This window comes from Brachypodium distachyon, chromosome 1, assembly GCF_000005505.3.
Source record: "Brachypodium distachyon strain Bd21 chromosome 1, Brachypodium_distachyon_v3.0, whole genome shotgun sequence".
NCBI classification, from domain to species: Eukaryota; Viridiplantae; Streptophyta; class Magnoliopsida; order Poales; family Poaceae; genus Brachypodium; species Brachypodium distachyon.
The window spans coordinates 16,455,948-16,558,662 of NC_016131.3; the positions used below are offsets into that span (position 1 = coordinate 16,455,948).

Sequence of the window (102,715 nt, forward strand, 5' to 3'; positions counted from 1 at the left end):
TGTCACAAAAATTACAGTATCACATTATATTGGTTGAGCGTTCTAGAAATATTGCATAGGCCCTGTATACCAAAATGGATGAAGTACTCTGTATTAGATTTGGAAGCCCTGAACAATCGCTCATTTTGCACACGCCGGCCTTGCAAATCCTAACATCTGAACTCTGAAGGTTCGCAAAAGCAAATGTACGAAGTGGCATTACAGATGACACACATGGTCAAGAATCAGCCCAGTTGATTAAAAAAACCCATCAACCCAGCCTAGCCCAACCCAACCCACTGGCACTACTGGCTCTGAAAGAAAAAAAAAAAAAAAAAAAAAAAAAACACGAAGCCGCATAGGCGCGAAAAATAGGATATTCCCACCGCGCGCTATTTCCCTTTGCCCGCCAAAAGGATCCCAAAACCATCCCAGATCGCCGCTACTTCTTGCCCCCAAATCCAATGACGAAACTGTCTCCCGCTCCCGCTCCCGCTCCCGCTCCTTCCCCTCTCTCTCCGCGCCAATCCCCACCAACCCACCGGCGGCCATGGACATGTCAGCGATCGCCGCCCGCCTCGGCCTCTCCGGGTCCCGCCCCGTCGTCCGCAAGGCGGCCGAGCTCCGCCGCCTCTGCGACATCACCTTCGACTCCTCCGTCCTCGGCATCGTAAGCAGCCCGCGCCGTCCCCCCTCTCTTTCTCTCCCCGTTCGATCTCTTTCCCCTGCGTGTCTCTGATGTTCGTCTTCGCGCAGGGCGAGGTGTGCAAGGCCATCATCTGCCTCGAAATCGCCGCGACCAAGTGAGTTTTTTTGTTTGCGCTGCAGCTGTTCGACGAATTGCCCCTTTTTCGGTTATAGTGTGTGACATGTTTGTTGTATCTGTCCATTACGCAGGTTTCAGGTGGTATTTGATCGGGCTGAGGCGGTGCGGATGAGTGGGATGTCGGACAAGGCGTACATCAGATCGTTCAACTCGCTGCAGAATGGCCTTGGCGTCAAGTACGCCCATTTGCACTTTCTCTCACAAATTGATGCCTCAAGTAATCACGCTTGATGAATCGAGCAACATTTCTTCATGTAGGACAACACTTGATGTGCGTGAATTGGGCATCCAGTTCGGCTGTGTCAGGCTGATACCTTTTGTGCAGAAGGGATTGGCACTGTAAGTCTTCTCTCTTTTGTTCTGAAGGTTAACTTGCTGTTGACAGTCAACTGAGTCTGCAATGTTTGTGAGATGCAAAGGGTTCGATGCTTGAATGGTGTACTGAGGGCAACATCTGTATGTTTCAGCTACAAGGAGCGTTTTTTGGCTGCACTGCCTCCTTCTCGCAGATCAAGCACCGACTTTGGCCGGCCAGTGTTTACGGCAGCAGCATTCTATTTATGTGCAAGGAGGCATAAGGTCATAACTTGATCAGTAACAACGGTCCATCTTGCATGTTTGTTACAGGCATGTCAATGATTTGCTTCTTGTAGTACTGAAGCTTTCCTGATTTTGCCTGTAGCTCAAAGTTGACAAGCTGAAGCTAATTGATCTTTGTGGTACATCTAGCTCTGAATTTACAACGGTAATGGACTTGAATAAATCTCGTCTCTGCATATAGTTGTTCCTACCGGCATCTCATCCATGCTAGTGTGTGGTCAATTGCATGTTTCATTGGTGCTATGAATGTCCTGTTTTAACTGTTATCTGTGCTTATTGCAGGTTTCAACATCCATGGGAGACCTTTGTTTTGATGTTTTTGGGATAGCCAAGGAGAAGAAGGATCCAACGTCCATCAAAGGGAATAGAGGTATCTGCACATGCTCTATCATTGATGCAAACATTGTTCATATACGTGGAGAAAACAATTTGTCATGCCACAGCTAGTATGGTTGTACAGAGTTTGTGGATTCCTATATTTGACAACTTGTAATTTGTAATTGTTGATGCAGAACTGCTGGATGTTTTGCCAAGTAAAAGGAGACACGAGGACGATAGTGATCATTCCTCTGATGAATCATCGGGGGATGACCAAGATGAGCTAGATGTATGAACCTCCTTCATGTTTGTTACTTTTCATGTATTCATCTCTAAATAGTATTACTTGTGAAATGTATGACAGAAAGCTAAAAGATATTTCATACTTAGCACTCTTAGCTAATGGATGCATGATCTGATAAAGTTGCATGTATATACTAGATGGCTGAAAAGAACAGATGCAAATGCATCATGTTACCTGTATTAGCGGTTCGTTTGGTAGCAGCTATGAACTTGTCTTGAAGCTCGAATGAATGCAGGGATATTTTGTACAATCTGTGTATCAAATGCATCTACTCATCTACATAACTTGGACCATAGACTTGCAGCTAGTGATTGTTACAGCTTCCGGTTTGCTGAGCATGTGGATCCTTTAGCATTTTCCTGATGAGAAAGCTTTGATCGACATTTGGTTGATTTTTTTTTGTGTGGCAGTTGGATGTTTTATGCAATTTTCGTTTCCTTATTCTGACTGCTACCTGTCTGTCCCAATTTCAGTTACCAACTCACAAAAGGCACAAGAAGATGGAAAAAGAAGTATACAATCAGTGGAAGTCTTCAGTTCTCTCCACCAACAAGCAAACAAAACCAGGTTTGGACTTCAGAATTCTCTACATCCCTGTCTAGTAACTCTTGTATCTGCATGGCCCATGAGCTAAATCTACTTGTCTCATTTTTCTGGTAGACCCTACGAAGCCCAGGAAGCAAGCTCGGCTTAACTTCCAGAAGAAGCCGTCAGATGCCCCCTTGGAAGTATCATCAGCAGCAGTCAACTAAATTAATCTGAGAACCCGAGTCGCTGGAAACGAGACTGAAATTGCTCTAAATCTAGTTCCGGATGCCGAAAGGGCACTTCTGGGGCTCTTCCCCTCTTCATTTTTGGTATGTTCGTTCGTATGGCGCTGACAGTGATACGTTGGCTGTTCATGGCAAAATGACCTATCAGCGAACATTCTTTTGTAAATGATGATTGCGTGCGTGTCTGTTCATGCACACGTTGAATAATTAGATAATTTTGATGAATATTTAATAAAAAAACAATGTGTAAAACAAGTAGCATATTATATCATGCAAACTAGACAAATTAAATAGCAACCCACAGCAATAAAACTCATTTAATTTCACGGCATGAATAATAGAACTACCAATCAAAATCAACGAGAAAGAGTAGATTACGTACGGTGCTGTACTTTTTTCTTGTGTTTGTTTGTTGAGGTCGGTGACGAGTCCGGCAGCGTCGATGTCCACGCCGGCAGCAGCAGCATCCTTGACTACCTCCTGGGCAGCGGCCAGCGTCTGTGCAGTAGCAGTTGCCTGGGCATGGAGTTGGGCAGCCTGCTGCTGCTGAGCTAGAGCGGTAGCCTGAGCCGCGGGATCTCCGAGGTCGTCGGCCATTGGTGATAAAGATGCCGATGAAATAGGGACGTGAAGAAGCGAGTAGTCGCGTGAGAACGCTCCCCAAAAACCTTATCGACCGTCTCCTGGGTAAGATCTCGAAGGTCGGGGTTCCGGAGGCTTCCTCTCCTGGCGATCTGTGCACGCAGTCGACGGGGTGGAGTAACAGTTGGCGGCGAACAACGAGATTGGATGGTAGGCGTGGCGGCTAGGAAATCAAAACCGACTCCGCAATTATCGGGATTTGTTACGCGTCCGCAACGGATTCCGACTGTCAAAAAGATAGCACGACCCCGCTCCGCACCGACCCGGCACGAATCGAAATCGAAACCGATCCACGAAACGCGGCGCGCGCGTGGCGTGGCGAGGTGAGGCGAGCGGAGGAGGAGCGCGCGTGGGGATTTTCCTTGCTCACTTGCTCAAGAGGTGAGAACCAACATAACTTATATATTGGTCCAACTCCCACTAAACTAGTAAGGTGAGACTATTCCCACTTTCTCATCCCACTCCATGAATGGGCTTTTGAGATTTTTCAGAAATTAATTTTACATTGGGCCTTGGGTCTAACCCAAAATTCCCACAATCCCCCACAATATCTCATAAGCACATAAAATTGCCATTGATCCAAAATTCTGTTTTTAATATACAAACGTTTCAGTGGAGACCGGTTAAGGTTGAACATCCACCTAAACAAATAGTTTCACTCACGCACAACTAAACAATGGACAAATCTTAAATTGTCAGTTTTCTGTGTTAGAGATTCACTAAATTGTTGTCTGGTACTGGGCTGCCGAATGCTACCCCGCGGTGTGGAGCGTATAAGTCATTCTCCAGGCCTTTTCATGAGCTTACTAGAGACCACCCAAATCTCATAGACTGCGACCAACAGTCAGGCTCATATAGATGTGTTCTTTAAAGACTACTCTGTAGGACAGTATCTCCCTTGCAAATTAATGCAACGCGTTAGAACACATTAAGTTAAACAACCTACCATACAGTACACGAGAGTAATGCATCGTCAACGGAGTGGGATAAAGAATGTACACTCTCCTCAGTTATCCAATGACTTGTTTCCCAGGTTCTAATTCACGGGATCTCCGATCACATAGGTTGGTTTAACGCCATGGTAACTCACGTGGGTCGCAACTCCATCTCCCTTGATGCAGATTCTATCACATTCCTTAATAGAACCTTTGTAAAGGGATCTGCCAGATTTTTAGACGTTGGGATATATCCCAAAGCTATTATTCCAGAATTTCTCATTGCTTTGACAGATTTCAGACGTCTCCTGACGTGTCTTGATGACTTCATGTTATTTTTAGAACTGTTCACTTTGACTATCATAGTTTGATTGTCACAGTTCATAAGAATCGCCGGTATTAGTTTTTCAACAATCGGCAAGTCCATCAAGAGCTCACGAAGCCAGTCGGATTCAACCATGGATGTATCTAATGCTGAAAGTTCTGCTTCCATTGTTGATCTGGTTAGATCGTTTGCTTGCAAGACTTCCATGAAACAGCGCCCTCTCCGAGTGTGAACACATATCCACTTGTGGCCTTTAACTCATCAACATCAGATATCTAGTTTCAATCACTATAACTCTCAAGTACCTTGGGGTACCCAGTATAGTGTATACCATAGCTCATTGTGCCCTTTAGATAGCGCATGACCCTCTTGAGTGCACTCTAATGATCATCTACTGGATTCTTATTGAACCAACTCAGTTTGCTCACAGCAAAAGAGATGTCAGGTCTAGTTGCGCTAGCCAAATACATGAGCCAACCAATAATCTGAGAATATCTCAGTTGGTCTCTTCCAATTTTGTGATTCTTTCGAAGCAGAATGCTTGAATCATAAAGAGTCGGAGAAGGTTTACAATCAGCATAGCCGAAACGACTCAAGATCTTTTCCACATAGTGAGATTGCAACAAAGTGATCTCACCATTGTCGCCTCTCACGAGCTTGATGTTCAGAATAACATCAGCTACACCAAAGTCTTTCATGTCAAAGCACTTCGACAAGAAAGTCTTAACCTCTTCAATCACTTTGAGGTTGGTCCCAAATATTAGTATGTCATCGACATACAAATAAAGTATAACTCCCTTACCCCCACCATGGCGGTAGTATACACATTTGTCAGCTTCGTTTACAACAAAGCCGGCAGATGTTAAAGTTTTGTCAAACTTCTCATGTCATTGCTTAGGAGCTTGTTTCAGGCCATATAGAGACTTTAATAACTTACACACTTTGCCTTCATGACCTTTTATTACAAATCCATCTGGCTGGTTCATGTAAATTTCCTCGTCCAACTCTCATGAGGAGCTACAGGTGAGTAAGTATCCTGCTGCTGCTGAGCTAGAGCGGCAGCCTGAGCCGCGGGATCTCCGAGGTCGTCGGCCATTGGTGATGAAGATGCCGACGAAACAGGGACATGAAGAAGCGAGCAGTCGCGTGAGAACGCTCCCCAAAAACCTTATCGACCGTCTCCCGGGCAGGATCTCGAAGGTCGGGGTTCCTGAGGCCTGCTCTCCTGGCGATCTGTGCACGTAGTCGACGGGATGGAGTAGCAGTTGGCGGCGAACATCGAGATTGGATCGTGGGCGTGACGGCTAGGGTTGTGGCGTGGTACGTCCGGTGGCCGCGGTCATCTTATTATATAGGCACGCAGGCGGACGGTTCGGTTTAGGAAACCAAAACCGACTCCGCAATTATCGGGATTTGCTATGCGTCCGCAACGAATTCTGACTGCCAAAAAGATAAGCACGACCCCGCACCGACTCGGCACGAATCAAAATCGATCCACGAAATGCAGCGCGCGTGCATGCTTCGGGACGAGGCGAGGCGAGGAGGAGAAGCGCACGTGGGAATTTCCCTTGCTCATTTGCTCAAGAGGTGAGAACCAACATACCTTATATATTGGTCCAAGTTTCCCTTAACTAGTAAGGTAAGACTATTCCCACTTACTCATCCCATTTCATGAATGGGTTTTTAAAAATTTTCAAGAATTAATTTCAGATTGGACCCGTGACTGACCCAAAATTCCAACAGCACACCACAGGAATCTATCGATGAAAAGTTGAAAACCGCTCATCTCCATGCTGTCGTCAAGCCCAAGCACGCCTCCATATGCATCTCCTGGAGGACGGCGTGCATGGAGTTAGGTACCTCGCGGTCGGTCCAGCTAGTGCTTGGCGACTAGACAATCTATCTCGTAAAAATGATATATTCTCAAAGAAACCACAAGATATTTCAGGCATTTGGATCGGGTCCATTGGGTGAGGACATACAAACTGGAGTTAAAATATGCTCCTTGCATAGGATATCGACGAAGTGCGGTGCCGTGCCGCTGCTTCGGTCACGTAGCGAGGACTTCGCGCTTTTGAAGTCTCGAGTCGTTGGATCTGCAGTTTTTTATGTGTGGCCGGATATTTTCCATCTGGTCCGAAAGATCGTACCGTCGTCCGTTTTCACGCCGTCGCTGTTGGCCGCTCACGCCTCCTCTGCCGCTCTTTGGCGCAAACCATGGCGTCGTTAGGTGCCCACAGCCACAGGCCACAGCTGGGTTTTCCCGCTGCCCGGCCAAGGTATCTGGTGTCCTCGTCTGGATTAAAAGTGCGTGTGGAGGACTTGCTCTTTGTCATCTGGTGCAGACTTTTGTCATTTTTTCATTTTGTTGTGGGGGCATTGGTATTCAGCCCCGACATGGTACACCAGTATCAATCGGAAGCATAATTAACGCTGGTATATAAATACGAAAACTGGAAAGCCTGAATCGATATCGATCGATCGACTGACTAAGATCATGGACATACCCAGAAGCAGAACCAGCAGTTCTGTTCTCCAGGACGAGGGAGCCATGAATCAGTACGTGTTTGACCACTGGAAAACAGAGGAACGAACGTTCTTTTGACTATCAATTAAGGAGTACGAATACTAGCTTTCTCCGAGAAAGGGAAATAAAATAAAATAGTGCACACGGGGCTGAACGGCGTCGGGCACGCGCGAGCCCGTGGAGGAAATAAACTAGGCGCCGGGCGACCTGCCGGCCTTGTCCAGAGGCTCGTGCCCACCACACCACACGACGCCTCGTCATCGTCCATTGTATGTGGGGAGAGCGTGGCAAGTCCACTCCACGCAGGAGCACGCGCGCATCGCGTGAGTGTGGGGGCTCCACTCTCCAGTTCTCCACGATCGCCACCAACTGATCTATCCAATCCATCCATTGGTTTGGATCCCGTCGTTTTCGTCTCTCGCCCACCTCGGCCGCACCTCGACTTCTCCATCCATCTTCTCTACTTAACCCCTTCTTTCCCTGTCGTCTCGTCTCTCTCTCTCTCTCTCTCTCTCTCTCTCTCCCTTTCTCTGTCTCTCGTGCTGTCACGGAGAAGAACGAACAGACAGAAGAACCGGAGAACCCTCCCAGCCTCGACCTGACCCTCCTCCGCTTCAATTGTTAGAGGTGATCGACGCCGATCGAGCCTGAGTTCTCCGCTTCTTCTTCTGACTCTTCCTTGCTAATTATCATCATGCGTTCGCTTCATGTTATCTTGGTGCTGGATTGATTGGGGGCATGCGGAGGAACTGATGCCCCTTTGCTTTGCAGTCGCAGGGGAGAGAGACGCAGCAGATACTGGGTCGGGTTCATCGGCCAGCATGGTGCCCAGGGACATGGTACAAGCCACCGCCGCCGGTGCCGTCGGGAGGCGGCACGTCCAAGGGTGAGTTCTTGTGGCCCTGCTGCGTTTTTGTCTCCTCTTTCCGAGATCGAGGAACCAGAAAAATGAACTGGTTTTCTTGATGGGCGACTTGTTTTGCATCAAACCTTTGAAGTAGAGGAGCCAAATATGCATGTGTAGCCCCTACATGATCCTTGTTTTCTAGTTAACTCCTACTACTACTTGGGACATCCATAAAAATAACAATGTTTTGGTTGTGGAAGAGGGATTCAGTTAATCATCTTCTGTTCTTTTGAGTTCTGAGAACTACAAATCTAATGCGTGCCGCCGTAACTTCGGATCCAACAAACTTCTCCCACTTCATACCGTTTCTGAAACCAACCACGTCGCTGCTGGATGCTCCCACTGATGTTCGAACACTATGCAGGCCTGTCATGAACAAGAAGCGTGAGAAGAAGGCCCCAAAGAAAGCCCACAAGTCGGAGAGGGAGAAACGCAACCGGGGCACGCAGAATGACCTCTTTACTGAGCTGGGAGCCATGCTAGGTATGGTTTCAGGTTGCATTTCCAGCATTTGAAAAGTTCTTTTCTGATAGAGTATGTATGCTTAGTTTATGGACACTTTACACCAGCCATCCCAATTAAAGTCCTAGTTTAAATTTGAGCCCGGGACAGACGACATATGTGCACCGAATTCTATGTTGATTTCCGGATCAAGCTAGAGCAAAATTTTAACATTCAGCTAGGCATAATAGATAAGTTTCTATCTTTGACTATGTAGACCTATTTACACTAAGTGCGGGTATCTTATACCTATCGGTATCCCCGTCTTTCTCATACTCTCTAGCTGTCTAAATTCTAAAGCTGCATCATTTTACAACACACACATACTTTCTTAAGCAATGTGAACACTTTTTGTCCAGAACCAGATAGGCAGAACAATGGGAAGGCATGCGTTTTGGGTGATACTACACGGATACTAAAAGATTTAGTTTCACAAGTGGAATCTCTTCGAAAGGAGAATGTCACACTGAAGAATGAATCTCATTATGTAAGGTCCTCTGAACTGAGAAACTCTATTTAATCTGTTGTGGAGTCCTAGTTAAATCATTTCCTATCCCTTTGATTGATTTCATTATCTGTCGCTGGCATATCATGGATATGAAAATGTAAGTACATACCTGTGTGCTAAGATTTTCTTAGGATAGGGAATAATCCCACAAGTTGTTACATTCATTCAAATTTCATCATTTGGAAATAAGCTGGAATTTGTTTACACCGTTATCATTACTCAGAAAATATTTGTACCTTACCACTTCACCGATTGGATATCCCACTCATGTCATGATACAAAACAGGTTGTGTTGGAGAGAAATGAACTGCGTGATGATAACAGCATACTTCGCAATGAAATCTTGGAGCTTCAGAATGAGCTTAGAGTGCGGCTGCAAAGCAACCCCATCTGCAGCCAGGGTACTACAAGACCAGCTCCCACAGTTTCTTACCCCACAGGCAGAGCGTTCCCAGTACAGCAACATTTGGCACATCTACCCGTCATCACCACGATGACACTTCCTCTGCAACAACCTGTAATCACTGAGCAATGCTATGCTGCCCCACCGCGAGAGCTACAGCTCTTCCCAGAAGCTGCATCTGCATCCACTGAAGACAGCGAACTGTCACAAGACCAGGGGATTTCAAATAATGTAACACGACCACAGGCAAGGTACCCAACACCAATGGCGATGTTGCCAGCAAACCAATTTCCAATCCCTTCGACAACTGGAGACGAGCAACAATGTAGCAGTGGAACCAGCGAGGAAGATCGTCGACGCAGTGTTTAAATACATAACGCGAAATTTGCTTCACGGTTTGAAAAGTTTCTTAGCTTTAGCATGGGTGGAGGTGCAACATATATCTGTGCCTGTGTATGAATGTGAACTCCAGAGTCTTTTCAATCTTGGTCGTAACTGGTTAATGGTAACACCGTGACAGTAACAAATGTGTGATACACCTGAATCCTCTGTATGATATCTGTACATGTATGGGTTGCTCTCAGCACCGTGACAGTAACAAATGCGTGATACGCCTGAATCTTCTGTATGATATCTGTACATGTATGGGTTGCTCTCTGCAAAAATAGTCCAGATGGTGATGCCTCTGTTAGTCACCTGTACGAGTGATTGTTGGTCGCAGCTGCTTCAATCCAGGAAGGATAGATATCTTAGAACGACACTTCAATGGAGCTGCAACCTGCTTGTTTCTTGTACATGACTAATTTCTGTCCTGAATCCCTGACATGTGCTATCTCATCCCATCGGTCTTCCGATGCGTACACATTTGACAGCAGAATGGTATCTGATGGATGATAATCCCCCATAGCGTCCAACTGTGCCTGTACCATCCTCCCCAGCTCGATGTTGCCATGGACCCTGCAGGCTGCAAGCAAAGCCCTCCAAGCCATAGCATCACCATGGGAGGATAGGTTTCTCATGAGGTCGTAAGCTTCCTCCAACCGTCCCGCCCTTCCAAGGAGATCGATGATGCAACCATAGTGCTCGCTGCGAGGCGATATGCCATATTGCCGGACCATGCTCTCCAGATGCTTCTTCCCTTCAGATACTAACCCGCCATGGCTACAAGCATTCAGCACAGCAAGAAAGGTAACCTCATTAGGAGCCACTCCGTCTCGTGCCATTGCACGAAACTGGGATAACGCCGCATCTGACTGCCCATTAACCCCCAGTCCCATGATAATTGCAGTCCATGTCATCACATCCCTATCACGCATTGCATAAAAAACTACATGCGCTTCATTGGGGTACCCACACTTGAAGTACATATCCATGAGTGCTGTTCCTAGTGCAGTGTCAAGCTCAAGGCCAAGCTCCAGCGCAAGGTCGTGGATGCGACAACCAGCTGCGATTGCCCCTGACGTTCCACATGCAGAGAGCACAGTCACAAGAGTCCCAGTGTTTGGTCTCACCCCCTCCTGCCTCATCCTATCCACCAAGCCCATTGCCTCCTCAACTTTCCCTCCCTTTGCGCAGTTATCCACCATACAATTATATAGCACCACATCCCTCCTCATCACCTCATCGAAGATCTTCTTTGCACATCCAGTACCCACTTTCCTGAAATACATTCCCTGCAATGCTGTCGCCACCTTCACATCCGTGAATAAGCCTGTCTTGATGCAGAACCCATGCAACGACTCGCCTCGCCACCCGCATGCAGCCAAGGCGACCACTGTCGTCGCGTTGACATCCACACCACGACACCTCATAGCACTAAACATCTCCAGCGCTGTACCGACCTCCTCTACTCTGACATGGCATCCGATCATCGTGTTCCACGACACTGAGTCCCTCTCAGGCATTTCATCGAACAACCTCCGCGCGTCTCCCATGCTCCCGAGGCTGCAGTAGAGGTGGCACAGGACGTTCCCCAGGCTCACGACGCTTAAGAACCCGTAACGCACCACGAGCGCGTGGACCTGTCTCCCGAGCTCCCCGGCCGCGCCGTCGCGGGGGTTCTTGGCACAGAGCGCCACGAGCGGCTGGAACGCGAACTCGTCCAGCGCAGGGAGGCGCGCCCGCGCGGAGGCTAGGACGTCGAGGGAGGCGGCGGCGGAGGCGTAGAAGGCGGAAGAGGGCGCCGCGGAGAGCGCGCGGAGGAGCGCCGTGTGGTGGAAGAGCGTGGGGTGCGGGATGGCGGCGAAGAGGGAGAGCGCGTAGTGGAGCGGCGCGAGCGGGGAGGCGAGGAGCCTGGCCGTGGGGAACGCGTGGTGCGGGAAGAGCGAGGCCTTGAGCATGGCCGCGTGGAGCTGGAGGAGGTGCGCCGGCCGCGTCGCGCGCCTGAGCAGCGCCGTGATGGCCACCGGCTTCCCCGTTGGCGGCGGCGCCATGGCTCGGCCAGGCGCGAATATCTCCTGCGCTGCTTTGGGTTCGCGGCACTACGGGCCGTGGGCTGCATATGGCTGCTTTGTCATTGAAAGCTTAATGGGCTTTATACTTAAGGAAGCAAGACAGAACATAGAAGGCCCGGCCCAGATAATCGAAACTAGGTTAAGCCCTTATAAGATCTCTCTTCTCCCTCGAGGGCGGCTCCCCAGGTCACCCTCTTTCCCTCTCCACACCTCCACCGGCGGCGGCCAGCTTGAGCTCGACGAACCGCGGCATCTGCGGCGGCGGCGGCGGCCATGGTGCACGTCAACTTCTACCGCAACTGTAAGCCCCTCGCTTCCCACCCCTCCGCAACATCGTAATGTGCGTTCCGTTTGCTGAACCGTATTATCTCTGGACCGATCCAAATTCTCGCGCTGTTTCATTAGGTGGACTCTGTTGCTTTTCTATTGTATGGAACTAGAGATGGTTAGACATTTTTTTCTCGTTGCTGGTTTCGATCATGATGAGCTAGACGCGTAGTTCTTGGTGAGATGCTTGAATTAGTACCAAATTGTGTCCTAAAACGAGAGATTTGGGTTCTGTTCTGGTACCTTAGTCATTCGGCTTAGTGTAATGTCGCTTTAACACTGTTAAGAAGTGTGCTGTTGATGTGGAAATAATGAGCTATATCTGTGACTTGAAGACCAGAATATTTCTGCCTGTTGCCTGGCGTTTCAGTGTTCAAGTCATGACTTTCTGGCGAAATATTTCCATGTTTTATGTTATATCTAGTGACTAGCTTTAGTATGTAGTGTCGATGTATCTATACATGATACAACCTCCGTCCCATATTAAGTCTCTCAAATTTGCCCAAATATGAATGCATCTATACCTAAAACGCATCTAGATACATGTAATATTTCGACACTTAATATGGGACGGAGGGAGTAGATCACACACTGAAGTACTGTGTGGTTTTTCCTGTTGAGGCCGTGTGATGTTGGTAAAGACCATAATATTTCTGTCTGTTGTTTGACATTTAGTGTTTAATCCACGCCTTTCTTGCGAAATACATTTCACTGTGTTATGTGATATTTAAATGCTTTTCGGTGCTATAAGTAGCTTATGGCGGTAATGTGGTGTAGATGGGAAGACTTTCAAGAAGCCGAGGCGTCCATATGAGAAGGAGCGACTTGATGCTGAGCTGAAGCTGGTTGGGGAGTACGGTCTGCGGTGCAAGCGTGAGCTGTGGCGCGTGCAGTACGCCCTAAGCCGTATCCGGAATGCTGCAAGGGAGCTGCTTACCCTGGATGAGAAGAGCCCTCGCCGTATTTTTGAGGGTGAAGCGCTACTCCGCCGCATGAACCGATATGGTCTCCTTGCTGAGGACCAGAACAAGCTCGATTACGTGCTTGCGCTCACTGTTGAGAACTTCCTTCAGCGCCGTCTCCAGACCATTGTCTTCAAGAATGGCATGGCCAAGTCAATCCATCATGCCCGTGTCCTTATCAGGCAGCGACACATCAGGTTAGTTGTCCAGCCCCATCCTTCTCTTGCATGTATACAGAACTTACAGTGCTGTAATATGATGCTAGTTAACCCTGTCACTGGTCGCTTGGGAGTCTGTAATCCTGAATTAGATCATGCCCCTATATTATCATTTTGTGGGCAACATTTCTCTGCTTCATTTTAAAGTTGCGATATATCATATATGGATGGATGGCTGCAGACGATTGTCAGTTTAGACGCAACTGTCCAGATTTTGTGGTCAATATTGTGATGCTTTCCTGCTTCATGTTCATTTTGAATGGGGCATATGATGAGAATCTGCATCCAATCTCACAACGGTCGTCTGAGACACTTAGTGTGTCATGTTGCAACCATACTTTCTCTGATGTCTCTACTTTTGTTCAACTGTAAGATCTGTCATTTTTTGTGTGGTTGCTTGTCTGTCTGTAATCATGTCTTTCTTTTTCTGAAATCCTGAAGTTTGCAACGTTTGTTTACTTTTGATATCTTATTGGAGTACATGGTTCACTTCATACGTTAAGGGGTTCTCTTGCAAATTTGATTTATTTAGTTGTTTTAGATCTCCGTTGCTGTGTGTTTTATTTTTCGAAGTTCATGTATTGGCATGTTCTCATTGGCACAATGAGGAGTTAATTTAGCTAATGTATCTCTGAGGTCTGAAGACCAATGACTCTTCATGTCCTTTTCATTTTGAGGGCCCAATATTGCAGCTGAAGTTACCTTGTTACTTCTTTTGACGTGTTATTCTGTGTTTTCTTCTTCAACTTGATCGCTTCATGATGGATATGTTTTTGTTAGTTGCCTTCTCTACCAACGTTTTAGTTTTTACTGGCATAAGCAAGGCCATGAACTTCATATCAGTTAGCTATTCATCAGTGAACTTGTCTGGAAAAACATAACCTAACATTTTGTTTCTGATTGACCTTCCATTTCTTGTTTTATGTGCATTCTTCCTCATTATTAGCCTTCCTGTATGCAAATAATGCTGAGCTTTCACTTAAATTGTTCGGAAGCTATGAATAACAGAATTTTCTTGCTGTAATTTATACTACATTCATCATACATGAAACCATCCTTGTACGTTGTGTCGATGCACTAGACCTGATGTATGATGATGAGCTGTTAGATCATGATAAATGTGAAGATGACCTGTTGGTTTATGTTGTGTGCAGATTTAATTATTTGTGCCAGGCTTTTCTTCATTGTTTTTGTTTGTCTTTGATCTAACTTTTGTACGTGTTCCCATGGCGCAGGGTCGGAAGGCAGCTCGTCAACATTCCTTCTTTCATGGTGAGGGTTGCCACCGAGAAGCACATCGACTTCTCACTCACCAGCCCCCTGGGTGGTGGCCCTGCTGGAAGGGTGAAACGGAAGAACCAGAAGAAGGCCTCTGGCGGCGGCGGTGGTGATGGAGACGAGGAGGAAGAGTAGGAGCTCAGCATTGCAATACATACCTTTGTTGGAGAAATTGTCGAAACTTAATTTGAGACGGCCTTGTATGACTTCCGCAACAGGAAATTGATGAAACTTGGATTTGAGCTTAGAAACTTGGTGACTTCTGGGTTTTATAGTTTGAAACGGACCATGTGCATATCTTTGAATATCAAATCAGAACAAGGTTGAGATAAGGACTGTCAAATGGGCTGATAATAATATAAAAAAATGAAAGAAAACAGGGGACTAGTAAATACTAGTGGAGTGCCCGTGCATTGCTACGGATCAACAAAAGAGTTTACCTTTGGACCATTCCACTACGACCACCTTGCTATCCCAAATATGTTGAACTGTCTGCTCCTCAACTCCTGCATGCCTGAGCTTCCCCTGCCTTGATGCTCTGCCTCGGCCGCCGAACATCGCTGTCAAGGACCTCGTCACGGTGCTCTCTGCCGCTCCTGATCTCTCAGTTGCACATGGTGAGCTCATTGTTATCCCGACCATCTTTCCCCTCCCTCCGTGCGTTGTAGAGCAAAGCGTCACGTCCTTCGCCATCCCGCAAGTCTGCCGCTGGCAACGAGCTGCCCCAGGTCACATTTTGAATCAATCTTCTTGACAAGTGCCGGCGCCATAAATTCCCAACCGATAGAACAATTTCACTTTACAGATAAAAATGATTTCGTATATAACACATGTTGGTGATAATAAATCCTGAATGCAAGTAACACATAGCGAGCAAACTATTTTCATCTGAAAAAAATGAAAAAGAAATGGTTGTCTTGTTTTGTGAAATAAGTACCCTAGGATTATGATGACTTGAATGCACAGGAGAACTTGAACTGGCACCAAAAGCAAGAACTCCACCATCTTTCCTTCACAACTCTAGAAATATATACATCAATTATCTTTGCACTTGAAACTATTTACTCTTGATTTATTCCTCTTCTATTCTTTCCCAGAACTGCAGTCCTCATATTTACAGCAGATAAATATCATAAATCAGATAATCAAAAAAGGAGCAGCGAAGAAAAAATAAATCCCACAAAGAACACACAAACAGAAGCATCACCTTGCTCTTCTTCACACAACTTCTATAACGTTTGGAATAATCGGAGACACTTGTTATGGATATGAGGGAGTAGCATTAGCAAATCATACAAGATCAATTCTTAGTTTTTTTAGATAATGTTATCAATTCTTAATCAACAGCACACTGAAACAACATTGGATAGGAACAAGTAAAACTGGATAGGAACACATCAGGCCATTAATAAGACCTCCCAACCAATGTATTTATGCTCACTTCAGATGATAACAAGCCTCTTTAGATGATTATGGTCCACTATAATCAATACGATTGAATAATATCTTAAGACCATGTATTTCATATATATATAAACAACTAGCTTGTCAAAATTTCATATGAAAAGTACCAAGCATATGTTTCTCTCTCACTATCTTTTATCTACCCAACCGATTTGTGTAGTCCCTTTTAACCAGATTTGTGTGCAAAAGAGAGCTGAACACCACTCAACGAGTTTAACACAAAATTAGCATTGGGAAAGAAATCACGGTAAAGTGGAAAGGCCTGACCCAATGCAATCAAAATTATGCATACAAATTACGATCAAGACAGGTGAAAAGAAAGGAGCCATTACTGTTGGCATCTGTCAGCGTCATGTGCCTTTGTTCCTCTTTTTATGAAGTCTGAACTTTTCTCTCCTCTGATAGTTACTCCAGAAACATGCAGTTCTGCCATCCTTCAGACATTCAGAGTAGAAATTTATGTAGAAGATGCATGATAACCAATAGAAATTTATGTGCTAACGTGGTCAGGTTTGATCACCGTTCACATGAAGCATCACCTGTGAAAAAGAAAAATTAAAATTAAAATGAAGTATCAAAGCTTGGATTTAACCATCCTACATATACAGAAGAGTAGAAAATTAACACTCAAATAAGCAATGCATATCTACTTGAAGAACTTACACGCCATATACGATATTTTCTCTGAAGAACTTAGCTTCGAATTCTGTACCACATAATATGCACCGTCTTTCCTTCCAAAAGACCAACATGAAATGAGATGCAGCTGAATTTTAAAATGAAACAAATTTAGCTTATAAGTGTGCATCCACCTCCTCGACCATATGGCTTAGGATAATTCTCCCACGTCCCTCTACAAATCCACCCAACCCCACAAGGAAAAGAACCCAAGTGCTTGCTATCAAGGATTGGTTTCTAGATATACTCTGTTTTTGTACCTAAACACGTCAGCAAACAGAAAACACATAAACAGCTATGTCCCTGGCTCTACGTGAATAATTTTTTGAAAGAATAAGATTGTCTAGACAGCCATGCACTTGTACAGAAACTTGAACTTACACATATATGCTACTCCAGTGCATCCATTTCTCTGAACCAAAAATTATAAGCCTGTTGCTAGTTGTACCACACTACAGATCTGTTGTACTGAACAAGCATACAACTAGAGCAAAGACATATGAAGCAACACAACCTTAATTATATCAAGGATTTTTGTGGCCAATTGCAGTTCTCAGATCAAATACAAGCTTGTGTAGTGTGTATGACATACATACTCCCAGATTTTACTCTTTAATAGAACTAATGATTTTCTAATTTGACACAGCCTGCTATTATACACAAGGCCTGAAATTGATTTATCACCAAGCCATCCAAGTGGTTAAACAACAAGAACATAAGCTTTCTTTAACTCTGTCAACTCTTTTTCTATGAAGCTTAAATTCTCAAAGGTTAACCTGCACTCTCTCCCTCAATGGACAAAATTTGTTTAAACAACAAGAACATAAGCGTAATCACCTAGGGATGCTGCTAAACCCTCCTCGGTGCCGGACATCACGAGAGCAACCTGCCCTTGCCGCTAAACCCTACTGCAATAATGATCACAAAAAGGAAAATTTAGACAACAATTTAATATCTGAAAGTACAACTTACCGAAAACTTGTTCGAGTTGAGAAAATTATGGCATAAAAAATGGTGCCTAACCAACTCCCAAAGCTGTCCAGTTGAAGTGCACCAAGCAGGTGATGATCTAGTACAAGTAGAAGAATTGTCGGTTTCTGTTCCAAAATTGAAAATAGTGCAAGATTTCCACTGAAGGTGAAGTAAACATAACCCAAATCTGTTATTTTTCACCATCCGACTGGACAAACAAAAGGAAGTTTACACAAAAGGGGAAAGTGCATTACTCAAAGAGTGAGTATCTCTGCGTCTATTTAAGAAATTTGGAGAAATGCACCAGCAAGCATTGCTACTCTAGTATTAATTCTTCACCTACTTTGTGTATTTAAACCACACATGTCGCTATACCGGCGGACCCACGTTAAGGCTCATGGGGGCAAATGCCCCCACTTATTTTTTTGGTCCAGTAGCATATGGCCCATATTACAAGTAAATGCCCCCACTCAGCCCATTTATCCATTTTTGCCCCCTCTAAAATGTTTTTTTTCTGGGTCGACCCATTAGGTACACATACCGACATACAGTTCCCATGGTGAAGTTTCAGCAGGTTGTATAACAATCAATATTTGAGCTAGTTGCTACCTTTCTCTCCTGTACAACAACCAAGTTTTAGTACACATTTATTATTACATATCAGCTACGTGTTCATGATTAATAAGCAAAGTGTTCATGATTATTAGAACATCACAGGCGCATCAGTACAAAAAGATCGAACTGACAGAAAGACCTATTCTTGCTGCTAACTTACTGAAGATGGGGTATGCTGCCTGTGATGACGAAGCGTGGAGAGAGCAACGGCGGAGGATTGCCGCCTTGCTGCTGCCAGAGGTGACGACGCGCGGACAGAGAGGCACGGAGGGGCCGTTGGCATCGCTGCTTGCTGGTAGTTGTGGTGACGACGCGTGGTCGGAGAGGCGGGCGAGGCGCCGGAGTAGAGGAGCCGGAGTCGGTCGGTTCTGGACGTGGCGCCAGGGCGGCGGCCCCGGATCTCGTCTGCGGGGGGGCGGCCGGGCAAGGCTCAGCGGGGGCTGGGTGCCCGGAAGCTGGGGCAGCGGCGCTTGGTTGGCGGGGCGACGGTGGTGTGGATGGTTGCGGAGGCGTGCGAGAGCGGCTGTGGGTGATCACGGGCGGTGGTGAGCGGCTGGTCCAGCTGGGGCGCGGCTGCGCGTGCACGGGGAGGGCGGTCACGCCGGGAGAGGGGAGGGTGCCAGCACCAAGTCGAGGGAGACAGATCAGACGAGGTTTTTTTTTGTGCGGGATAGATGGAGCTTACGTTGGGGAAGATTTCTTTCCTTCTTGCGATCGAGCGGGTGGGCGGGCGGGCTGACTGGCGGTCGGACGGACCAACCGTACGCACTTACCAAATTGCAAATTAATTAGCAGTAAAGATGTTCTGATCAAGTACTATATCAGGCAAATATGCAACGACTTATGAATCACACGTATCAGAGCAGATCCTTATATTCTCGTTCAAATCAGCACTGGCTGATAGGTGAGGAAGGCCATGCGCTTGTGTCTCCAGGTATGGGCTCAGTGCTGCCCGGAGAAGTGTGTCGCTGGCAGGGTGCGGCCCGAACAGAATCACGGCCCTGTCCGCGAAATTCCTGTCCTGATGAAGAACGGCTGGCGTGGAAAAAACAAACAGCTTCATCAGGCCCTCTTCAATTAGATCCCGTGCCAGTCAAAACGACAACAGATCGACGGCCGGGGAAAAGGAGCAGGAGTAGGAGGATTGATTGATTCCTCGGTGAAACCGATATATAGGAGGTTTGATACGACGAAGGGTTGCTTGATGTGATTACCGGTGCACATTGCAACGAAATGTGATTAACGGTGCACATTGCAACGAAATGAAATCAAATGACTACAATGCTTGTGGCTTATGACTGGTCGAAACAAATATCATCTTGCGCTTGCTTCCTATATATGGTGATTATATAGGTGATTATTGCACATAATGCATGTAAAAATCGAGATGTGTGTACAAATGATAGTACAATGATATTCGGAAACATTGAAACCCCACTCGGCTTGAAGTGACTCGACGATTACCTCCAAACTCGAAACCTACAGCTAGTCACTAGACAAAGGACCGCAACACACTGACAAAAAAAACTATCCACATCAACACCTTGTGTTTCAGATAAAAACACAGTTCAAAGGAACTGAAATCTCTTGAACACTACAGTTGAAGGGTAAGTTACTGCTTTTATTACGAGGTATAGATATGGACTAAGAAGACGTCGGATATTTCCACCTACAAATATGGGCCGGTGGTGTATTATCTCTGATTTATTTTGATCTGATAATTTAAATCAGAGAGATTGATGTTCTTATGGAATTTATCTATATGAGCTTAAAGAATCGAAGAGCTGGTCTGGCTATAATGATAAACGGCATGGTTGTACCATGAGTCCATGACCAACCCTTAGGTGCTCATCTGAAAAAAAAAACTTGAGCTGCTACACATTCAAAGTTTCAAACTCGTTGTATAGTCGAACTATTCGGTAAAATATTTTTGCATTGTCGATCGCGTGGCCGCTTGCCCCTCACTAGATACGGCTCCGGCAAGCCCTGCCACCGACCATCTCGGCTCAAGTGCCTCGATCGGTCAGCAAACTGTTGCCCCGGTCAAGATTTTGACCAAACTGCCTTAGCGCAGAGAGAAAGAGAGAGAGGACTGGATAAGGCAGAGCATTACGGTCCCCTTTTCTTGTTTTGTTGCCGAAAGTACGCAACACAGTGTACTACGGAGTATACTCAAGCAACGCTGTCAGTGTACTACTAAGTGCGTTGATCTGGCGACTGGCGGGACCGACATGTCATGAACAACTGCTGTTTGTTTACATCAAAACCCGGCCAAGGAACATCATTGCTGATCTTCCCAAAAATGAGGAGGGATGCAATCGAGGCTGTGGAGGAAGTGACCGGGTCTTCGCCTTCGCATAGGATGCTGCTAGTACTAGCAGTTCGTGGGACGCTTTCGGCACTGACACGCTCTGACTGATGACAGCCGCAAATTTAGAGGACCGAAAAAAAAAGAGCGCTTGCAACTGCACTGAAATCCGACCCCAGCACAGCACCGCACCAGAACAGCTTTGAAAAGTGAGTGTGAGTGAGTGAGTGCCTCTCGGAGTATTTTTACCGAATCATGACGCCGTGGTGCCACAGCAAGGGTGTGACGCACGATCGGGCTCTGCAATACACGGGTGCGAGTTCACGCACATCTATGTGCGAGTTCGTGACCATCCTCAAGCTAGCGAGCCACACCATGGCGCCTAGCTCACTTTTGAATTGATCGGTGCGTTTTCCTTTGCCTTTTTTCTCTTTCACTTTAGGTACTAAAGGGAAAAACGCTAAAGGAAACTTATTTTTTCTTGTTTGATTCTGGGTGTTTCACTTTCGAAAGGAAAAAAGGAACGATTTTTTGCACCGATCGATATCATATAGTACGGAGTACTCCCTCCGTTTCATGGCGTCACGCATTTTGAGGTCCAATTTTGACCGTCAATTAGACTAACAAAATGTAAATTATGCATTATAAAAATTATACCATCGGAAATAATTTTATAACACATAATTCACATTTTGTTGGTCTAATAGGTGGTCAAAACACAATCTTAAAATGCTTGCATGTCTTGTATTATAAAACGGAGAGAGCATGAGCGAAAATTTATGGGACATGTCACTTAGGAGGATGCATGTATGTTGGTTCCTGACTTGTACTCCATAGAAGTGTTTGCACAAAGCTCGCTCTTCGTACGTGTTGTTGCGGCTAATTAATTGAGCTAGCTGGTAGTAACCGTGAGTTGCATGAAAAAACTACTCCATCAGTCCCGATATAAGTGACTTGGATACATATTGACGTCACTTATTCTGGCTCGGAGGGAGTAACGGACAGAGGAGAATATTCGAGCAGCCAGCTCTCTCGATCAGGGTTTCTCCGTTAGCCGTTGTGTCACCTTTTGAAAACCGCTTATTAGAAGATTATAAAACAATAGTTAGTCTAGGCGGTCGCGATCAAATATGTCAGCGTGGACGACAAACGAAGCTTTCAACCAACCCCGAGTAGGTTGCCTAACAGCGGCCAGCGGGCCACGTACTTCTAGCTATAGCTCGCGTTCAAATTCTCTCCCAGTTAACTTATTACATAGAGGCACACTAGCTGCGTACCTATCTCCTTTACAAACCCATTCAAAATCCCCACCCATACATGTTTTACAAACAATATCTCGAGCTGTTAGCTAGAAACTGAAAGAAAATTCAACTTCTTCTTGTGTGTGCCCATGCTGTTATGCATGCAAAGATGGATGAATCGGCCGGTTTCACAAGACTCCCATGCTTGCCTTGCCCCTTGATCATGCAGCATGCAGGACCCTCTCAAGGGTATACGTACGAATGTATAGAAGCCGGCGGGAGCGTGGCACCATAAACCAAGTCACGTACAATCGATCGAACTGATCACCGACATACTTGATGCATGGCACGAAGATGCATGCATTGTATATGGTGCCGATTCATGAGCACATTAGATCTACTAGCTAGAATAAAGATCGATAAAAGGGTACCAAACTGTATCTGCTTCCGCAGCGGATAGCGTATGATATATGTCCAAAGCCTCTGAAGATGTAAACACGATGATGAGATGCCATAAATTATATCCTTGTTGTGAACTAGTGTCATTAGAACTATTATCAAATATAATTTTATATTGCCATGTTTGATGTTGCATATTTTGAGAAGTTTTCCACAAACTCGGTCAAAATTGTGAAAGGTAACTCAGCACAATCCCCAAATGTACAAGTATCTAGAAATGGAGTGAGTAGTTCAAACGGGTTCTTGAGGTTTTTTCTACACGAAAAATCAACACGTTTCCTCTCTCAAAATAAACGTTTAACTTTAGTGCTAACTTGTTGTATTTGCTTGGAGTAACAAAGTTTGTGTTTTCATGCTCGGGATCCAAAAATGTTTCATCGGTTTTGTTATTGAGAAGTCGACTAATTTTAGCTACAGATCAGTCGACGTATTTGACCGTTGGATCTTAATCAAACAATAGCATGTGGAAGATGGGAGTGTGGAGATGACTCTCAAATCTCGATCCAGCGGTCATGATACATCAACTCAGATTTAAAGACATTTGCTTTAAAATCAGACGACTGAGAAGTAGCCACACCTAATGTTTACTCCATCCGTCCCATATCAAGTGCCGAAATATTACATGTATCTAAACGCTTTTTTATATATAGATGAATCCATATTTGAACAAATTTGAGTCACTTAATGTGGAACAAGAGATATATTACAATAAATACAACAATATGCTCTAAGCAGAAAGTATAGACATTAAAATCTCACAAAACTAAAATACTGCTCCTCCGATGACCGATCCATAAGTGTCTTCGATCCATTATGGATCGGAGAAAGTAGTAGTACTCCATGTTTCTTGGCTAAAATAAGTTTTGGACCTCTTTTTTATGATTGTATAGAATATTTTATGTCCTCCATATATAAGTAGGAGTCGTCGGTGCATCCTAAGACACTATAATTATACTCCAATTAGTTAAGTCAAGTTATTGATCATAATTAATTGTCCTAACGTGTCACTCATGAATCTTTCACAAATAGAAACATTAGTTAAGCTTCAAACCCCATTTCCATCGGCTAATGCGGTTTGATTAACCTCCAGTTGTTAGTCGTCTCACTTTCTTCTTTCTTCTTCCTTTTGCCGTCCCTGCCGTGAAAAATAAAAACTGCACGTGCTTTCGGACAAAACTTTCTCGCTCACTCACGCAGTCACGCAGTAGGCAGGCATTGTTCGTGGTCGTTCCAAAACAAGAATACTTCCCTTTCACGCCATGGCCCATCTTTAAAAAAAACCCAACTCCACTTTCCAGACAGCCAAAATTTCCTCGCCCGCACCATTCTATCCACCATCGCTGTCTTCTTCCTCTTCTTCTTCCGGTCCAGTCCAGACTTCCCAGTTCAAAAATTCCCAGTCTCGCGCTCGAACAACAAACCCTAGACGCAGTGCGGTCCGGTCCGCCGCCGGCGGAGCTCCCTGACACCCCCTGCCGGATCCGCGCGCGGAACATGCGGGATCTGGGCCCATGGCGACCGGCCCCGATCTGACCTCCTCCTCGCCCGCTGCCGCCGCCGCCGCGTCGTCGGTGGCAGCCAAGAAGGACCGCCACATCGTCAGTTGGAGCGCTGAGGTGCGTGCCTTGCCTGCGAGTCTTGCTGGGGCTCAGTGTCTCTCGCGGCCGCGCGGGATTTTTTTTTTGCCTGCGTTTCGTGGTTTCCCTCCTCGATTTCGGTGGCTAGAAATTCGGGACTTGTCTTCCGTAGCAGTTTTTTCCTCTCCCCTTTCTCGTTCTAAAACAAGAGCAATTTTGCGCATATTTGCACATAATCTATAATCAAACTTCTATTTTCGAATTCTTCGGAACCTAATTCTTCCTTTTCAACAAAATCCCCACCCGCTGTTTGAGCGTGAATCGAATTTCCCATCGATTTATCGTGCCGTGGGCTAATGTTTCGTTTTCCTCCTTTCTGACCACTCTTTGACGATTCTGATGTTATCCTAGGAGAGTAGGAGTGCCTCTGCGATTTCTTCTTCTCGATGGTTGAGTTACTTTCTGATGCTTCCACCTTTTTCCCCTTTCCTGTAGGAGGATGACGTGCTTCGTGCTCAAATCGCACACCATGGAACTGATAAGTACGGACTGTTTTCTATCCTCGCTTGCAGTAAGCCTTCTCAAAATTAATCACCACTTTCCTTTTTTCTTTTGGTAGCTGGACAATTATAGCCACACAATTCAACGACAAGACTGCCAGGCAGTGCAGGCGAAGGTGTGTACCATTTTTTTCTCGCTGGCTTTATTTCTCGCCTTTTACCATTTTTTTCTAGTAATTTGTCCAATTCCATTTTTCTTAAAAGGTCTAGCAACGCTGGCTTTATATTGTGTTTAAAAAGCAGACTTATAGCCATTTACCCCTTTTTTGATTGGTTGTTGCTGCAGATGGTACAATTACTTGAACACAGAGTGTAAGAAAGGTGGGTGGTCCCGTGAAGAGGACATGCTTTTGTGTGAGGTGAGATATCTTGAAGTGTTTATAGCATTCTAATTATCAGGTCCATGCGTATCAAAAATAAATAAATTATCAGGTCCATGCAGCGAATCTTGAAATTTAGCACTGCTGCATGCCTGTATCAGATGTCCATGATTTCTTTAGTGGCCAAATTCATCTGTCAGGAGCTCTGCCGTTCATTAGAGTGCAGCTAACCTTCGTTATTAGGGTAAGGTTAGGAAGGAAAAAACCCATACAAAGCGACGACAACTACTCGCTAGCAGAGATCACAACCTGCGACATTGGCAAAGTTACCAGCTTAAAAGAATTAAACTCCTTGTGGATAATATGAGCCACTTCCTGGGTTCCTTTCAACTCATTTGAGAAAATGCGGTTTCGTTTTTTTCCAAACATTCCAAATGGTGTAGATGAGGAGGCCATCCATTTCACGCTTCTTCTTTTGAGGGATTCACGCTCTGTCAGCATTCCACCATTGAATGGTGCGAGCTTTCTCAATTTTGGAAACCAGATTTCCATTCCATTGTCTCGCCGTCTCCCAGAGTTTCTTGAGGAATGGGCAGTCCATGCACAGGTGTTGCACTGTTTCCTGCGAAGAGGACCAGAGGATGCAGCAGTCGTTATTCTCCAACCCCTGACTGAAACATTGTTGTCCGTTCAGATATTTTTGTGGACCACGGTCCATGCAAAAAATTTGCATGTAGGCTCAGCCATCCCTTTCCAATTTTAGAAGACTCAATAGTCGAGTAGGAGCGAACACACTGAGAAGAATATCTGGTTGAACCTGCAACCTCTCAACAATGTCGGCAAGAGCAACAAACTCCAAAAGGTGCTCAATCGTGGAGATACCCACCAATGCCCCGATCCACTTGTCATTTTGGAGCTCCTGTTTTCTTTCTTAGTGAAAAATAACATCTTAGCTCACAAAAAATTGTGACCATGGAGCTTAACATGTATGCTGATTGGATCCTATCCTTGATTGCATAACCTTCGGAAAAAGGGTGGATTTGTTTTGTGCATTGTAGGGCATATGCTTAATATGTTATTTTGTACTATCTCCGTGTCTCAGTATACGTCCTCTTCTAGATACTGACAACCTGCAAGATGACACTCTGACCATCAACTTCTATGAAATATGTTGCCTGAACTAAAACTAACTATACAGTATGATAGTATATTCCGTGATGGATGTAGTAATATCAACTCAATTTTGTACTGTAGATGTTGATAAGTTCTTATATAAATGTACAAATGTAAAATAATTTGACTTCCACAGATTTAAAATGATCTACATTGTGATGCAGAGGGAGTAGATGACAAGATTAGATCAGAGTTTCACCATGAATTGCTTAAGATCTTGTTATAGCATTACTGCTTCTTTAACTAGCCTGCATTGCTTGTGTTCATTGTGCTGCCGTTTTCTTGATTATTATTATTTTGTTGCTGTAGGGTTCTTACAAATGCAATATAATATATTCTTGGATTTGTCATGCAGGCTCAAAAGCTTCTTGGTAATAAATGGACTGAAATAGCGAAGGTTGTCTCGGGCAGGTGAGTTTCTTTTATCAACGGTTAATGTTTGGTGTAAGGCATGAACAGTAATTTTTTTAAAGATATTTGTAAGATATCTGACATGTGAATTTTTGGTTTGCGTACAACAGAACTGATAATGCAGTGAAGAATCGTTTTTCTACTCTATGCAAAAGGCGGTCCAAGGATGATGAGTTAGTTGAGGAAAATGGTTCTCTATGTTCCAATGAAAATGCAAAGAGAGTGCTGACACAAACTGGTGACCTCACATCTAGTATACCTGGCTCCTCACTATCTATTAAGCAGATGAGGTATACACAGTACCAGTGGAAGTTGTTGTTTAACTGTGTGAAGCTAGTTACGCATATGACCTGTTCTTTTTCCGTAACCAGGTCTCGCAAGCCAGATTTCAAGGAGAACATGGCACCTAATATGAGGTCATTTGGTCAAGAGAAGAGCATACAGCAACATTCCCGGCAACCACTTGCAAACATTTCTCCAAACAATCAGCATAATGTGAATATTGTGGGAACCCAAAATGATTTTGCTAAAGACTCGACAATGCAATTACATGGCAATGGACAGACTTGTGAGCTTCTTCTCCTAGACTTTGGTCATTTAATCTTATGGCTGGTTATTTGTCAATGTTTAACCTGCTCCATTTTCATAATTTCAGGTGTGAAGAATGAGGGTAATTTTTTGAAAAGCAATGACCCAAAATTTGCTACCTTACTGCAGCAAGCTGACTTGCTTTCTTCGCTAGCAACAAAACTGAATACTGAAAATACAAGCCAAAGCATGGATGAAGCCTGGCAGGTATGGCATAAAAAACTTGATTTTCTGAAGTTTTATACCAGGCACATAGGGCTCCACTATTTTAAATAAACTGTTTTATGCTTGACATGTCCAGCAACTACAACATCATTTGGTTAAGAAAGAGGATAATGAGATGTTAGAGAGCAGCATCTCTGGAACAGCTTCCCTGCTAGAGGAGCTTGACGATTTAATTGTAGATCCCTATGAGAATGAAGAGGAGGATGAACGGAAGTCAGTGTAAATAATTAATAAATCCCTCATCCCTTTGGTTAATTTGCAACCTCATTTGTTGACCCCCCATCATTCTTATGAACAGGGAGCAGAATGAACAGACTGATGTGAGCAGTAAACACTCCAATGGTCCTTTGGAAACTAGCATGCAAGTAACATCACAAATGGCTCTTGATATGGAAATTGATATTTGCCCAATAGATAAGAGCACACCAGATAATAGTCTTTGTGGAAACTTCCTATCTAGTACTCCAGGTAACCTATGCTCTTAATCATACTTAGTTACATTCTTTTTCATCCACATTGTACAAAATTAATTGAATTCTTGAAGCTAAAACAGGTGTGGAAATAACAGCATCTGTAAACTTGGGTGAGGCTGCCGAAGACAGTGGACTTTACTGCATGGAATACAGTTCTCCTGCTCATGCAGTTTTACAAGCTAAAGCAGATGCTGAAATACCAGCAGCCAAAATTTTGAGTGAGGCTGCCGAAGGTAGCTGGTCTCAATTTATGGAGTACACGTCTCCTGCTCAGACAGTTGTGCATGCTAAAGCGGATGCAGAAATACCAGTTTCCATAAGCTTGAGTGAGGCTGCCGAGGGTAGCTGGCATCAACGTATGGAATACATGTCCCCTGCGCATACACTTCTGCGAGCTAAAGCAGATGCAGAGATACCAGCATCTGTAAACTCAAGTGAGGCTGCCAAAGATTGCAGTCTTCAGTGTACAGAATACACCTCTCCTGCTCATACAGATTTGCGAGCAGCAGATGTAGAAATATTAGATACTTCTAGCGAGATTGCCCAAGATTGCAGCCTCAAATGTATCAAATTTACCTCCCCTGCTCACACAGCAATCGAAGGTAAAGCAGAAGCAAAAATGCCAGCTTTGGAGAACTGCAGCGAGGTTCCCAAAGATAGCAGCACACAACCAGGCATGGAATTCACCTCTCCTGCTCACACAGTCCCAACATTCCAACGATACACCGATGATGTGCCAACTCCAAAAATTACTGCCAGTGTAAGCTTTCGACTTCTATAACCCGTGATTCCTATTGTTATCTGGCACACAATATGATACCTGAACCGAACACTACTACTTGGTAAAGGTACTCACATTTGCATTTATGGATTTTCCAGGAGAGGAATTTTCTGTTGTCTGTGCTTGGGTTGACCTCACCGGGGTCGAAGCCAGACACTTCTCAGCAGCCTTCTTGTAAAAGGGCCCTTCTTAATAGCCTTTGAAAGGGGTATATATATCTTTTTCATGCAAATACATTTTGCATTTTAGCTTTGCATGGGATCCAACTTCAAGCCTGCCATGCTCCTCAGCATCTATACTTTGGGTCCCCCAGATGTGATTTTTTCTAGGGTAGTTCTCCCTACTCCTATTTGACTGAAGTGTGCCTAGGTCATGTAGTCCTTGTCTAGTATTCCAGTTGTTTGTATAAGGTCTCGATAGTTTGGTTTGTTTGTTTTTTGTACATATCGCATTGGCGGTGTTGTAGTAGCATACAGAATTTGAGAAGGGGTGATGGTACCCTTAAGAGTTTACAGCTTGTATTCAAAATATAGAATAAGGTATTCTTTGTGTAATTAACTCTTTGTAACTCTTATAACCGCCGCGGAATATATTGGCTTGGTTTGGTGTGTGATGTAAGTGATGTAATGGACTAATGGACACATGCGCTTGAATGAACAATATGTTTCTTCGGCTGGTTTGGTACTTATCTTTGAGGGCTCTTTGGTCTGCCTGAATCTTACAGGAATTTTACAGGTAAAGTCGCCCACATTTATCAAGGAAAAACAAGATCCAGGTATCCCAAACCTGAAGGCAAATTCTGCTTTGGGAACCAGATTATATGTTCGTTTGCATGAACACAGAAGTGAAGGACATTGTAAATTTCTTCAAAACCACATTTCTGTTTCAAAAAAACATTGAGTTTTCTGCTTCATTATTTCAGAAATCTACCCTGTTCAAGAACTATGGACAGCATCTATTCGTCCTGTTGAAATGCTAAGTCCTGAAACCATGATACAAATTATATGTCGTTTTAAAAGCATAAACTTGATTGTTTGTCAAGAGAAGTTCGGTGTGAATAAGTGTCCTCATCTTTTTTTATAGAAACGCATAAGGAAAGCAAGTATTTTTTTTGAGACTAGGAAAGCAAATAAAAATAGTAGAAGTCAAACGCAAAGAAGGTCAAACCGGCCCAAGCCCGCTGTCCAGGAGAGGCATGAAACCGTACTGGGCCCTACCAGAAACTGCCAAGCCCAAACTAACGGAATCCGATGAAACGCAGGGAGCCCCCTTCATATCCTCCTAGTTCGTCTTCACTTCCCGCCCGCCGGACCCGAGCACGCAGCAGCGGCTGCAATGGGAGCGTGAGCGGCTTGCGGGAGGAGGACTCCAGGGTCACAAGGTCAGTGAGCTGGGCACTCCGAAGCCTCCTCTATCTCCCATGGTTTCGAGTTCTAACTTTCCGACGTTTTTACTTGGGGACTAAAATCCAGGAGCGGGTTTTGGGGATTTCTCTGGCAGTAACGCCAATGCATGTCTAATCAGGCTTTGCTGCTGCTTTTCTGGAGGTTCGATTTGGGATTTGTTTCTTGAATGGACCCCGTGATTCGATCGATTTCTCGGCTTATGTTTTGCGTTTGACTCTTCTGTGCTGCTGTTTAGATCCTGATCCGGCTGTTCATCCTGCGTCACTGTTCTTAGTTCTGGAGAGATCACGCGCTGCTTGCTCCCGTCCGTGCTTTCCGGGGTTGAACTGCTGTATTCCCGTCGGTTTCTTCGGCATTTTGTTTAAGCGTTTATTTTTTTCGAATTTTATTCTTTTTAATTTGTTCGGCATTTTGAATTTCATTGGATTCCTCTCTCGCGCATGATTTTACCACGAGCTCAGCAACCGCCCCCCGCTTGGCTTTGGCTGCATGCAGACTTCCCGAGAAACTTATGGGGATTTATTTTTCTGCCTTCTGTGAGCCCTAATTGCAGTTTCAAATTTCAGATTTTGTTCTCCCCCGGAACTGTCGCCTCTCCCCTCTCCCCCAAATCTTCCGCGGCGCTGTGGGGAGCGGCGATGGACTTCGACTGCGCCTCTCACGGCGGCGGGCAGTGGATGGACGAGTCGGCGTCGCGGCGGAGGCAGCGCCGCCTCTCGTCGCCGTCGCTGAGGGCGTACCTCGCGCCGGCCTTCGACGCCGTCGCCGCCGAGGGAGGCGGCATCCCGGCGTCCCCCGCTTCGTCCTACTCGTCAGGCGGGCTGGAGCTCGGCTTCGACGCCTCTCTCCTCCGCTACCGCCGCACCTGCTTCTCCGCCGCCTCCGCGGACCTGGAGAGCCGCCGCATCCTCTACTCCTCGCCGCCGCCGCCGCCGCCGCCGCTGCCGCAGGCAAGGGCGGTGTACCCGGTGGCAGATCATGACGTGTTCCTTGCTGGGGGCTACCGCTACGGCCCGAAACGCCAGGTGATTATGCTGCTCTCCAGATCTATGTTTCAGTGACTGAAGTATCCTGCTGATGGGGTCAGGAACTGTTTTTTATCACTTCTAGTAGTGGTTGCATCATTTAGCCTATAGTAGAATAGTAGATTGGTTCACTGATTCTGTGATTGCATAATTCCAGTACTTTCTGCTGTTGATCGAATTACAGAGAAAAGGGACCAGGGGCAGGGGGTATGGGGTGGGATCCGATGTGGAAGTCTAGACACTAGCATGTATTTAATTTAGGGACAAAAACTTGTTTAGATCCTGGTATTGCCAATTAGGGACAAAAACTTGTTTAGATCCTGAGTATTTGTAAGTGACTTTTGTGTTTTGACAATGGGGGTCTTCTGGATGTGATGGTAGTGCCCATGGATATATTGCCAATAGGTCGAGCCACTTTGGTCAACTCCATGGATTGCATCAAATGTGAGGGCCTCCCATACCAACACCAAAGCTTCATCCTCTTCAATAGTATAGTACATTTGTCTTCCTTTCATCGGAAATGGATCAACAAAACCTTCATCATCTTGTGATGGTTCTACATCGTTCATCTCCTCATCTGCCATCATGCTCATGAAAGAAGCATCATCAATTATTCTACAAGTCGAAGTGGCACAATCGAATGAATCAAATAATCATGCCATCATCACATACATAGATAATCATGGCAAATCAAAGCGGCCTTTTCTTTTGAGGCATTGAGCCTGGATTAGGGTTTCTCCTTGCCTCCTCAGAGTCACTCTCGAAGCTCTCAAGATTCTCAACTCCAGGAGAAGAGGAGTTGCTTGATTTGCTCTTTTGGTTGGTATCTCCTCATTCCTTGTCCTCCACTTCTCATCATGGACAAGCAAGGCATATGAGTGCTGCAAATAGAATGGCTTTTTCCTGGCTTTTCGTTCTTGATCTCAATTGCTTGAAGAACTTTTGAGCTATATTGATCTGTCAAGATGGAGAAAATATGGCAAGTTAGCAAATCAACAATTAATTAACAGTGTGATAGCAAGTTGAAGATGTAATTATTACCCAATCTGAAGGATTGGCCACACTTGGACTGAGCCGCCCAACCTACTCCAGTGCACACACCCATTTGTTGCATACATCTTGTTTGCCAGACCATCTATTTGTGAGTGAAATTTGTGTTTTTTGTCGAGGGGGGGGGGGGGTCTTCTGTATGCGATGGTCAACTGATTGCCAATATGTTGAGGCACTTTGCTCAACTCCATTGACTGCATCCAGTGTGATGGCCTCCCATGCCAACACAGAATTGTCATCCTCTTCAGTGGTATAGTACATTTGTCTTCCTTTCATCGGAGATGGGTCAACAAAACATTCATCATCTTGTGATGGTTCTACATGGTTCATCTCCTCATCTGCCATCATGCTCATGAAAGAAGCATCATCAAACATTCTATTCTACAAAGAAAAGTGGCACAATCCAATGAAACAAATAATCATGCCATCATCACATACTCAAATAATCATGACAAATCAAAGCGGACTTATCTTTTGAGGCATTGAGCTTGGATTAGGGTTTCTCCTTGACTTCTCAAAGTCACTCGCGAAGCTCTCTAAGATTCTAAACAGGAGTTGCATGAATTGCTCTTTTTTGGTTGGTATCTCCTCGTTCCTTATCCTCCACTTCTCATCATGGACAAACAAAGCATATGAGTGCTGCAAACCGAATGGCTTTTTCCTGGCTTTCCGTTCTTCTATCTCAATTGCTTGAAGCACTTTGGAGTTATATGGACCTGTCAAGAAGGAGAAAATATGGCAAATTAGCAAATCAACAATTAATTAGCAGTGTGATAGCAAGTTGAAGATGCAATTAATTGCCCAATCAGAATGATTGGCAACACTTGGACTGAACCGCCCAACCTGCTCCAATCCAAATGCCCATTTGTTGCATACATCTTGTTTGGCAAACCATCTATTTGTGAGTGAATTTTGTGTTTTTTTGTCAAGGGAGGGGGGGGGGGGTCTTCTGTATGCAATGGTAGTGCTCAACTGCTCATGGATATTGCCAATATGTTGAGCCACTTTGCTCAACTCATTGGACTACCTCAAGTGTAATGCCCTTCCATGCCAACACAAAAGCTTCATCCGCTTCAGTAGTATAGTACATTTGTCTTCCTTTCATTGCAGATGGATCAACAAAACCTTCATCATCTTCTGATGGTTCTACATCGTTCATCTCCTCATCTGCCATCATGCTCATGAAAGAATCATCATCATACATTCTACAAAGCAGAGAGGCACAATCCAATGAAAGAACCATGCCATCATCACATACACAAATAATCATGACAAATAAAAGCGGTCTTTTCTTTTGAAGCATTGAGCTTGGATTAGGGTTTCTCCTTGCCCCCTCAGTGTCCCTCTCGAAGCTCTCAAGATTCTCAACACCAGGAGAAAAGGAGTTGCTTGATTTGCTCCTTTTGGTTGGTATCTCCTCATCTCTTGTCCTCCACTTCTCATCATGGACAAGCAAGGCATATGAGTGCTGCAAACCGAATGGCTTTCCTGGCTTTCTGTTCTTCAATCTCAATTGCTTGAAGAACATTTGAGCTACGTTGATCTGTCAAGATGGAGAAAATATGGCAATTTATTAAATCAACAATCAATTAGCAGTGTAATAGCAAGTTGAATATGTGACTAATTACCCGATTAGAAGGATCGGCAACACTTTGATTGAGCCGCCCAACCTACTCCAGTGCAGACGTCCATTTGTTGCATACATCTTGTCTGGCTGACCATCTATTTGTGAGTGAATTTTGTGTTTTGTCACCGGGGTTCTTCTTCATGAGATGGTAGTGCTCATGGATATTGCTAATATGTTGTGCCAGTTTGCTCAACCACATGGACTGCATCAAGGGTGATGGCCTCCCATGCCAACACCAACGCTTCATCCTCTTCAGTAGTATAGTACATTTGTCATCCTGTCATCTTAGATGGATCAGCAAAACCTTCATCATCTTCTGATGGTTCTACATCGTTTATCTCCTCATCTGCCATCATGCTCATGAAAGAAGCATCATCAATTATTCTACAAGTCGAAGTGGCACAATCGAATGAATCAAATAATCATGCCATCATCACATACACAGATAATCATGGCAAATAAGAGCAGCCTTTTCTTTGACGCATTGAGCTTGCATTAGGGTTTCTCCTTGCCCCCTCAGAGTCACTCTCAATACCAGGAGAAAAGGAGTTACCCTTCGATCCATATTACTTGTCAAAATATTACATGTATCTAGACGCTTTTTAAACATAGATACATCCATATTTGGGCAATTTGAGACAAGTAATATGGGTCGGAGGGAATACTTGATCTGCTCTTTTTGGTTGGTATCTCCTCATTCCTCATTCTCCACTTCACATCATGGACAAGCAAGGCATATGAGTGTTGCAAACAGATTGACTTTCTTCTTCGATCTCAATTGCTCCAACGCAGACGCCATTTGTTGCATACATTTTGTTCGGCAAAACATTTATTTCTGAGTGACTTTTGTGTTTTGTCAACGGGGGGTCTTCTCGATGTGATGGTAGTACTCATGGATACATTACCAATATTTTGAGCCAATGTGCTCAACTTGATGGATTGCATCAAGTGTGGTGGCCTCCCATGCCAACACCAAAGCTTCATCCTCTTCAGTAGTATAGTACGACTTGTCTTCCTTTCATCAGAGATGGATCAACAAAACCTTCATCATCTTGTGATGGTTCTACATCGTTCATCTCCTCATCTGCCATCATGCTCATGAAAGAAGCATGACCAGACATTCTATTCTACAAAGAAATGTGGCACAATCCAATGAAACAAATAATCATGCCATCATCACATACACAAATAATCATGACAAATCAAAGCGGCCTTAGCTTGGATTAGGGTTTCTCCTTGCTTCCTCAAAGTCACTCTCGAAGCTCTCTAAGATTCTCAACACCAAGAGAAGAGGAGTTGCTTGAATTGCTCTTTTTGGTTGGTATCTCCTCATTCCTTGTCGTCCACTTCTCATCATGGACAAGCAAGACATATGAGTGTTGCAAACTGAATGGCTTTTTCCATCATGACATACGCCATCGATGGATCAACATCACATACACAAAAACCATCATGGATCAACGTCACACCCGAGTGAAAAAACCCATTGAGAAGGTGGCATGGGGGTGACCATCGATGGCCTTCTTCTTCTTGTGGGTCCCATTTGCGACAGTCGGATTCAGGGGCGTGCGGCCGCTCGGTGCAAACGTCGGCTCGCGCACCTCCGTGTATGCGGGGCCTGGAAGAGGGCTGTGCAGTTGTTGACGCAATGGCGAGAGGCGTTGGCGCGTATGATGGCGTCTGCAATTGTGGCGACAACGGGTGGTGGAGGAGGATTCCCGGAGGAAGGTGATGGTTCCGACTTGGCGGCCGGAGGGCGGTAGACGAAATGGGGCAGAGCGACATCTTTTGCGGAAGGCTTCCGAGCGACCACTTTTATTCCTGCGGGGGCTCGTTTTGTTCTAGGGAATGGGAAGATCATTCCCTTTATTTGGGGAAGACGAGAGAGAATTTTGGGACTACATTTTCTTATGTGTTCGACGTCATTTAGAAAAAGACAACAAAACATGTTGTGGAATAGGTTATCTCTTAGTGCCTTATCTTATAATTAATGTTTAGATGAATAAAATTAATTAATTAAATGTTTTAAAAGGTAATGTACTCCTTGATCCATATTAATTATGCCTGATTTATTACAAAAATTGTACTAATCAACAACAATTAATATGGGTCGGAGTATACCTGGTCAAACCCCAGGCCGGGTTCGGGCCCAAGCCCGGCCCGGGATGTCGGGCTGGGCCGGGCCACCCATGCCCAGTCCCAGGTATAGGTCGGAGGGAGTAGTACAATGGAAAATTGGTCTTATCTTTGCCTTGCCCTTCTTCTAAAGAGTTCATCTCTTAGCGAAGAGAAGTGCATGATTTTTTTGTATACACGATTGCCATTGTACACTGAAGTGTTGTTTTGCTCATCTAGAGAATTAGAGTTAGTCTAGGTTTTGCTGTTCACTTATCCTCTGCTTCAGTGCAGCACAATATGTCATTATTCCCTTAGCTCATCATTTTTAGCCATCTTTGATTTATATGATATGCCTGGCTTGTTAGATCATAGGCTTGTATATTCTGTCTGCTCTTCTAGAATTGGAGAGCTAATTTTGATCCGGTGTCATTAGCAAGAGGAAAAACAATTTCTGATGTTTCAGTTAGACGCTGCAACATATTGAACTTTTCAAGAATCCAGTCAGTTGATAAGCTCCTGATAGTTTTTATGTTTCCTTACCTTCAGCCACAACATGACGGCCTTTTTTGTGGTGGTGCTACATTCATAATTCTTGGATCTGCAATATTTCTTTCTAGTTGACATCAGGATTTTATCGAAAACAGGACCTGTGACACTGAAGTTTTGGTCTTTTGGCAGCATGAGTAGTATGTGAAAAGAAAATGATGCTCCTCCATCTAAGAATCCCAACACAACATATCATCTACAGCTATTTATTACCACCTCTTATGTTATTCTCTCCATCCTTTAGCTAATTTGCCTTGTGAAATGGTTAGCATGTAACCCACACCATGCGCAATAATAACATATCATTTTCCTGTTTCATGTTGCATAGGCTGGCGGGCTGAGTGGCGCACCAGGTTTCTATAACTTCAAGCCCCAATTCTCCAGCGCCACCAGGCCACCTCCTGTTGACCTCCGATCACCAGACGACACCGCGGCCCTCGCAAACAAGGTGGCGGCGGAGCTTTTCTCGACACCAGAACCTGGAGCAGCAGCACCTTCAGCCCAGGCGACGCCGCAGCTGCCGGCAGCCGAGAAGGAAGATGACCTGATAGCTGAAGTCCTGTATGGCCAGAGCGGGCGACGCAGGCTGCCCATCTTCAGGGACATCTGCCCGGAATGAGCAGTGTGCCCTATCATCCTTCAGACATTATATATGGTTCATGGACTTGCTTTTGCCCCTGTATATTCAGTCTGTATCCTTCCTGTGTCTATATAGGCCTGTCAGATGTTATACCCTGAAAGACTGTTCCTAGTTTCCCAGGGGGAGAGAGTCTCTGTTTCTCTCTTCTGTTGGTGAGAGGATTCATGTCATGGTTTGAGCAAGCCGCCGGCAACTGACCCATTTGCTTGCTGCTGGTCGAGTTATTAAAACCCTTATATATGCATCGGACAAATCGTTTGCTATTGACATTCTACTCTCTTGCAAGTTTGGCATCTCTGAAGTTCTTGCATACACAGTTGCCATTTTCGTGTACATGGCTTCAGTTTGCTGTCGTTGCAGCTTCGAACGCAGTTGGTGCTAGGACAAACGAATACACACTTTATCTCATACTAGGAGTACTATTTCACAATGAGTACAGAAAACAGAATACACCTAAGCATCTTTACGGGACACTTTTTTTTTTCCTGACACTACAGCCGACCTACGACAGATACAGGTGAGAAAAAGAAGAAGAGCAAAAATTGTCGACACCGACCGATATATCTACAGGTCGCCGTGCGAGGAGGAGACCGTCCTCCTGAGCGCGTCCGCCGCCGACTCCGCCGTGTGCTCCACCGTCTCCTTCCCCATCTCCAGGCTCTTCTTGGCCGCCTTCGTCACCACCGACTCCCCCGGGCTCCTCAGCTCGCCCCTTCATTCAAATTCAAATTCAAATCAGCAAATCTGAAGGAATCGAGGATCTAATTTTAGTTTTGTACCGTGGCTCGAGCGGGCGGAGCCTGAGGAAGGCCAGCTTGGCCCACGCCCGGAGCGCGCCCAGGTCCAGCCAGCCGTGGCCTCCCTCGTGTCCGGCGCCGGCCATGGCGAGCTCCACCGGCTCAGGCGGCGCCCCTGCTTTCCCGTCGGCCGCCGGCGGCGCCAGCGGCGAGAGGAAGAGCGCGAGCACCGAGGCCGCGACCAGCAGCAGCGAGACGGAGACGATGACGGCGGTCGCCGGCGACGAGGCGACGCCGCCCTTGCTGCCCTTCACGCCGCACATCCTTGATTTGCACCGGCGATATCGTAGAGATTCTAGAAGGGAGAGAATTAATGGAATGATGGGGGGCATGGCAGGGCAGGAGGATCGATCGCGAAGGTTGTGTTGGGGGCTGGCCGGGGCGGGGGGCTCTTGGTCGCAGGAGACGACGCGTGCGGCGACACGTGTAGAGTGTCTAGCCGCCGAAGAAGGCAGCGGAGGTGGCCTGCCGACAACGCGTACGTGTCGCGCCACGTACGCACGGAGCTTCTTAAACAACAAACTTTTACAGGCGAGAGCCACGTACGTCGACATGTCGAGCCATGCATGTCTATCACGCCCCAATTTTCTGGGGGCGACGTGTGCTTAATTTAGTCGTGCACTTCTCCGTGTGCGTACTAAGTTCAAGTACTGTTTCGATAGTGGGCGAGGAGTTGATCGCACGCAATTAATCGACGATAACTGGAGTGCACGAATCAGTTTAATTAGCTAGCTGAAGTTAACAGATTCCAAACGCAGCAGAGCCAATAGCGGCACCAACCTACCTAGGACACAAAATAAATAAGCTCGACGAGGCTGCCACGACTCGTAAGTAATTACTTAGATCATGAGATTTGAACCACCAAAAATCATGTCACGGAAGTGCGTGTTAAGCTGGGCGCGCGGCCATTGGAGTACTGGACCGAGGAGATTGTGATCGGACAACCGGCCGGCCGGCCGGCCTTTACGTGCAGTTTAATTTCTATCTTTCCCAGAAGCTTCTGCTGTCAAGTTATTCTTTCTATTAGTACTGCAAGATACCAAACCTAACAACCATATTGATCGATCGATAAGCATATTCGACGCTAACTATCGGACGAGCTAATTGAACCGTTCTCTTTGTAGTGATAAGAGGCGACAAGGTTTCTTCCAAAGGAGAAAATAGTACGGAGCATGCAGTAGGATTATTATTGAGGCGTATTGATGCTGGCACCTCCACGTTAGCGCGAGTGATTAGTTATGCTAATCGAGCCGTTGCTAATTAAATCTCTCCACATGATGAAACCAACCAGCTAGAGCACGATGGACGGAAATGATACTATACAGTATTGCCCGCATAAACATTGGAGAACATTGTACACTGTGTCATTCGTATGGGTAACATTAAGTGTCAGTAAGCATGTTGCTAACTTGCTATGCGAATCATATCAGATATTCATTGCTCCTATTACGGAGACCATAAAAAATTACTCCGTAATACCGATCCAAAAAAAGAGCAAATCCAAAAGTAAACGCAAAAGCAATGTTCTTGCACGATCCGAAGCCCAACAGGATATACTGGTTAAGCCCCCGACCGGAAAGCCGACCGTTAAGTTACTTCCATTCCAAACCCTCTCTCTCATCAATCTCTCAAGCCCTGAAGCCCCCACACATAAAAAGAGCTCGAAGCCACCCAAGGAAACGAAAGGAAGCCAACCCAAGACACAAAGCCCCAAAACGTACGGCACGATCGCTCGCTTCCTCCCGGGCGGAGGCAAACGCTTCGCCCTCGCTCCCCGTTGGGTTGTGTGTTTTTTCAGTAGCTTCGAAGCCCCGCAGCCCAAGAAGAAACCCGCGCCGCCGGGCATGGGCATGCGTCACCCGGACGAAGAAGAGGAGCCCCCGTCGCCGCGGCCATCCGCCTCCGCCGGCTGCTACGCCTTCCTCCGCCGCGGCGGCCATGGCAGCACCACCGGGTACCGGCGGCTGGAGTCCTCCACGTCCGTGGTGAGGGTGGAGGTGGGGAAGGCGAGGAGCGTGTACCACGTGGACGCGGCGGTGCTGGAGGCGGAGCCGGTGCGGCGGCTGCTGGCGGCGGCCGGGCGGCGGGGCCCCGGCGCGGCGGTGGTGGCGGTGGCCGTCGACGCCTTGCTGTTCGAGCACCTCCTCTGGCTGGCCGATGACGGCGGGGTGGGTGGGTCCGCCGCCGGTGTCGACGCCGCTGACCTGTCGGAGATCGTCGAGTTCTACTCCCAGGACGACGAGGATCCGTAAGACCACCAAGGCGCCCTGAAACGCTAAGCTCTTCTTCGCGATTCGATTCGCTCAATTTAACCTTCTTAATTCGAATCGAAGGTGCACACCATAGCTAGCTAGCTAGTTCTCGATCCTTACAGATATTTGTGCATGAGCTAGCAACATGACTACAACATGTATCTGATGAAGTTAATCGATCGATCGATTTGGTTGATACTCCGGTGATAAGATTTGTGTTGTCGTCGTCGTCGTGTTCGTGTGCCATGGTTCCGAGCGTCGGTGTAGAGACGCTACATATGGAGCGCAACAGCTCACCTGTAGCGTGTGCATTAGTTTGATCTGACCTGCATGAAAGGAACCCCGGATCCCGATGTTGCTTAGTAAAATGCCAAGGAAGGAAAGATCAAGGAGCTCTTTGGTTCTCGACTATTTGTGCTTCCCAATTTTTGTCAAACTATTGGCTAGCCAAAAAATTGACAAAGGATTTGTCAACTCATAGTTGGCCAAAAATTTGACAAGATTTGTGAAGAAGGATGTCAAGAAGTTGGCAAGATTCTTTTGACAACCAATTTTTAGCTACCAACCAAGCAAACACCCTTGGACCTTGGTTGCCAAGCAAGTTTTGTCATCAACCAAGCAGAGCCCAATAACCAAATGAGAAACTACGATACGGAACAGGACAAGATATCGTTGGACAGATGCAGGACACTGTTATGATTCGTGTTATCCCATTTCTCGCATAAGAGTGATAACTAACTCATCCAGATGTATCGGTGTTGACAATTCTTGCAATGCTTTAGTGCATTCAGAATCAGTTTGAGGATATTTGGCCTGTATAACGTACTAGCAAAGCTGAAGCCAGACAAAGTACATGCCATTGACCTTATAAAAGAGGTGTTTGATTTCCTACATTGTTATAGAAACTGCACTTGAGAAGGCAGCAGACTTAACAAACATCGGAAAAAATCACTGGAATCTGGATTCTTATCAGGACATAAAAGACTGGATCTGGATTCTTATCCAGGTTACATCTCAAAGAATTTTAGAGAATGAATACCATCCGACAAAGCTGATATGTAATTGACAACACAAAAAACTATACAGCAGTAGCCGAATGTTGGTTTGAACTTTGAAGGTAATGGTCATGCCCAGAGACAGATTCGGTTACACAAATATAATTGGTACATACAGAAGTGTGATTGATTCCTGAAATACACTATCTGCACAGCAATGTAAATGCCAGCTTTGCACAAGAAAGAACCATCAAGACTCGAGAGTAACCAGCTAAACCATACAGAACCACGCACATTCGAGACGAACGCTCCAACTGTAGGAAAAAATAAACATGCAATGCGACAGATCCAGTGTCTTCTCAAAGAGCGAATGGCTTCCACCAAGACGCGAAAAAAGGGGGTACCGGGAGTACTGGAATACCTCCATCATCTTACAAGTTAGATGCTCCCTGTGAGCTGCCATGTATATCTCCACTTAGTGGCTGGAGTTTTGTACACATGAATGAGTTCAATCTAGTCCCGTGATGCTCTTGCTTCGAATCCCCCCTCCTTCCGGCTGACTAGACTGTAGGCCATGTGGGTTCCTAGAATTTTGTCCCAGATTGAGAAGAATGGCTGGGAGTAGTTGTATTTTGTGCCTTGGAGCTGATGGTGGATATCATGATAGGCTGTGTTATTTTGGAACAAGCGCTGGAAGATGTTGTATGGTAACCAAAGTCCACAGTGATCATCGACCGTCTTGAGTACGGCAAAGCAGAAGAAAAATACAGCAGTTCTCGGTGTCATACCAGAGACCAGGAAGGACATAGCACCACCTAAAGTGTCCAAAAGGAGCCCCTCCAATGGGTGGTTGTAGAGAGCCCCGATAGCATAAGGAACAATTAGCCGGTGATGTTGTGAGTGGATATGTCGATAGAGGAATTTGTTCTGGTGCATGTAGCGGTGCACAAAATATTGCCATGTGTCCATCACCAGCATTGCTACCAAAAACTGAAACATTTGAACGACCATAGATGGCTGGACTATAACCGTTGAGCTATCTGAAGTAATCTGCAAATTATCATGTACAACTGGGTTAGAGAGGTTAAACAAGGAATTATTGTTCATTAAGACATTTAAGCTTAAACAAACGACAGGTGCATCAACTGAAACTCCTCATCAACCAGACAAATGCGACATAAACACACCAACAGACATGCAGAAAGCAATCCCCCAGTAAATATGAATGCCACCGTCACAAACAATTATCTTGCTTTTTGTTTGGTATGTCATAAACTCATACCACACCTTGGGGATAGGGACTGAACATTCGAAGAGTATGTATGGATATTTACAGGTAATATGGAACATTAGATGCAAAATACCGAGGCTAAATTACGCCATGCAGAGCAGAGGTTTTGAGAGTAAATACTCCAGAAACAGAATTTTGGCCAGGGTTACAAAATCCAGGTAACATCAATCAAGTGATAGGTGACATTTGAGCCAAAAAAGGACAAAGGAAGTTTGATTTTAGATGGATCTTGAGCTGGCAACTGCCCTCAAATGTACATCTGGTTATATGGCTATTGTTAATGTTCCAGAAAACACGGTAGCAGAAGTATTGTGTTAGTATACAAGAGTTCACGAGATACGATCATGATAATCAGGAGGGAAAGATCAAGAGACCACAATACAAAAAATCTTTCTGTTTGTTACTTATTACGCCAAATATTGTTATAAAATGCAGCTAAATGACTCTGGTCAGGGGTCTGTGAGTTCTGCACCAAGACAAGGATTAGTACCCAGAATCAGAAATATCAGTACAAAGAACTAAAAATTAAGTGAATTAAGAATCTGTCTAAGGGCTCATTTGGTTTGTAGGATTTCTAGAGGATTTTTACAGGTCATCGTCAAGTTCAACACTGTCTGAACCAAGGTTGTTTTTATTCTGCAAGCCTGCAATATTTATCAAGAGTTGGTCCATTCATTTGTTGAATGCAGCTAAAATCAGCCCAAATAAAAATAACCTCTGTGAGCAGATGGCATACAAACACTTAGACGTGCTGATGTACGTTATGAGTTTACAAGCTACTGATCTCAAGTAACGGATAATGGGTGGGCTTGAAATGAAATAGACTCTTAGAGATTAATGTGCTGGTCTACTCAATCTTGTTTCGAGTCATTAGGGGTTGTTATCCAACGATTGGTCAAGATATCATCTGTCAGGAGCAGTGAATAGCTGCATAAATTGTTCAGTTATTGGTCTCACTTTGTATGCCAATAGTGCATGGCATTATGGCTGGACTAGGAACTACGGTGTCCCCTCCTGAATCCTGATACCAATTATAATGATATTAGATCAATTTCACATAGCTGCAGTTCCCGTCCAAATTAAGCTGATTCAAGCAATCACAATGCCACATTCCCACTAGCAACCAATTTCTCCACAAATAAACTAGTTAACCAGAAAATTTACTGCATTCTGGATAGTTACAGATGTAAATCCATACAAAGCAAAAGCCAGAAGTCTTGCTTCACTGTACCAAGGACAGCCATAATAATTGCCTATATGCAAAATTCGAAGGAAAGAAAATGACTACAACTATCTGCATAGTAACTATGCAACGGTACCAAGAAAATTCCAAATTGCGGTAACTAACAGCATACTGCAAATATTTTTCCTGCCAAAACTACCTCGAAGGAAGCAACATCAGAAAAACAACAAAACTAATTCTACACTCCAAAAGTTTTGCAATGAAGCTTTTGAGTAATTTATCATTTATCATTACATTCATACAATAATCGTAGCAAACTGGCAACCTAGTGGTCAAATGGTCAGCAACACAAACTAACCTATATAATAGTAACAATAACAAAGACCAATTTAATCAATTCCACAAACATAAAAATGTGAGGAATTACATCCCAACATCTTAGTAACTGATTAGCTCGTCTTTTTTGTTGTTGATGAATATGCAAGACAATGCCAATGAAGGAACATAGCCCTTACCATGAAGAGGAACATGGCAACGATGGCCTGCACGAGCTGCTGCAGGAGCACGCCGCGGACGACGGCGGGGAGGGTGACGAGGTTCTTCTCGTCCTCCTCGGCCAGCGTGTGGAGCCTGTACCGCTCCAGCGGCCGCCGGTGCAGCACCAGCTGGTAGCCGCCGGCGTACACCCAGTAGAGCACGATGGGCGCGAAGGTGCCCATCGTCTCGTCGCTCACGTACCCTTCCCACGGCACCATCCCAACCCCTCCTTATCTCTCCCGCAACAGCACGCAGGAAGAGGAACAAGAAAGCAGAAGACGCGCAGCCACCCGCCGAGATTGGATTCTCGCGCCGGAGCCGCGGCTGCCCCTTGTCACGGATTCTGCGCCACGCCGCCTCCACGCAGACGGCAGATCTAGGGAACAGGAACGGGCCGCGCACTGGTCCCCCCGCGAGGCCGCGTTGGATGGAAGGAGACGAGACGAGGAGGGGATTCGATGGGACGAGCAGAAATGGCGAAACCCGATGGATTAGCGAAAGATGGACGAATCCTCGAGGAGGAATCAAGAAATGCTAGCGGAGAAGAGACCACGACGACGACGGCGCCTTGTGAACTCCCAAGGGGCTTCGTCTCTCTTCTCCTCCCTGGAAGGTGCCTTGAACTGTTGAACACCCCAAGAATTATTGCATGTGGATTTTTTTTCCCTTGTGATTCCAGTAGGAGAGGTGGCTTCCCTTTGCTTAATCACAACATGTGATTTTTCTAAAGCGACCGAAGAGGAGACCTCGCCGCGGGTCTACGTTTATTTATCTACAGTTTTTTTTTTCAGTTTTTTCTTTTCTCTTTAACCCCTCTTCAGTTTTTTTTTTACCACATTAACCCCTCTTCAGTTATTATGTCTTCTGATACTGAAATCGCATGAACCATCTTTACCTTTATACTACAAAAACCATGGCTAGAAGCAGTAACCTAATAGTACAACAGGAGCTGAAGACATTCTATTTCCATGTCAAATTAACTGCACCTGAGACTATGGATGTCTGAAGCATCTTATTAGAGGTTAAGTCCAAAGTAATAAGGGGCATTAAAACCAAACAGAGATCTACAACAGATCCCAATCATGATAGCGAACATGCTTGCCTGCTTGGACAGCTCGTTTTTGCAAATCTCCTAGATTAACCAACCAGAACGCGACGAGGCGATGTCACATGCATCGGAACAGCTCATATACCCTCCTACAGACTTCTGATTTGTCACAGACACAACCTCAAATCATCCCTGATTCCACATCGTAGGATAGGATAGATAGGGATGGAGTCAAAAGAGATTTCACAAATAGTAATACAAGTAGCATTGCGACAACCCACCTGCAAAAAACAAACGATACGGAATCTGGTTGAATAATCATAACCACTAGGTTTCACATGCTATCCTCAAGTTTTTCCATCATCAGGATGATTTGGGTGCTTACAGGACTAATAATGGTCAAGGGCGCCCATCATTAGGCAAATAGAAAATGTTAAGCTAACCAAACTGAACAAGCATAAGAACCATCTTATCATATTCTAAAGATAAGGAAGCATCTTTCCATGTGCTCGACGGGCTGTGGACTGTGTGGCTCGCTTTTGGTTCATCTGTGACAAACATCAAAATTACAAGCTGCTTCGCACAAGGGGAAAAAAAACTCTACATTCTGTCTTTAGATCAAAACAGGTTTTATGCGAACAGCCGCCTGCCTGTGGGCATCATAGCTAGCGATAGAAACACAAGTTCTTCAAGTGTAGCTGCTTCTCAAAAAACTCATAGCTCCTTCCAGATTTGCAAAATAGAATCCCTCACTCCATGGTTTGTGGTTATATTTTCTTAATGATCTGAACAACATCCTCGTCCTCAAGCTCATGTTCCTGCATAAGTCTTGTGAATTAATGCTAGAAGAGAACAGGCTAACATTACCGCAGTTCAAAAATTGCATACCTTGCCAACTCTCTGAGGCTTATGTTTCACGCTAGAACCCCACACCAGTGCACTGCAGAGTTTACAGAGAAATTAGCTGAACAGATTGGTTACAAGGAAACAAAAGTATTTAACCAAGAGGTGTGCCGGCACTCACTATTTAAACTGTTTCGCCATGTCCTTGTGGATTTGGTTGCAGAAGTCTTCCACTGTTTTCCTCTTGGTTGATAAGATCACAGGATCCTCGTAATCTGGGTTCAGCCCTTTAGGTTTAGTGTATATCCTAACCAAATCTAGGTATTCCCATACCATCTCTAGAAGTCCATCAAGGTTCCATTCAAGATGTGCACTGTCAGCAGGTCAAAAAAGAAGAAAGTGTTCTAATCACTGCAGGAAAGTAAATAATAAAAAGAACAAGCATAACCAGGAGCGAACTAAAAACTCACCTGATTGGACAGTAATGGGGAAGTTTGTCTAAGATATCCAGCTCTTCGACTGTGATCTGGTCAATTTTGTTAACGACATAGATGCAAGGCATGTAAATTCTGCTCCCCTCGATAACATCTATGAGATCATCTGCTGTTGCATCAAATCTAAGGGAGATATCAGCATTATGAATCCTGTACTCACTACATATTGCTTTTACTGTGTCAAGATCCAAGTGTGTGTTTGCTACTGTTGATGTAAAATTGATGCCACCCTTTTCCTTTTTCCTGAATGTCATATTGGGGGGTGTCTTGTTCAACCTGATACATGCAAAGAACATCAACCTCGTATCAACAAGCAAGATAGGAGATAAAATTCTTCATCAACAACAAACTCAAGAAGTGACGAACAAGTAAAGGGGTGGACACAGTTCACCATGGAACACCTTCATAGAAGACCAGTTGAGAAAATACAGATCAGGTTTTGCCATTCAAGTGGACGTTAATACCGCTAATGTAATTGGATGAATGCTACATTCATAACTAAACTAAACCAATCATTTAGGTGTCTGACAGGTGATGTCTTGTAGATTTGGGAGGGAATCAGGGAGAAAAGAGTATCACAACAGGACCAATGCGCAAGCCGTCTAGTACTTTGCAAATACTGCTGAAACATGATTCTAAACAAGATACTGCTGAAACATCTTTAGCGCCAAGTATCAACATAGAAAAACTTACCGAATGCCAAACCCCTCAAGCTCCTTCTCAATGAGACGCTTGTGAGTTATCGGTTTTATGGCATCAAGAACAATCAGAATGACATTGCATGTCCTAGCTGTGCTGATAACCTGAAAATCGTATAAATTAGTACTCCCTCCGTTCCAAAACACAATTCATATAGATGTGTGCACTTGGACTAAGGCAGCACTCATTTCTAGTGCCTGACCACTCATATTAGATTAATAGTAAATGGATGTGAGTAGTTATTGGCCGCGTGCGGGTTTCAAGAGAAAAATGAGGTGTATTGTGGAACAAACGAGAAAAATCTATATGAGTTGTGCTTTGGAATGGAGGGAGTATGAGGAGAAATGATATTAACTCCTTAATGAACAGAACAGGGGAGAATTCATATTATAGATCCTACAATATCGAAAAACGCATGGGTTCTGGCTAAAATCATTTCAAAGGATAATAAGTACAAAATGCCATTGCCTAACTAATAATAAATGGCGATTTTGCGAGGGTGTCACAGAAATGCATAATATGTTTAAGATGAATAACTCATTCAGGGCTCAGTGCTTTCAAGAACATATCTAGGTACTCGCCTAACTTCCAGTACATGTTAGGTAAAGATATGCATTATGAGCTAGATAGTGAGAACACACAACACAATACTGAATACTACTAAAAGGTTAGCATGATTTATACAGTGTACTATTCTCCTCCCCCCGCCCCTAATAAACGTTATCAGGAGGGGGTGACGATGCATTTTTCTATATGCATACTGCGACCAGAGATGATTTCTATAACAGGCGAGTGCTCAGAAGATTCAATGTTTACAGAATATTAATCTAACAATGCCAGAAAATATAACTATACGTGCATGTCATGACATGTTTGAGACCATATATGTTAATTGCAATGCAAAAATAAGGCAAGGAAAATAAACAAACTGGACATATTACCTGCCTCCCTCTACCCTTTCCATCTTTAGCACCTTCAATGATTCCTGGAAGGTCTAGAAGCTGAATAAAAAGAAGTGGGGATTACAAACAAATAATAACAAACATGCTCTAGCAACAAAGGCCAATCTGTAGTTTCCCTTATGGAAGGAAAAAATTTACCTGCACTTTAGCCCCTTTGTACCCGATAACTCCAGGAATGCATGTTAAAGTCGTGAACTCGTAGGATGCAACCTTTTGAGACAGAAAGAATGTGCTAGTATATCAGTAAAGAAACAAACAGTGACAGTTCGTATGAACAACATTCACTACAGAGATAAGCCATCAAATTTATCTCTATTACAGAAGACCGGAAACTAAGTCAGGGTGAACCTTTGATATAGAAGTGTGAAGAACATTAGTACAGCAGAAGAGCAGACCTCTGAAAAAGTTCCTGTCAACTTGTTCAACAATGTTGATTTCCCAACCGAAGGAAAGCCCACCAAGCCAACACGTGCATCTCCACTTTTTGTCACATCGAATCCCTCACCAGCACCACCACCACCTTTGGTTGTAGGAGTGAGCAACTCCCGTCTTAATTTTGCAAGTTTAGCCTGACAAATAAATAATATTGACTCACACAAAGAAAACTTTGTACAAAGTAGTAATAAAAGTTTAACAAAAGGAGATGCACATATGCATCAAATCCTAAAAAAGAATAAAATGATTTAGCTAGATGATGGAATGATTAATGAAGCTTGTGACACATCCTTTAAGCACTTTTCATTCCCTAAATGTGAGGTCTTACATGGTGCAGCATATTACAATGGCATAGCATTGATGAGGCCCTCATGCAACACTTTTGTATCAAGGTTCATGTGCACTTTAGGGAACCAAGCTATCCAACTATATAAAATCAACAATATTAACACACAATCACATCGATAGTATGAATTAAAACTGATAGCGCCATAGCACCACCATATGACTGGACATGGAAGTAAGGTGAGTATATGCAGCAACAGTGCAAACATGAAGGTATAAATTTGTGTGAAGTGGCTAAACAGCAATAGGCTGGTTTCTTATGACCTCTAGACCATAGCATGACATATGATGGAATAAACTCCAGTTATTTGAAATAAATAGATATGAGCATCAAATCACCTTCAGAAGACCAAGATGATGTGCAGTGGCTTTGTTTTTCTGTGTCTTTGACATCTGTCAAGAAAAAGAAAAGCAAAGAATATAAACACAAAGATCAGAAAGTGGATAAATGTGATCTTAGCTTTCTATTTGAAACGTAGTACATGTCCGGTCCTTCAGCAGTTAAGAGCAGCTCAGCACTATATATAAATGAGTACATTCTCAGTTCTCACCACCGAACAACAATTTCCTTCCTATTTACCACTACTCATAAAACAAGACATCAACTCGTATCACTAGGAAAACATAGTAGTGTTCGATGAAGAATCACTGTACTAAATCATAACTATGACATATAAGGTGCCAATGAGCAGTCCATGTGCTTCAGAGTTCTAGTTACCTAAAATTTCGGCTTCATATCACAGCCATTAGCAAGCTAATTCAACAATTCTGACTTATCAAATCACAAGCAAAAAAGGACCACTGAATTCCACCATTATCTACCACAGCTAACCAATTTAATATCATCTACGTAAGTTCCCGAACATCTTGGTCATGATTCATGAGAAAACGAAACGCTCCTTTTGATCACCCAAAACATAACAACCAAGCACATGTTTGGATCACCAAGTCACACTTGATAAAATAATCACCAATCATCAACCTAAAGCCCCCTAGTTGGATCAACTATATTCGATCTAAAAAATCTATAATTCAAACCACAAAAAAATCACCCAGATCATTTCAACCTGTAACCAAAAATGAGAAGCAAACACGGAGCCTGTAATGCCACCAAAGTCTCACTAGGCTTCAACCTGGAAAAGTCTAGAAACAGCTATGGCCTTACATCCTATCAAATCAAGAGTAGCTCACAAGCTCACAACTTAGATGAGCAAACCAACTCGACCGCATGGACAACATAGCCTGCGAGCTGAAACCCAACAGTTCTAAATCGAACTAACGAAACAGAAACCTAACAGCCTGATACTTCTAATCTACTATACTCAGCCCCCAAACCAACCTATCATTTTATCTACAGACTAAAGCCCGAACCGCAAAAGGAGTGCGAAGCACAGCTACAACGAATCAGCATCTGGCAATTTCAGTTTCAGTTACCGTAGACCCCAGCACCGACCCCCGCATAAGTCTACTACCACTAATCGCCCCCCTGCCGTCGCGACGGGCCACTGGAAGGGGGTGCAAGCTACGGGCGCATCGGTGAAGTAGTACCTCGTCCTCGATGTCCTTGATCTTCTGCATGACGGTCGCCATGGCTGCGGGCAGCGGAGGTGGCTCCGGCTCGGGAAGGTTGGGCTGCTCCTCGCTCGCGCGGATGCGGAAGGGAGAGAGTGGTCGGGGAGGGGAGGAGGAGAAGGTTCGCGAAGTGGCTTGAGGAATTGAGGGTTTTGGTATGCAGGCGGCGGAGGCAGGGCTCTGTGGAGTGTGGGCTTCCCCGTGAAATGGGCCTTGGAGTTTAGGACGGGGAAAATGGCCGGGCCTCGAATGAAGGGCCCAAATCGAAACTGTCAAGGCGCAAAAAGAAACCGGATTAGGATCGGGGGGGTATTGAACCCGACGTGAATCGAACACGCAACCTTCTGATCTGGAGTCAGACGCGCTACCATTGCGCCACGGATCCGGTGGTGACTCTAACGATTGTGAAGCTTATAAGTATCTTAGAAAAAAGAGAATCCCCTGCAACAATAATCAAGATTTTGTACAAATCCACGACAGTTATTTTGAAACGGAGAGAGTATTTTGCAACCTTCGAAAAGAAATATCACTCAATATTATCTTCATATCTCAGGTTTCACGATACTCTTCACATTCTTTCAAGTCATGGGAAGAATCAAACACCTAAAATGACAGTTTTTTGCGAGACTTGAAGGTGAAGGACTTCGGTACTTTACATGTTAAATTTTACAACCCGGCCAGGGTCATTTTATGTTTCTTTTTAAACAACAAGAGCATGTATATCCAGGTGCTAAAATTCCACCTTAGATAAAGTTTGACTATAAAAATATTGTAAAATGAAGCCCAGTTTTGGCGTTTGCTTAAGGATATTTCACGTGATTATCTGTCTTCACAACCCACCTGGAAAAACAAAACTAGAGCGTCTAAATTGTACATTTTTTTCCGCATTTGTGTGCATATGCAACGCCATTGCAAAAAAAAATGTCCTTCTTTTCGAGATGAATGTGGCCCATTGTGGGGTTCTTCTTCTAGGATGAGTGGGATCCTAAAAATAGATATGCCAGATTGGTTGACTTCTTACTGTTGCCCGTCTATATAGTTGTAGGTACAACTTAGCAGCAAATCACTAGGGGTTCCTCGCAACCCCATAAAAAATATCGCAATATTTTAAACATGGGCATGCAACAAATACGTGTTTTGTTGCAAAAGAACGTTGAAATAGAATGCAACACATGCAACACCAAATAAACACATTTGCAACATAAATTCAACTACTTAACAAACTCTAATATTGTTGCAATGTCTTGTTCATGTGTCCAGAAGAAACAATACATGGGCTTGCAACATCTTGAAATAACCCTACATAGGATATATTTGTTCTCCCTATATTCCCTAGTCTCTAGCCATCATCATAGGGGTCATCGACTTTGTTGTCCTAGGCCTTTGTAGCGATGAATCTGACTCGCTGGAGCCAATCGGAGTCAAACCGGGCAACTCCATGTCTACCCTCAGAATCCTAACTTTTTCTAGAGCTCAGTTACATAAACTCAAGCTCTACCACAGGACACCACATTACTTGAGAGGAAAAGGCGAAACTTGGAAGGAGGCGGTGACGAAACTTGGAAGGAGAGACACTCAGGAGGAGGCACCACAATGGAGGAGCTTGGGAAATTTAGAAAGAATGTGAGAAAGTGTTGTTGGGTCTTTTGAGGAACGTCGTGCGCAAGTGATGAGGGAGATTCAGAAAGAGTCACAAGTGGTTTTTTCGCAACTCGTCGATCTGACAATATCATTTACATAGTATGAGTGGGTCACAAAGCCCAAAATGATACTTCTCCAGGCTTCAATGTTCTTGCTATGTGCGAAATACCATTGAGGGTACCAAATGCTTGAATATCTTGATACATGGTATACAAAGTTTGAAACAGCTCCGCTACATTTGAGACTTCATTTCATCTTAAAACTCGAGAGCCTTGTAAAACTGTCGTCTAAATAATGTTTAGATCGAGATCACATCCGATGCAATTTTTTTATTACCAACATACCATTTATTTTCCCTTTTCTGCGTGTCTCGCAGAAACAAATGGCGGAGCATAGTAGTATGAGAGAAAAGAATGATGATCTAGTAACAATCATGGTGATCCTTCAGGCTTCTCATGTCTTTTGTGAAAACAGAGGGCCACCGTCTTCGCAACCTCCGCTCCTCGAGTCACCCGTTGCTTCAGGCTCTGTTTATTCAAATCAACACGATGCGCAATATCATACAACCAACTTAGTTGATTCTGTGTCTAAAGGTACATAAATATGTAATCATCAAAAATAAATTTGTACCATGGTACAGTAAATAAGTATAGGTAACATGCAATTCAGATCGTTGATACACAATTAGTACTACTAACTTATCCTATGCATGTGCAAGAGATATGTTACATTTGAACCCAATTTCTCAAAAATTGAAACAGATTAGGAGTTCCCATGTACAACTTTGGCCTATCAATTATGAATAGCGGGAATCATTTGCAGAACACAATTTTCTTGCTTACAAGCAATAGAAAAATCAAATAAAACAGACTATGGAGTAATTGAAGTCGTTGTATGAGTGCAGCCATGAAATTTATGTCACTGACGAGACGAGTATTGCGAAGATCATCGGCGGATGAGAGAAATTTTTTTAGGTAGAATTTACTCACATTCATTATTTTTCTAAGTTTGCAAAATATATTTCCATAAAAATGGGTTTTTCAGACTTGATGTATTTTCGTATTGTACATCTTATGATATAAATTATAGTGATATTTATGTTTAATATTATTTTTTCTCATATTTTATGTCAAATCAGCCATAATTGAATGATAGTGATAAAAAATATCTACAACATACTCCCTCCGTTCCTTAAATTAGGGCGTATATTGTTTTTTTTACCGAGCCTTTGACCAATATTTAGTATACCAACATATATTTTTTTTAAATGAAATTGATATCATTGGATTCGTATTCAAAAGTACTCCCTCCGTTCCATAATTCTTGTCGAAATCTTACATGTATCTAGACACGTTTTAGGAATAGATACATCCAATTTTGAACAAATTTGAGACAAGAATTATGAAACGAAGGAATACTTGTTTATGATTATGATTTATATCACATAAGTCATACTTTGCTGAAATAATCTTTGGTCAAACGCTCGGTCAGGAAACAATATAAGCCTTAATTTGAGGAATGGAGGGAGTAGAATATATGGCTATTATTCTGATGCAAACAGTTTTTCAGCGGAGTGAGAATATTACCAACAACTCAATTTTTATGAGTAAATATATAGTTATATTTTACTTCCAAAGATATTTTCATACTTACCGGTCTAAAAATATCAAATAGATATTTGGCATAATAAACAACGCCTTCTCCATCCTTCGAGAGATATCCTATCTTATCAGCAAAAAATTACACAATCTGAAACATGATATGTCAAAATCGGAACTCGCTAAAAGAGAAATACACTACTTGAGCATGATTATCATATGTACTATTATCAAGCAAGATGATTTCTATATCAACTCCAATTAAGCAAGAAATACGAATAAAGGAACGACGGTTAAGACATCAGTGAGAAATCGTACATGGACAACAAAACTAGATAGCCAAAATAACTAAGAGTGCGGGAAGTTGTGTCTCCCGAAGAACCGGTCTTTGCTGGCCATATCGCCGTTGATTGTGCAAAGACATGTTGGAACGTGCACGCACCGCATGACGCGGGCCTCGCCGTCGAAGTACGCGATAATTGACCCGTAGTCGATGTCTCCTACGACGTCTTTCTCAGACCCGGTCCAAATGCGTAGCTTGACAAGTCATCGCCATCGCTGTCTCTATTGATCCAGAGTTAAATTAGTTGAAAGTTTGCAGATTTATTTAATACAGATACACATATACAAATTCTAAAGCCCCAAACAAATGTACATTTAACAAAGATTTAATAATTTGTCTTAGAATTAATCCGAATAGCCAACAATTTGATGCAACGGTTACAGTATCTAACACGAGTTTGTTAATCCTTCATCTATCATGTATTCTTAAGCAATATCACTAATCCCAGTTTAATACGTTGTTCTTGCTTTATACATTTTTGAACCATGGTTAAAAAAACGCTTAGCGCTAAGCGAGCGGTGAAGCACCGCTGAGAGGAATTGAAGTTTAAGCGTTCCGTACAGACTCTGTTTTTGAAAAGTTGCCGGGATTCTTGGAGAAAATCAAGGGAAATTGGAGAATTTGAGAGACACTGTTGCTCGCCCGGGAGAAATTAGCAGTATCCTTGGGGGAAATCAAGAGGAATTGGAGAAATTGGCGGGATTCTGTTGCCCGCACAGGGAAATTTGGCGGGATCCTTGGAGGAAAAAGACGAATTGGTAAAATTTGAAAGATCCTTGGAGGGAATCAGGCGGGAGAGAGAAGCCGCTCCTGCGTAGAATTGTGCTAATGAGTCTCATCAGTCCTTAAGTATCCGCTTAGGGCCTAAGGCCCTGTTTGGTTGGGCTTAAAACCACTTATTTATGTGATTTTGACTTTGAATTTCTGCTTATATCATCATCTAAATAGATACTTTTGTGACTTAAAAGTCAAAAATAAAAAAAACGGTTTTAAACCCAACCAAATAAGACCCCAGCGAAGCGTTTCCCCACCGTTTTCCTACCGACGAGAGCTTTTGCGTGTTTAAGTGATTTTTTTTAACCATGTTCATGAACTGAATTCTTAATTTACTGACGTGCAAGCTAGCTCGTTTGCTACTTGTCACCCCTTGCCCCTCCCTCCCTCTGCCTAGCCCCCTCGCTCCCTGGATCTTCTTCCTCCTCGGCCGAGCGCCGCCACCCATCCCGCTGCTGAGCGCCCATCGTCTTCCTCCTCGCGCGAGCGCCTCCACCGCAGGTTGATCTCCCCTTCGATTCTCTCGCTCCCGACCGTTTCTCCTCCCATCACCCCACGAACCGATTCCGCCCTTTAGCTCCCCGTTTCATAATCTTCCCCAATCCGTAACTGAGGCAAAAATCAAGGTAGGGCGGCCGCCGTACCTTGCCCTACTGGGTCCTCCGCCCGTGCTGCAGCAGCCAGGTTCATTAGACCCTCTGCTGGTGGCAAGCAGTTACTAGTGTTCTACCAGATCGGCGTCTCCCCTGCACGCAAATATGGACGAGTAATGACCGCTTCAGATTACGCATCCTTCCATTTTATGCGTGCTACTTTCAACTGTAGACTCACTTTTGTATGCCTGGGGGCTTGGGGCTTAAACCAGCGAAAATGCCGTCGAGCTGCTGCAGCGTTATCGCCGTGATCGCCATGTGTTGCTCAATTACATCCTTTCCGGTAACCTGATCAAGAAAGTCGTGATGCCCCCTGGTGCCATCTCCCTGGACGATGTGGATATTGACCAAGTCAGCGTCGATTACGTCCTCAATTGCGCCAAGAGAGGTGAAGTGGCTGTAGCCAGGGTAGCTTCATTGAGGTATGCCACTCTGTCTTGTGATGTATTCTGATAGTCCTTTGATGATGTAGGCGAACCACTTGACCTTGGAGACGCCATCCGGCTTTTTCATGACAGTATTGATTACCCTTATGTGGTGAGTTCCCTTTATACTTGTTTTTATTTCCTGAAATAATGGCCGGCCTTTTGGCAAAATAAGGATTTTTTAGAAACGTTCATGATGAGTGACGTCTTACTTTATTAATCATTTAACTGAATGCACATGGGTATCAAAATACTTCTCATATGGAAATTTTGATACGATCTTCCCAATTTTAATGTCGAAAGTTCCACATTGCTAGTTAACATATGTTTGCAGACCATGTTCAGATCCATTAAATTCCATCTATTATGAGTTATGACTTTCATATGCCTTAACTTTCCTTTTTTTGTCTCAGGATAACACAGGAGCAGTGGAAGAGTTCTTTTTACTTACAAAACCTGAATCTTCTGGGCCACCACCTGCAAGAGAACCACCCCCTGCCCCTGCCAATGTGCCCTCGCCAGTTGTGATACCACCGCCAGTCGTTGAGCAACCACAAATTACTGTGCCATCACCAGTTGCATCTGCAACCTTACCAAAATCACTGTCATTGGATTCTCCTACCGAGAAGGAATTGACCATAGATGATATTGAAGACTTTGAGGATGAAGAAGATGAATTCGATAGCCGAAGGGCTTCTAGAAGGCATCAAAACGATGCCAATGATTTATCATTGCGGTTACCACTATTTGAAACAGGTAATATATATGAATTAGCTCCTCTCAGTACCATATGCTTTATGTTCCTTAGGCTCGATATGCAGTTGCTGAACTGTGCCATGCTGAACTTATTTTATAATCTGTTGTGCCACGGAAGCAAGAAAAAGTTTGTTAGAAAAATGATAAAACAGGCATAAGCGGGTTGGGCAAACGGGATTATCAGCGTGCTAGTCATGCACTATTGCTTTCTTTAGTCTTCAGAATTACCTGTAGGCACCCACTTTAGCTATTGGAAAAACTGGCCATTGTTGTCTGCTTCAGTTACTTCTTAAACTTGTTCATTCTAAAGCATAAAGACAGTTAGTGAAGGCGTTCACTTTAGTTATTGGAGTACCTAGGTCTTGCTGCTCTTATACTTCTTAAACACTGACAGATAACAGCTATGCTACTTTTCCAGGTATCACTGATGATGATCTTCGCGAAACAGCATATGAAATCCTTGTGGCTGCTGCTGGGGCTTCAGGGTAGGCCTGTTGTGTACCTCACTGTGCCCAGCATATAGTTTTTCAATTAGAAGATGACAGGTCTTCGAGAGTATCATAGTGCTTAACTTATTTCAATTACTTACAGGGGGCTTATAGTTCCAAAGAAAGAAAAGAAGAAAGAGAAGAGGCACAGACTGATGAGGAAACTTGGGCGTAGTAAGAGTGAAAGTGCCGAATCGCAAACTCAACGACAGCCGGGTTTAGTTGGTTTGCTTGAAATCTTGCGAGCGCAACTTGAGGTGTGCTGTCTTACCTTTCTCTTCCCAATGAATAAATTACTCCCTCCGTCCTAAAAAGGATGTCGCAAATTTTTCAAAATATGGATGTATCTAGACATGTTATAGTGTCTAGATACATCCAAATTTAGACAAATTTCAGACATCCTTTTCCAGACGGAGGGAGTAATAGATTTTCCCTGTACTGTTCGTTTCATTCAATTAAATTTCTGTTTCTGCATTTGAAAGTTATTAACTTGCAGACTCTCAGCTTAAGGTTGTTGTCCTCTGTTTTTTTACTAGATAACAGAGTCCATGGATATTAGGACTAGACAAGGACTACTCAATGCTATGGTGGGAAAAGTTGGAAAACGGATGGACAATCTCTTGATTCCACTGGAACTATTGTGCTGTATATCTAGAGCCGAATTTTCTGACATGAAAGCATATCTTCGTTGGCAGAAAAGACAGGTTAGCCATCCGTTTTTTGCTTTAGAAATCTTGAACTATACCCACATCACTTAACGCTATTTGTTTCATTTTGTGTATTTGCTTAGCTAAACATGCTGGAGGAGGGCCTAATAAACCATCCTGTTGTTGGATTTGGCGAGTTAGGTCGAAAAGTCAATGAGCTAAGGAACCTTTTTAGAAAGATTGAGGAATCTGAGGTTCTATGCCTACTCAGTGAAAGTTTTTTATTTTAAATTTGTTTGTATAACCATTGAATAAACTATTCACTAATTGGGGTTATCCTGATGTATTATCTGTCAGTCCCTGCCACCTTCTGCGGCAGAGGTTCAGCGTACAGAATGCCTAAGATCACTGAGAGAAGTTGCTACATCTTTTTCGGAAAGGCCTGCTCGGGGTGATCTTACTGGTGAAGTTTGTCACTGGGCTGATGGTTACCATCTGAATGCTGCATTGTATGAAAAAATGCTTGGTAGTGTTTTTGACATCTTGGATGAGGGAAAACTTACAGAGGCCAGTACTTCAAATCCTTGTTTGCTATTTTCCTTGTATAAATATATCATTGGTTGTAATGTTTGTCTCATATTTTTTCTTTAATCTGCCAGGAGGTGGAAGAAATCCTTGAGCTCCTAAAGTCAACTTGGCGGATACTAGGTATCACAGAGACAATTCATGATACATGCTATGCATGGGTATTATTTCGGCAGGTACTATCCTTCTCACAATTTTTCATGCTTGTGCTGTGCTTAGTTCTAAATATCTCTACAAGAGCAATCATTGTGTTTCTGTACTACTAATTACCCCCTCTGTTCATATTTGCATGATGGTTTTTCTTGGGCACTCAGATTGAGGAGCAATCATTACTAATTACCCCCTATAAGTAATAATTATGTTTTGTGTTGAATAAGTAGACAATTATCTTAAAAGTGCTCTTAGTGCATATCCCTGTTTGCCTTTACCATTTTGTGGAAATGATGCATTTTCCTAATAACGTAGTCCAAATTAAGTTTGTCAGGATGTAGGGTAATCATTGAGTGATGATTCATATCTAAGACCACTAACTAGTAGTTCGTGGGTCATTTATTTCTATTGAGATCAAAAGATGCTCGTTCATATACAGTAGTTCCCTGGACTAAATATATCCTTAAAGTCCTGTTCAATAGTGCTACTGATTTATTAGCTCATGAACTAAGTCAGCATCAAAATACTATGTTAATTAATGTAGGCTCTGCAACACAGTTTGTTTTTACAGGCCAGCAAGGGCTCCTGAAAGTTGTGATTGAGCATTTGAGGAAGATACCTTTGAAGGAACAGCGAGGCCCACAAGAACGATTACACTTGAAAAGTCTACGCAGTTCTGTTGATGCTGATGATAGCTGTCAGGACTTCACGTTTTTCCAGTCTTTCTTGTCTCCAGTTCAGAAATGGGTGGACAAGAAATTGAATGATTATCATCTACACTTCTCAGAGGTTTGTTTTGCCCCCTCATGCATGGGCAGTGAACTTCTCTGAAATCAATCCTTAATAGATCTGGGTTTCTTACTTTATATAGGAAATATTTATCACGTCGGAGAAGATTAGTTACTATATAATATGTCCCTCTTCCTGTTGGCCCTTGCTAATTTGTTATTCACTACTGAGCGTCCAACACATATACACACAAGATGTCCCATCATTATTGTCGGGTGCTAGTTTATTGGTTACTTAACGACTGAACGTACCTTTGCTGTGATTGTTTTGAATATTCGAATATCTTGATTTCATATTTTAATGATAAATTCCACAACCTATAGTTTTGATGCATAATTTCTCTTGTCAAGCTTATGATGCTCATCTCTTGTTCTTGTTAAGCACATGCATGTATCGTGTTTTGTCCCACCTGACCTGCACATTTATTTGAGCACATATGCTCACACTTTTAGTAATCCACCATTTCTTCCGTAACCGCATGCTGCTACTCCCTCCGTCCCATAATATGAGGCACGCACGCGTCCCTAGATCGTCAATTTAGCTAACTATATATAAATTAAATAATGAAAAGTTTATATCATTAGAAAGTTTTTTCGATAACGAATCTAATGATATACTTTTTGTTAAGGAACATACATATTTAATTAATCAAATTGATAATATAGGGATGCGTGCGCGCCTCATATTATGGGACAGAGGGAGTACTTTTGGGGGATTACAAGGAAGATGCACATTACACACGCACACCCCACACACACATGGGCGCGCTAAGGCATGATAGCTTTATATACTGCAGGCTCACGCTTTTCCACTGAAGGCACATGCGTGTACTCTGACTAAATACGGCACACCATGTTGATCCTAGATATTGAAACCAGGTGGGTGGGAATTGGAATGAGCAGCCCATCCTTGCTTGTTATTTTTTTTCAGACTTCCTCTTCTGCTATTTAAGCTATTGTAGATTCGACTGGGCCTGTGTATCTTCATTTTGTTTGCAACAATGGATCATTTTTTCCCCCCCAAATTAAGACTTTCTATACATCTGCAGGGTCCCAGTACGATGGCTGATATTGTAACAGTGGCAATGCTTACTAGGCGAATCCTTGGCGAAGAAAATGACAAGGTGTGACATTTTAACTTCAATCTGTCATTTCTCATCTATCACACCACTTTTAATCGAAAAGTCGGGCGTCTGCTTGTGGCTTGTGTAGACTATGAGCACCAAAGCAGACCGAAATTTCTAGAGCGAAACACACTTCACTATAAACAAATTGAGTAATGCCCCTTACAAAAGAATAAAAAACTGTTGGGGTCTCTAACCCCCACTCTTATTGCCTTCTCACTTGCGGCAGTATATATACTGTAGCAACATATTGTTCTAAATAGAACTTAAAAGCACTGCAGAATGTGGAAACAAGAACTTTTTACAGTTTGCCCTTTCTTTTTCTCTCGAACACACATCAACATGCATATCGTTTTTTATTAGAAGAAGGCACATACTATTTGCACATATAGAAAATTCTGATCCGTCCCCGTATTTGCTTTTGTGCATCAGGCGATGGAGTCACCTGATCGAGATCAGATCGACCGTTACATCACATCTTCTGTCAAAAGTGCTTTTGTGAAGGTGACCTTATTTGCAGCTACAATTGTTCTTTCAAAGTGCAGTTCTAATATTGCTTGTTTTATTTATTTCCTGATGCTTTTTTGCTCATTTTACCATGACATAGATATAAGATCACTTACCCACCCATGCCTGGTTATGTGCAACCTTGAATTTTGTCGATTATAGCGTACACACAATTGATTTGAAGTCACTTTATGTTGCATTTGATCACATTGACAAGTAGCGAAACTTAACATCGAATTATTTGATTACGATAGCAAGATTCTTTGCAGCTAGAGGTGTTCGATAATTGTTTCTCTTCTTCATGTCTCAAAATTTGTGGTATGACCTTAGTTTATCATGAGAGATTGAGAGTATATGCAAACCTAAATATTGGAGGTGTTATGGTCTGTATGTATTTTATGTCTGTTATGTGGGTAATCCCCTACCATATATGTGGAGCCCACATGTCAGGTGGCTAGGCGCTAGATGGAGTACGATATAAGCCATAGGATCCAAACAGGACTGGTACCTGTTTGATCAGATTGTGAATTAGCGTCTGGATGCAAGTTGAATTCCAATTGGTATCTCACATGCAAGGCTATCCTCTTTCAGTAGAGGCAGCTGCAGCTGATTTAGCCAAACTATCAATGAACAAGGATTATCCTTGCCTCTGCAGCAGCAAGCTGGGCAACAGTTGATTCGTCCGATAGCACCTCCTGGAGATGGCATCAACCTAAGATCCAAGGCGTCTAACAGTATATTTGTCTAAATTTATGTCTGTACTTTTTAGCGTTTTGGTACAGAGTTGTACTGGTCTCTATTATTGTCATTATATACCTCAAAAGTCAGTATGTCATGTGGCCTTCAATGCAATATTAATATGTAAACATGTATAAGAATGTAAGCATGTGGAAAATGATAGGACGAGACTTTCTTATACATATCAAAAGATAATGCTAGCTAGACTCTGAACCTTTATATCCATACTATAATTGTAACTAATCTGTTCTGATCTGACACTCTGACCATTAATCTTTTTTGTTTACTGGATTTGAAAACCATGCCTGCATTTGAAGAGTACATCATGATCCATATGCAGATACTGCAATCTGGATTTGTTTATGTCATGATGGACTTCTGTAGTTTTATCTAATATGTTAACCTATATGGATCAACTAAAACAAATATTATTCTTTCAGATGGCACATTCTGTAGAGGTTAAAGCAGACACAACACATGAGCATATTTTAGCATCTCTAGCTGAGGAGACAAAGAAGCTTCTGAAGAAAGATACAAGCATTTTTTCGCCAGTTTTATCAAGATGGCATCCACAGGCAGCAGTTCTTTCCGCTTCCCTTCTCCATAAACTGTATGGAAACAAATTGGTAAGTTGTTTGGCTACTTGTAAATGACTGCCAAGTTCATCATAAACTTGCGATGCTGCATGCTTACGTTAAGTTTTTGTGACAGAGGCCTTTTCTTGAGCATGCTGAGCATCTTACGGAGGACGTGGTTTCTGTATTTCCGGCAGCTGATGCTTTGGAGCAGTACATAATGTCTGTGATGGCTTCTGTTGTGGGAGAAGATGGTCTGGACAGTATATGTAGGCAAAAGCTAGCTACTTATCAGGTTAGCTCTTATGGTCCTCAACTACACTAACAGAAGAGCAAACAGTAGCTGTTTGTTTGCTTGATTTTTCACCTTGACATGATATGTTCGTGTCATCATTTTCCAATTTAGCACCCATTCTCATTTGTTGGGGCTTCTTGTTGTGTTGTTCATCCTAATTCTCTGCTTCTGTTTTATGTTAGATTGAAAGTAAATCTGGCACGGTTGTCTTGCGCTGGGTGAATGGGCAACTGGAGAGAATTGAAACTTGGGTTAAAAGGGCTGCTGAACAAGAGGTTAACACATTTGATGCAAAAGCCCTTCTCCTGTACTAATTTCTTGGTGCTAAATTCTATTCTTGACAGGCTTGGGACCCTATATCTCCTCAACAACGCCATGGGGGCTCTATTGTAGAAGTCTATCGAATCATAGAAGAGGTTCCTTCCGTCCTTCATATCTGTTTGAAATTTTTTCCGTTAATGTCTGCTTGCAGGTTAATTTTAAATGTAGTTTCTCTTTTATGCCACAATACTTTACATTGCTAATTTTGCCTGATTTTGAGCCATCTTTGTGAAAGTAACATTGGTTCATTGCAAATTATTCCAGACTGCAGATCAATTTTTTGCATTCAAGGTTCCCATGCGAATTGGAGAATTAAATAGCCTCTGCCGCGGTATTGACAAGGCGTTCCAAATTTATACACAACTTGTTACTGGCCCCATAGGTTTGCATCATCACCTTGTTCTTTTTCTTAAGGGCCTTCTGTCTATCTTCTTATTGTACGGTCTTTCTTTCTTCCGTTACAATATTTTCTGTCCAAGTGACTTAAAAGGCAAAATGCTCTCTTGTATAGACTAGAAATATCATGATGTAGATGGTTCATGCTAATTAGTATAATTTAGATAGAGTATCTACTCGTCTGAAGTAGTTCCCTGCCCAGGGGGATAGCTTGCCATAGGAATGCTGGGCGCGAGGATGCGATCCATGATTAGTGAGCTGGTGGTTTGCTTGTACAAGCACAATTAACTATTGGTAATAAAGTTAGTCAGAATCCAGAAGGTCAAACATTTTGTCAGTAGTTAGAGCATACCTCTTGGCAAGTAGTATGTGAAAATTGATACATATGGGTAGCAAGAGGCTGCTTATGTCCCAGCGTGGGGGTATTTACTTCTCGATGGGTCATGAAAATGGGAAAGACTACATCTGCACAGAATATTGGTTTCACAAAGTCCAGGACAAAGCAATGGCAAGTGTTGCTGGCAAAATGAGTTGAGGTTATTCTCATGTCTTCACCTTTTAAATGAATTTGCACAGATGTATATGCATCTACTTTGCTGGTATGAGTGACCGTGATTCCATACCAAATGACCCCACTTATGCAGTTAAGCTGTATTTGTAGGAAGTCTGAACCGTATGTAGGAACCTTTCTCGTTCATAAGTTGATTCCATTCCAAATGATTGTGAACTGTACATTATGGCCATCCTTTGTAGCTTTTGTCATGTACTGGCCACCTGTTAGAGCGACACAAATGAGGCCTGACATGCAGCGGTAGACTCGCAAGTGGTATCACATTGCACAAGTGAATGTTGAATGTCAATGGTTGGTTCAACTGACCGAAAGTCCTAAAGTTCAATCACATGGACCTGTCAAATGACATAATCTGGATTTAGCAACCATCTGTTGTAGCTAAGCACTCATCAGCAAATGCATGTCTATCCCCCGTCCCCGAGGCTAGCAAATTCGTGCTCTTTACTCATTAGTAATTTAGTATGGACAAGAAATATGTATGTCTTCACTTTCTAACACTTTTCGGTTTAAACCTTCTGTACATTCTCTAGCCATTAAGTGGTAATCGTTTTATCTGCTTGCAGTTGATAAAGAAGATTTAGTTCCACCTGTTCCTGTTCTTACTCGATATAAAAAAGAGCTTGGAATCAAAGCTTTTGTAAAGAAGGAAATCCAAGAAGTTAGAACAGTTGATGAGAGAAAAGCAAGTGAAATTGTTCAACTTACAATGCCAAAGCTTTGTGTGCGTCTTAATAGCCTATACGTGAGTTTCTCTACAACTGATGTTGTCATGTCGTTTATCTATAATAGCAACTTTATCAAGTCCCTGGGCAGTTTCCAGTACACAAGGATGTATAGTAAAAATACATAAATCTTCACAGAAGTTTTATTATGGAATGGTTGACACATACTACTGGAGCATCGTTTCCTTAAATTTCTCCTATAGCTTTGAAATATGGAGTGATAATTACACTGCTAGCCTGCTACACCCTACGGTCACATTAAATATATTTTTTGTTACCGGTTTGTATCTTTCATGTTTGTTCCTGGTTTGACATTGTTTCCCTTTTACAATCAGCTATTGTTAATGTGGTGCGTTATTAGTAACAATGGTTTATCAGTAATTTTACATTAAGTATTTGGATTAATTTGCTATTCCATGTACTGGTAATTCTGGACATGACACTCTGTGTTCCGGTGACCAGTATGGAGTTAACGTTTGGTTCTAGCTGTTGCAATGATTTACAGCAACAGGATCCATGACATTAGTTTGATGTTTTGCTTTCTTCCTGTTGTTCATTTTGATTACTGTTACAGCTATTTAACAAAGTATTTATATATGCAAGCAGTATGGTATCAGCCAGCTTAGCAAGTTGGAGGATAGCATAAGTGAGAGGTGGGCTAAGAGGAAAATTGATGACGTTAACATCAGTAAGTGTGCTATTTTTTCAAAAATAGAAATCATTCTATTTGTTGGATACTCTTAAGAAGATTGCCAATTAATTTGTTTGATATAGTCCTTATACTATTTAAACTGTGTTAGGGCGATCAATGAGCGAAAAATCAAAGAGCGTTGTCTCCAGTCAGAAGAACCAATTTGATGGCAGTAGAAAAGAAATCAATGCTGCTATTGATCGGGTATGTGAATTTACAGGTAAGAAAATATATATACCCCCACCACTGTTATTTGGAAGCTGATAGCTCTTGAATGTTGAAATGTGCACCTTTTCATTTGTAGGGCTAAAGGTTATATTCTGGGATCTGCAGCAGCCATTTATTGACAATTTATACAAAAATAATGTTCAACAAGCTCGACTGGACAGTATTGTGGATGTGCTTGATTTGGTATGTTCAATTTATGAGCGCTCTAACACTTTTACATGTGAATACAACCAAGGGCATATGCCTTTATCTGTGCCACACATTTATTCTGTTTCTACGAGAAAATTATGGATTACTTTTATCCCAGAAATTCGGTGGCCATGCTAAGCATATGCTGCTATCTCAAAACTTTGAACAAGCATGTTTGGTCCCTCTTATTACCAGTTCTTGTCTAAGCTTCTATAGTTCCGATTGTTTAATAAGCTTCTCTTGAACTAATTTTCATGTATTTGATGCCACTGCTCAATCATTAGGTGCTCAATCAACTTTGTGATGTCATTGTGGAGCAACTGCGGGATCGTGTAGTTACAGGGCTTCTGCAAGCATCCCTGGTGATAAATTTAGCAACTAAGATTAGATCTTTAACAAGTTTGGGCTTCCAATTTACCTTAATTTATCTCTATTGGTAGGATGGCCTATTTCGTGTAATACTAGATGGAGGTCCTACACGTGTCTTCTCTCCAAGTGACGCCCCTCTTTTGGAGGAAGATCTTGAAACTTTGAAGGTATGCAATTGTTTGAAGACATCTTGTCTGCTATTTTTATATACAAGGAACTTCTTGTGTGCTTTATACCTGAATGATGATATTATTCTACAATTGACATTCTTATCATGTTTCTGCAGCATTTTATTTGACTAGTCTTTTGTCTGAGCAATAAAATGTCACTTGTTGTTTGCTGCAGGAATTCTTCATATCTGGTGGAGATGGGCTACCTCGTGGCACTGTTGAGAATTTGGTCTCACGTATTCGTCCTGTAATAAATCTGATCAAGCAAGAGGTAAAGTTTGGATTAACTGTAATCCTAACTGTGAATGTCTAGATGGATTGTCTTATGTTCTTGTTTTCCGTGTTTCTCCCAGACCCGTGTGCTCATCGATGATCTACGAGAAGTTACTCAAGGGGGCAAAAGCAAATTTGGAGCAGACTCCAAAACCCTGCTCAGGATCCTGTGCCACAGAAATGATTCTGAGGCGTCACATTATGTAAAGAAGCATTTCAAGATACCCAGTTCAGCTCCTCCTAGCACCTGATCCTCAATGGGTCCAGTGCTCGGTCTTGCTTGGGAATATGTCCTGCTTGCAAGTTCTTGTAACATTTGTGCATTATTAGCAGTAGGAGATAGGTTGCGCACTAGTTTATGGTGCAACAGGTGTACACTGGTTCTGAACTTTTGATAGATGGGCATCGATTGATTAATTGATTTTTTGCCCAGGAAGGATTTAGGTGTGCTTTTTGTTCTGTTTCTTTCGGGTCTTCCTGTCTGGTACGGTTGTTAGGGGAGAATTGATGCATTTACAATTCTGTGGCTCAATTTTTGTTGTAGTATCATGAATTGAGATTTTTTGTTAGGTAAACAGAGTTCTTTACAGATAATAAATCCTCGACACCATGAACTGCCGACTGGATAGGTTCATGAGCCGTTCTATGAGGGGTTCATGAGCCGTTCATTGATTAAAAGCTGATGGACAAAATATAAATGAGAAGCTATCCTCCAGATATCTTGGACTCCACAGGAGAGCGATCATTTGACGGGGCATTGATTTCGGAAACTAGTTTCAGCCCGTTTGATGGCACGATCAGCTTCTTGTATCCTGCCTCCGGTGTAGCATAGGTTTTGTCGTGTGTTTGTGCTACATGAGCTTTAGCAAGCTCCAGTTCAGATGTGCTGTCAATAGTGCTTCTTACAATTTTGAAAGTTCTCACGCAATTTTTGTGTTACAGTTTCGGAAAGACATGAAGAATTCTGAAGGTCGGTGTTAAATTGCTAAAAGTTCTTCGTTCAGTATTTCTGAAAGTTCATACAAAAAATCTTAATGTTTGTGCTAAAATTTCTTAAAGCTAGAAATTAGGCTTATTTAGAAGCCAAAAAAGGAAAGAAAACATCTAACTAAAATGGGAAGTACAAAATTTCAGAAACTGACTGCACGGGAATTATGTTGTGGTTGTCTGTAAGCTAGTCGTGTTGAGCACGGTTCGACCGGAAAAAAAAACCATTGCTCTCGCAATTTTGTAGGCACTAGTTTTTCTTTCTACATATGGGGTAAAACTAAAAATGTTTCTGATGAAAATTTACACACGTGCACGCATATATATATAAATTTCTTTCACAATTTTTTGTCATCTGAAAAAAAAAGTTTTCTCACTCGAGAGCAAATTGCATAATGCTCGAGACTAAAAAAAGGTTCAGGTAACGAAGATACCGGAAATCCACGTCCATAACCTACGTACTTCACTCGCACTCATTTCGTGACCATTTGAACATCACTAAACGCGTGCTCCCCCGTCCGCGAATAAGTGTGCATTTGACTTTGTCCTAAGTCAAAGTTCTTAAAGTTTGATCAACTTTGTACTCCCTCTGATCCTAAATTCTTATCTCAAATTTGCCTAAATATGGATGTATCTACTCTTAAAAGGCATATAGATATTTAGGATCGGAGGGAGTACAAAATTGTATCAACGTACTCACTCCGTTCCATAAAGATTTGGCACGGCTTTGGACCAAAGCCGTGCCAATCTTTATGGAACGGAGGAAGTATACGATATCAAGGTTGTATATTTGAAGATGGATCTAGTGAAACTAATTTGATGTCATAAATACTCCTGCTTTTTCTTAAAAGTTGATCAAAGTTTAAAAGTTTGACTTAAAACAAAGACAAACATACACTTGTTCGTGGACGGAGTGAATACTAGACAAGATCGAGTGGGCATCAATAAAACCGACAAGAAATGCCTCGCCTGGATGGAGCCATGCCTGCAAGAATTCCTTACGTCCTGCGATGCGAGGTCCAACACCTTGGCGGCCCCAGCTCCTCCATCTCGCCGAGCCTCTCGCCCTGGGCGCCGCAGCATCCGCCTCAGCTTGCAGCACTCCGGTGTATATGGTCGGCGCATCCCCATGCACACTGGGCACGGCAGGCCTTCCCGCTCCATCTTACGACAGCTGCACTTGAACGTATATGGTCAGCTGACTTCGAGAGTCTGAGCACTATTTCCCTCGCCATATCCGGCTCCACGCCGTCCGTAGCCCAGGGCTTTGGTTTGTAACAGGTTAAGCACTAAGCAAGTAAGTGGTGGTTACCAGCCGCAAACAGTATAGTTGGTGGGTGTTAAAAACGACCTACTTAAACCAGGAAGCCTGTACATCTCACTGGGCAGGTTTTCCTTTTGAACCGCGCTATGTTGCATTCCAGAGACTGCGTTAATGAGAAAAATATTTGCATTCCTAATGTCGTGTACCCAAAGTTTGTTTGAAATGTGGTTGCCTCACAGTTACAGTCCCATGTTTGTAAACGAACCAAAATAAATACAGTAAAATTGACCTCACCCACAGAAATAGTGCTAGGGTGTAAAGACTTGTAAATAACTGGCCACTGGACAAAATTTTGTAAGTAGAACTGTGCTTCTTTGACAAGAATAACCGATCGCTTACAAATAATGTGAAAGCAGTTTGACTGTATGTAATATAACCAGATAGCTGGTACAAGGTCTTGATTCATCCATGCAGTAAATTACACAATGGTAGTACAATACAAGTACAATCCAACAATGGTAAATAAAAAACTCTAGCGAGAACAGCGGAATTGGATCTACTTATTGCTTGTAACAAATCGAATTGCCTACTGATAATTCTGATCTATATTAAGGGTTTGTAATCACAGATATGTAGTCACACTTGAGCAAAACCTGCAACACATAACGAGGATTACATGAGCACGTCATACCAGTATAACTAGATTAACTCATTTGTGAAGCATAAATTGATAAACTTATGTACGTTGATTTTTTATCAAGTTATGTACCAGTATGTATCAGCGTATACAGAAATAACAGAAGACCCAGTCAGACGAGTGTTCTGATGAAACTAAGCCAGTTACAACACTCCATACCAGATTTCCACTGGTTGGGATTGCAAAACAAGAAGGGGTAGCACAGCACATTTCAGAATCTAGAGGATGGTCTCGTCATGCTACGCAAATTTGGGATAAGCACCATCATCATTTCTGCAGGACACTGAAGCAACCAAGTGTCATCACTTGGGGATGACATCCGTGGTTCCAACAGTCATGACTAGGAAGTATTACTTCTAATTTACATTCCCATTTAGGTGTGGAACTCATTGGTCCAATAATCATTTTGTATTTCACATATTCCCATTCTATATTGCTGCTATTAATGTATCCAAAACAAGTGGGTAAACAGTTCCTTCTGAAGTCAACCTCACAGGCAAACAGAGCCAAACCATCATGGATCTTATATTGCTCAATTTTCCGAAAAGATGAACAGATGTACCATTATAAAAATCATCTAAATATTGTTTATGACAAAAGAAATACATTTGAAGCATAAAAAAAGGAGAGAAGGTATTACCTTTCATGAAATCATTCCCTTATAACCTTTTTGGTCCTTTACACTGTTCTACGCAGCCTGATAGATAATAACATAATGTTATATGAAAATAAACAGTCCCATATATATAATCATGATATTTTTGTCAGATGCTAATAAAAGATGCTTTCGTTGCTAGATGTATATACGTAAGATGGTGGACATCTATTCAGCTTGCAACATAGCAAGACAAAAAATAACATTCAAGCATGCAGGAGTAATAAAACTAGGGATGCAAGCGGGATCCCGAATATGTCCTACTTGTATGTCCTACTTGTAGGCCAATCTCTACGTCAAACTTTGAGCCAAAATTTTGAACTAGCAAGTCCCTAATGGTCTAGAAGTGGAACATAAGCAGGATCCTGATTGCATCCCTAAATAAATCACATGCAGAAATGCTAAATGTATGCACGGAAGACAAAACAAGTGAAACTTATAAATTACCTTGGCATATGGGGCAAAAATGGCTTTAACATCTTCAAACACCTCAGGAATTGGCTTTGCAGCATCAATCTGATCATATGGGCCATGACAAGTTAGCCGATGGGTGTCGAAGTGCACAGGTTTCAAAAGACAGTGAATAATTGAAGTGAACGGAACAAATCAGTCATCAGTGACTCATAACAATCAAGAGAAGCATCATTATTCCAGTAGACAATTAATTCAAGCACTATGTTCTGATGCATTTATGTTGACATGCATTCCATTGAAATTTCCCTCATTGTGGAAGTGCAGTAGTACCTTTTTAACCTTCTCCTTCGCGTCATAGTACTCAATTACAGGCAAACTAGACTCAACAAAAACTTTGAATCTTTTCCTGATAGTCTCTATGTTGTCATCAACTCTTCCCTGCAAAATAATAAGAAAAATTGGAAACAAGAAGTAGGTGATTCGACAAGGATACATGTGGGATAAAGTTAACCTCATTGCGCCCCAAAAGCCGCCTTTCCATTTCTTCCTCAGAACAATTGAAGAATAGCACAAATGCAGGGGAAATTTTTGTCTGAAACAGTGTGTAGCAATCAATGATCTTGCAAATTTGTTTATAAGTAAATTACAATGAAGACAGCAAGAAGCTGTAAACCATCATGTGAGTTTCTTAGCGAAGAGTGTAGATGTGCTTACAACATTCTCGAATGCAGCACGATTCTCTTCATTCCTTGGAAACCCATCGATTAGGAACTTATCATTCTCATTGTTTATCATGGCTTGCTGCAAGAGCTTTATAGTTACCTCCGATGGAACAATCTTTCCCTCCTTTATCATGTTCTCAATCATAGTTCTGCAAAATTAGAAGCATAGAAATAAACATAGGAACATGCAAATGATAAATAAATAAGTGGACATGGGCAGTCTTAACTTTCGGAACCATCTTGTTCCAAAGAAATTAGAGAAAGAAATCAGCATACCCGTTCTCAGAGCCAGACTTGATCTCTGCACGCAAAAGGTCTCCAGCACTAAGATGGGTGAATCCAAAATGTTCAACAATGTTGGAACACTGTGTGCCCTTTCCACTCCCAGGACCACCTGTTGGTAAATTCTTGGTCAAGTACAGAAGTCTATTTATTTTAAATACATATAATGCTTGATAACATTTCGGTTCAGAAATATAGATCAAGATAGCTTACCCAGGACAAATACAACTGTAACTTTCTTGTTACCCAACATGTTCTCAGCAACCTCCTGCATGAAGAATACAGTTTCAACAATAAGACAAACAACCAATCATGAAAGGCACAGTTTATGTTTGACGAGGATGTTTCCTTTAGACTACATACAGTAGTAAGTTGTAACTCAAGGAGGTAGAATTAATGAATTATATGCGCAATGTACATCGAGTTGTTTGGACATGAATCCAACAATTGTAAAATACTACAATGCATCTATTCTAAACTAACTAATCAGTCTTGAAAGCTAAGGATATAGATTATCGTGATTCATGTGAGCTAAGGAAGGTTGACACTGAAAAGAAAAAAAGGCATTGCAAATTATCAATTGAAGGGTGCCTTTGCAGCAGTAAGTTGAAATTATCTAATATATCTAGGACAGGTAATGATATACACATACCTCCTTCTGAGTCACAGCTGCAGGAGCATCCACAACCGTGCCCATGACTGAAAATTATTCCAAAATTCAGTTGATGCAGGTGAACTTATAATTTTGCACCTCACAAATGAAAATTAAAGAAATGCATGACAAGTAAAGGCACCACTTTATATGTGGAAGATGGGTAGTGGTACAACAGCTGACAATGTGACTGTTGATTATCATAAGAGCTAGGGACAAAACAACTTGCATTGACAACCTCAGTTTGGATATTTCAGTCACTACAAAACAACTCAACGGTTGGTTCAATACCTAACAGAACCATGGAAAAGCAATTCACGGCATTGAAGTGACTAACTAGACTCCTGAATTACTTATACAGCCTCACAATCGTTCTTCTCACTTCCAACGTACACAGGAGTTGCACGATCTAGAGGTACCCAGACATTGGGCGTGACCCATGCCTTGCATCAACGAGAAGAGAAATATAAGCAGGATGCCAGGATCACACACACACACACAGGCTATGGTGGCATATCCCCCTGTAATGCTGACAGATATTTTCAAATGGATAAACAAACAGAAGGATCACAATTAATTTAGGACCACGATTTTAACCCCATTTGAACCGAGACCTCCTCCCTTGATTTCCCGCCGTGCACAGCTAGATCACAGCAGCCCAGATCACCCACCCCATTTTTTTTTTCCTTCTAAATTGTTTTCGAAGACAGGACATCCACTCCTCTAAACTAGCAGCGCAACCATTCCTAGATCCAGCACCGCTCCTCGTCAGATCTGCAACCCCAAAACTGCCAGACCCAACCATTCCAGCCGAGCAAGGCGGATCCTCTTCCCTCAACCCCCGGATCACGCGGATCCCACCCGCCCGGAAACCCGACACGATGAACATTTGAGACGGCCTGCTGCCGCTTCTCGGGATAACCCGCGCACAGCCACAGCAGGGGCAAAGCACAAAAAAAAATACCACCAGATCTCGCGACGAGGAGGGAAGGAAGGGAAGGGAAGGGAAGGGCCGGGATCGATCTCGACGTACCTCCGCGCTCCAGGACGAGGTGGTGGGCTCCGAGCAGGAGAAGGTTGGCTCGGCGGCGGCGGCGGGATCACAGGACGGAGGCGGGCAGGAGGCGCGCGGTGCGTGCGTGCTGCGGTGTGGTGGGCGTGGAGCGAGGAGCGAGGGGCGTTTAATACGGGGGGCGCGCGGTGGTGGTGGAGCTGGGATGGCCCGGGGGAGAGGGGCCCCACGTGGGGACAGCGGGGCCGATGGCGTCGGCGCAGGAGAGAAGTGCGTGTGCGTGCGGGACGGGACAGCAGAGAGACGAGACGAGACGAGCGCGCCGCAGGGGAGAGCGCCGCGTGGGGTGCGCGGGTCGGGGTCTGCGGGAAAGCTTTTTGTGGGCTGGAAAGCTTCGAGGAAGGAAGGGGTGGGAGGGAGGGAAGCCGGCTGGTGGCTCCAGCTGTCGACCGGTCGAGCCAGGCCCATCGATTCTGAAATGGCACCACGAGTACCCATTTTTTTGTGTGGAAGAATACCACAGGCTATTGAAAAGCCTCTGGTGCTAAAGCGTCGGCCAGACATATACGCAACAATAGCTTTAGCTTCGTGAGTCGAGTAAAAATACAGTTTTGCTATATTTTTTAGATGACTGACAAATATTAACCATTATTACTAAGTCGATGTTAATAACTGTCTGATTCGATCATCGTGACTCGCACAAGACTCGGGTAAGTACAAAAGATGGAAAAAAATCTTCATTGGATTTGTGGACCGAGAAATAACTATTTCTAAATACAATGAGAAATAAACACTCCCAACTAATGTTGCTCGTTTTTCAGATTCACTCCGTAAAACTATAATCGCTCTGCAATTGCATGCCCGCTAACCACTAGTACAATCACAGGGGAGCACAGTCCACCAGAAGATCTAGGGTCATGTTCAACAAAAACCGATGAAAACACGACATAGCCAGCCTGCTCTTGCACATAACTGTATGGCTTCATTCGTACTTGTAGGCATGTGGCAAGTCAACCAACAGTACTGAAGCAGCGGCTTCTGGAGAGAGAAGGCGATGGAAAGCCCAAAGAAGTGAAGAGCTAGAGTAGAGTCAAAGCGAAAGCCAGCTCATGAAACCACATACGGACTCAAAGGTGGATCTGTTCCAGTTCCAGTTACGACGAAAGAGAAAGAAGATCTAATACATGGTCCTCATTTGCCAAATATTAGGTACCATGTTGACTCGCGTCGCGTCTCCTCTGTTGTTCTTTTCTTTGCGTTAATTCGAAGTACTCCGTACCATATTCTGAAAGAAGAGAAGGCGGACTGCGAGGAACCCAGGATCCATGATGCGTATAATTCCTTTAACCGAGTGGCTAATCATGAGTGTTGATTATGCTGCTGGTTAGATATACGTTTGAGTACATTTTGATCCGATATGCTATCCAGTTTTGGAGCCGATCGCAATAGTTCTCCAGTAGGAGTATATTCGATCTGGAAGTGAAGGTATACCAAACGGCACAGTGAAGCTTGGTTACACACAAGACTTGCAATTTGCTTTTCCACTTACTTAGCTGGAGAAAAAGGGCCGGTACTCCTGTGATTCGCATCGATCATATGGCAAACCAAAGCAACCGTTGCCTGTTGGCATGCATCTATTCCCAAGCGTACTGCTCTAAGGGCCCGGTGCCGAAAGACTATTCTTCCACGCGGCTTCACGTGCCATACATAGCTTCTGTAGTCAAAATTCAGGCGGACGACGACCTGTCGACCTGAGTCGGTAATTCTCCAATCACTTCCGCAAACGTGATTAGCAATTCACACAAACTGTCAACGACGCTTTTCTATTTTGCAGTTGTTATGATCTGAGTAAACCAAAGGAACACTAATACTTGTCTAAAGTTGACAAGCCCAGATATCAAAAGTTATAACAGGCCCAGATACCTTGCCTCATAAGGCTAATAAGTGAGCATGATCAAATACAAGAATGTTCCTCTAAGAAAACAGAGAGAGCAAGAGACTGGGCTCAAATTGTTCATCATACAATCAACAAGCAGAAGGTAACTAAGGCTGGCAGGAAGAAATTATTTGTTTTATCACCATTCAATATGAAGCAGGAGACAATGTCTTCAATTGGACCAAGCAGTATCCATGTTCGAACAACTTCGAGTGTTAAAATGACGAGCAAGGCAGCACAACTGCACAACACATACCAACAGCAACGAAAGAATGAACCATTCAGATTTAAGACAAGAGAAAAAAAAGAGACCATTCACAGTATGGCTTTGACAAAATAATCGCAAGAGTTAATTTACATCAACAGTACCGACAGGCCACATTCGAGTCAACGTGAACATATCATTCCAGCAACTTTTAAACATGAGTAGCCTTTACATGATGCTGGAATTTTAAGTTGAAATCAACCCCCTCAACACTAGAGATATGGCAGATTAAGTTGAAATCAACCCCCCTCAACACTAGAGATATGGCAGAGGGCCTCAGCCCGACACCAGTTTAACAACAATGATAAGTACATTGAGTGCAATCAGGGGCACACGCAAAAACTGAGTGGCGTAGATGAGCCCCACGATCTGGCCCTTCAACGACTTTGTTTGTCCATTCCCTGAAACTTCCGACATGCTCCATCCCCTTGGACCAAGAAAGCGGTCTTCATTCAGTATCGCCAGTGCATTTGCAAGCAGCAAGAAACCCTCCAGCAGCAACCACAAGCCCATCTCTGTATATGCATACCACGACTCTGTTAGCTGTAAATTTTGCTACTTACGTGCCACCAGTCACCACACTATCATAGCTGAACTAGTAGTTTAATCTGTGCAAATGGATTCAATGTACCAAAGTAGCATCATTCCGAAATGTAAACGTAACTGGCCAAGAAGATGCACTAAAACATACCAGCGGCATTAAGAATATTAGTGGTGTTTGGTTAACGAATGGTAAGGTGAAAGTTATTGGAATGGGATCATGGTGGTTTGACGGGCACGATGCAACAGGGTCGTACCCATTTTTGTTTGGTTCCATCCAGTAATGGTACCAGATTGCTGTACAGTGTCTGGTTGTGCAAAGTGATCTGACAACATCCAAGGTCAAGTGTATTTTGAATACATAATCTGTCTTCTAGCTGTTGATGCAACAAGTGCTACAATTTGTGCAAAAACAATACCACAAATACAAGAGAAGATTTCCTCCATTTGCTAAGAGAGGAAATTTTCAGCATTCTTATTCACACAATGAGATGCAAATTCCCACCATTTGCAGTTTTGCACAATCAGATTCCAAAAATACACACACAATCCTGTCTATGCAAACAATGATATGTGTATATTAATTTCCATAACAACAAGGCAGAAAGTGCTCTACTGTGGTACTGCCTTTGCAAACAGAGCAGAAATTCTGAAAAGAAAAGAAAAGGAGTAGGGATCGAGGGGGGCGGGCAAAGGTGAGTTTCACCTTCTCGCTGCCGGTGATTGAGATAGCAGAGGGAAGGTGGAGGCCGGCGAGGGACGCGCTCCGGGCGGTTGATGTAGCAATGGGGGAGAGGCAGGGGCCCGCGTGGAGGTTGGCGAGGGAGACGGGGCGGCGGATCTGGACGACCGAGGGCGTGGTGGACTGAGGGCTGGGCAGCGGCGCCCGGTGGCGAGGGAGGGGATCGACGGGGCGGCAGCTAGCGTTGGGAAGGCTCGACGGCGGCGGGGGAGATCGCGAACAGGAGGCTGACCTGACCTACTCCGCGCTTCTGACAGCCGAGAACAACGCGTAGTAGGGGTACTCGACAAGGCAGTTCCCGGCCCATTAAAAGCCCATGAAAAGCCCTTGTCCCATTAGGAATCTCTCGCGAGCCGGCCCAGTAACTAACCGACTTCTCCCAGATATGGGTCGTATAGCAGCCGCCAGCCGCTGTCCTGCGAAGATTTTTAGTATCCCTCGCCTCCGGCCGCCGTGTTGGCGCTGCGAGACGGAGGAACCTTGATTTTTCTTAAGAATATCTGGAAGTGTTCGTTCATATCTATTGTTTGGTTTTGATTGGCAACGTGATGACGGAGGTTGCGATGCTGTTTCGAATAAAGGTAATCTGGTTTTTCCTCTGCTGTGGGGGTGCCTCAACGGGTGTTGCTGCCGAGCCAGAGTTTTAGTCACCACAGGTTCAGTGTACCCGATCTTACAGATTTTGGATTTGTGTGCTCGCAGATCCGTTTATACGTATCTGTTGAGTTTTGGTGAGTGTGACATAGTGTTTTTCTTGGTTTTATCTTTTGTAATTTTGGAATTCTTCTCTGACTTGCAGTTCGACGACCTGTACCTTTAGGGGATCATCCTCCGCCCAAGTACGTTCAACGCTTACGGCTTCTCATCTTTTTGGATGAGCGATTCAAGGATTTCTGAAACCTTTGAAGGTAACCAAGTTTGTGCAGGGATAGGAGTGGTTATGTTGTCGTTTTAGTCTAATTGCAGTCTCCATGTTAAAACCTTGCCAGTATTTCATGTTGCAAAGAATGATTGCACAGAGAAGATGTTATTAAGAGATTTCATTGTAGTTTTTAATTATAAGAATTACCTCGTAATTTCTAGAATTCATGATCCAAAGTATTGTACCTGTAATGGTTTTCGAGTAGTTTACCGGTACAGATACGAAGCATGGAGTTAGCAGTAAAACGAAAATCTCGCACTTCGTTTTAAAGTTGGTTTAAAGTTTGTTCTACACCTCCAATAAAACCTTGTGCGTGTATAAAAAACAAACTAAACCCTTGTGGCTTGTGCGGATCGATCTGAAGAAAGGCCAAGGGACCAATGTCAACACCGGCGGAAGCGGCGGCGGCGGGCGCCATGGTCCAAGTGAAGACCAGCGACAACGAGATCGTGAAGCTGCCATTAGAGATAGCCAAGCAGCTGAGGCCCATCGGCGACATGATCGACGGCGGCGGCGCGGCCTCGACCTTGATGACCATCTCGCTCCCCGAGGTCCACTCGGCCAACCTCGCCAGGGCCGTCCAGTACTGCGAGAAGCACCACGCCGGCGGCGGCGGCGGCGACGACGAGGGCGTCCGCATCTGGGACAAGGAACTTGTGGGCGGGCTCGACAGCGACGGGCTCTACGGCCTGACGACGGCCGCCAGCTTCCTGGGCCTCGAGGGGCTCCTCCGCCTCGCCTGCCAGGAGGTGGCCGACAGGATCGCCGGCAAGGAACCCGAGCAGATCCGCGCCATGTTCAACATCGCCAACGACTTCAGCACCGAGGAGGAGGCCGCCATGCGGAGCGAGGCGCCCTGGGCCTTCGACGATTGATCTTAATATTAGAGTTTAGTACTACTATATAGATTCAGTTGGATGAGAGATGCACACACTCGATCATGAGTACTCGTGCTACTTCATCAGATGCAAACGTTTCGTCTCAAACATGCTTTGAATTGATCGCGTGCTGCTGTTAATTTGGTTCAGGATAATATTTCCATACGTTTTTTTTCCTGGTTGTTCTATTTTGTTCACAAGATTTTCCCTGCATGTTAATTTCGAGTTTTATCAGACCTGAATCGATCTTCAGCAGAATTATGTTCGATGCGATTCTTTTTGCGGTTGTTGTTTCTCTGTTATAACAGCAACGTCCGCAAGTGCCGACACTGTTGATGTGGAGCAGAGAAAAAGAAAAGAGAGTTAGGAGTAGTCAGCCTACTTACCATTGTAGGTTATCGAATAAACGTGTTGCATACTTATCATTGTACATTATCGAACAAACGTGTTGCATACTTACCATTGTACATTATAAAACGGAACAGAGTATTGCATTGCATGTACGAAATTTTATACGACGTGCTTAAATGCATCACATCAACATTCTGTATATTTTTTTGGAGGATGGCATCGTGCATAACTCTGATTGAAGGTCGCATCGAATTACCATCTCATGTTTCGACAATCATTCAGCACACAACACTTGCTACGGTTTTATCAACTTTATTGCGAAGACACCATATGCAAATATAGTACAACAACTAATTGGTGCCAAGACGAATCAAGAGTTCAGGCAACAGTATGCTAAGAACGAGCGAACACTGAGCAGCTAGCAGAATAATGTCTCAGGTCTGTCTCTCCCCAAAGTAATCCCTAAATCGCGGCACAAACCAAGCTCATACATATATGGCAGTAATCCACGGAACGAATCATGCGACGAATCTTCAGAGGTAGTGAGACAGCAGAGGCGCTGCCACGACGGATAGGACGAGGGTCACCAAGGAGACAGGAGATCGGGTCGCTGCCGCCTTCGCTGGGCCTGGACTGCCGGTTGCTGGTGTTGATCCGGAGCTTGGTGAAGGAGCTGCAAGATTAGATTCAGATTTCAGACTAGTGATATGAAAGTAGGCTCCATCAGGGGATAAGAGGTAGGAACAAACATTTCTTCAGTTCAGGGTTTCAGGCAGTTAAAGTAATTCAGTGTTTTTGTTCTCTATTATACCTACCACACAATTCACCTTCAGAGACAGACGGATGATGATTAATCCTCAACGGTGAGCACTACATAATTTAGTGCAAATCGACTTGTGCACACGAATCACATCATTTAGCATCTGACACATCTTATTACTCAATGAAGGCCACAACTGTCGTTTTCAATGGTTTAGTCTTTATACTGGACGTCATCCATCATACTATTGTTTTGTGAATTCAGTTGTGCGATTGCAACATCTGGCTGTCATCTATCATGGAGTATGATAGTGCCACTTTACAGAAATTAGACTATCCAGAATAGAATAATGTCTTCATTCTAATACAAACCATTAGTATTTCAGATGTTTTCGTCCTGTTCCTCTCATAAAATACTAGGCCAATTCAATCTTCTTTATGAATTGCAGGGTACCCTGCCCTATCAATGTTCTAGATTATTTTATTAGGAGCATATTTTGTTTTTTTACAGGCAGATCTCTGCCAACTTTGTTTATGAGTAAAACAGACAGCAGATGCCCGAGGAGACTGTTAAATTTCTGTATGGTTCAGAGAGCCCAGAGACATTCATATTTCCCTTCCCCCTAAACTCAGATTGGAAAATGCAGATGGAGATAAATCACTCTGGCTCATTGTTTACTCGGATTAGGGCATGCGCCAGATCTAATAAACGCACTTCTACACGGATCTACAGGTACTACGAAAAGCGAAAGAGACGGTGAAAATCGTAATTACCTTCAGTAGGGGCGGAGCCGGGGGCGCCGGGGATTGCAACTGCAGGAAATCGAAAAAAAATTAGATCAACCAGAGCCGCACTCCAAAAACGGCTCCCCCAGGAAAAAAAAAAGAGGAGAGAAGAGATCGACGACTCACTCTTGCACTTGCTCAACGCGGCCTGGTTGCCCCCGCAGGCGGCGGCGAGGCCGGCGGCGCGGGCGAGGTCGATGGGGACGCCGTAGTTCTTCCCGAAGGCGTCGCAGAGGCAGGCGGCGCTGGCGGGGCTGGCGAGCGAGGACTTCACGGGCCCGCAGCACTCCTTGGGCGGCTTGCTCACCGTGCTCCCCGGTGTGAGGTAGGGCAGGCAGCCGGCGAGCCCCACCAGCGTGGACCCGCAGTCCGGCCCCGACGGGCTCGCCGCCGGAGGCTGCACCTGCGCGTGCGCGGCCGAGGCAAGCGCGAGTACGACCATGACGAACAGTGAGGACGCCATTGTTGGCTGTAGGTGCGAGAAAGCGGCGGAGGTGGGGATGAGATTGAAAGAGTGGGGGGCAGATCGAGTGGACTTAACGGTGGGCGTGCCGCGTGCGGGCGGCTTTAAAGGCGGGCGGCGGGTGGAGCGGCGCCGCCAGCGAGGTATCGTTATCTACCCGGCTCCGCGTGGCTTGCGCAGAGTGATGCGGTTTAAAATGGGAGTGCTGGGCGGTTTGGTTGGTGCCAGTGGGATCTTTGGAACCGTCTTACGAACTTCCAATTAAGGAGTACTGATGCCAGATTTCCCTCATAAAAAAATCTAGCAATGCAACATCATTCTTTTCAAAATTTGAACTGGTCTAGACTCTAGAGACCAGAGCAGGGTTGCTAGCCGAATCATATTTGTTCCGCCCAATTGATTTGATAGTTTTAAATACACGGAGTATATATGATGTTTTGCCCTAGAAATATGGTTTAAAATTGGACTTGAAAGTTTAAAGATTTTCCAAGTGTATAATTGTTTAGTATACTACTCTCTCTATTCCACAATACAACGTGTATAGGTTTTTTTTATTTGTTCCACAATACACATCATTTTTCTTTTGGTATCCGCATCCGGCCAATAACTATAAACATCCATTTATTGTTAACCCAATATGAATGATCATGCACTAGAAACGAGAGCTGACTTGGTCCAAGTGCACAAATCTATATGAGATGTATTTTGGAACGGAGAGAGTAGTAACTTAGAATCATGCAGGCATCGATCAAAGTTTGTATCTCGAAGATTCTACTCAACTCTATTCTAAAACAAGCATGCTACTTACTTAATTTGTTTCACAAGATATTTTGCAAAAATACATTAAATCAAAGATTTAGTATGTTCTAAATGATATCATGTCGATTTCTAACTTGGAAGCGGAGGAGTCCACGAGCCTCCGATCGAAGACACCCTGTCTGCAGACTAAAATGGGAAAAGAGGAAAAATAATAGGACAAGGGGATATTCAGATCGAGAACGTATTGCTCTCGAGATTTTATTTCCTTAGACAACACATGGAGATACTCTTGTATAATTCCATGTTGTCCAGTAGATAATAGAAGCTTCTTTTGGCGATGGGAATGATTTGGCTGGACTCGTTGACCTTGACCAGCAACCACAACGTGCACCACTCTGCATTTGGTTAATTAGCTGTTACTACTACTCATCATGTTTGCCAATCGATCTGCACACACCTGGCAAACTTAATTCAAATAGACCATACAATACATCACACAGCTTGCAATCTTGCATTTTGCAGTGCATTTCTCGACGGTCGTTGCAGTACGCGTGGCCCGCCAAAATTCGATACGGTGCGTGCAACGGTGCAAGTATGGCGCTAAGCTAATTCTGCTGGCCACACGTCTGATCCAGGCATCCAGCAGCTAGCATATCTGGCCTGCGCCATGGAATTATTGTGCAATCCATGCTCCATTCTGCCATGTGCCATCGTCTCCTTATCTTCGTACAGTGTGCTGTCGATCCACCTGGCCTAGTAGTCTCGTGCTTGACCGTGACCGATCAGTGTGCCGTTTGCACGGAGATATCCATTTGTAAACTTGTGACATATACACAGTGTTGCACGTTCAGGATTTATCCGGGCATGCAGCTGGCTGGCGTCCATCTGTAGTACGTTTGCCTTTGCGGTGTATATGGATGTGCACTGTTTCTAGAACGAAAACCGTACGCTGTGGAAGATTAGCCATATGTACGAATCATGTCACTTAGGCGTGTCAATCGAATTAAATATGCGTCGTCTGCGGCTCAACCCAAGATGGAAATTCTGGAAGGAGAATTCTACTAGTACTACTCGACAGAATTAAATAGCATGGGTTTGCTCTGCCTCGTTTCCCTACATGCTTCGCCGTGTCACGATTGGAAAGGGGATTCCAGAGGAACACGATCGAGGAAGATCGACCAACAAAGTTCGTGAAATTTGTTGAAGCTGACCTTTTTTCTTCTTCTCCTTTTGCAATATTTTGTTACTTTTCACCAAAATTCCAATTCCACTTCAGTACTTCACCCTTACGTCGGCTGAGATATAAGGAGAAAGAATTAATACCGAGAAAGAAAGAAAAACGATATTTAATCAAAGACAAATAGGCTACATTTTCCCTTGTACGTATATATATTTCACCGAGGAAAAAAAATCAGTTGGCCATTTGGTGACGCTAGAAGAGATATGTGCGCGAGACCCCGGGACCGAGTCAATGGGCCGGCAGGTTTAGCTAGCTAGAGACCATGCATGTCCGATGAAAGCCTCGAAATATCCGCCATCCACAATGGATCCGAGCAGGGGAAGTATAATTAAGTGGCAATACGGAGCAGTACTTGACTTGCACATCGATCGCAGATGCTAGATAAGCCTCTTAGATAAGATAGCCATGTGCAATTGCTAGAACTCGACACTAGCTGGTTCTCTTGATCATAAGCGTTGGAAGTGGGTTTTTCATATCAACTGTACGTGGCAAGGGGTTTTTCAGATCAACTGTACGTGGCAAGGGGTTTTAGTAACCAACGCCAGCATGTGTTTCACGGTGAGGCGACAGCGTCGTCGGCAAGCCGAGGAGGAGGTAGAACGCCGCCTGAGAGAGGTGGAGGAGATGAGGCGAAGAAGGGAAGCAGAGGAGAAGACGCCGTGCTTCCGGCTGAGGAGGAACATGGCCGCCTACGAGATGGAAGAGGGGACGAGGATAAGGATCGCCAACGAGCGGGCCAAGGCGATGGCCTATGCCAACGCCAAGGCAGCTGCAGCTACAAGCAAGGAGAAGGGAAAGGGGAAGAAGAAGATGTCTGGAGAGGAGGTGATCAGAACGGAGAAGCAGAAGACGCCTAGAAAAACCAAGGGGGAGGATAGGTTTAAGGCGAAGGCGGAAAAGGAGAGGAAGAAGCGTGAGGACGAGGCGAAGAAGAAACGGGAAAGAGAAGCGAAAGAGAAGGAGGCCGAGAAGAAGAGAAAAGAGGTGCTCAAGAAGCGGAAGACGGTGCAAAGGAAATGATATTTAAGTGATTGATTGATCACGCCGTCAGGGTAATCTTGTCCGGCAGTAATCACCTATCTCTTGTTGTTTTTCATCCTCTTATGATAGCTTTGTTTTCCTGCGGGAATCCAGTTCATTTTAATCTTTGAACGCTGCTTTGATGCTAAAAGAAAATTCACCAATCTTAAATCATCATTACTAGTTGGACAATTATCATTACTAGTTGGACAATTTTGTATGTGTCACTAGTAACTACCAAACCGCGAAATTCGAACTTTGCCACTACCACCATTGATATTGTGAAGCCACAAACTCGTCCGACCACATCTTTTTGTCTAAGCAACCGGGTGTCGTTCCATCCGTTAGCCGTCCACCCTCTCCGTCATCTCGGTTGACCCTCTTCTTCTGAGACCCACCAAAGTGTCATGTCACCTGACTCCCTTCTTCTGCCGTGGGACCCACATAAGTGCTATATCACTCTTACCATGGGGAATGAGTAAATAATTTGTGCCCCATTCTTACCGTGGTTGGACGACCCATAAATATGGGGCGGACGGAGTAGAAGTTCAAGCTTCAAGACTGATTTTGGTAAATCCCCCACCCCTCTTGTCCGACCACTCCGTCACTTCCGACGTACTCTCCATCATCCTGTCGTTGCTATCTTGCACCTCCGCGCCCTCCGCTCGTGTTCCGCTGCGTCACCGCTCTTTTGCCCTCCTTGTTGAAAGCTTTCCCCTCTGCCCGAGGGCTCTACCCGATGGAAGCGAAGCAGGAGTGAAAGTCGTTTGCCTAAAGCAATTCTATTCTACTGCTGCGGAGATGGATGCCGCACCACTAGAGAACAATGGGAAAGCGATTGGAGCCCAGTGAATGCCGCCGTTTATGTTCTGAAGGGCAAGAAATCAAATGCTTTGTCTCAATTTGATTTGTGTGATTGATCACTCCGTCAGGATAATCTTGTCCAGTACTAGTAATCTATCTCTTGTTTTCTCGGAGACAACAAAAGATATTGTCATCCTCTTGAAGAGAACACCCGTCGGTGAACACACAGACATATTCGACTATCCCTATATAGATATCCCTGTCGGCTGACACACATGAGTTCTATTCTTGTCAAGGATTAATTCGTATTTTTCTGTCGGTTCTTGGCCGACAAGGATATTCGTGTATGTGGTAGTGATAATAGACGTAGAGGATTTAGTACAAAGTTATATTAAATTAATGAACAGTACTTATTTTGTACTCCCTCCGATCACCCTGCACAAAACCGAACCGAAAACCTGACAAAAATAACCGAAACCGAACCGAAATTTCGGTTTTTCCAGTTTCGGTTACGGTTTTCAAAATGTGAAACCGTTTGGATTTCGGTTTCTTCGGTTTAAATCGAACGGTTTTTGGTTAAACCGAACAAAACCGACACAATATAACGAGGGAGGTGCAGTATCTAATGGAAGTGGCGTAGTAGCCCAAAGGTTTGTACCTATGAAGTGATCCAGAGGTCGGTAGTTCGATTCCTAGAAGCAGTCTAGTACAATCAGAAAAGTGCCTCTATCAAGTGTTTTTGTGTTGAAACATGCTTATAAAATTTATGTGTTGCTCAAAAATTCGCGTCAACTTTGGTTAATTTGGTTATAACCGAAACCGAACCGAACCAAAATTAAATGTTTATAACCGAAACCGAACCGTATTAACCAAGTATACGAACCGTATTAAGCGGAAAACCTTATTAACCGAACCGAAAGACAGAATGCACACCCTGACCCTCCGATCCTAAATTCTTGTCTCAAGCTTGCCCAAATATGGACGTATCTACTCTTAAAACGCGTCTAGGTACATGTAATATTTCGACAACAATTTATGATCAGAACACAAATGCATGTCTAGTTCTAATAAAACTACCAAATATGTTTTATATTTTGTATTTAACCTTCGGTGCTCGTGATTTAACTTTTTGTATTCTATCATAGACTAATCATGTATTTATCCAACCTTTTGTTCCGACGATTTCACTATACTCACTAGTTATCTGCTTCAACTTGTCTAGCATATGGAATTTAATGGCCTTGATTAGTGGAAGACCAATGGATGCGATTAATCTTTCTTTTTGGCCGGACCAGATAAGTGGAGTGTGACTAAGATGTTGTATTTATTGAGTACAATCTTGGATTTCTTGGTTGTTGTAATCACTTATCTTTAAATTGTGGCTCACCTGACGATGCGTACTCCTCATGTTGTTTTGATGATGGACATGTTCTTCTATGTACACCCGTCAAGGTATGTAATTCTAGAAAAAGCATTTCAAAAGAAATAGTTCTGCTATTATCCGACTTACAAGATAATTAGTTTTTTCTAAATTCTGAATAACAATTAGATTTTGAGTATTTATTTTTATGTATGAAACAAATATAGATAAACTGATTACTTTGAGCGTCTTTTTGGTTGTTCTAATCTATCAGAGTGCAAATATCAAATATCATCCTCGGTGCAAGTTTAGTAGATTCTACTTTTATAATTAGACTTCATATTATTTTTTTAGTATTATGATTCTTGCATTTGTTTTTTGAAGAGCGATTTCCAATTTTTTACACCCTACTTTTCAGTTTGTGACACAAATTACACATTTGTGGATTTTTTTTTGCAATTTTACCCCATTTAGCGAGACTTTTGCCGCTTTTTACCTTTTTTTTTAGTTTTTTTCACCATCTCTTCTAAACATGATAGGTGGGTTCCGCATATTGGATTGATGTGGTGTGCTAAATAAGAAGGGCAATATGCCAGGGCGAGCGGCGATGTGGAGGTACAACTGCTACGCTTCACATTGAGCGCGTGACAACGGCTTAGCTCGACGGCAAGCAACTTCATTTCATCCATTGCCTGGCAAAACTCTGTTTTAACATTCTTCCACATAAGCAAATAGTTCTGTTGTTGTTCTAGAAAACAACAGGAGTAAGGGGTGCCAATGCTCGATGGCACAAGTGCGAGAATTGTATGTAGGGTGTGTACACCGGCCTTATAACGAAGGTTGCCGTACACTTGGGCAAGTTGACACGTCGATATTTTTTGAATAGGTTCAGTCGACCCTGCGGGCACGACTTAGTCCTATGTTAGCCGGGTGTTTGGGCCAAACTCGTCTTCACAAATCACCTATGTCGAGAGATCTCTAGGGGCCGCCTCAGACTTGGGCCGAACTTGTCTTCCCAAGTAGCGAGGTTGGGATACCCTTGAGACTCTAACCCGATCCCTCTACTTCGAGTCGAGGTCGTACTAGACGGCCCGGAACCTCAAAATTAGGCTTCCTAAGTCGCGTCCCCGAGGTCAAATCGAGACTAGGATCGACCCAAGCATTCGACAGCGGGCTCCTTAGGTTCCTCTTGCCCTCTCCCCTTTGATCTTATTCCAATGGAGAGAGTGAATGATACATGCCTCCCATGGGGGGTATTTATAGCCCAGGGGTCCATGTCAAAAGACCATGGCTACCCTTGAGGGAGGGGGAAGTGAGGGCAAAGCGGTAAACTCATCCCTACACCTTTCTTGGCCCCTACTCAAGCTCTTCTTCTCCTTTGACCATGACATGAGAGGCTTGACCCGTTGACTCCTTTGACCGGCGCCTAGTTGGCATGGCTATGCCTTGTTGGCAATTTGACCGGTCTTTGGAATTTGTTGACTTGGTTGTCGCCACGTAGGATTGTGGCCCGGCTCATGTAAGGATTTTATTATATTACAACAGTAGCCCCCTTGAGCCGGAGGCATTGGGAATGCCTTCGGGTCAACTTCAACGTCGATGGCGTGCTGAGATTCTTTTTCCGACACTTGGATCGTAGTTCTCCTTGGGACGAGCCACTGGCTAGGTAGGTTTTACAAGAAAACTGGGCCTAGGTGGGCTGCCTTGTGAGATATTTCTAGTTTCGGAAGTTTTTCCTGTAGAATCGAGACCCATGAGGCCTTTGTGTGAGGAGACACCGGCTAGGTAATTTTCTCGATGAGAAAACTTAACCTAGGTGGGCTTTTGAGGCGACCCAGACCCGTAAGGATCCGGACCTCTGTGTAAATTGTGCTAGTCCCTGGATCAAATGCTAGCACACACAGTTCCATTGATGAAATACCATACACATGTCCATTACAATGGTTCGAATAACAAATCCAGAGTACTTAATACAAGCCAAACGGAAGTTCAAATAAAACACACTGATAAAGAGGAAGTCCCATCAACGCCACAGGCAAGTTGAGTGTAGACTCGCGACCCTGCGTCTTCTTCTTATGCGTCACTCTCTGCACATGATAGGTGCAGGTCAGTACATTGAATGTACTTGCAAGTCACACCTGTGTGGTTAGGAGTAATGCATGGAAATGATGAAGGATTTCCTAGTTGGCTACTAGGGTTGTTTTTGCAAAATGCTGCTTTTGGGGTTTTGAAATACTCATAGTATTTTCCTTTGAAAATCTCTATCCTAGAGTTTTGATAAAACAGGGTTTGATCAATAGTATGGTCATTCTGTGGATGTTCACTCCACGACCTAGCTATGCACTCTGGGTCAACTGACACTCACATAGCATCCCTTTGATGTTGTAAACAAAATAGCATAAGCAAAAATATAGGTTCTACATGGTCAATAAGTGTAACTTGCCTGGATCAGAGAAGTTCACCCGAAATTCCATTTAAATCATTTAAAATATCAAATGGCTTCAGAAAAATTCCCAAAAATTCTGTAAAATAATATATTTCATTTAGAGTCCAGGAAAATTTTTCACACTCAAAAATAAATTTGTAAAAATAGTTTTAATGTTTCTAAGCTTTAAATAAACCTAAATAAAATCCTAAAATGCGTTTTTAAACTCTAGAAAATTCTCAAATCAATTTCTATCAACCTAACACATTCCAAAACACCATTTCAAACACTTTCAATAATGCATCATAACGAACACCAAGATTTTAAGATATGATCAAAGTGATATGCATAAGAAATGTAAAGGTGCGGACATCCGAATTTGAAAAATTTGGGATGTTACAGCTTTCTTGCACAAAACTGCGGTCTTGTGAAGTTTGATGCATCCTAAAGGCTCCTGAGAACCACCGGCTAGGCAAGTTTCTCTATGAGAAAACTAAGCCTAGGTGGGTTCCCTCGCAAAGTTTCGCTGGTCTTGAAGTCTATTTCCGAAGAAATGGACATTTTTGTGATCTTCCTTGTGGAAAACCATGGCCACAAAGGCTTTTCTTGCAAAATTTTGAATTTGGGGGGTTTTCTGCATGTTTCCGGGAAGTTCGGGTACTTTGTCGCTAATTCTTAGTGCCATGTGGACTTGATCCGAAATTCCCGTGCCCCGAAGGGCCCTTTCGCAAAAAATCCTGAGCCCTGGGCTCCTTCCTGCGCGTGCGCGCTCTTGGGCCACACTGGTCTTATGGGCCACGTAGGCCTGGTGGGCCTCTCGGACGTGCGGGCAGAACCCGACGGGGCCTGAGAGGGTTTTTCTTCCTTTTTTCTTTGCTATCCGCCTTGGGCTACCTGTTTGGGCCTTGCATGGCCGAAGGGCTGACGAGGGAGTCTGGGCCCGTGGTGGGCACGCTCGTTCGCTGCTCCTCTGGCCGATCGAGGCAGCATCAGGTGCACCCTCGGCTGGTTTTATTCCCACCTCGAGCTCGGTGGAGAATGGAAGGGGGAGCTCCATATATAAAAGCAGGGCATGGGAGGCCCTAGGCGATGTGCTCGTTGGTGTGCTTCCCACAGCAGGCCGAGCGCGGGTTTGGCCTTTTCAGGCTTGAGCTCTGCTTGGCTTGGCCCGTTGTTTGGACATGCCTGAAAATAAAAAAAATTGGGCTGCTCCTTCCTGGTCCGCTTCCAGGCTGTGCGCCTTAGGCGTCGGGCCGTGACGTAGCTCAAAGGTGTGGCCCATCTTGGCATAGTGTATAGCGAGCCACTCGCTTTTCTCCCTTGCCGTGTTGAAGACCTGACCGGCTTCGCGCAAGGGTGGAGGCGACCGGTGCTTGATAGGTGTTCCTCGCCTGTAGAGGACGAGCCACTCGATTTTCTTCTCCCTTGTCGCGATTGGCTTCGCACGGCTTCGCGTAAGGGTGGAGGCGACCGGTGCTCGATAGGTGTTCCTTGCATGTAGAGGATGAGCTGAGGAAAGGAGGCGCGGAGCTTCTTCCCACGGGTGCGTCATGGCGTGACTTCGGGTGCTTGGATGACGAAGAACTTGACGCCAAGATCTTTTTGTCAAATAGCTTGCGGGCTAAGCATGGCGTGGCCGATGGATGTGTGGCGAGACGCGGGCACGGGCCCTACGCACGACCGGGCACGAGGCCGGGCGCGTTATGGTGCCGGTTTCGGAGGCGAATGGCACGGCACCCCGAGGCGAGACGCGGAGCGGCTCAGTCATTGACGCGGCAGTGTGTGGACGCTTGGGGCGCCAGGTGCACGCGTGGCGAGATGCCAAGTCGGGCGCGGTCGGATGTCGGTCATGGTGAAGCGCGGACGCCTGTCGCGGCGGGTCGTGGATGCAATGTTCCGCGACCCGAGGTGTTGGTCATTTGGCAGAATATCTTGCGGGCGGCCGTCCCTTCTTCTTCCTTCCTTTTTTTATTGCAGTCTGGGTCGGCGTCCCTTCCAACCCATTTCTTCGCTGGCGGGACCGAAGGCCGACGGGCCATGGGCCGCAAGGGGGGGGGGGTAAGTTGGGCTCCCTCTTGGTGTCGATACGTGCATGGTGACGGGTGTCTCGGGAAGGTGCTCTGCGGGGCGCGACGTCGACGGGGAGGGCGAAGGCACGTTGGAGCCCGCTTGTCGTGGCACGAGCACGCTCATGGCGCATTGTGGGCACGACCGGCGTGGAGGCGAGCATCCTGGAGAGGGCGAACACTTGCATGGAGGGGCGTAGATATGCGCGGAGAGGGGACAGAGGGCACGTGGACTTGGCGAGGGCGCGTCCGGGGTGCCGGTCATTTGACCGAGCAGCTTGCGTGCTCCTCCCTCTGGCCTCCATTCTTCTCTTTTTTGTGTGAATTGGGGCGGCGGCTGAGCACGGGCCTTGGGCCGTCGTCCTTGTTCCGATGGAGCGCAGGTTGATGGGAGAGTTGGGCTTCATGGCCTTGGGCCGTTCCGAGGGGGCATCGCTCGGTCGGCGGTTGAGCGAGATTTTGCGATGTTTTTCGCTGTAGATGTTCCGTAGTTGCTTCCTTAGGAATCTTCGCAACTCGTACTAATCTCGTCGTGCTGCATTTTGCAGGCGAGATGAATGGGGTTGCCTCTTCATGTTCGCTCAGCGAGGTGGATGTTCAGCAATCGCCTTTGGACCTTCGAACCTTGGGTTCGTTATTGTCACGACCTTAGCTCTTGGAGCCATGGTACTTTTCGACGCCTTTGAACCACGGTCTCACCCTGGTATCTTCCTTGGAGCTTGATTTTTTAGCGATACCTTATGTATCTTGGACCATTTGTCACGATCCCAGCTCTTCGAGCTACGGCACTTTGCGACAGCCTCTAACCTTGGGTTCGCGAAGCTAGCTCTTGGAGCTAGACTTTAAGTGGTACTTTCATACCTTAGGCCCTTTGCCGCGACCATGGCTCTTGGAGCGATGGTACTTTGCGACGGCCCCGAACCTTGGGTTCACCGTGCTAGCTCTTGGAGCTAGACTTTAAGTGGTACCTTCGTACCTTAGGCTCCGCGGCCATGGCTCTTGGAGCTATGGTACTTTGCGATGGTCCCAAACCTTGGGTTCGCCGTGCTAGCTCTTGGAGTTAGACTTTAAGTGGTACCTTCGTACCTTTGGCTCTATGTCGTGACCATGGCTCTTGGAGCGATGGTATGTGACGGCCCCGAACCTTTGGTTTGCCGTGCTAGCTCTTGGAGCTAGACTTTAAGTGGTACCTTCGTACCTTAGGCTCTTTGTCGCGACCATGGCTCTTGGAGCGATGGGACTTTGTGACGGCCCCGAACCTTTGGTTTTCCATGCTAGCTCTTGGAGCTAGACTTTAAGTGGTACTTTCGTACCTTAGGCTCTTTGTCGCGACCATGGTTCTGGGAGCGATGGTACTTTGCGATGGGCTTCAAGCCTTGGGCCACAAACCTAACTCTTGGAGTTAAGATTTTTTGCAGCAACAAACCTTGAACCTTGGGTTCTTTAGTGTTGCTCACACACTTCATTACCCATGTTGCAGGTAAGATGGAAGGTGTGGATTTTTTATCACCGAGATGATGGCACCCTGACTTGGTGGAGCTTAGGGTTTTCTTTTGCTCAAGGACCATCTTGATATAGTCCAATTCTCTTGGGATGCAGACTTTTGTTTGACCACAGTCTTGGTGGTATTTTGACCCAAAGGAATTGAGCTCTTGTTCGCCGAGGTATTTGTTCAGCGGAGTCCAATCGCATTGAAGCAAGGACCTTGATTGTTTGACAATCTTGGAGGTGAGCCCCCTAGCAAATCTTGGCTAGATTCCCTTGTTTTGTATGTTGCCATCGCAACTTGGTTACGCACCATGTGACGGGTTTTGTTTGAGCTTGGCACTCCAGTCAAAGATGGCATTTCAACCATGTCACCAAAGCCTTTGCAAGGAGGCAACGCCCTTTGTGGCCTTCGAGTTATTGGCGCTCTTGGGCACAAAACTCGAGCTCGTTTACCTATTTTTGGTGAGCATTTCTGCCTTTTCTTGCCTCGTTCACCATTGGTGAATATTTTGACACCATACTTGTCTTCTTTTCCAGGTACCGTGATAGTTGTATCCGGTGTTTCTGGAGTTGACATTGGTGCCGATGAAAAAGGGAGGAGGCCTCGGGCTCTCTCCAAGCCATGTAGGTTGTCGTGGGCTACCCACTCCAAGATTGAGACTTGGTGAGTGGCTTTCTTGCTTCAAACTCTTGTTGTTGAGCCATGAAGTCTTAGCATGCGCCTTTAACCTTTGGAAGGTTCGAGGCTTGCTGGAGGTTGTTAACCTCGTCGCACTTTTGTCAGTCAGGCCGACGTGGCGAGCCCTAAGGTTGTGATGACCTTGTTGGGTGAGGAAGTTCCTCGGGAGCATGGTGGTACTTAGTGGTCCAAAATTTCTCACTTTGTGATGAGTTTCTGACCTCACCCTTCCGGAGGGTATTTGTGAGGTATGAGCTTCTGTCGCCCTTGGAGTCGACAAGTCACCTCTGATGCTTGCGTATGCGCTTTGCACATTGTCCTTTTGACATAGCTGTATGACTTGCGTGTAGCTAGCCATATGCCTGCAATGCATCCATTTGTTTTGCTCCATGTATCGCTATGTTGTTAACATTAACGGAAATGTCAACTTTTAGCTCAACATGTGTTTGTGAGTACTACATTTCTTCCTTTGTGGAATAGTATGTTTCCTCGAGTTTATACAGCTCGCGATCGATCGCTATTACTCGCACATTGTGCTTTCAATTGCTATCGCCGTTGGGATACGACTCGGCTTCGGTGCCTTAGGTCATGGTTACGAGCCATGGATCCTGGTACCTTTGCGAGGGTCGCTATCGATATGCCGGTAGTGATCCGGACATTTCGACCTGCTGTTCGGGAAATTTCATGCGAAATTTCCCCTCTTCGGACTTCAGGAAGCTATGCTTTCCCGCGATTATTATGGAGCCTTATCTCGGTTACTATCACATAGGCCCGTGCGCGACGTCTCGCACACGGATAGCATGGTTCTCCGAGGTAAGTAAGCTCATGCATAACTCGCTTATTTACGGTTATCCTTAAATGCGTTTTAAGGAGCTTCCGGCCCTCGAGGGACTTGGTTCTGCTTGGTGGATGGCCTCGGGGCACACTAGGATCCACCAAGGAACGGGTTGCCAATGAGGCAATTATGTCCGGAGACATTTTGGGAGATGCTTTGGGCCAACGTAGGCCTCCTAGCATTCCTTGGCGAGCGGCGCTGGGGCCGCAACTCTTTTTGAGGAGGATTTTCCTTTCACGGAGGTGCCGCTTGATAAGGTTCTCCTTTGCGGTGATGCCGCGTGAGAAGTACCTAGGCCGGTGTAGGCTTCCCATGATAAGTTTGGAGAGTGGCACTTGTGCAGCAACTCTCCACGAGGAGGATTAACCTTTCGCGGCGATGCCACGTGACAAGGTTTTCCCTTTCGGCGACGGTGAGCCTCTTTTGAGTGCCCACACATGCCAAGGTAACACATATGATAATGTGCTACCTTATTTTTTCCAAGGATGATTGTGCTCACATCCCTTTCCCTTACTTTTTGAGGAGATGGCCTCGAGGGCGCTTATAATCCCTTGGCGAAGATGGCTGGCTTTGCACTTATACTCGCCCGAAGGGTCGGAGGCGCATCCTTGGTTACTTCGGCCTTTTTAGGCATAGAAGTGGCAGCTCGTTGCCGGCTCCAGGCATTGATGGGGAGTTATCCCTTTATTCTTTCAGGAGGGCACGCGTGCTCTCTTTATGTCCCTCTTGGCCGCGATGCGGCAAGGTACTTCCCACTTAGGGCCGAGCTCGTGCCAGAGCTTCAGGTCGAGGTCTTCTCGGACGAGAATCGTTTTCGGACCTTCCTGTGGAACTGAGACCCTTGAGGCCTTTGGCTTAGGAGCCACCGGCTAGGTAATTTTCTCGATGAGAAAACTGAACCTAGGTGGGCGTTCTTGCGAAAAACTAGGGCCTCTGGATTTTTGCGAGGAGAACCACCGGCGAGGCGAGTTTCTCTACGAGAAAACTAAGCCTGGGTGGGTTCGTTCGCAAAGCTTTGTTTGTCTTGAGGCCCATTTCCAAAGAAGTGGACATAGTTGAAGTCTTCCGTGTGAAAGACCATGGGTTTGGTATAAGCGAGTAGCATTCTGCTTATAAGTGGCACGCTTCATGAGGTCTCTGTCGGGAGTTTCCTCAATTTGATGCTCTTCATTTTTCACGAAGGCGAGGGCGGTGGTTTCGGAGCCCTTTCCTCTTGAAGTGAGCGTGTGGCGCTCGACTTTGACCGAGAGCATTGCTTTTGCTCTTATGCACCAAAAATGACGGTGTTCGGCCCTGTGGAGTGGCTTGCAAAGGTGCGTATTCCTCACACCACACCCTTGACAAGCCTATTGGCTCGCATTTCTCCTTGCTTATCATACTTTGGACTGCTTGGCGAAGCCCCCTAGAGGGCAAGTCCGTTGGCTCTTTTGACTACGCCGTTTGTCTTTAGATAAGCCATGGAGGTGAAGTGTACTTTTATCTTCCAGATGGCCGTAGAATTTTGTGAATTCCGTAGAGTCCTAGTTCTTGCGGGACATCATTTTGGCGAAATGCCGTTTTTCCCGGAACTTTTGGATGACTTGCGACACAAATCCTTCTGGGAAGCGTTTATGCCTTGATCTTCTCGGAGAAGTGGAAATTGATTATCCTGTCACCATGACATGTCCCCAGCCCCCATTGCATGCGAGGGGAGGGTCCATGAAGGTCCGTTCCCTTGCGGGCAAATAGCCATTTCGTTGGGCTATATTTTTTTGAATAGGTTCGGTCGACCCTGCGGGCACGACTTAGTTCTATGTTAGGAGAGGCTTCGAGAGGGTCGTTAGCCAAGTGCTTGGGCCGAGCTCATCTTCCCAAGTTACTTATAGCGAGAGATCTTTTGGGGCCGTCTCGGACTTGGGCCGAACTCGTCTTCCCAAGTAGCGAGGTTAGGATACCCTCAAGACTCTAACCCGATCCCTCTACTTCGAGTCGAGACCGTACTAGACGGCCCGGAACTTCGAAACTAGGCCTCCCAAGGTGCGTCCCCGAGGTCGAGTCGAGACTAGGCTCGACCCAAGCACTCGAGAGCAGGCCCCTAGGGATGCTCTAGCCCTCTCCCCTTGGGTTTGAGCTTTGCATCATCATTGGCCGATAGAACCTCTAGTGCAAGGCTTTTGTCATGGTCGTGCTTGGCGCAAGATGGTCGCCGCATATTCCCGAGTAGACCTTGGGTAGGAGTTTGGCTCCGCACCGACGGGAAGGACCCGCGTCGGCCCGTGCTCATTGTGCTTGGTGGCCAGCGCCAAGACCAGCTTGTCGACTCCCTCTCCGTTGTACCCGGGGGAGAAGAAAGCGAACTTAGCCCGCATTTCCTCCTCCTTCCGGGCCCTGTCCAACAGCTCCTTCTTGCCGGCCTTTTCGCGCTTTTCCCCTTTGCTGGTGCTCCCCTTGGGACGGTTCTGGCCCTTGGAAGACATCGGCGGAGGTGGAGAGGAGATTTAGTCGGAGTTGGGGCGCGGGGAGCTTGGGAGGAGGCAATGGCAGGAGCAAGAGTGTAACATCCCAAATTTTCAATTTCGGATGTTCACACCTTTTCATTTCTCATGCATATCACCTTGATCATATCTTAAAATTTTGGTGTTTTCTTATGATGCTTTATTGAAAGTGTTTAAATTGGTGTTTTGGAATGTGTTAGTTTGGTAGAATTTGATTTGGGAATTTTCTAGAATTTAAAAATGCATTCTAGGATTTTATTTGGATTTATTTAAAGCTTAAAGGCATTAAAACTATGTTTATGATTTTATTTTTGAGTGGGAATAATTTTCCTGGACTCTAAATGAAATATATTATTTTACAGAAGTTTTGGGAATTTTTCTGAACCCATTTGATATTTTAAGTGATTTAAAAGGATTTTCTGGTGAATTATAGATCCTGAAAAGTATTTCTGTTTTATTCTTTTTCTTTTTCTCTGAAAGTACACTTTCCACGCAGGAAAGTGTACTCTCAGCGAAATACGCTTTCACTTAAAACCCCGAAGGGGTATCTTCTAATCCTAGCCATCCATCTGAGATCCGACGGCCCCATTTTTTTTCTCCCTTCTGTCTCCCTTCTCTCTCACTGCCAGGTAGGCCCCACCTGTCATCTTCCTCCTCAGGCCATTCCCCAACCTCCATGAACGCCCACGATCCCCAACTCGCCCCAGAGCCCTCCCGCGCTCCCCAGCTCGTGCCAGCCTGCGGCTGCCCGCGTGCACGCCCGCGCCAACTGCCGCCCACGCTCGGCCGGGCGGAGACCGTCCCACGCCCACGACCCCACGACCCAGGGGCAACCGCCTGCCACGTCGCCCGCGCTCCCATGCCGGAGCCGACCCCGACCCCGACCCCTATAAGGTTCCCCCGCACTCCCTCTCTCGCGCGCCCTCACCCTCTCCCCTCACCACCAGCTCACTCCCTCTCCCTGCGCCCAATCCGCCGCCGCCCAACTCCGCCGAGCAATTGCCAGAGAACCACCGCCTTATTCGCGAAACCGCCTCCGCCTTCTTGATCCCCGCGCCGCTGCGAAGCTCAGACGCCACCGCAGCGAAGCCGAAGCACGCCGGAGGACCCCCGACGCCGACGACCGAGGCAGCCGTCGCCGGAACCACGACGCGCCGCCGCTGGAGACCACCCCGGAGCTCGCCATTCGCATCGTTGGACTCCCCGCGACACCGTGATCCTTCTCCAACTCTTCTTCGACCTTCCCGAGCCTTCCTTCTTCGTTTTCGTTCATCTTCAGTAAGGCTCGGGGTATGAACATGTCATCTTCCCTCTGCACCGAATGTTCTTCGGGTAGCCTTATTTAGGCTTCTATTGTTAGAAGGCCGATGACCATGATGTGCTCTAGGTTTCACCATTTTGTAGAGTGTATGTTTCTCTATGATTGTTCTGTAGTTCTTAGCCGTAGATGGTTCATCTCGTGCACTGCATCATCATCGCAAAACTGTATTCATAGCAGCCTCTCCGCCGCGGCAGGAAGTTGTATCACCATTCTTACCGAGTAGATTAGTTCACGGTAGTTCTTCTTGTTGTCCGTAGCATCATTTTAGTTCATTCTTGCTGTAGTTAGAACCTTAGGTACAGTCTTGCACAGTAGTTACCTGGTTGGGCCAATTCAAATTCATCTTCACTAGTAGCACGACAGCAGAAGTTCGTATCCTGTACTGTTCTGTTTTAGAGTAGCCACATTCATCTGTTCATAGGTACTGCCTCATATATCCTTAATTCGTAAAACCAGTTACGTTTGGAAGAGTAGATCATATTCTTGGATTCGTATGTTTAGTTCTCTCTCATTGGAATAGTTTAGCACCAGTAGCTTTTCAGTAGAAGTTAGTATCCTATATCTGTCAGAATCTGACTAGCCACCTTTGCAAGCCGGTAACTTTTGATCTGTTTATTCAATTGACCTGAAACCTGTTGCGTTAGTTAGTACAATCTTAGTAACATACTGTAGCATACTTTGCATGCCATGTTCTGTACTTTAGCACCTTTTACCTGTCAAGCTTACTTGCAACCTGTTGTTAACAGTAACAGATTACTGAATTTCAGACTTAGCCACTCTAGGCTTGGCTGTAGGTTTTAGAACCTTGTTTGTTGGTACTATAGTATTATTTGTATGAAGTTGAGGTCCTGTTTTTGATAGCTTGTGATACATTCTTTTATTCGAAATTCTTTTAGAGTTATATTTGGATTTGGATATATGTTTGGAATTATGCATTTATTGTTGTTTCGTTCTTCGCGTTAGGTTATTCGGACTATGATTGCGACGAGTGCCTGGGAGTTAACGACCGCAACAAATTTTCTGATCCATGCAATTTACACTTATTGATCATGTAGTACCTATATTTTTGCTTATGCTATTTTGTTTACAATGTCATACGGATGCATGTTAGATTTATTTCTTTATGAAGTATTTATCAAATGCGTTTTCAACATGTTTAGTTATTCCTAGTAGATTGCTTATATGATTTATTGCCATGCCACCAAATACCATAGGTTATGTATTTACATTTTTCCAAAGCATGCTATACTGTTATAACGGGCCGGGACCCAAACTATACTGAAAAGTATTAAGTGTTTTTTATGAGCGAGTATGTTTCTGGAAAAATGTTTTCGAAATAAAACCAAAATGTTTTATCTGGATGGAGTGGTATGATGGAGGCCAGTTGGCTGTCGACAAGTGTTGTAGCCCCGTAACGGGTACACGCTCAGGAGAAGGTGGGGACCGCTGTCCAGAAATCCAAGAGTTCAAACCTTCTCATGTACCCAAAGGCTTCATGTGTAACCACTTGCTATTATGGGCTCTGGCTTGGGCGACTAACTAGCGGGAAACCCTTACCTGGGTATCGCCATCCGGAGAGGAGCCAATGTGCTCATATGGGGCGGGCTGTGCCAGAATTAGGTATCAGGGGGCTTCTAGTGAAAGACTTTGTCACAATCTTTACCTGTTGCGCATGCTTGTCGTCAGGCAACACTTTGGACTGATTGTGTCAAGTGGGTAAAGTGTAGAAACCTCTCGAGAGTGTCAATCTAATCGATTAGCCATGCCCCTGGTTACGGGCGACTTTGAGTCATTAAGTCAGGAGAAGTGGAGATCTTCAAGTTTTGTTTTCAAAAACCCCAAAACTGTTTGACTCGATGGAAGGTTCCACAGAATGAGTCAGGGAAAAGGGATGCTATGTGAGTGTCAGTTGACCCAGAGTGCATAGCTAGGTCGTGGAGTGAACATCCACAGAATGACCATACTATTGATCAAACCCTGTTTTATCAAAACTCTAGGATAGAGATTTTCAAAGGAAAATACTATGAGTATTTCGAAACCCCAAAAGCAGCATTTTGCAAAAACAACCCTAGTAGCCAACTAGGACTCCCTCTTTATCAGTTTGTTTTATTTGGACTTCCGCTTGGCTTGCATTAAGTACTCTGGATTTGTTTTTCGAACCGATGTAATAGACATGTGTATGGTATTTCATCAATGGAACTGTGTGTGCTAGGTTTTGATCCAGCGACTAGCACAGATTACACAGAGGTCCGGATCCTTACGGGTCTGGGTCGCCACAGAGAGACAATGGGGAGTGCCCGTCGCCGGCCTTGGGTATTTATCAGGGCTGGCGGACTGCAACGGACACCCCCACGAGTGGCAATAAAGAGCACTAAAGAATTGGAGATTAAGAAGGGGGGGGGGGGGGTTCGCGACGTGGCCTTAACTCTCTTGTGATTAAGGGAGATAAGGCACGAAATCGTGCGCCCGACCATTTCGCTCGCAGAAGTGGAACTATGAATGCGGCCCGCGAGGCCGGGTGCCAGGGTGTTTTCCCTTTGGGACCCACGCGTCGGATAGGGCATAGCCCGGCAACCGACCGAGGATAGCACTTGAAGGGAGCTTCAAGGCTGCCGGCCCACGCCCAGGGGCTACTGTCGTACCAGTGGCACGCGGGGTCCCACTGATACGGGACGCGTGGGTCGCCAGTGACGAAGCCTCGTCAGGAAGGCTACCCGGGAAGCGGTGAATCCGGGAAGCCTGCCTCAAGGAGACGGCCTTTGGCGAAGTTAAAGCCGAGGGCGCGGTACAAGGCGCTGCATGGCGTCCAGCATGGATGAGTAAAAATGTATTCCATGCAGCCATGACACGCGTCTAGGAAATGTGTCACCCTGCATGCATAGGCACCTGTGGTATCCCCTTGTCTATAAAAGGAGGAACAATGCCGCCGGTCAACGGGTTCAGCTCGGTTCCAATGCTAAGTGATTAGAACACAGCACGGCGTTCACCTAAGTAGCCAGCCCGGGAACTCCTCGGGTGATCTGTACGCACTCAAACTTGTGAATACAACTCAAAGCAGGACGTAGGGTATTACACCTAAGGGTGGCCCGAACCTGGGTAAAACTCGTGTGTCTACACCTCGTGCCTATCGCCACGCCGGCGATCGCCGGAGCGATCACCTCGCCCTCCACCAAACCAAAAAGGGGGTGCTCGGCATCCCTGCTCCGACATCTGGCACGCCAGGTAGGGGGGCCTGCAGAAAGCTTCGGGTGACCGCCGGCGTCATCGTCGTCAACACCGGTTTCTTCGCCTACGACATCTTCAACGACTAGCTCGCCATGCCGCCCAAGAAGGCAGATGAGCCCCGGGTCGACTTGCGCAACATTCTCGCCATGCGCACTCGGTCCCATGATGCTGCGCGGGCGTCACAAGCACAAGGGGACCAGGGAACCCCTCGACGGCAACAACAACAGTCACAACTGCCACCTCCGCCTCCTCGGCCATCGGCAGACAACCGGCCGAGGGGGCCTGCGGCTCCCAGCGCAGGAGCCAGCTGCGCGAGTGGCCACAATGCCGCACGCGCCGGCCAGCGAGCCCACTCACGGGCCGAAGACGCACAGCAGAAACTGCGCCATAAGCATCGCGCGTCGCGTGCGACGCCAACGTTGTCTCGCGCTACTCACTCGAGGGCACCGGGTAACAGGGCGGAGGGCAGCCGGTCAGAGAATCGGCAGCCTCCCGCCCAGACCCCGGCGGAAGCTATCATAGCCGCGCGTGTCATGGTGCGCTACGAGCCACCGCAAGGCATGTCGGCGCACAAAGCATGGAGCGCGGAACTAGACGCGCTCCTTGCACTCGCTGCGCAGCAGCCGCAAGGCGAGGGCGCCCCGGCTGGTTCAGGCCGGGGGCTAAACCCGGGACGCAGAGACGTGCCCCGCATCTCAGGACACGGAGAACACCCTCCCCCGCCGGGAGGGCAAGGAGGCGAGGATCCCGTGGGATCCTCGGATTCGTCACCGACCGTTACACGGGGTGACGCGCGAGGCGTCCTGAACGCCCGCCAGCAGGAAGACCTCCGCCCGCGCTTGGAGCGCCGGCGTCGACGTGAAGCAGAACGCGAACGCGAACGCCCAGAGGAGCTGGAGGATTCTCCCATGGGCGTCGAGGACAGCTGCGCCGCGTTCACTCGCGAGCTGCGCCCGGTGACGTGGCCCCGCAAGTTCCGAGCGTCGACGCTCGGGACATACGACGGGACCGTGAATTCCAAGGACTTTCTCCTGGCCTACTCATTGGGCATGCATGCCATTGGCGCCGACGACAAGGTCAGGGCCAACTTGTTCCCGAGGGTCCTCAAAGGATCAGCGAGAACTTGATTGCTCAACCTGCCCACCAGGTCCATAGCCTCCTGGGCTGACCTGCGCGAGCAGTTCGTGAACGCGTTCCAGGGCAGCTACAAGCGCCCGGGAACCATTGCGGAACTACACATGGTATTGCAGAAACCGGGGGAGACGTTGCGGGACTTCACCAACAGGTTCTCCAACCTCTCCTACTCCATCCCTGAGGCGGAAGCGGCCGCCATCATCAACACGTACGCCATCAACGTCCGGGACCCGAAGATGCGTGAGAAGCTCAACACGCACCGGATCCGGACCACAAGGGATCTCTACGCTCTCGCGCACAAGTACGCGATGGCCGAGGAAGGGCGCTTGGCGCCCGAGCTTGCCGCCAAAGCAACAACAAACCTACCGGAGGGCTCCGGGAAGAAGAGCTCCTGAAAACTCGACGGGAAGCAAGTGCTCGCCGTGGAGCCGGGGGCTCCCCAGAGGCCCACCAAGAAGGCGGCGTTGGCGGGAGCATCAGGTAGCAAGCCAGCAGCGGCTATGCGCTGCCCCATTCACACCATCGCTACCCACGATGCGCATGACTGCCGCACTCTCTAGACCATTAAGGAGAAATGCGAGCAGCGCCGTGCTGTAGGGCTTGCTTCAACTGCGTGGACATCGGGCACCTCTCCCAGGACTGCCCGAACAACCCCCGCGGCGGGGCAGGCCGGGGCGCAGCCGGCGGTGACGAAGGAGAGCCCGCGGGGGGTCGCGTTCAGGCCCGAGGCGGCAAGGACCGGCCTCCCCGGGGACGCAACAGCCTCGCGCTCAGCAATGCGAGGATGTCTATAGCGATGCTGCCACCGACGAGCCTGGCTTCCAGGAGCCTCGCGACGTTGCGTGCATCCATGGGGGAGCATATGCTCTCACGTCTCACGCTGCCGTGAAGCGGCTCACGCGTGAGGTCTGCGCCCTCCTCCCTAGCGTGGAGGCACAACAGCCGTTGAGGTGGTCGCATGTGCCGATCACCTTCAACTCGGACGATCACCCAATCCGTCCCTTGGGTTGAGGGGTGCTCCCCCTCGTGGTGTCGCCGATCATAA

At 45.0% G+C, this 102,715-nt stretch overlaps 15 protein-coding genes, 1 long non-coding RNA gene and 4 other non-coding genes across 24 annotated transcripts; 11 read left to right on the forward strand and 9 right to left on the reverse strand.

Annotated features, from left to right (window-relative positions):
• Window positions 1–421: 421 nt before the first annotated feature.
• Window positions 422–3,025, forward strand: LOC100834168 (origin of replication complex subunit 6). Its single transcript, XM_003562585.4, has 10 exons — window positions 422–649; window positions 736–782; window positions 877–981; window positions 1,064–1,144; window positions 1,273–1,384; window positions 1,488–1,550; window positions 1,688–1,775; window positions 1,918–2,012; window positions 2,501–2,594; window positions 2,688–3,025. The coding sequence occupies exons 1-10, from the start codon at window positions 530–532 to the stop codon at window positions 2,777–2,779; spliced, it is 897 nt and encodes a 298-aa protein (XP_003562633.1). The 5' UTR covers window positions 422–529; the 3' UTR covers window positions 2,780–3,025.
• A 4,667-nt stretch (window positions 3,026–7,692) lies between these two features.
• On the forward strand, window positions 7,693–10,213 carry LOC100834470 (transcription factor BHLH062). 2 transcript variants are annotated; one of them, XM_003562586.4, is made up of 5 exons: window positions 7,693–7,856; window positions 8,001–8,115; window positions 8,501–8,619; window positions 8,997–9,124; window positions 9,432–10,213. In XM_003562586.4, the coding sequence occupies exons 2-5, from the start codon at window positions 8,051–8,053 to the stop codon at window positions 9,915–9,917; spliced, it is 798 nt and encodes a 265-aa protein (XP_003562634.1). In that variant the 5' UTR covers window positions 7,693–7,856; window positions 8,001–8,050; the 3' UTR covers window positions 9,918–10,213. The 2 variants fall into 2 exon arrangements, with proteins under 2 accessions (XP_003562634.1, XP_024312637.1); XM_024456869.1 differs by having other exon boundaries at window positions 9,003–9,124.
• An 84-nt stretch (window positions 10,214–10,297) lies between these two features.
• On the reverse strand, window positions 10,298–11,980 carry LOC100827216 (pentatricopeptide repeat-containing protein At1g26900, mitochondrial). The gene has a single exon (XM_003559877.3). The coding sequence runs from the start codon at window positions 11,978–11,980 to the stop codon at window positions 10,298–10,300; it is 1,683 nt and encodes a 560-aa protein (XP_003559925.1).
• A 164-nt stretch (window positions 11,981–12,144) lies between these two features.
• Window positions 12,145–15,118, forward strand: LOC100834772 (40S ribosomal protein S9-2). The gene is made up of 3 exons (XM_003562587.4): window positions 12,145–12,302; window positions 13,106–13,487; window positions 14,744–15,118. The coding sequence occupies exons 1-3, from the start codon at window positions 12,275–12,277 to the stop codon at window positions 14,919–14,921; spliced, it is 588 nt and encodes a 195-aa protein (XP_003562635.1). The 5' UTR covers window positions 12,145–12,274; the 3' UTR covers window positions 14,922–15,118.
• Window positions 13,770–13,860, forward strand: LOC112270271. Its single transcript, XR_002962666.1, has one exon. It is a non-coding gene; the product is annotated as a small nucleolar RNA Z161/Z228 (small nucleolar RNA).
• Window positions 14,103–14,191, forward strand: LOC112270275. Its single transcript, XR_002962670.1, has one exon. It is a non-coding gene; the product is annotated as a small nucleolar RNA Z162 (small nucleolar RNA).
• An 8,699-nt stretch (window positions 15,119–23,817) lies between the features above and the next one.
• LOC100835080 (transcription factor MYB124) lies at window positions 23,818–29,311 on the forward strand. Of its 3 annotated transcripts, none has more exons than XM_010236906.3 (12): window positions 23,818–24,139; window positions 24,596–24,642; window positions 24,720–24,776; window positions 24,947–25,019; window positions 26,509–26,564; window positions 26,675–26,854; window positions 26,936–27,132; window positions 27,220–27,359; window positions 27,454–27,596; window positions 27,676–27,845; window positions 27,946–28,610; window positions 28,730–29,311. In XM_010236906.3, the coding sequence occupies exons 1-12, from the start codon at window positions 24,035–24,037 to the stop codon at window positions 28,832–28,834; spliced, it is 1,938 nt and encodes a 645-aa protein (XP_010235208.1). In that variant the 5' UTR covers window positions 23,818–24,034; the 3' UTR covers window positions 28,835–29,311. The 3 variants fall into 3 exon arrangements, with proteins under 3 accessions (XP_010235208.1, XP_010235205.1, XP_014751826.1); XM_010236903.3 differs by having other exon boundaries at window positions 23,819–24,139; window positions 27,931–28,610; window positions 28,730–29,288; XM_014896340.2 differs by having other exon boundaries at window positions 23,820–24,139; window positions 27,454–27,590; window positions 27,931–28,610; window positions 28,730–29,288.
• Window positions 29,312–29,873: 562 nt separating this feature from the next.
• Window positions 29,874–37,317, forward strand: LOC100827528. Its single transcript, XM_003559878.4, has 3 exons — window positions 29,874–30,012; window positions 30,604–31,062; window positions 36,732–37,317. The coding sequence occupies exons 2-3, from the start codon at window positions 30,676–30,678 to the stop codon at window positions 37,020–37,022; spliced, it is 678 nt and encodes a 225-aa protein (XP_003559926.3). The 5' UTR covers window positions 29,874–30,012; window positions 30,604–30,675; the 3' UTR covers window positions 37,023–37,317.
• On the reverse strand, window positions 31,572–33,012 carry LOC112269735. The gene is made up of 2 exons (XR_002961669.1): window positions 32,104–33,012; window positions 31,572–32,019 (listed from the first exon to the last, which is right to left on the reverse strand). It is a non-coding gene; the product is annotated as an uncharacterized LOC112269735 (long non-coding RNA).
• Window positions 37,318–37,336: 19 nt separating the features above from the next.
• Window positions 37,337–38,291, reverse strand: LOC104583725. The gene is made up of 2 exons (XM_010236914.3): window positions 37,823–38,291; window positions 37,337–37,755 (listed from the first exon to the last, which is right to left on the reverse strand). Exons 1-2 carry the CDS (start codon window positions 38,170–38,172, stop codon window positions 37,608–37,610), a joined length of 498 nt encoding a protein of 165 aa, XP_010235216.1. The 5' UTR covers window positions 38,173–38,291; the 3' UTR covers window positions 37,337–37,607.
• Window positions 38,292–39,450: 1,159 nt separating this feature from the next.
• Window positions 39,451–40,420, forward strand: LOC100827828. The gene has a single exon (XR_002961747.1). It is a non-coding gene; the product is annotated as an uncharacterized LOC100827828 (transcript).
• Window positions 40,421–41,099: 679 nt separating this feature from the next.
• LOC100835386 (sphinganine C4-monooxygenase 1) lies at window positions 41,100–44,826 on the reverse strand. The gene is made up of 2 exons (XM_003562589.4): window positions 44,077–44,826; window positions 41,100–42,137 (listed from the first exon to the last, which is right to left on the reverse strand). The coding sequence occupies exons 1-2, from the start codon at window positions 44,314–44,316 to the stop codon at window positions 41,601–41,603; spliced, it is 777 nt and encodes a 258-aa protein (XP_003562637.1). The 5' UTR covers window positions 44,317–44,826; the 3' UTR covers window positions 41,100–41,600.
• A 605-nt stretch (window positions 44,827–45,431) lies between these two features.
• Window positions 45,432–50,644, reverse strand: LOC100835696 (developmentally-regulated G-protein 3). The gene is made up of 10 exons (XM_003562590.4): window positions 50,473–50,644; window positions 49,264–49,317; window positions 48,540–48,713; window positions 48,283–48,354; window positions 48,124–48,183; window positions 47,177–47,286; window positions 46,460–46,759; window positions 46,171–46,362; window positions 46,035–46,086; window positions 45,432–45,964 (listed from the first exon to the last, which is right to left on the reverse strand). The coding sequence occupies exons 1-10, from the start codon at window positions 50,512–50,514 to the stop codon at window positions 45,914–45,916; spliced, it is 1,107 nt and encodes a 368-aa protein (XP_003562638.1). The 5' UTR covers window positions 50,515–50,644; the 3' UTR covers window positions 45,432–45,913.
• A 165-nt stretch (window positions 50,645–50,809) lies between these two features.
• TRNAW-CCA lies at window positions 50,810–50,881 on the reverse strand. The gene has a single exon. It is a non-coding gene; the product is annotated as a tRNA-Trp (tRNA).
• A 4,514-nt stretch (window positions 50,882–55,395) lies between these two features.
• Window positions 55,396–67,127, forward strand: LOC100836004. Of its 2 annotated transcripts, XM_003562591.4 has the most exons (26): window positions 55,396–55,618; window positions 55,718–55,893; window positions 55,978–56,042; window positions 56,344–56,686; window positions 57,105–57,171; window positions 57,278–57,431; window positions 57,711–57,878; window positions 57,965–58,075; window positions 58,179–58,388; window positions 58,481–58,582; window positions 59,115–59,345; window positions 60,394–60,468; window positions 60,901–60,972; window positions 62,154–62,339; window positions 62,425–62,583; window positions 62,766–62,858; window positions 62,928–62,999; window positions 63,169–63,286; window positions 64,435–64,613; window positions 65,200–65,281; window positions 65,394–65,504; window positions 65,589–65,695; window positions 65,986–66,063; window positions 66,142–66,237; window positions 66,416–66,511; window positions 66,594–67,127. In XM_003562591.4, the coding sequence occupies exons 1-26, from the start codon at window positions 55,611–55,613 to the stop codon at window positions 66,762–66,764; spliced, it is 3,330 nt and encodes a 1,109-aa protein (XP_003562639.1). In that variant the 5' UTR covers window positions 55,396–55,610; the 3' UTR covers window positions 66,765–67,127. The 2 variants fall into 2 exon arrangements, with proteins under 2 accessions (XP_003562639.1, XP_024311852.1); XM_024456084.1 differs by lacking the exons at window positions 65,986–66,063; window positions 66,142–66,237; window positions 66,416–66,511; window positions 66,594–67,127 and having other exon boundaries at window positions 65,394–65,488.
• Window positions 67,128–69,119: 1,992 nt separating this feature from the next.
• LOC100836311 (UMP-CMP kinase 3) lies at window positions 69,120–73,378 on the reverse strand. Its single transcript, XM_003562592.4, has 10 exons — window positions 73,220–73,378; window positions 72,187–72,233; window positions 71,748–71,802; window positions 71,529–71,646; window positions 71,245–71,401; window positions 71,042–71,122; window positions 70,861–70,968; window positions 70,564–70,632; window positions 70,102–70,158; window positions 69,120–69,417 (listed from the first exon to the last, which is right to left on the reverse strand). Exons 2-9 carry the CDS (start codon window positions 72,229–72,231, stop codon window positions 70,150–70,152), a joined length of 642 nt encoding a protein of 213 aa, XP_003562640.1. The 5' UTR covers window positions 72,232–72,233; window positions 73,220–73,378; the 3' UTR covers window positions 69,120–69,417; window positions 70,102–70,149.
• Window positions 73,379–75,429: 2,051 nt separating this feature from the next.
• LOC100836617 (protein transport protein yos1) lies at window positions 75,430–76,947 on the reverse strand. Its single transcript, XM_003562593.4, has 2 exons — window positions 76,646–76,947; window positions 75,430–75,914 (listed from the first exon to the last, which is right to left on the reverse strand). Exon 2 carries the CDS (start codon window positions 75,910–75,912, stop codon window positions 75,676–75,678), a length of 237 nt encoding a protein of 78 aa, XP_003562641.1. The 5' UTR covers window positions 75,913–75,914; window positions 76,646–76,947; the 3' UTR covers window positions 75,430–75,675.
• A 1,012-nt stretch (window positions 76,948–77,959) lies between these two features.
• Window positions 77,960–78,687, forward strand: LOC100828138 (SKP1-like protein 4). Its single transcript, XM_003559879.2, has one exon. The coding sequence runs from the start codon at window positions 77,984–77,986 to the stop codon at window positions 78,476–78,478; it is 495 nt and encodes a 164-aa protein (XP_003559927.1). The 5' UTR covers window positions 77,960–77,983; the 3' UTR covers window positions 78,479–78,687.
• Window positions 78,688–79,074: 387 nt separating this feature from the next.
• Window positions 79,075–81,052, reverse strand: LOC100837050 (non-specific lipid transfer protein-like 1). Its single transcript, XM_003562594.4, has 3 exons — window positions 80,504–81,052; window positions 80,366–80,404; window positions 79,075–79,505 (listed from the first exon to the last, which is right to left on the reverse strand). The coding sequence occupies exons 1-3, from the start codon at window positions 80,838–80,840 to the stop codon at window positions 79,366–79,368; spliced, it is 516 nt and encodes a 171-aa protein (XP_003562642.1). The 5' UTR covers window positions 80,841–81,052; the 3' UTR covers window positions 79,075–79,365.
• A 2,411-nt stretch (window positions 81,053–83,463) lies between these two features.
• On the forward strand, window positions 83,464–83,859 carry LOC104582029 (vicilin-like seed storage protein At2g18540). Its single transcript, XM_010231301.1, has one exon. It carries the CDS (start codon window positions 83,464–83,466, stop codon window positions 83,857–83,859), a length of 396 nt encoding a protein of 131 aa, XP_010229603.1.
• Window positions 83,860–102,715: the final 18,856 nt, after the last annotated feature.

What these genes read in the sequence shown, in the direction of transcription:
- LOC100835080 (XM_010236903.3), top strand. Translation starts at nt 24,035, where the DNA reads ATGGCGACCGGCCCCGATCTGACCTCCTCCTCGCCCGCTGCCGCCGCC. An exon ending in AGGACATGCTTTTGTGTGAG is followed by an intron (nt 25,020 to 26,508) that starts GTGAGATATCTT and finishes TTTGTCATGCAG; the next exon opens with GCTCAAAAGCTTCTTGGTAA. An exon ending in CTCCAAAAATTACTGCCAGT is followed by an intron (nt 28,611 to 28,729) that starts GTAAGCTTTCGA and finishes TGGATTTTCCAG; the next exon opens with GAGAGGAATTTTCTGTTGTC.
- LOC100835386 (XM_003562589.4), bottom strand. Translation starts at nt 44,316, where the DNA reads ATGGTGCCGTGGGAAGGGTACGTGAGCGACGAGACGATGGGCACCTTC. An exon ending in TTGCCATGTTCCTCTTCATG is followed by an intron (nt 42,138 to 44,076) that starts GTAAGGGCTATG and finishes GATAATTTGCAG; the next exon opens with ATTACTTCAGATAGCTCAAC.
- LOC100835696 (XM_003562590.4), bottom strand. Translation starts at nt 50,514, where the DNA reads ATGGCGACCGTCATGCAGAAGATCAAGGACATCGAGGACGAG. An exon ending in ACAAAGGGGCTAAAGTGCAG is followed by an intron (nt 48,184 to 48,282) that starts GTAAATTTTTTC and finishes CTTTTTATTCAG; the next exon opens with CTTCTAGACCTTCCAGGAAT. An exon ending in ATGGCGAAACAGTTTAAATA is followed by an intron (nt 46,087 to 46,170) that starts GTGAGTGCCGGC and finishes TAAACTCTGCAG; the next exon opens with TGCACTGGTGTGGGGTTCTA.
- LOC100834772 (XM_003562587.4), top strand. Translation starts at nt 12,275, where the DNA reads ATGGTGCACGTCAACTTCTACCGCAACT. An exon ending in CGTCAACTTCTACCGCAACT is followed by an intron (nt 12,303 to 13,105) that starts GTAAGCCCCTCG and finishes AATGTGGTGTAG; the next exon opens with ATGGGAAGACTTTCAAGAAG. An exon ending in ATCAGGCAGCGACACATCAG is followed by an intron (nt 13,488 to 14,743) that starts GTTAGTTGTCCA and finishes CCCATGGCGCAG; the next exon opens with GGTCGGAAGGCAGCTCGTCA.
- LOC100827528 (XM_003559878.4), top strand. Translation starts at nt 30,676, where the DNA reads ATGGACTTCGACTGCGCCTCTCACGGCGGCGGGCAGTGGATGGACGAG. An exon ending in GCTACGGCCCGAAACGCCAG is followed by an intron (nt 31,063 to 36,731) that starts GTGATTATGCTG and finishes CATGTTGCATAG; the next exon opens with GCTGGCGGGCTGAGTGGCGC.
- LOC100834168 (XM_003562585.4), top strand. Translation starts at nt 530, where the DNA reads ATGGACATGTCAGCGATCGCCGCCCGCCTCGGCCTCTCCGGGTCCCGC. An exon ending in CAGAATGGCCTTGGCGTCAA is followed by an intron (nt 982 to 1,063) that starts GTACGCCCATTT and finishes TTCTTCATGTAG; the next exon opens with GACAACACTTGATGTGCGTG. An exon ending in TATGTGCAAGGAGGCATAAG is followed by an intron (nt 1,385 to 1,487) that starts GTCATAACTTGA and finishes TTTTGCCTGTAG; the next exon opens with CTCAAAGTTGACAAGCTGAA.
- LOC100836617 (XM_003562593.4), bottom strand. Translation starts at nt 75,912, where the DNA reads ATGGGCTTGTGGTTGCTGCTGGAGGGTTTCTTGCTGCTTGCAAATGCA.
- LOC100834470 (XM_003562586.4), top strand. Translation starts at nt 8,051, where the DNA reads ATGGTGCCCAGGGACATGGTACAAGCCACCGCCGCCGGTGCCGTCGGG. An exon ending in GGGAGGCGGCACGTCCAAGG is followed by an intron (nt 8,116 to 8,500) that starts GTGAGTTCTTGT and finishes AACACTATGCAG; the next exon opens with GCCTGTCATGAACAAGAAGC. An exon ending in TGAAGAATGAATCTCATTAT is followed by an intron (nt 9,125 to 9,431) that starts GTAAGGTCCTCT and finishes GATACAAAACAG; the next exon opens with GTTGTGTTGGAGAGAAATGA.
- LOC104583725 (XM_010236914.3), bottom strand. Translation starts at nt 38,172, where the DNA reads ATGCCCCCCATCATTCCATTAATTCTCTCCCTTCTAGAATCTCTACGA. An exon ending in CTCCGCCCGCTCGAGCCACG is followed by an intron (nt 37,756 to 37,822) that starts GTACAAAACTAA and finishes ATTTGAATGAAG; the next exon opens with GGGCGAGCTGAGGAGCCCGG.
- LOC100836004 (XM_003562591.4), top strand. An exon ending in TCTTGCGAGCGCAACTTGAG is followed by an intron (nt 57,432 to 57,710) that starts GTGTGCTGTCTT and finishes TTTTTTTACTAG; the next exon opens with ATAACAGAGTCCATGGATAT. An exon ending in AACTGTATGGAAACAAATTG is followed by an intron (nt 62,340 to 62,424) that starts GTAAGTTGTTTG and finishes TTTTTGTGACAG; the next exon opens with AGGCCTTTTCTTGAGCATGC.
- LOC104582029 (XM_010231301.1), top strand. Translation starts at nt 83,464, where the DNA reads ATGAGGCGAAGAAGGGAAGCAGAGGAGAAGACGCCGTGCTTCCGGCTG.
- LOC100827216 (XM_003559877.3), bottom strand. Translation starts at nt 11,980, where the DNA reads ATGGCGCCGCCGCCAACGGGGAAGCCGGTGGCCATCACGGCGCTGCTC.
- LOC100837050 (XM_003562594.4), bottom strand. Translation starts at nt 80,840, where the DNA reads ATGGCGTCCTCACTGTTCGTCATGGTCGTACTCGCGCTTGCCTCGGCC. An exon ending in CGCGTTGAGCAAGTGCAAGA is followed by an intron (nt 80,405 to 80,503) that starts GTGAGTCGTCGA and finishes GATTTCCTGCAG; the next exon opens with TTGCAATCCCCGGCGCCCCC. An exon ending in CGGCTCCGCCCCTACTGAAG is followed by an intron (nt 79,506 to 80,365) that starts GTAATTACGATT and finishes CTAATCTTGCAG; the next exon opens with CTCCTTCACCAAGCTCCGGA.
- LOC100828138 (XM_003559879.2), top strand. Translation starts at nt 77,984, where the DNA reads ATGTCAACACCGGCGGAAGCGGCGGCGGCGGGCGCCATGGTCCAAGTG.
- LOC100836311 (XM_003562592.4), bottom strand. Translation starts at nt 72,231, where the DNA reads ATGGGCACGGTTGTGGATGCTCCTGCAGCTGTGACTCAGAAGGAG. An exon ending in CAGCTGTGACTCAGAAGGAG is followed by an intron (nt 71,803 to 72,186) that starts GTATGTGTATAT and finishes TTCTTCATGCAG; the next exon opens with GAGGTTGCTGAGAACATGTT. An exon ending in GGCTTTTGGGGCGCAATGAG is followed by an intron (nt 70,969 to 71,041) that starts GTTAACTTTATC and finishes ATTATTTTGCAG; the next exon opens with GGAAGAGTTGATGACAACAT.